Source organism: Schistocerca nitens, chromosome 9 (assembly GCF_023898315.1).
Source record: "Schistocerca nitens isolate TAMUIC-IGC-003100 chromosome 9, iqSchNite1.1, whole genome shotgun sequence".
Taxonomy (NCBI): Eukaryota; Metazoa; Arthropoda; class Insecta; order Orthoptera; family Acrididae; genus Schistocerca; species Schistocerca nitens.
Genome location: NC_064622.1, coordinates 134,252,718 through 134,396,896, shown reverse-complemented (window position 1 = coordinate 134,396,896; position 144,179 = coordinate 134,252,718). Strand labels below are relative to the sequence as shown.

The window sequence follows — 144,179 nt, the reverse complement described above, 5'->3', positions numbered from 1 at the left end:
GTTTCCCCAGGGAAGTATGTTGAGGCCCCTGCTTTTCATGTTGCATGTTAAGGGCCTTGCGTACGATAGTAATAACAACCTCGGACTTCTTTCAGACAAAGCGGTTACCTATAATGGAATATTATCTGAAAGGAGTTGTGCAATGTTCAGTCAGATCTTGATATTTCACACTGGAAACTTGCTTTAAATATTCAGAAATGTAAAACTATGTCCTTCACAAATGAAAAAAACATAATATCTTATTACTATAATACCAACTAGTCACAGCTGGAATCTTTTAACTCATACAAATTACCTGGTTCTAACAATCTGTAGGGATATGAAATGGAACAATCAAGTACTTTCAGTCGTAAGCAAAGCAGGTGGCAGACTGCAGTCTATTGGTAGAATATTAGGAAAATGTAATCAGTTGTGGCGTAGAGCGCCATAAATCTCGATATTTGTTCTGTGTGCAAGTGGGCTATCTTTGAGGAGAGGGCTTTGGGGCAGGATGTTGGACGCTAACGGCAGTTAGCCTCCGGACTTGTATCTGTGTAGAAGCTAAGTTTGAGTAAATCTGTATCTGAGAGAATTCTAGTTGTTTAGCTACAACTATACCATATTCCCTCACTGGTGACCCCGTTTTTGTGTAATACGCGTCCGAGTTACCGCCTGAAGGTTATTTACGCGCCTACTGCGTCGGGTTTCTCTGCGATCGCGAGGGCCTTTGTTCAGCTCCAGACAATGGCCTTTGAGCATTCACCGCCGCCCGGATTCCAGCAACATCTCTCCAGCACTCCTGCCGTTGTAGTGGACTTGCCGCAAGAATCTTCGGAATCCTTCAGCCAGAACATGCAGTGGAATTCATCGAGTGCCACCAGTTTCTTCCAACCGCCAACGGTCGTGGACTCTGGCTTTGTTAGCCTGGACCTTCCCACGTGTTCTCCACAGAGTGTTGTTCGGAACATTTCTACTCCTGTGTCGAACACACAATTCAATACAGTTCGTGGCGTCGAGCGAGGTTTTGCTACTTTGGAAAATCCAGTAGTAAATTCAAACTCGAATAAGTTCCCGCCACGTGTGTATCCTTCCGCGCCGGCTAGTCAACAGGTGTTCAATGCTCGCCAAACAGCAAATATCACACCGAGTGTGCATCCTAGTGGACGTGTGTGGGATCCTTGTGTTGCTTCTAATCAGGTCAACAATTCTCTGCTGGACAGTAATTACTCCGACATCTACAAACAGCTCCACTACTCACGGTCGAGTGAATACTGTGTGCATAACGGACATTCACCGGCGTGTTTAAGCACTTGTGGCTTCTCTCCGAGCTACCTCGTTAATGAAAATGCACATTTTGACTACGATCCTCACACCGTTCGAGCGTCCGTCGCTTCTCAGCCGCCCCCCCCCCCCCCCGGCGTCAAATGAATTTCGCGATTCCCGCATTACGGGATGCCAATAATCCGGACTCCCAATCTTCTGCATGCTCTACTTCCGTCTGAAGTAATAGGCGCACCTCCAGAGTGACTGCAGTGCCGAATCTGCCGAAATTACCAGACTTCAAACCCGCTCACCCGGAGTTCTGGTTTAACCTGGTTGAGCAAACATTCAATGTCTGTGCTTTGGAGGACGATGCACGCTTCGCCTGCCTCATGAACCATCTTCACGACCGCGGCGATTTAATTTATGATCTGGTCAAAGCACCCCCCCTAGCAGGGAAGTATGCTGTGGCGAAACAAACGATACTGGAGCGCGTCTCTAAAACCAGGAGAGAACATGTGCGACAGCTCATCTACAAAGAGCGTCTCGGCGACAGGTCTCCGTCCCAGCTGTGGCGGTGCATCCGTCTTCTCGTCGATGAGCAAGTTATGCCTGATGACACGCTCGCAGAAATCTGGACTGAAAAGCTGCCTTTGCCTGTCCAGACTGCAATCTCTGCGTATGAAGATAGGCCAGTAAATGAACGTTTACGCGCCGCCGACAGAGCATACTCCGCCAGGCAACGTGAGCTCCGTGCACTGCATTCTGGACGTGACCGCACTAAGACGCTTTCTGACGCCACGCCCTTGTCTGGTGCTGCTGATAACAAGTTTTTTAAACTAGCCGCCCTGCCTGCACCTTCAACTCCTCGCAATGACAGTGCATCGGCTTCTGTGGAAGACTCTGGGGCACATACTCCGTCACCTAGCAACTACCCACAGGAGCACAGGCCCGCCCAACCTTACTGTTTCTTCCACGCGAGGTTCGGGGAGCAAGCTCGCAAATGCCAGTCGCCGTGTTCTTACCCAAACTCCAACCGCAGGTGGGCTACGGTGCCACCTCCTGCGATGTAAACAACGGGCACCATCCCACGTTGCACTCCGTTTCGGACAATAACAGTAAGTGTGGTCGAGTCCATGTTATCGATTTACGATCAGGTGTATGTTTTCTGGTAGACACTGGTGCAGACGTCTCTTTGCTGCTGGTTCGCCTAGCAACCAATAAACTGCAACCACACAAAACAGTACTTCGTGCAGTGAACTTGTCTACCCTACAGTGTTCGGGTTCCACTTTGTATACAGTGAAACTTTCGCCCGAGTGCAAGCTGGAGTGGACGTTTCTAGTGTCAACAATTGAAGAACCTATTCTCCGAACTGATTTCCTCAAGCACTATCAGTTGTCACTAGATTTTGTGCAAAATACTGTGTTTTACCCCTCCCTTAACAAACATATTCCTTTCACTTCGCCGAGTGACAGTTCGGCTAACACCAAACGTGTGCTGTGCTAAGAAGTGTGTAAACCTATCCTTGGAGCTGCAATCTTGGACAAACAAGTGGCTAGTGGAGTGCGCCAAGTCTTCAAAGTTGCGGATGGAACGTATGGAAATGCTGCTGTATCTCCGCGACATACACCACGAGTTGGCCTCCACACAACAACGCCTCGCGGCACTACAAGCAGACGACTTGTCGGCTACAGACAAGGTCAGTCCGTGTCAATCTGGTGTTCCCGTGCCCGCGCACGTTAACGACAATGTTGTGAACTCTGTAAACTGTGACAGCACCCCCTTTTGTAATGATAGGGTATGCCCGAGTGCTCATGCTCCTTGCGTTATGAATGGACAATTAACTTGCCAAGCTCGTGGCAATGAACTACAGCCATCTGCTGTCTGGCCACGCCCACTTGTGCCTACAGCGCTCGTAGCGGCACGGCCCGCTACCAAGAACCAGCGTACCAACCTCGCCCATGTTAACATGTGTGCGGCCTTTACGCAGCCTACGAGTGGGTGGCACACCTGTACTTCCATGCCCTCAGCGCCACAGCTTGGCCCGTCAGCCACTGCCTGCTCTGCTTCACGGACATCTGACTATCGTGCCGCGCCACGTATTGCAGTAGTCACTAACGGCACAGTTCATCGGTTACGTCTAACCGATGGGCCGCCCATATCGCAACGTCCACGCCGCCTCAAGCCGGAATTTATGAGAGTTGCAAAAGAACAATTAGACGATCTGTTACAAAAGGGAATAATTGAACCTTCTTCCGGTTGCTGGGCTAGTCCTATCCTGTTTGACCAAAAGAAAGACGGTACTTGGCGTATGGTCGGAGACTATAGGTGTTGTATGGTCGGAGACCATAGGTGTTTAAATGCCCGCACCATCATTGATAAATATCCGGTCCCACACATCGCAGACTTCAATCATGCACTCGCAGGTGCAAAGTACTTCTCTGTTTTGGACTGTAAGCACGCATTTCATCAGATTCCTATGGCTCCGGAGGACATTGAAAAGACTGCCATAACCACTCCCTTCGGACTGTTCCAATACAAATTTATGCCATTTGGGTTGAAAAATGCCCCCCAAACGTGGCAGCGTTTCATCAATCAAACTTTATCCCATCTAGACTTTTGTTTCGTATACATGGACGACGTATTTGTTTTTGCTTCTACTCTAGAACAGAGTGAGGAGCGTGTTCAAGTCGTGACAGATATTTTAGCAGCTGCTGGTATTGAACTGAACAATAAAAAGACTCAATCGCACTAGTCATCCGTCACATTCCTAAGTTATGTTGTGTCATCGGATGGTCTGACACCACCACAGGACAAGATCAAGCGTGTACTCGAGATGCTACGCCCTCAGACCTATAGGGAATTACGCAGGTTCATTGGAACAGTTAATTATTACCGGAAACATTTGCCAGCCGCTTCTGCGGTGCAGGCTCCTCTCACAGATGCTCTCGCAGGCCCACAAACTTCTGGCACCCGCCAGGTACCATGGACACCAGACATGGACAAGGCATTTAATGAACTCAAACAACTGTTGGCCTCCGCTGTCACTATTGCTCACCCACAGGCGGACGCCACAATGTTCATCACTACTGACAATGCTATCGGCGCAGTACTGAGTCAGACATACAACAATGCTACGACCCCCCTGCAGTTTTTCTCAAAAAAGCTAAACAACGCGCAGAAGAAGTACTCAGCATTCGACAGAGAATTACTTGCAGTTTACGAGGCCATAAGACACTTCAGGACTGATGTTGAGGGACGAGATTTCTATGTGCTCACTGACCACAAGCCGTTGGTTCCTGCCATAAAAAATCCTGCGGCTGATCCGCCCCCACGACGCTTTCGTCACATCGATTACATCTTGCAATTTACAAATAACATTTGCTACATCCGAGGAGCGGACAATGTGGTCGCTGATTTTCTCTCACGTGTTGGTGCTGTCACAAACCTAATTGACTTAACGGACCTACCTCGGTTGCAATCGGCAGACCCCGATACCATGCAGTTAATTTCAGACCATAGCTCCTCTCTCCAACCGGTACGCTCTACTTTCCCTGGCATATCTGACTTAGTGTGGTGTGATGAATCGACTGGTACGTTGCGGCCATTCATTCCTAAGCCCCTTCAACGCCAGGTCTTTGACAAACTACATACATTAGCACACCCTGGTGTCAAAGCTTCCACCCATCTGGTAACGGAACAGTTTGTCTGAAAAGACATGCACCATGATTGTCAGTCTTGGGCAAGGGCATGCATGGTGTGTAAACAGAACAAAGTTTCCAGGCACACTTCTCCACCCCTTGGCTGTTTTGCCCAACCGCCAGGCCGGTTTCACCATGTTCATGTCGACCTCGTAGGCCCTTTGCCCCCCTCCGAGGGTTTCTGTTACTTAATTACAGCTATTGACAGGATGACTCGGTGGGCCGAGGCTGTGCCTATTCTGAACATTACCTCCGAGACAGTAAGTCGAGCATTCTTAGATTCGTGGATCTCTAGATTTGGCTCACCTGTTTACCTCACCACTGACCAGGGGAGACAATTCGAGTCTTCAGTTTTCTCTGACTTATGTAAAATGTGTAGTATTGTCAAAATTCATACTTCTGGATACCACCCCCAAAGCAATGGGCTTGTCGAGCGATGGCATCGCACCTTAAAGTCTGCCCTGCGTTGCCATGACTCACTATGGACAGAGGCACTGCCCTTCGTGCGACTTTCAAGGAAGACCTCAAGGGTTCCGTAGCCGAGTTTGTGTATGGCCAACCTCTGGTTTTGCCTGGAGAATTAGTCACTCCAACCCCACTTCCACGGCCCTCTGAACTCCCTTCACTTCTCGAGCGGGTGCGCTTGCACTGCAGCAAAATTCAGCCGCCACCTCCGGCTGCTCATACACCTCCGCGCGTACGTACCGCGCACGCTACACTCTTGCGAGTACGTGTTTCTCAGAGATGACTCAGTCAAAGTCCCGCTTCAGTCGCCCTACACAGGTCCTTACAAGGTCGTCAAACGCTCTGAGAATAACATGGATCTCCTCATAAAAGACTCTGTAACCACGGTCTCACTCAACCGAGTGAAACCAGCTTTCATTGAGCCTCAGGTGAACCTCCCTGATTCTGCCCCTATTTCTCCCACTCCTGCTTCGAGCGGCCATCCATCTTCCCACACCATGCATTTGGGTATTGATTCTCCACAGCATGCTTCTCTGCCGAGTACTGCTTCTTCTCCGCATTTGTCTAATTCGAGTGGCCAATCTTTTCGGGGCTTCACTCCTCACAGTCGAACTACCAACCACTCGGATTCTACCATTGTGTTACCATCTTCGTGTGACAGCTCTCTGTCACGCCGTTCAATCCACGCTGGCTCCTCGTTGCCTTCGGTCACGCTCCCTCGTCTGTCAGCTGATCGCCCGAGGTTGTCTCCTGCGCAGTCCAGTGCACCTGCCACCCCCCTCCTAGCAGATGCTTCCCCCTGCCATGGCTTTCCCACACCTCCCTGCCATTGCTCGTACAGGTGCCATTCAAGAATTCACAACACATGTGCACCCTGATGATATACATAAATTATCTGTTGTAGATGGCGATACCGTGTGTGTGGTACTCGTGTGTGACAATACTGAGGGAGGAAGTGCAGAATCTCGTGTGGTGCGCCGCTTTAAATTGAGCAGAAGTGCTGTGTGTGGCAATTTGCGTGCCTTTGTTAGGCCTTCTGGCAAGGTGATTCTCCATCTGCCGAAGTGCTATACCTCCACTCCAGGACGGGACGTCGTCTTCAGCCGCCGGCGTCGCTGACTTCACCGTCGACGTACTAGGTTTCACCCCCTGGTCTCCTACCAGTCGACCACTTCCGCCTGACGCAGAAGAACTGTGCGTTACCTTCCTAACTTCTCACCCCCTCCCCCCATTCACAGGGACGTACTCCATACTGTGCGGGGGGGGGGGGGGGGCTATGTGGCGTAGAGCGCCATAAATATCGATATTTGTTCTGTGCGCAAGTGGGCTATCTTTGAGGAGAGGGCTTTGGGGCAGGATGTTGGACGCTAACTGCAGTTAGCCTCCGGACTTGTGTCTGTGTAGAAGCTAAGTTTGAGTAAATCTGTATCTGAGAGAATTCTAGTTGTTTACCTACAACTATACCATATTCCCTCACAGTTTACAAAGGAGACTGCACACAAAACACTTGTATGACACATCCTAGAATATTGCTCAAGTGTGTGGGAACCCTACCAAACAGCACTAACAGTGGACGTTGAACAGATACAAAGAAGGGCAACATGAAAGGTCATAGGTTTGTTTGACCTGTGGGAGATTTAACAGAGATGCTGAAGCAACTGAAGATAGACATAAACTATCCAAGAAAGTCTACTAACAATGTTCCAAGAGCCGGCTTTAAGTGATGACTTTAGGAATATTTTACACTCCCACAGGGATTGCAATGACACGATTGAAATAATTACAGCACACACAGGACATTTAAGGAATCAATCTTCCTGTGAAACCAAGAACAACTGGTATGGGAAAAGGCACTCATAACTGGTATAATGTGATGCACAGACTGCTGTGCACTTCATAGTGGTTTGCAGAGTATAGATGTAGATGTACAACAGAGCTCAAAAACTGGAAGACAATACACAAATTAAAAAAATAAGAAGCCATCGGGCATAGATGATGTACCAGTCTCTGTTCTGAAGGTGTGAATTGACAGGGTACAAATTCTACTCACATACATAATAAATGGGGCCTTTAATTCACATATTTTTGTGGAGTACTCAAGCACTCATGACTTGTGTCCTTGCTAACGAAAGGTAATGCAGAGAGTATAGAAAACTACATGCTACTTCCAGCACTGTCAGCCTTCCCAAAAATAATTGAATCAATCATGAAAGATAGGCTAATGAGTAGGAGAAGTACAATAGAGGCACAGAGGTCTCTTTTGACAAAGATATCTGTGTTACAGGCATGTTCTTAGACTTGTCCATGAAATACTGCTAATGAAACTAGAGACACTAGGTGCAACAGGAACAGCAAATGAGTAACTCCAGTCTCACCTGGAAAATAGGATGCAAAAGATAAGAGATAGTTCACTCTTCTGTTGATGACAAATTTTTAGTAAATAATTAATCACAAGATACTTAAAAATGTTGGTGTTCCTCATGATAGTACACTGGGTCCAACTCTATTCGTAATGTACAGTACATCAAAGACTTTTCAGGCAATGTAGCACACAGAGAAAAAGTTCTCTTTGTTGATAACAGTGATATTATAATCACTGAGAAAACACAAGAACTCAATGTACAGAAGGAAAATGAAATCATCAAAGATGTTCACAATTGGGCAGTACGTAATAAATATTGAACAAAAAGAAAACAAACAGCATACACTTCAGTATAAAGTGAGGAAACAACTCTGTCATATTAAGCATACACAACTGTTGTGGCACTGTCTGATCTCAGTATGGAAAACAAGTAGCTAGCACAACATTACTGTAATCTGCTGTGGCACCACTGCCCAGAGGCCACTGGTCATCATGAGTGGCCTCTGGCAGGATTATATCGGGATATGGCATTCTGAATCTGTTGTGAAGTGGACAGTGAATGTGCTACTGGTGTGGCTCAGGTTCTAATACTGTGTCTTCCGTTTGCCATTGGTAGAACACCGATATAGCGTGAACTGGACTTTGCTTTGGCATATAGATTTAGGTTAGCTTGTACTGTTTCTGAGGAGTGTATATATCTCTCGCTGTAAAAAAAGTAATCCCCTCTAGCTCATGCGTAACTTACCTTAACAAAATTGGTGACAATCAGGCCTGTTGACACATGCAAATCAGACTTTGAACATTGTTGTGATTTGCCTAGTGTGTGGAATTTTCAACCATGGTGGAACTATAACTACTACTAATGCAAACTGTACAGGGTTATGAGGAACTTATGACTGCTATATTACAGGCAGTGTCAGCATTAGCGAACATGGCAGGTACGCCTCCTGCACCACCTATGTTTAAAGCTTTTCCACCATTTAATGAACAATCTGACCTCAGATGGTCCAACTCCCCACTTAGTCTGCCCATACCATTTCCAGTGTTTTATTTATGTACATGTGCCTCTGTTAGTCAGGTCTGGGCTTATCAAGGACTCATCATCTGTGATACGCGTCATCAGCAGGCAGTTGACCACAGCTAGGTGTGATAGTTTGAACAGTTTTAGTATGAAACAGCTTGTTTCTAACTCAATCAACTTGTTATTGTCCATGCATTTCTTCCATAAATTAGCGACAGTGTTCCTCTTGACGAACGAATAAGTGTTGATACTAACCTACTATCCGACTCAACTCTGTGGACTCTATGGCTCATCAACCTGCCAACAACGGACATGCAGTTCACCATAAGCTGGACCACTCGATCAATGACTCCTGCTTGCAGATTGTCTGTTCTTGGTAATGTCATCAACACACAATGCTCAAACGCCCTGCGCTAAGCCCAGCAAATGATGCGCTTCCCACCACCCGAACCATGCCTAACTTCCACAACAGCCGACGTAGGCAGTGCCACATGGCACTCGCCACTGGCACCACACCATTCTACACCACAAACACCTTCAGCGCAAGCACCTGCCACATTGGAAGATATGACTGGAGCTGAGCCTTTGGTCTACTGGTTTCATCGCCAGTTTGGACAAGCCACATGAAAGTGCCACATACCCTATGGATATCACACAAACATCAACCATGGGTTGAATCAGATAGTCTGGTCCATGCTAATGACCAAACCCATCTACACCTCTCCAGTATCACTCAAATACAGGACACTCAACCAATGCCGCCATGCAGACATCTTTTCGTCCTTGAACCCACCATCCAAATGTACTCTCCAGTGGATACAGAGTCAGACGTTAGCTCACTCCAGTTGGTAGCATGCCAGCATTTCAACCGATGTTGACCTTATGCTAAAAATACCAAGATACAGGTATAGAGCATGATGTCAATCACTGTTCACCTCACAGCAAATGTTACATATCAGTGGGACTTCTACATAACTGACATCACAGAGCCAGTCCTGGGAATCAACTTCCTAAGCACCAATCAGCTTTTACCAGATGTAGTGTGAGCCTCGGTCACACAGTATATAACAGAATATCGTGCAGTGTCATCGCTCCCCACCTATGACCTGATGTAACGTGACCTGACCACCTTAACATTACATCTTTGACAATGCCTGTGTGAAGATGCTCTGCAAATGTGTTCACACAGTAAACAATATTCCTACAACACATTCACAAATTCCCGAATGTCAGTCGCAATCACAAAACCTACAGTTAGAATATGTCTCGCAAACCATATCAAAACCACCATTACAGCACTCACATCAGCACACGACTACCTGTGGTCATTATCCTGACAACAGCTGGTTGCACCAAATGGGCTGCCAACCAGCTCCACTCACAACATAGGTGCCACCCTACCAGCATCAACACAGCCACCACGGACAACTATCATGCCCATATTAGTACAAGGCAATGTATGATGTTGACAAACAATGCTAGCCCATACCTCCACTTCTTGCTCCGTAGCACTCATCTACGTGGCTGAATATGGTACAATGCACTGTATCAATATGACAGAAGGTCCACCCAACCATCACAAACCACACCACCTCTGTCCAATGCATCTGCAGATTGCAAAGAACACTATTGACAAACTGCTCCAAGCAGTGATCTTGTGACAATTGGACAGTCTGTGGGGCTCTAGGATCAAACTTTTCCAAAAAAGGTTGTTACGATGAGGGACACTGATGATTACAGGGGTCTTAGTTCCAGAACAATTCATGGAAGTTACTGGATTCCTAACATACAACATTTTACTCACACACACGCAGGTGCCACAGTGTTCACTGTCATCAGCTATAAACGTGCACCCCAGCAGATTCCAATGCACCCAGCCAACATTGTGAATACCACCATTATTCGACAATGACACAAGTTTCCCCCAAGTGAAATTCCCTGATTTCCAGACAAATTTTAGCATTTTTCATAACAAATTTTGAGATCTCAAGGGTAAGTAAAGACATAAGTTGACAAAAAATGTAAGAACTTCTTTATTTTGAAACGTGTGAGCAAAACTCTTAAGTACTAACATCAAATCTTTTGTAATTAACTGTTTTTAGTTGGAGAAAGCAAGACAAATGTTATACATATTTCATTAAGACTGACATCATTTTATTTCAATAAAGCAAAACACGTTTGGTGACAAAAATAGGCATTTTTTTTTGAGTCGCAAGACAGATTTAAAATGCATTCACTGCCTTCATAAATAACCTCAGAAAAAATTAGGCCTCTTGAAATAAATGTATAAGGTGGAGAAAAGTTATGTAAACCAGCACTATAGGTAACAACCAATAAAACGTTGGTTCTACTATGTTCGCTACTGTCAGTAGTTAGCCACGGTGTTATGTCTTTTATTATAGAGGTATTGTGTGATTTTTCTTTCAAGAAATACACGAGTACATAGCGTACAAACTGCCAGCGACTGCCATAATTTTCTTCTTCTTATCGTCCATACTTTCTAATATATCAGCTACTTTTGAATTACCCAAATGCACTGGAATAGATAGTCTATGAAATGCCACACACTACAATGTACACTACTGGCCATTAAAACTGCTACACCATAAAGATGACGTGCTACAGACGCAAAATATAACCAACAGGAAGAAGATGATGCGATATGCAAATGATTAGCTTTTCAGAGCATTCACACAAGGTTGGCGCCGGTGGCGACACCTACAACGTGCTGACATGAGGAAAGTTTCCAACCGATTTCTCATACACAAACAGCAGTTGACCGGTATTGCCTAGTGAAACATTCTTGTGATGCCTCGTGTAAGTAGTAGAAATACGTACCATCACGTTTCCAACTTTGATAAAGGTCGGATTGTAGCCTACTTTGATTGTGGTTTATCGTATCGCAACATTGCTGCTCGCGTTGGTCGAGATCCAATGACTGTTAGCAGAATACGGAATCGGTGGGTTCCGGAGGGTAATACGGAACGCTGTGCTGGATTCCAACGGCCTCGTATCACTAGCAGTCGAGATGACAGGCATCTTATCCGCATGGCTCTAACGGATCGTTCAGCCACGTCTTGATCCCTGAGTCAACAGATGGGGACGTTTGCAAGACAACAAGCATCTGCACGAACAGTTCGACGACGTTTGCAGCAGCATGGACTATCAGCTTGGAGACCATGGCTGCGGTTACCCTTGACACTGCATCAAAGACAGGAGCGGCTGCTATGGCATACTCAACGGCGAACCTGGGTGCACGAATGGCAAAACATTTTTTTCGGATGAATCCAGGTTCTGTTTACAGCATCATGATGGTCGCATTCATATTTGGCGACATCGCGGTGAACGCACATTGGAAGCGTGTATTCGTCATCACCATACTGGCATATCACCCAGCGTGATAGTATGGAGTACCATTGGTTACACATCTCGGTCACCTCTTGTTCGCATTGATGGCACTTTGAACAGTGGACGTTAATTTCAGATGTGTTACAACCCATAGCCCTTCTCTTCATTCGGTCCCTCCGAAACCCTACATTTCAGCAGGCTAATGCACGACCGCATGTTGCAGGTCCTGTACGGGCCTTTCTGGCTACAGAAAACATACGACTGCTGCCCTGGCCAGCACATTCTCCAGATCTCTCACCAATTGAAAATGTCTGGTCAATGGTGGCCGAGCAACTGGCTCATCACAATATGCCAGTCACTACTCTTGATGAACTGTGGTATCGTGTTGAAGCTGCATGGGCAGCTGTACCTGTACACGCCATCAAAGCTCTGTTTTGACTCAATGCCCAGGCGTATCAAGGCCGTTATTACGGCCAGAGGTGGTTGTTCTGGGTACTGATTTCTCAGGATCTATGCACGCAAATTGCGTGAAAATGTAATCACATGTCAGTTCTAGTACAATATATTTGTCCAATGAATACCCAGTATCATCTGCATTTCTTCTTGGTGTAACAATTTTAATGGCCAGTAGTGTACTTGTAGTGTGACAGTTGCAATTCCTGAGATCCATCGCCAGTGGCATCTGGCCTGCTGAGGAACACCACAGTCCTGGGTCCATGGCCATGAAAATCCCTGAATTATGCCACGCACAGACAGACCTGGCCTGTGGGCAGATTGGTGAGACCAGATCTGACAGGTAGGGCCTGCACATTAGTGGGAAACTATGGGCTTCAGATCGACAATAATGGCCTGTGGTTTTGGCCTGTCATCGAAGTCCACTCGTTTGGCAAGCTATTCACATGTCACAGACACTATGTTGATGAAATGAGACCACAGTGATCACCCACGCAACAGATAACTTGCGCAAATACTCTGACAATCGATGAGGATAGGTAGCAACTCACCGTAAAGATGAACACTGAGCCACAGACAGGCGCATAGAAAAGAATCACACTCACACAACTAAATGTGTGCAAAAATGCACACATGATCGTTGTCTCTGACAGCTGTGTCAACAAGCTCTGAGAATCGGATCCAAACAAATGACTCCCCACACCTCCCTGCCTCTCATCAGCAGCTGTGAGGCTAGCAGCAAGTAGTGGACAGCACTGACTGCAAGCTGAGGGCAGGGGTGGGAAGGGGAGAAGCAGTAAGAATGAGAGAGTAGGGAAGCAGCACACGTACTCAGCTGCACCCAGCCAGCAATGAAGCATGACATCTCAGCAAACAATTTCATGCTGCTGAGACGAAAAACAGGTTTTTCCAAATTTTTCTGATGTACTTTAAATTCTCTGACTTCCGAACTTGTGGAAACCCTGATAGTATCCCATTTGGGCTTTTTGAGTACCTGTATATGCCATACTCTTTAAAGAATGTGACCCAGACATGGCAGCAGTTCATTGACAGACTCTTCTTCCGCCTCCCCACTGCTACACATGATTAGACGATATTTTGATCTACTCCAGTTACCTCGAAGATCACTCGGTTCATTTACAGAGGGTCTTAGTTGCCCTCTGCAAATGAAGGGTTATCATTAATAAGGCTAATTCTCAAGTTAAGTAACCTTAGGTCAAGTTCCTGGGCCACATCCTGAACACCGATGGCATCCACCCCTGGGCAGTGTGTGTATGTATGGTCCAGAGCCTGCTTCTGCAGGTGACACGTTTCCTTGGCAGACTGAACTTTTACAGCTAAAACTTACCACAAGTGGCTGCTTCACAGTCGCTGCTAATAGATGTGCCAGCTGGAAAGGGCAAACTTGGCAATAAAAAGAACGAATGGGATGGCCAGCTTGAAAGAAGCATTCCAGACCTAAAAAAATTGCTAGTTAACACGGTCCCCTAGCCCATTCCAACTAAAACACGCAACTCACCCCTACAACAGATGACAGTAATACCATGATGGATGATGTACTGTCAACAACATTCAGCAGCCACTTGCATTCTTCTCCAAGAAGCTCGTGCCTCCACAGCCCAAGTGGTCTGCTTCGATTGTGATCTGCTTGTGATCTACAGTGCGATCAAACATTTTCAAGATGACAACATAACAGTTTACCCAGACCATAAGCCCCTTGTGAATACAATTAAGAACTTGCCACATGACATCAGCCTACACCATTTCTGCCACCTCACTTTACAGTAAGCTACTGAAATCCTCCACATTCAAGGGGCAGACAACATAATTGCAGATTACCTCTTACAGACTGGTGCAATTTCGTTGCAATACAACTATGAACTCATGGCCACAGAGTAAAGCAATGACCATTCCGTCAACAAACTCGTGGCATATTGTATGATGAATCTTCAAAATGAACGCTGAACCTTATGCAATATTGTGCTAACACTGCTATGAGATGTGTCCCAAGATAGTGCCCCTAGTATGCAACGGGAAGTGCTCAACAGGCTACACAACTTGAGCCACCCAGGAATTAGAAAAATGACACACCTGGTGACAGACAGGTTCGTGTGGCATGGAGTTCATCAAGACTGCGGGTGCTGGGCACAGGGCTGCCTAGCCTGTGACAAAGCAAAACTGGTTGACAGGCCCAGCAACAGGCCAGACACTTTACGATACCCAAAGCATGTTTCAAACGCATACATACTGACTCTGTAGGACCTCTTCCTCAATCAGAAGGCTTCTGGTACCACTTTCAATCATTGACAGAATATCAAGATGGGTTGAGGCACTACCCAGATGCGATATTACAGTGGAAATGACGGCACACACATTTATAAATGTGGGTCCTGCACTTTTGAATCCCACTACAGATAACCAAGGACGAGGGCTGGCTGTTCAAGTTGCATCTGTTCACAGCCCTGTGCAGTATCAATCACAATCACATCATATCTAACCCCCCTCCCCCCAAGCAACAGGCTGGTCGAGAGGTAGCACAGGACTATGAAGGCAGCTCTGACATGCCACAGTGGCTCCTGGACCACCAAGTCAAGTGGGTGTTCCTCAGCATTTGGTCAGCATACAAAGTGACATCCAGGCATCGCTTGCCAAGATCCTGTATGGCAAAACCCTAATGACTGCCTGCAGGCTTTGCACAGCCTATGCTCGACACAGCACACACAGATGTGCAGGCATTGGTGGACCGAGTTTGCACACATATAGAAAATATTTAATTGCTGCCATCATCACCATGCACAACCAAAAGTCTTCATTCACGAGGTCTCTCACCACTTGGAGTGCATAACGATACATGACAAATCCATATGTTCAGCCCTCCAACCACCATACAAAGGGTTTCACAAAGTGCTGTCCTGGGGTAAACAAAACGTTCAGTTTACTAGTGTGTAGCACAACAGTGTTGCTCGTGAGGCTCAAACCTGCGAGGGTTCGGCAGGACAACCACACTACACCCCTTACAAACATCAGACCACACAATTCCAACACAGGCGAACAGATTAAGCCAATGCCTGCAACTTCACCCCCTGTACCAGCTCCACTTAGCGAGCTACTCACAGAGCTAACATTGCTGTCACCAGCACTGCGTGCCACTTCCAAACTGTGTTACACCCGTGTCAGATGGTCACCTCAACACCTGACGCAATATCACCTGTACGCCATTCGCCAACACGCATGTCCCCTCCGTGATAGATATGAATACCTATGCACACTGGAGGCCTCAAATGAGCTTACCATCATCATACAGCATCCATCCAACACATGCCTAAATGAGAAATGGTCTGACCGTGTCTTGTTCATGCACCAGCCATGGCAGCCAGTCCCAGCACTCGCTGCTGAAGCAACCCACAGTGCTCCGCAGTCCCCCTGAGGAGCTTTGTGGGAACACTGGCAGTAAAATGCATACTCTTCTCTGTTCCCTCTATCAATCCTTTTTCACTGACGCAGGTCCCAAGCTGATGAACAGTATTCAAGTATCAGTTGGATAAAGGCTCTTTTGTGAGCTATATCCTTTACAAGTGGACCTCCCACATATTTAATGGATGAGACTGCTTACAGAGCCTGTCCAGCAATCATGTAAGCACGTAATAATGTCCTATCCATCTACTTAGGTATAATACGTTACATTTGTTTATGTTGATGGTGAACATACAAAACAAAACTAGCATAGTGAAGACAATAGTGAAAGGTGATAAAATGCTGTACACAGTGCACTTTATGCTGGGCTACAGTTGGTAGTGCTGCAAAATAAAGTTAATATCAGTCCAAAGTCATATACGGTCTTGAACCTTTTGCCAATTCTGCAACTCCCATCAGTTACTGCACCAAGGGTCTTTTCAGAGTGGGTGATCAGCACATTTCTTAGACTTTACCAACAACATGTTCATTATCACTTACCAGTGGAAAAATGCTCCTATCAGAGCACAATAAAGGCGAATATGCTCTTGTTTAAAACACCCTGACTGAAAAATGGGGTACCAGCTGCCTTCAACACCTTTAAAAATTTTAGCAGGCAAACATATTCACACTCTCTTATTCACATGCAACACCTCTCACCCCCCAGGAGCTCCCGTAATTGTAATTCACTCACATTCACTAGTCCACTACTGTAAATAGCTCATACCCGTCCACTTCCATCTGCCCATTCTCACCCACTCATTCAGATAAACTCATTGTCATTGTCTCCCCCTAACTGCCAATGTCTCCTGTCTCACAGCCACAGTCCCCTTCATTCTATCCTACTACTACTACTACTACTACTACTACTACTGTCTCATCTCATTGTTACTGTCTTCCTAATGCTCTCTCTTTGGTTGCAGTCACAGTGGCTCCAATATTGGTGGATTCTGCCAATGACCAACATCAGCCAGAGACGGCCGAACTTTTCAAATCAGTACACCACTACGTGCACAATCACACTATAGTCGATCTTATCTCCTGAACGTACAGACTTCAGACGGTAATCAGTGAAATTCAAATCGCTTTGTTTTCTTCGGCCTAATCAACTGACGTTTTCGCACACAAAATATGGAGCGTGAGAAACTGATATGTTTAATCCAAGAAAGAATTATAATTTGGATGTAGTTTGGAATTTATGGGCTGAAAAAGTACATTTATTCGAAATCTTCATTAGAAATTTTAGGCTTAGATTATAACCTCAAAAAAATAATTTCTTCAAGTGACAAGGGTGGCATATCTCATATGCTTATAGCTACTGTACTGGACCTTTTTCGTGGTAGGTTGTCTACAAATTATTATTAGTGCTTACTGGTGTTTTATGCCAGTACAGTAGTGATTCCATTAATAAGTAGTAGTTTCAGATGTGGGATGCTATGATTTCCACTTTTAATGCTTTAGGTTTTCAGAGTATCATACGCTACACTTTATCTCTGTCTTTCACCCACGTTCTAAATGACTGTTACTGAAGGTTAATTGACGTACGTCTCCATAACTTTAAATAAATACTGTGAAACTGTGTGTTTATAACTTGCTTTTCAAGGTTGGCATGAATTATCTCGAGTATGTAACAGAACGTTTCTATCGTCATCTCATATATTCGTAAAATTTATCCGGTTATTCCGATAAGGAGAGAGTGTTTAGTACTTGCCACATTCTTTACAAGACAGAAAGCTCATTCATGCACATTCGGCATCTCTCTAATAGTACAAGCTTCTATGGTGCACTCATATCCAAGCACAGACATCCTTTACAAGAGAAGAAAGCTCATTCACGTGCATTCAGCATCTCTCTAATAGCAGGAGTCTCTATGCTGCACTCATATCCAAGCACAGAGGCCTCGTGGTATCCACCCCACCCCAAGAGGCTGAAAGCTAGCCTATTTCATACGTAGAATAGATTCTAACTTAACCAAACCTCCTTTGACCCTGCCAAAAACTGATGGAGATTGGACGCATTATGACCACAGTATCGGTCGACCTCTGGTTAACAGTGTCTTTGTTGGTGCCACTGTAAATGCAGCCTTACTGTTACTATCTCACCCATTCCTTCCTACTGCTGCTGTCACTTCTCATTGTCACTATCTCTCTGTTCCTTGATGTCACTGACATAGACTCTGCCTCTCATTATCACTGCCTGTAACTCACTTCCACTTTTCCCTTCTCTTCAGTCATGTCTCAATGGCACTGCCTCATTCACTCTTTTCCAAGCACTGTTAATGTCATGTTCCACTGAAACTGTGTCCCTCTCTCGCACACCACCACTGTCTCCTTCATTCTCTCTATACCACAACTAGTGTCTACTATGTTCCAGTATTTATTACTTTGCTGTCTCTTTTTCCACTGCCACTGTCTCCTCCTCTCTCAGCATTAAAAAGTGGATGTTTACACGCCAAAATTTTTAAAGGTTCTTAGGAAGATAGAAAGATACAGCAGATACCTCACTTTACAGTCAGTCAGTTCTTAGTCGGCAACAACATTAATACAAAGCATTTCATTTTACGTGCACAAAAATTTTCAGTGTGCTTCTGTACCACAACAAGAGGTTCTTATAACACTTCTGATGGTAATGGTGACACTTTAAGTATATCTCTGAAATGGATATCTTGAACAACATTGAACATTTTATTGATACCTTTATCCATTTCAGAGATATACTTAAAGTGTCTCCATTACCATCAGAAGTGTTATAAGAACCTCTTGTTGTGGTACAGAAGCACACTGAAAATTTTTGTGCACGTAAAATGAAATGTTTTGTATTAATGTTGTTGCCGACTAAGAACTGACTGACTGTAAAGTGAGGTATCTGCTGTATCGTTCTATCTTCCTCAGAACCTTTAAAAATTTTGGCGTGTAAACATCCACTTTTTAATGCTGAGAGAGGAGACAGTGGCAGTGGAAAAAGAGACAGCAAAGTAATAAATACTGGAACATAGTAGACACTAGTTGTGGTATAGAGAGAATGAAGGAGACAGTGGTGGTGTGCGAGAGAGGGACACAGATTCAGTGGAACATGACATTAACAGTGCTTGGAAAAGAGTGAATGAGGCAGTGCCATTGAGACATGACTGAAGAGAAGGGAAAAGTGGAAGTGAGTTACAGGCAGTGATAATGAGAGGCAGAGTCTATGTCAGTGACATCAAGGAACAGAGAGATAGTGACAATGAGAAGTGACAGCAGCAGTAGGAAGGAATGGGTGAGATAGTAACAGTAAGGCTGCATTTACAGTGGCACCAACAAAGACACTGTTAACCAGAGGTCGACCGATACTGTGGTCATAATGCGTCCAATCTCCATCAGTTTTTGGCAGGGTCAAAGGAGGTTTGGTTAAGTAAGAATCTATTCTACGTATGAAATAGGCTAGCTTTCAGCCTCTTGGGGTGGGGTGGATACCACGAGGCCTCTGTGCTTGGATATGAGTGCAGCATAGAGACTCCTGCTATTAGAGAGATGCTGAATGCACGTGAATGAGCTTTCTTCTCTTGTAAAGGATGTCTGTGCTTGGATATGAGTGCACCATAGAAGCTTGTACTATTAGAGAGACGCCAAATGTGCATGAATGAGCTTTCTGTCTTGTAAAGAATGTGGCAAGTACTAAACACTCTCTCCTTATCGGAATAACCGGATAAATTTTACGAATATATGAGATGACGATAGAAACGTTCTGTTACATACTCGAGATAATTCATGCCAACCTTGAAAAGCAAGTTATAAACACACAGTTTCACAGTATTTATTTAAAGTTATGGAGACATACGTCAATTAACCTTCAGTAACAGTCATTTAGAACGTGGGTGAAAGACAGAGATAAAGTGTAGCGTATGATACTCTGAAAACCTAAAGCATTAAAAGTGGAAATCATAGCATCCCACATCTGAAACTACTACTTATTAATGGAATCACTACTGTACTGGCATAAAACACCAGTAAGCACTAATAATAATTTGTAGACAACCTACCACGAAAAAGGTCCAGTACAGTAGCTATAAGCATATGAGATATGCCACCCTTGTCACTTTGTATATGGTTTGATTCACTCTCTTCTTTCTCTGCTGTATGTCCTGACTTTAAATCGTCTTTTAAATTATTTATCTTTCTCTTCTAATTTTCTGCCAGCTTATTTTATAAGAGTGTGTGTGTGTGTTAGGGCTTATGGGCGCTCAACATCGAGGTCATCAGCGCCCTGACACACATTAAAAGGAACGAACGTGGACAGACCTAATAAAACTGAAAAACACACTCAAAGAAATCAGAAAAAGAAGGAAAATACTACATAAGAAAGTAAAACCGAAGGAAAGGGAAAACATAGCAACAAGAATGCCACAGGAAATTGTCATTGGCTGGCCACTTACATAAAATATGGGCGAGCTTGTCACACAGTGAACAAGTTAAAATCCTCTCCCTAAAATCTTTGTAAAAACATTTGACATGGCACAGAACTTTAAAACTTTAACCACATTGGTCCGAGTGCTGCCTGAAAGAGATGGCAGGTCCGCCGGCAAGTCAGCCGCGGCCCGCTGGTCAGGAAATAAAACACAATCCAATAAACTTTGCGCACAGTGACCTGGACGCCGCAAGCACCACACATTGGAGGGTCCTCTCGCCGGAGCAGGAAGTCATGCGTCATAGGGCTGTGGCCTATTCGAAGCCGCGTGAGGAGAACCTCGTCCCGTCTATGGGGCTGAAAGGAAGTACACCACACACACGTTGTGGGCTTGACTATACGGAGCTTATTGTCAGTCACTTCCAGCCACTCATCCTCCCACCGACGCATGACTCGTGAGCTCAACAGCGAGGTGAGTGCATGCAAGGGGATAGCACACTGAGATACTTGTGGATCGAGACACACCTCCTTGGCTGCGAGATCTGCCCTTTCATTCCCAGCAATGCCGACATGCCCCGGAACCCAGCAGAAAGCTACAACCTTCCCCAGTCGCTGTAGTCGGAGGAGGGCATCCTGGATAGTCTGGACTATTTTGTCTGCCGGATACAAATGTTGCAATGAGTGAAGGGCACTGAGTGAATCGGAACAGACAAGAAATTTAGGAGAGGAAGAAAGTCTCATCTGCTCCAGTGCCCGCACGATCGCAGACAATTCTGCATCAAAGACAGTAAAAGTCTGAGGCAGTCGGACCTTGAGCACACGATCCGGAGAAACAACTGAGCAACTCACGGAATCCCCTTGTTTCGACCCATCCGTAAAAACAGCTACATAGTCGTGGTGCTCAGATAAAATGACAGAAAATGCTGCATTAAAAACGCTGGCAGGAGTGCAATCTCTCTTGTACTGCAATAAATCTAAAATTACCGGGGCCTCTTCAGTAACCAGGGTGGCAGGCGGTTAAAACCCAGGATTTGGGGTTGTACAGACTCCGCACCGAGGGACTCAAGCACACGGATCCCAAACGGCAACGTAGCCCGGGGGCGGCGGGAAAAAAGGCGGTCCAAAGGTGGATGGGCAACAAGACAGTGAGCAGGGCAGCTGGGAGCAGCAAGAAACTTACAAACCTGGCACACCAGCAGGAGCTGCCGCCGGATGGTAAGTGGCGGTTCGCCAGCCTCAGCACAGAGGCTGGGTACGGGACTGGTCCGGTAAGCACCCGTGGCCAGTCGAATCCCAGCATGGTGAACAGCGTCAAGGATCCGCAAATAAGACGGCCTCGCTGACCCATATACTGTGCACCCATAGTCCAGCCGTGAGCGCACAAAAGCTCGATAAAACTGAAGGAGACGCACCCTGTCCGCTCCCCGAGACCTGTGGCTGAGGCACTTGAGGATGTTCAGTGCCTTCAGCGTTCTGGCTTTCAAGTCACGTAGGTGTGGCAACCGTGACAACCTGGAGTCAAAAATTAGGCCCAGAAACCGCACTGTGTCACTAAAATGTAGGACAGTATCCCCCATATGCAAGGCAGGCAACGTAAAAAGACGACGAGAACAATTAAAATGAACACAAACACACTTATCGGCAGAAAACCAAAAACCCGTCTTTGCAGCCCACTCTTCTAACCGCCGCCCTGTTAGCTGCAATTGACGGCTCGCGGATGCAACACTAGAGGAGGAACAGAAAACAGCAAAGTCGTCCACAAACAAGGAGCACTGTACTGGACTCCTCACTGTAGACGTGATACTGTTTATGGCTATGGCAAAGAGGGTAATGCTTAAACCACTGCCCTGGCAGGCACCGTTCTCTTGCTCAAAGCGATCAGACAGTGTGTTACCAATGCGGGTCCGAAAAAACCGCTGAGACAGGAAAGACCGAATGAAAATGGGGAGGCGGCCACGAAAGCCCCATTGATGCAGTTGTGCAAGAATACAGTGTCTCCAAGTAGTATCATATGCCTTACTGATATCAAAGAAGATACCGATACAGTGATGCTGACGGAGGAAAGCCTGCTGAATAGCCGCCTCGAGGAGGGTCAGGTTGTCGACTGTGGACCGAAATTTTCGGAATCCACACTGAAAGCGGCTAAGGAGCTGTCTGGTCTCTAGCAGCCAGACCAGACGACGGTTAACCATCCGTTCCAGGGTCTTTCCGACACAGCTTGTCAAGGCGATACTACGATAACTACTGGGACATGTGCGGTCCTTTCCTGGTTTGAGGAGAGGGATGAGAGTTGCCTCCCTCCACGAGGTGGGGAACACTCCTGTCTGCCATATGAGATTAAAACATTCGAGGAGGATTTCCTTTGACTCCGCTGGCAGATGTCTAAGCATGGAGTACCGGATGCGGTCGTAACCTGGTGCAGTGTCAGAAGTCTCAGTAAGAGCCGAGTCAAGTTCCCACATGGAGAAAGGGGAGTTGTAGGCCTCAGAACTGTTCGACCGAAAGTCCAAGTTCGCTCTTTCGACAGTCGCACGGTAGCGACTAAATGCTGAATCCTGGGTTGCAGTGGCAGTACTTTGTGCAAAATGCTCTGCCAGTGACTGAGCGATGGCTCTGGGTGTCGTTTGGAGGCATCCCTGGTTCAGGACTGCAGCTATTGGTAAACGGCTGCGTTTACCGGAAATCCTCCGGATGGCTTCCCATACTTTTGTGGAGCCAAGTGGAACGGTTGATGGAGTCCAGGAACTCCTGCCATGACCTTTTCTTGCTCTCTTTAATGACACGGCGTGCCCTGGCTCTCGCGATACGAAAGGCGGTAAGATTGACCGCTGTTGGGCGGCATTTAAATTGGCGAAGAGCCGCACGCCTGTCCCGGATGGCTGAACGGCACTCTTCTGTCCACCAAGGCACAAGGCGCCGCTTAAGAGTGCCAGAAGACTGTGGCATGGACAGGTCAGCAGCATGATGGATCACAAGCGTGATGTGATCCACCCATTCCTGTACGCTGTTGTGGCGGTCAAAGACAGCCAACCGAGTGAACAGTGGCCAGTGAGCTCTGCCAATCATCCACGATGGTGGCCGCTGCTCCAGCAATACACCATCCAGGAGATGAATGCGGATGGGGAAGTGATCGCTGAAATGTAGGTCGTCAATGACCTCCCAGTGAACGGAGTCAGTGAGGGTTGGAGAGCAGAAAGATAGGTCAATGGCTGAGAATGAACCTGTAGCACTAGAGAAATGAGTTGGAGTACCTGTGTTGAGGATGCACAACACTTGAGATGTTAGGAGGCTCTCCAAAATTCGACCTCAAGCGCAAAGAGAAGTGGAGCCCCACAGGACATGATGGGCATTGAAGTCTCCCAGGAGGAGAAACGGGCGGGGGAGTTGGTCGATAAGATCTGTGAGAGCCTCTAAGTTCACTGCAACCAGAGGGGGTAAATAAAGGGAGCAAACAGTAAGCCTCCGACGGGAATAAATTTCAACTGCAACTGCTTGCAGGTCAGCATCCAGGGGGAGAGCAGAGGAGTGGCGGTCATTATTGACAAACACGGCGACTCCGCCTTTGGCCCTTTCTCCAGTCAGGTCATCTCGGCGATATAACGTATAGCCCCTTAGTACAGGAGCATCAGATGGTTTGAAATGCGTTTCCTGTAAACACAAGCACAGGGGGCGTTGCCGTGCTAGGAGGTTCAGTTCCTCCACATGTGCCCGGAATCCATTCATGTTCCACTGTATAATGGGAGCCATCTATCAGGGTGGAAGTACCTTCATTCTCACTTTCTGTCGGGGAGGAGAGCCCACAACAGGTGGAGGCTCAGTTTTGGGGCGAGATGATTGCCCCAGTCTGACATCAACCTCCATCGCCTCAGAAGAGGACTCGAGAGAGACGTCAGAGAGAATGACATCCACATCAGCAGACTGTATAACTTCAGTCTCCTGTAGTGGGCGAGTCTTCACCTTTGTCTTTGTCTTCGATTTTTTGGCCTGAGGTGGCATTGGAGCCAAAACCTCAGAAGCAGTAGGGGGGGGGTAGCAGCGCTGGGCAGTGCACAAGACTGCAAGACTGGACCCGGGAAGGGGCAGGAAGTTCCATGATGTCAGCTACCACAGCCTGGTCAGAAGGTCGGGGGGGAGCAGCAGGCTGCACAGGAACAGCAGCAGCACACGTACATTGACAAACGCAGGTGCTAGTGCTGACAGTAGCAACCTCCGTTTGTGTAGCGGCATCGGTTTTCAAGACTGGCTGTTTGAGAATGGAAGAAAAGGAAGCAGCGAACGTGGGCGGCTGCATGGAGTTGTAAATTTTCTTCGCCTCACCATACGGGATGCGTTTTGTAGTCTTAAGTTCCTCGATCTTCCGTTCCTCAAGGAAAACTCTGCATTCCCTACTCCACACAGGGTGATCCCCAGAGCAGTTGACACACTTGGGAGGAGAGGAGCAACCAACTCCCTCATGGGCAGCTTTACCACAATTTCCGCAAGTGGCTTCCCCTCTACAGCCGAAAGTAGTGTGTCCAAAGTATTGGCATTTAAAACACCGCATGGGGTTGGGGTAATAAGGCCATACACTGAGACGTAGGAAACCTGCGTTCACATGCTCTGGGAATTTGGTGCTGTTAAATGTAAGGATAAATGAGTCAGTCTTTATGAGAGTACCATCCACCCGTTTCATAACGTGTTGCACATCGACAATTCCTTCCCGGGACCATTCAGCCTTCAGTTCGTCTTGGGGAATGTCAACGAGATCTCTGCAAGTCACAACACCCTTGCTGTAGTTCAAGGTGTTGTGAAATTCAGTCTCTATCGCAAACTCCCCAAGAAATTGTGCCTTCTGAAGGTTCTGGACTTGCTGGAAGCTAGATGTTTCAACCAACAAGGTGCCATTTCGCAAGCGCTTTACAGATTTTAATGTGCCAGCAATACCTTCTAAGCCTTTCTGGATACAAAATGGTGAAACTTTTAAGAAACTCCCATCTTTTCTTTTAATTATAAGAAACACATTCTGCAAAACAGCATGCGTTCTGTTACTACTACCTGAATCAGGAGGACTGGCTACACCTTTCCGCTGGGAGGAGAAGAAGAAAGTTCGAGGGTTCTATCTCGGTCCCACGAGCAGCTAGGGAACTAGGAGTCCACCTAGACAGAGCCCCACGTGCCTAGGTAAGCCTTATACAACTGAGGTGCGGCAGGTTCCCCAGAGGTTGCCCGCTAACGACTGTTCCACCTCAATGGCCACGCATCTCATCAGCGCGCAGCACACCTTGAGATTGAGGGTTTTTTTATAGAGGTTTATTCCATCCTCGCGATCCGGGCGGTCAAGTTAAGATCCCCATTCCATGAGACACACAACGTTCCACCGCCGCGCCGTACGGTGGTCGCTGAAGTATGCTCAGAGCTTACGGTGACAGGGGACTGGCGGCACTTACCAGTCCCCAGCTCAGGAACCCCGGGGTCGCCAAGCCCGTACCCAGCAAATGAATGCTGAGCCCCTGGGGGCTTATTTTATAAGATGCACAGAACCTTTGCCTTTATTGCTTAGAGTCCACCACATCACAATTTTTCTCACATAGATTGTACTCTACAAAAGCAACAGCATTTGGTATTCTTTGTACTCTACAAAAGCAACAGCATTTGGTATTCTTTCGTTGACACACATCACCACCTTTAAAATCATCTTAATGAACAGTCTTCAGGAATGTGGGTTGTTACATAAAATAAATTAACAAGAAGAATTGGCCCCTGCAGAAGACAACTTCTGTAAAGAAAACTACACACAAAACAGTGACTAGGGCTCATTTACTTATATAAATAATTATTTCTGAATTGGAGGTTTCCAAGTTTTAGGGTTTGTACCCAAATTGTCATTCCATTTGACTAACCCAAGCAGCAATGCAAAATCTATATGTATCATTTTTACTCCTTATTTTGTGATTGTGAATTACACATTACAACCTATTTTCACCCTTGTTATACTTTTAGAGAATAAGCATATTGGCATTAACATGTGATAAACTTCAGTTGATGTTTAGTTACCAATTTTGCAAAATATCCTTAATGCAATTCTTTTTAGAATAAATACTTCTTTGACCTTAATTGCACTGTCCCAGAAGACCACGCCTTAAATCTTTCCATTCTGGGCTGCACTATCATGTGTTTGGTTTTAAATTTGCCACAGCTCAACTACATCACTTTTCTGTGCCACTCAAGACTGCAATGATTGAGTTCTGAGCTGTTTTGTTTCACATTGTGATCTCCTGAGAACAACAGCACATTTCAAAATTCAACCAGAAGACAGAAGCACGCATCCCCAAGGTAAATACATTATATTTTCCTGCATTTGGTTAGTTTCAAGTAATTCCTGCATTATTTTAGACTGGGAATATTTTTTTTAACAAACTGTCACCACGAGATTTTTTCAATATTTTAATCTGATTCTGCAGGTCATAATGTATGGAAATTGCTACATGTCAGATATAAAGTTTAAAATTTTTTTCCCTCAGGATGGAACTGGGTATGACAATGAGTGAAAGTATGTTAGCAATCCTGCCTACAGTCAACTAATAAGTCAGCACTTATTTTTGTTCCTAATCAGTTTTATTATTCTTGCTTGACTACATTCTAAATCAAACGTCAATTAAAGTAGTTTTCTTGCCTTCTCTTAACTTCTTTTGTTTTTATATTAAATATCTATTTGATTCTCCCCCTTCCCGATGTCCTATATGACCATCTACTTTTTCCTTCAATATCACGACTGTCTACTCTGAAACCTTTTCACATTTACATTATTTACGCTCTATCCTACTCTCCTACTCTACCACAAAGTCATCTTTCAACCTGAATGTGATCCACCCAAATACATGACAACATTGCCTAGTCTTTCTGTAAAACCCAGGAATACTTCTGTACACATTCTTGGAAATGCTACAAACATTTGCCTTACCCTACAAGGATATAGTCAGTGCAATGGTAGCATCAATCAATCAATCATTCAGTTATTTCATTTATGATATGTGGTGTATCCTACACCATGTTGTATTTAGTTTGAATAGCATTCAGCAATCAGATCTTCTTCAAATTCAAACAGACTTTCACATGAATCAATCACTAAATTGGCCATTTGTAAGCATTCTATAACATAACTTTTAACAGAGGACTTTTTTCTATTTCTGGGAAATAAGCCAGCAAAGTTACATATACCTTTTTCATGTCAGTTGACTAGGTAGAAATTCCACATCCACTGTAGTGGGATTTGGAGAAATTTAACACAATTTTGGTTTAGCTCCACAACCCATCAAATTAGTATTCCCATCAGTGACCAGTTTTGATACGTGTTGTGCTAGCACTGGACAGTGCTCATTTACTTCAAATTCAGGTTGGGCATTACCATCAGAATGATGCAATAACATACATCACTATTTAAAAGTCATCACTTTCATCATAATTTTAACAAATTTTATTGATTTTATCATCATTTCAAACTTTTTTTGTAGCTTTCTACGACAGTCGATTAGCAATGCATTCGGTATTCAATAATTCACTGCTTCAGCATTGTTTCTGCATCAACCATTAACATTTACTGGATTTGCCACACGCTTCTGTAGCTGTGCCAAAATTCAAATGTTGCCGGAATGTTCATCTCCCTATGTGAGCAGTTAGGAGACCCGACTACCACAAAATACAGTCTTTTTTGAGAGGACTGGAAGGAGTCCACCCAGCCTCATGAGGACAACTGAGGAGTTATTTTGAAAAGGGACAGGAGCTCCAGTTTCAACAGTAAATGTTCAACTTTAAGGAGAGTGGTGTGCCACGCACGTATCTCCACTGCATCATCCAATGAGGCCTTACTGACAAAGTGAAGCAGTGTGACCAGCAACATGTGATCCCCTGGGTCTAATCATGGATTTGATTAGTTCCAAAGAGACAATGCACCAACCCATATGATTGAAACTTCTATCCAAATATCGCTGCCTCAATTTATTTGTGAAATTTTTAGTTGAACTATTACAAAACTGGAAAGATTATTTATTTTGGAGCCTGAGGCAGAACATATACTTAAGACAGTTTTAACTATTTGTTTATATGTAACAAAACTGTGAGTCACGATAGAGCTGCTCAACCAAATTTGAATCTTAAAGAAGGGTCTGAAAGAAAAAAATACTCCATCTGTTGCAAAGAAATCAGGTCTTGGCCATACAAGATCATTTATTAAATTGCTCATAAACAACAGGTACACTTAAGCACATCTTCCACACAACAATAAAATTTAGACTACATCATATTTAAATACATTTCACTTTTCTGACCTGTAATAAATAAATATTCATAGATCTAATATATGCTTTACCACTAAAAAGGGATGAAATGATAGAAAATGTAATACCTTTAAACAATATGATTTTAAGACATCCTGTTATTTGAAATACACCATTGCACTGTCTCAAAAGAAGTACAATATGAAGTCAGTATGTGAGTATACAAACCATTTTAGAAAAGAAAACTGATACAAAACATCTTAGGAAAGGAAGTGAAACAAAAACAATTTAGGGGGCAAAAACCAATGTTTTTGTGGGAGGTGAGTTAATGCCTGCCACATCATGAATGTCAGCCTTAACAGGTCTTGGTGTTGTGCCTGTAAACATCATTTCTTTAACAACAACAACATTAATACAAAACATTTTTTAAGTATCCAATAAAGAGTTTTTCCTCCTCCTTTAAGACACTGCGAGCAATGAAGAAATGATACATTTACTTCAATGCCACAGAAGTGGAAATGACAGAACACTGGATTAGACAATGGTCTGTGTCCTACTATCATATAAAATTGCTGTCCCTCCACTTGCAGCAAATAATGTGCCTTCTTGACAGTTAAAACATTTTTACTGTCTATGACAGAAAATTTTAAATCATCACTTTGAAACAGACAACCAAGAGTCAGAGTAAGTTAAAGACCTTGTAATACCTGAAAAAATTTTAAGATTGTCTACAATGCAGAAAACATGACTAACAAATCATTGCGGTATATTATGTACATATCATTTACAGATTCAAACAATATTTCACAGGCAACAGGCTGATAATGAGAAAATGAAGAAAATATAAATTACAAATACAAAACTTTTACAGAACTTACACATTCATTGTTACATATTTCTTAGTGGGCAACCAAATGTGAATAAGTAACAGATATACCAGTGTAGTATGATAAGTATAATATATAGGAACTACAAGTAGCATGTTGTGCTGGAAAATGTGAGAAATGGGAGTAAACAATCATGTTATGTGGAAATCAAAGATTTCTCAATGCACCCAATGCAACACCTGTTTCCCTATCCCTGATCTTATAACATAGAACAGAACTAAAAAGGTTGGTAAGACACTGTTCAATTGATGGACAAAAACATAACAGAAACTAAGATTACAGCAAAAACAAAACAAAAAGCATTACAATGTAAATTATGTCCCATTATTGAGGATATGCCATTTGAACGCTGTTGTTTCAGCTTGTACACAAAACATTTTCCCTTGTGTGGTAATTCCCCTATAATATTATAAAAAGGAAAATTGCTACTCACCATATAACAGAGATGCTGAGTCGCAGATAGGCCCAACAAAAAGACTGAAAAAGTGAGCTTTCAGCCAACAAGGCATTTGTTGGAAATAGACAAGATATACCAACATTCTCTCATGCCAACACAACTCACACATACACAACCGCGTGTGTGTGTGTTTGTGTGTGTACATAGTCTATTTCCAATGAAAACCTTGTTGGCTGAATGCTCACTTTCTGACTGTCTTTTTGTTGTGCCTATCTGCGACTCAGCATCTCTGCTATATGGTGAGCAGCAACTATCTTTTCCGTAATATTGTCACACTCCATCTTAGACTTTCCATTGTTTGAATCCTCTACAATCAAAACTTAATTGCATTCTTGCTTTGTTTTACCAATTATTTCTGTAAACTGTTAAATTTTTCCATTCCAACAGTTCTGCTGTTCTCATATTTACTGTTACCTCACAAATCAATAATCTTGAGTTTGGCACAAAGGCATAATTCAGTAAGTGCTCTATTGTTTCTTTACAGTGTCACCATGAGCACTCTCTTTTCTCAGCCATACAATTTTTTTTAGTACTGCCATTAGGGAGGAGAGGAGAGGAGAGGAGAGGGGTGGGGTGGGGTGGAGTTCCTTCGCCTGCCACAGCTAGTGTTAAACCTGAATTTCCGAAAGCTGCTGAAATGATACAATAAGTAAAATCTTGGAAGTATCTACCGCAAAATCTGTATCTATCTAAAATAGCTGGATAACTGAAAGGGAGTTGGAGGATTGGAAATAATTTATAGTTTAAGAGTCAATTGCTTCATTCAAAAATAGAGTACAAGCAGTAATGTCAGGGGATTTCTCCAATGTTTCCTTTATGATCATACTACTGATAACTGTCAAATATTTAACTACGGACTGTACACATGTTAACTGTGTGGAATATAACAGTGAGGAATGCAGCCAACCAGATATATAACTGCAACACTGACTTGAGAAAAACCGTGAACCTTTCATTCTCATCAACCAACATAATCTGCCAAGCTGCATACAGAGCTTGCTTGGTAACTGGAGACAATAACATGATTTTAGAATGCTGTCTCAATCTACAACAGACGTCTTAATCTGAAGTGACTGCAAATCTGTCAGTGTTTCCTCTGTGGTCTGCAGATTGCTTGAAGAGAGGGATGGGCTGTGCCAACACATATATGAAAAATCTACATATAAGGAGAGAGATATAGAACGTATGTCTATACATTATGACATATAGTTCAATCCCTGAGAATAGTTCATACACGTTTTTCATCACAGAATCTGGTAAAAGAAACAAAGCAGTCACACACAAAATGGATAGCTATACAGGCACATGAAATGCAATGACAGTATCTTAGGAGGAAAACTGAACAATAATGTTACAATTTATTTGTTAAGACTGCATGCAAATTAAACTCTTAAATATTGGCTCTTCAGGCAAATGAATAAAAAAAATTGTAATAAAATGTATGTCACATTTTAGATACTGACACTATATCAACTAACACACACACACACACACACACACACACACACACGTTTGTGATGTTACAACTAATAAATTCATAGAGATCGAAACATTTCTAACACTGACACAAAATTACACACAAGGTGACTATGATAAAAATTTAGTTTTAAATAGATTTTCAGGCATTTGACTTAGAATCAGCGAAGTCAAATGTAAATTACAGAAAGAGCCAACTTTATAATATTAAAATTGTGATAAGTAAAAATATTTATTATTTTTCCAACGACAGAACGGACTATAAGCTGTCTTCTTGCATTATTCTGAAGACTGCATACATGATTCATGAGAACTTAAAAAAATTATCTTTACAACTTCCAAAAATGGAAACACGCCAGATTCCTCTAATTACAACTTGGACAGTTATACCCAATCATGTGCAGAAATGTATTACAGCTAGGAAAACACTGCAGAGGCCCCTTAAATTTCTAAGCTACTCAAGTTCTAGTGTAACTGCAATGAGTACGGCAATTTACTTCTGCCCATAAACACACACAAATAATGGTCATGTAACAGTGGTGCGGCGACATAAAATGTGGACACAATCTTCAAATAGGACAATATTTTAACAGAGGCAAAAGAAATATCTCTTAGTACACACATTTGTTTAGCAGAAGTTACTAAGCATGTTATGTCGTATCAAAGCATTATGAAATGAGTTTGCAATGATATAAATATTATATTGTGAAAAGAAGTTTCCTGCTATCATGCTTGAAAAAATGTGTTCCAAAACAGTTTTCTGTGAAGTCCTAATGAAGTCAATCATCTTTTATGCAGGAACTAATACCACAAAACAGGTATGACCTCCGCTTATAGTAAAATAATGTTCACATCAAAAACGGAATTATTCTCTGAAGCAATGTATCAAAATTAATACTGCAATATGACCCCCAAGCAACAAAAGTGAATACCAGAAAAGAAAGAATTTGAAATGCTTATTTATAAATGTCGCATGCTAAACATCTACTGTAATAACCACAACAATCTTTTACCTCCAAACAAAAATGTGTGCAACATGACGACGACGATACTGCCAACAACAATAAACTGGTGTCCACAGAAGGCACTGTTTTGGCCTGTTTATTATCCTACTTTGATTGTAATAACTTTTTTAACATGTATGAAGTTGTTGCAACACCCCCCCCCCCAAAAAAAAAAAACCATACTGAATGGTACAAGTATCAACATCACAACAATACAGAAAGTTTCACCTATTGTTTACAGTTAAACTTGTCTTTTGTCAACTGAGTTTACATGAATAAACTTTCCAATCCATAGACAATTTACTAAAAGAGCTTACAATATTTAAATAAAACATTTAGACAATTACATGTTACAAAGTTACATTGAATCAGAAATATGCAAACCATTGCTTGAGGGCCATGTCATTTACTATACTGTTGCTACCTAATTATCAATACATTCTATGTACCTAATTAAAACTACATTGCAAATATTAATTATACTGCTCTTTACACAACAATCATTTACTCAAAAAACACTAACAATGCCAAAACAAGGACACTGAGCATTAAAATTAATGGTTACAGTTTTTAAAAGAAATAAATACACCAGATTATCAATTTAACACAAAATTTTGGAAAAAAATTTGGTAACTCACAATTTTATACATTAAGAATGTGATACATAAGGATATGACTTGAGCAAAAACTGATTTCAAGCACATGATAGCCATTGCCGTTTTGCCATACAGTTATGCAGTAGGTGCCATCTAGTGATCTTTTAGGGCAGAGAAAATAACAGGTACATGAAATTAGATTGCATAAACAATTCTTCATGTAATAATGCAATAACTCTATAAAATAGGTACTGAATGTCATTAACATCAACCTATGACAAACCATTCATCTCCTCTTACTACTGTCACACAAATATCATAGCAGCAAACCTTTTGTAATTCTTCCTCTCTACTAATAAAGAAGGGGATATACATTTGTGAATAAAATGAGAATCGACTAAAACTTTCTATACATAATTCTGTGAAGTCAAAAATGTTAAGTCACTTAATTGCTACATTCTTCATAAGCAGGAGTTAGTTCTCATTCAGCACTATTTAAACAGACTCGTATTTTAATACGTGTAACGGTAAATCCTGGATGGAGAATAATGAAAACAGTGGAGGACATACCTCCAACACCATAGAGAAGTGTCTGAGAACATGAAAATGCTGCATTTGTCCATATACTACAACAAAAAACAGCATTTTTGAAAGATTAAGCTGCTGCCATCATTCTTATACAGCATACCTGCCACCTAACACTTCTGGATGATGCTTAGTGATTTGTCTCCACATTTGAATCTGTGTAATCTTTATATTTAAAACAGAAATATGGTTTTAAAACTTTTAAAATATTGCCTTCATGTCATGAAATACTTCATGGATAAAAATACAAACAACATTCTTTCCACACATGTACATGTGAAAACACACATGGTGAAGGCAACTGATAAATATGCCAAACACTGACAGGTTGAATGAGCCATAGAGGGACCAAATTAATTTAGAAACAAAACTTATTGGAAGAACAGATATTCTGCAATTAACTACAGTGACTCTTCAATTTATTAAGGGAGAAAACAGGACAATTTGTCCTACATGAATATCTTACTATTTTCTCAATTATCTCCAAACATTAAACATTATACATTCCTTAACATTCCTGTCCTTACTTACTTTCATACAATGTTAGACCTCTGTCTTTTGCATGGATCTGTAAATGAGGTTTTAACAAATGACACTTCCAGGGCAATTTACTTGATAAACACAAACAATTATAATTTATGCCCACACTTAGACTCAATTAACAAAATTATACGGAAGCCATAAGCATAAAAATTAACCATATCTACATTGCATCTGTTGCATGAAGTGTCAATCATAAGATAAAGTGCTGTCAAAGTTGCCAAGCATCTTTAATTTTCTTTCTTCACTTTAGTTTCAAATTCCCACACACTGCACATTCCAAAACATCAGTATTCCAATAGGCCAAATCTCAAAATTAAATTACTTGCCTCTACAATTCAGGGCACATTACAATTAAGAAATATATAAAAGTAATTAATATTTATGTTATGATGTAACATTCAAAATCACTTGTAAGAAATGGCACCAACCTGACTTAAAGGGTTGGAATGAGTTACATGGGGATGTTACAAATAAATACTCCATAGTTAGTGTATCACTTGTATCAATAAACTTTATATTTTTAACAGCCAAAACTACATGTCACCACAAATATTTTTTTGCATTATTTTCTTAAAAAACTCTAAATACCATTGCTAAAGGCCTGAAAAGGTAAAATGATTTTCTAGGGCTGGACTCTTAGAATAGTTTCAGGTACATTTTTTATGATTGATCTGAATGTGTGAAACTATAAAAATATGCTAAATTACTAAAATCATCAAAAGTATGGTAAGGGTAATATTTAAAAAAATTTCACATGAATTGTACAATAAAGTAAAAAACTGCAATCATAAATGATAAAATATAAACATAAAAGCGTTTTTTTTTTTTTTTTAAACTTACCCAATGAAGTTCAAAATGTCTGTGATGGATGCCCAATAGATAAAGAACACATGCTCAGCATCACAAAAGATAAAAATGACACCTGGTATATCACTACCAGTACATTTACAGGTATGATTATGTGGATTAAATCTTTATGGTATGTCTTGGCTTGTCATAAAAGACTTAAGAGATTACAGTTCACAAAAAATAACTGAGTAACAGATGTCCCTCTTCATTGTGCCAAATGAAGAAATGCAATACACATACCACAATAAAATAGATCAGATGGACTTGTTATGGAGCCTTTGGTCATGGGAATGTCACTGATGCAGATAAATCAAGCAAGTGACGGACTGTCGGTGCCGCTACCGCTGCCTGTGCCACCACCACTTAGACCATCCTTATTTGCAAGTAGACCTTGCCTCTTTGTGCTCTTGGAAAGTGTTGCTACTTCCTTCTGCAGTGATTTAACCTTCAAGAGTAACTGTTCCACTTTGTTGTCATGCTCCTTCTGCATTGTCTTCATTTTATTCCTCAACTCACTCTCAGTAGTAAAATGTTTCGCCTTGAGCTCTGTCATCTTTAAACAGAAAATAATATATTTATTTACTTATTCATTCACTGATTTGTTAATTCATCTGCAAGACAATTTCCACTGCATAGATGTAGTTAAGACATGCACAATCTCAATTAGATTTAGGTACGTAACATATAACACAAATATATCTTAATTCAGTCAGAACTTAATCTCTGCTTGATGGTTATCCAACACCAATCCGCTAGTCCTTAATATATGCTGGGTAAGATGAAAACATGATTAGTCACACTTTGAATGTTAGCAGCAACTACCTGAGCAATAACAATAACAAAATTTAACTACTTTTGCTGCCTTAACAGTGTGTGTGTGTGTGTGTGTGTGTGTGTGTGTGTGTGTGTGTGAGCGCGCGCTGCTGTTGCTACTTTTTGTGGGGGTTGGTGATAATGTAGGATGTCAAAAATAAAACACAGTTATTTTCATTTGTTACTGTATAAACAATTTACAGTCTGACTTATCTCGATACATACTGACTAACTACAAACATTGAGGTATGATAGCACCACTTTAATATAAACCAGAAACAACACAAACTGCCTTCGTAATGCTTTTTTAGTGAAAGTGAAATGTGTTTCACGTACCATCAGGCATGTTTAGTCATTCAATCGAGAAAATATTTGTTTGTAAAAATTGCAATGAAGAACTGGCAAGGCGAAGAACAAAAATTTTACTGTTCAATGTTTATTTGTTAAGGTGGCAAACAGTTAACATTTAAAAACACACACACACACACACACACACACACACTAAAAAAATTTGTTTAACCACATACAAAAAACGAGCTCTAATATAGGAAGTAATGTAATGAAGAACAAATGTAAGGACTTATTTATGCTAATGAGTGAGCATTATATGAAATGCTTAGTACAAAAACTAAATCAAAATACTTGTTTGTATCCCAAATTGAAGGAATCTTTGAAACATCCTACAGATAATGAAGTCATCAGAGAAGCTCTCACTTCAATTATTATGTAACCACTGAGAACTGTGGAAAATCTAATTCATATACTTTGTGGATATGATTAGATAGAATGTCAATGGAAGGCAAGGTAAAAAGGGCTGGAGGGAGGGGGGGGGGGGTAAAACATGGGTGTGCATGTTGTGGAATATTCCACAAGAACATAACTATATCTACAAAGAGACAAAGTAGTGTATTGTAGGGCATTCATAAATATTTTTTATGATGAGTTCTTATACAAGGTAGTCACTTTGGTTAGGAATACGTTCCATCTGTAGGAACAGTTGTTTATAAATGTGAAAAGATTTGTTACAGCTTCCTCATGAACGGTCAGCAATGAGTCAAACCAATTGTTTGCAATCACAGGTAACTAATTACTTTTGCTGGGAGGAATCTTCTGACCTTCAAAAAAGGACTTACCAGGCCACTAGTTCTTAATATGTATTAACACAAAATAACTGAAATAACACTATTCACACAATTAAGAAACTATTTTGATAAGGTGTATTAGTGTGCAAATGGTTTCTTGACCATTGATGAACTCAATGGTATTGAATGAGTAATGTACCACAGGAAAGTTCTTTTGCTGTTCCAGAAGGCAAAACTGGTAAGCTTCTGCACCACCTTGAATGCAATATCTCTCAATGAATAACTCAGGCTACAGATTCATTTCACTAAATACAATCTACCCTAAAGTTTGCAACTATTTTATTTTTTAAGAAAAGAAAACCATCTGTTGATATTTTATGAGGGCTTGGCAAATACTACTAATCATTTGGATTAGGTCTATTGATAAGTCTGCCTGTGAGAGTTGATTGTAACTAATACTGCAGCACTGAGTCAAAAGTGCCAACTCACAGCAAACTGGTGATGGCTTGGAAAGTGATGTGACGAAAGAATAAATGGCTACTGAACATCAGTTATCAAAGAGTTTAATGATACAATCTGCTCATATGCTTTGTGGGGATCTTTCACATTTGTGAGTCACTAATTGTATTCACAACTAGTTCTTCTCACTTCCAAAGAATACAGTAGTTACGACAGGGAGGTGAGACACACCTGGTTCATCAGCATGACAGATTAATGACTGTCGGTCTGGTACACCAGCCAGCTTCAGTGTAGTTTCAGGCCCTTTTCTACATTTTAGACAAATGCTTGTCTGGTCCCCAATCTGCGCATCAGAAAATATGATACATAAACGATTAAAATATGTATTCGCTAATACGAAACTTCCTGGCAGATTTAAACTGTGGGCCAGATTGAGATACTAACTAGAGACTTTCACCTTTTGTGGACAAGTGCTCTACCGACTGAGTTACCAACAAGCCATTCTCATAGATTTATTTCTGCCATCACCTCATCTCCTATCTTCCAAACTTCACAGAAGTTCTCTTGCGAAACTTGCAGCACTAGCACTCCCAGAAGAAAGGATACTACAGAGATGTGGCTTAGTCACAGCCTAGGGGATGTTTCCAGAATGAAATTTTCAGACTGCAGCTGATTGATGAAGGTGCTGAAGGAGCTAAGGCTGCATGAGACCGATATTATAGTCAGCTTTGATATCATTTCACTTTTGACTCAAGCCCCATTGGAAGACTCCAGAAACTTGGCTGACACAGTTTTATATACTTGCTCCAACATCGACCTATTTTCTTTCAACAGACAACATTGTGAGCAGTGATGCGTAGTGATGGGCAGCTCCCTCTTGCCAATTGTAATTAATTTCTTCATGTTTTCATTTCCAGAGCACTGGAAATCACTGAACTAAAGCCCGTGTTTCTTTTGGTATGTCAACTACACACATGTCATCTGGCCACATGACCCCAAAAAACTTCAGAAATTCTTAGAACATCTGAATTCCATCCAAGAAAACATTGAAATTACCACTGAAATAGAAGACGAGGGCAAACTTTCTTTTCTTGACGTCCTAGTTCCATGTAGGCCTGACGCCTCGCTTGCCCACAGGTTTACCGTAATTCAATGCATACGAATTTGTATCTCATGCCTCCAGCTGCCATCATCTCTCAAAGAATTGTGAGCTCAACCCTCAAGTACACATGACATACTCTATTTCAGACAAATGATGTCTGACAGCAGAGCAGGGAAACGTGGGACTCATCTTCCATGAGAATGAATACAGCAACTGACAGGTTCAGATGGCCCTGTGACACGGGAATAACACAGAGGCCAAAAACACAGAAGAAGAAGATTTGTTGACAATGTATCATCAAAAATTGACAAACTACTGTAAAAACAGTACATAATGCCAGTTTTCCACATCAGCCAAAACACAAGCTTTGTTCAGGACAATGAAAGATGACCTGGGTCTCAAAAAAGTGGTGCACCTAGTTCCATGTTAATGCAGAAAAAATTATACTGGGCAAACGATCTGCACAATCGAAAACTGATGTAGAGAAGATGAGCACCCCACCTGCTTACTGCTGCCCAACAAGTCTGCTGTAACAGAACATTGCATTGAAAGTGGACATAAAATAAACTGCCAACAAATGAAAGTCCTGGCTACTATTGATAAATTTTGGGGCTCCATTTTCAAAGAAATGACTGAAATCTGTGTGACATATAATATAGGGCTAACAATGAACAAAATGAGCAATGCATGAGAGCCAATACTAAGCTCCATCAAAACAGAAGGTGACATCCGGAAGGCAACTGAATCTCTCATCTCCCACCATCGCAGCTGCAGCCTCCCCCCCTCCCCAACCACCCAACCACCGAGCACAGCGCAGTGGTGTGGCGGCACGAGGCTTGAACTCTGGACTGGCAGGTGTAAATACTGCCAGCATGCAGCAGACACATCATTCCACCAGCACCACCTGATGATCACTGAACAGTTGTTCACCGAAATATTGTGGCCCTTTGACGACTGGTTCTGGCAGTACACCAAATCCCCTTGGAAGCAGAGTATATACTGGGAAAGTCTCAGATCACAAGGAAATTTGTATAAATGGACACTTAAAACATCACACAAAGGCTTCCTAGAATTCTTACAAAAAAATATGAGGTGGTATTTAAAAGATCCCGAGATCTTGAAATTAAAATTATTATTTCTTTTTACGGGGGGCCCACAGGAATTTCTCCACAAGGGGAGAAATTGCCAGTTTTCATATAACTTATCAGCAAGTTTGAAAATTGACAAGAAATACACAAAATTTACTAAGTCTCAAAATACTGATGGTTATCTACTTAGTATTTTCAAAGCAGACTGCTTTGGTACCGAAACTGTGTAAGCATATTTCAATAGTACATGCAAAGTAATGTACATAAAAAGCTGCGACACTCAGTGCTTTAAAAGTTTTTATTGTCTGACAGTTGGAACAACACTAGCATGCCTAATGGCAAGGAAGCTAGTATTAATTGCATTTGAAGCATCAGTAAATTATCAAGGGACATGAATTATTGTGAAATAAATGTAAAATGAGCTGATCTAGTGACATAAGGTAAAACTTATTCATGAAAAAAATACTTTTGAATATGTGTATAATTGCAGTTTATCTTGCTGAAAGCAAGAGCATATGAATAAGTATTCAAGCATAAGAAGCAAATATTTCTGTAGGCACTTTTCTTGACACAGAAGAATTCTGTATGGAGTCTATTGGTTCACAGATTCTTGTGTTTCACTTCGCAGACTTTGAGGTGGTCCCATTCATGGAGAGGACATCTACTCAACCTCAAAATTCCATTCCTTTTCCGCCTCTCTTCCAGAGCATAAAATGGATTAAGTACAGATATGCACACCTATAGTACTGCATGGCTGTATTTTTGCAAGTGTACTACAAAAACCCAATCTCGTAAAACTGAATTAAGAACTGCAAGACTCCTTCCTTTGTGGAGCAAGGAAGGAGGGGGAATCCTTATGAGAAATGGGGAGAAATAATTGGACATATACTGCTGCCATGTTTATGACATGTTGGTAATTGCCAAACGGAATTCGTGCACAACAGTGTCGGACCTTTCTTCAGCTCAGCAAGGGCTGAATGTGGTGGTGGGAAGGGGTGTTGGGGGATGAGAAAATATATTAGCATTGTTCTGTGAAGGTTGGCATCCAGCTTAACTACAGAACATTGCCGAAACCACAGCTTACAGAACTGGCATAATTTCTTATGAACAGATTTATAATTAACAAAAGCCACAGACTGATAATTAAGAAAAGCCACAGACTGATAATTAAGAAAAGCCATAGATTGACAATTAAGAAAAGCCAAAATGTAAAGAGATCGTAAAGTTGCAGAATTTCTATTGTGGGTGGCTATGTTAAATCTGTGTATCATAATACAAGGGGAAATAAAATAAATGAAAGAAATAGTTTTTTTAATCTTTACTTTGTTTTTTACTTACTATCTAACCCAGTTGCCAGCAGTAGCACACAGTTTTTAATCTTAATTATCATCAGCTCACACGTATAATTATCTTCTTTTGTAAGTGTGACATTTCTTCCTTCTTGACACTCGTCCTTTAGTATATCACCATCTGGGCCGTCCACAGAATTAGATATGTAGCACTTTTTGAATCCTTTCATAATAGATTCACTTGAGATCCTGCCCCATCCACAGGCCAAACATAGATACTGAGGGTCTCTTAACTCCCACCTCTGGAGTGACAAAATGGTCTCTCTGAAGGACACACACACTATAAAACTATCACTGGTAAGCCTTAAAATGCATGTTCAAAACAACATGAAATTGTGATGCCATGCCACAAAGGAATGATTACCAGGTCTGCATTGTTCTTTGCTATCAGAAACTTAAAATTTCTGGCCGAGGTGCCCCTAAAAGAAACCAGCACCAACATTTTCCTTCTGTTAATCAAAGAGCCTGGAATTCTGTTCCTACCAACCTTCAATCAATCTTAGTAACAGGTCATTTGTCATCCATACCTTTTCTAGGCATCTAAAAATAACTATTGCAGGCAGTTTTTCTTTTGGTGTAGATTTCCTGCAAAACATACATGGGTGGGTGGGTGGAAAGAGCTTCTTTCCCATCTACTAGTGGACCCAGCATTACTGTCATCCTGGCAGCAATCATGTAATCTATGATGTATGACAACCTTGTGTTTTTCTAATGACAACTTTGGAGAAAAATCTCATCTTATAGTTGGGAACAATACAGTAATAAGCTTAATTCAGGAAAGGAACAAATACAGAGGAAGAAATACTGCACAACAGACCGAGAAAGATACAGAGCCAAAGGACACCCATCACACAAAAATTCAGAGAAACATAGGAAGGAGACAACTAGTAGTGGCAAATTACTTAGTACAACCACATCGGACAACAATATAAGAGACAGCAGAAATGGAGTGATGAAATTACAATTCAAAACCAAGGACAAGAAAATCTTTTCCATAGAAGGAAGAAAACTGCAAGCGTAAGAAGTGGTTCGTCCAATTATGAAAATGGAATTTTAAGCAGTAATGAAAGAACTGAGATCAAAGAAAGCTCACAAGCTGCTACCTGAGTTCTGATGACGTTGGACACATATACACCCACAGCCACTATCATCTCCGGTCCCTAAGGCACATCCGTGACTACATCTAGGATTGTAAAGGGGTATGGAAGAGGCATGGGGCGAGGAGGGGAAAAGATTGCAAAGTAGGAATGCTGGAAGATGCTAGTGCTGCCTATGGAAGTGTGCAGGAAATGCTGAGGACAGGATAGGGCTGCTAGATGCAACTGGGGAAGGGAGAAGGTGTGACGGGGGAGGGGTGGGGGTGAGGATAGATGGAAAGGGAGAGGAGAGAAGCAGAGAAGGGGAAATGTTTATGCAGGTGCTTTGGTGGGACAGAGGGCATGTGCAATACTGGAGTTGAAGCAGGGAAGGGTATAGGCAGGCAGTGAACGGGCTACCCAAAGTTGAGGCCAATGGGGAAGGGGGTTTAATGGGAATGAATGTTAATTTTGCAGGGAGTGTTCACACCTGTACAATTAACAAAAGCTAGTGCTGCTGTATGCCAAAGGCCTTGCCACAGTGGTAACACTGGTTCCAGTCAGGTCATCGAAGTTAAGCACTGTCAGGGCTTGATTAGCACTTGGACGGGTGACTACCCTGGTCGGCAATGTGCTGTTGGCAAGTGGGGTGCACTTAGCCCTTGTGGGGCCAACTGAGGAGCTACTTGACTGAGAAGTAGCAGCTCTGGTTACAAAAATTAACAACAGTTGGGAGAAAGGTGTGCTGACCACATGTCCATCCATATCTGTATCCAGTGACACCTGTCAGCCATGGATGATATGGTGGTCGGTCGTTACCCTTGGGCTTTCCAAGGTCTGTTTAGACAGTGTTCAGTTTTAGTGTTGTTAGAAAGGATCTAAGTGTGAAACAGTCGTTTAACTGAAGCACTTCGTGTTGCACGGCACGCTAAACATTTGGGTTTCCAGCTGTCTCTTGTCCAGTTTGGCAGTGGCCCTTAATGTTGAAGGATATCTTGTTAGTTATCATGCCCACAAAGAATGCGGCACAGTGGCTGCAGTTCATTTGATGGATCACTTGGCTCCATTCACAGGTGGTCCTGCCTTGATGGGTAGGGGATGCCTGTGACAAGACTGGAGTAGGTGGGAGTGGGAAGATGTATAGGACAAGGCTTGCTTTTGGGTGGTTACTGGTTTCTTCCTGGTCATCATGATTAACTATATCCTCACCCAATATTACTTCTCCTTTAAGGCATCACCTACAACTAATGGGTGGTACAATGGGCAACGGCATGGCACCATCCTATGCTAACTTGTTCATACCGCTTCTAGAGGAATCTTTCCTCACCACCCAGAATCATGGTTGTCACACCTAAAATGACAACCAGTCCCTGTCCAAGTGTGCCAAGGATCTCACTGAGGCTTTCACAGACCAAAATTACCATTCCAAACTTATCATAAAACAGCTTTCTTGTGTGTTGTCTTCAAGGTCACCTACCATTTGCAACAAGCCCACTGCCTGATCACACAGGTGCATCCTTCTTGAGACTCAGTACCACCCAGGACTGAAGCAAATGAGAAACGAGAAAGATCCCAATGCTCCCACAGTGGAATAACGCTGCTCACCCATCCAACCTACACAACGCCCTTGTCCATCCCTATTCCACCCCTGCTGCCAATCTCTTGCCCCCATGATTCACATCCCTGCAACAAACTTATCTGTAAGCCGTCATATACATTCACCCAATACCACATACTCCAGTCCTGGCGCAGTAAGCTCCTACCCCATTAAAAGCACGGTCACCTGTGAAAGCAGTCATGTGACTTACCAACTTAGCTGCAACCACTGTGCTGCATTTTATGTGGGCATGACTATTAACAAAAGCTGTCTGTCCAGATTGCCTTATTTACTAGAATCTAAGCCGCACTTTTTTTCTGGTTTTTGTAATCCAAAAAACCGCCTGCGGCTTAGAATCGAGTGCAAAGTAAGCACAAGTTCTGAAAAATGTTGGTAGGTGCCGCCACAACTAACTTCTGCCGTTGAATATATGTAGTGCTACACAGGCATGGTTTGCAGGCACAAAGATGAATACTGGCGCCAAAACCTCTGCATCAGTAAATAAATTTTAAAAAATAAAAGAAGGTGGAAGACGAGCTTTTTTTCTCCGCCCCGAGTTTCGACCACTGCATTTTCATACATTATCCAACGAAGTAAATACAAATTAAGTATTGTTCATCTTCGAATTTAGCGGCATTTCAATGTACTACGAAAATCCGACTGGCAAGACTGTTTGGGATGTTTGTCAATATGGCCAACTCTATGTTCTGAAGTTTTTCTTACCTGTGAGAAGAGATGGTTGCTAATAGGAACTTTTATGAATTGTGAATCACATGCAATATTTTCTTCACCATAAGAATAATACGAATATAAACATTTTGCCATGTACTCTTTCATGTTTGCTGCTATCTCATTTAAAACCTGTCTGCCTAATAAACTACGAAACTAGAGTGAGACAACAGCAAACGCGGAAGAATATACATATCATGTCATGTTTATATTCGTATTATTCTTGTGCCTAATAGTGATACAGTCAGAAATGAAGCACGGCAATTGACTAGATTTTTAAATCTAAGATGACTAATTTCTGTGCAGAATGTAATGTACTAAAGAGGCGTCTGCAAAGATTTTCAAACGGAGAAAAATTTTTCGCTAAACTCTCGTTCAGAACATCTTCTATCATACGCATTCTATTATTTGGTTCTTGTTGATCATTATCAAAGAAAGCAGCAGTGTAAGTAACAACAATAGCAGTCTCTTGCCATTGTTTCGTTAATGAGATGATCCCCCCCCTCTCTCTCTTTTCTTTTTTTTATTGTAAGCGGCGGTAGCGTGCACAAAAGCAAGCCATGCTGCGAGCGGCGACAGGCCATAATCACAGAATGCAACAAACAATGCACGACACAGTATAGTAATACATTTTTAGTTAGAGTGATGTTAACACCTATAACAAAGAAAATGGCACTTATCATATCAAAGAAAAATAAGCAATCAATTCAAACCAGACGAAGCACGTGAAAAAGGAAGGGTACCTGTATAAATACGGATGGAGTGCCTGACGCATAGCAATGGCTACCTGGTATAGCTTAACTGCTAAGCTTAAGACTCGAACCAAACTACTGTAGCTGTATTGTCATTCATTCGACCTAAATTGTGTCTCATATTACAATGGACCAACATTGTTTCGATTTGGAGCTGCGGCTTAAAACTTTTCTCTCATCTTGAATTTCGAGTCTCAAATTTCAGGTGCAGCTTAGATTCGGGAAAATTTTTTTCCCTTGATTTCGAGTCTCATTTTTCAGGTGCGGCTTAGATTCGAGTAAATACGGTAATGGCCATCATCAAACTGTGACCAAAAGACAGCTGAACAACCAGTTACTGAGCATGCAGTCCAATATGATGGGCTTCATTTTAACAACTGTTTCACAGGCTATGCTACCTCGATTCTATCCGACACACCACCTTTCCTGAATTGCGCAGGTGGAAACTCTTCCTGCTAAGTATCCTTTGTTCTTTTGTAACCCCTTTATCCTCCAATTGCTTACCCCTTCCCAGTTCCCAATCCAATACATGTGACACCTTCTATACTGCAGCATCTAACCAACACAGCTCTACAGAAGCATCTATTCAGAAGAATACAACCACACTGATTGGCTTCCCACTGGTTGTAACATGCAACTACACTTGCCTCAGCAAGCTAAAAAATCAATCATCATTTGTACATAATACCACTCCCAGCACATACCACACACAGGACCCTAGATGAGAAAATTTAACTGTGTGTTGTGAAAAGAATTGACATTACAATCGCCAACAACATACTACAGGAACAAATAGCTGTTCTCCGCTGGGATTGCGTGAATGTGAACTGAATGCATAGTTTCTTTAAACAAAAGCCACAACCAACTACCTCATGCAGTTGGCCAACATGGCTCACTCCCACAGCTTTTTGAAGCAGTCATTCCTCCTTCCTATGGCTGTAGTGGCAGAAAAAACACACACCAACGTGTGCCCCCCACCAATGCCACCATTGCCAGTGGTTTGGCCATGTGGCCACACAATGTGACCTGGAACATCGATGCCGCAAATATGTTGGCAACCCCACAGCACAAAATTGCAAACCAGGAACGGCTATAAAATGTACCAACTACGATGGTTCCCATGTGGTGAACTACAGAAGGTTTAACACTTAGAAAGAAGTTCTGAGGTGTAAAAATGCCAAAGAAAACCAAGCAACCACTAGAAGCTACAAGGCATCGCTGCATCCAGCAAGGAGCTGAATCTCCTTTGCCGGTGTTATAAGTGGTAGCAGAAGGGCCCAGGACACCCAGACCTCCACAAACACACAAATCACTCCCCCAGCAACAGTACCATAAACAATACACACCACAACTGACACCACTCCTGCACCGGTACCAACACTGCTCATCCCAAACAACACTTCATTGACTCTGGCCAAGCCAGACAGCTACACACACAAAATCAAAGAAAACATGCCAACAAACCAGGAGAGGAAGCAAAGGAACCTGAAAAACAATACTTCAACACCACAACAGACAAACCAACAATGAAACAGGTGAACACAGGCACAGTGTCAACGCGACAGCCAAACCACAAATCACAGTATCCCCCCCCCCCCCCGCTCACCACAACAGCAACACGTGCGACCCCCAAATACACAAGGCAGCTCATATAGTATGCCATCACAAGAACTAGTGGCCATACTACAACACAGAGCATGCTCTACAGTGTGACAGTAGTGACCTCATTGCCTGTTTCACATGTGGCACCTGGATTCTTCACCCAGACATCAGTTTCTCAGAAGCCCGCAGATGGGAACTGGCACTACAACATATCTTTGGTTCTTGCCACACACCTGGCCTTAATGTACCAGGGTAAGTCAATTATTATCTGCTAAGTAGTTATAAAATATTATTGTAATCAAATAGCAAACTTACAAGAACACCATTTTTCGACAGTCTCCTTGCATTTCAACATACTTGGTCCATTGTTGTACAAGCTTCCTGATGCCCTCATAAAAAACGGGTTCTTGGTTGAGTTGCAAGCCAGGAACACACTGCTTCTTTCACTTCTTCGTCCAAGGCAAATCAATGGCCCCTTAATGCCTGTTTTAGTGGACCAAACAAGTGATATTCAGAAGGGGCAAGATCGGGACTATATGGAGGATGATCCAGTACTTCAAATTTGAGTTTCTGGAGCGTTTCAGCAGTGCGGGCAGTGGTACGCAGACAGGGATTGTTGTGTAACAACACAACTCCTTTTGAAAGCAATCCTCGGCATTTGCTTCGAACTGCAGGCTTTAGCCTGGCAGTAAGCAAGTCACTGTAATGTACACTGTTTATTGTTGTGCCCCTCTCCCCATAATGTTCCAGTATTGGGCCTCGTGCGTCCCAAAAAACCGTAAGCATCAGTTTTCCTGCGGACGGTTGGGTCCTGAACTACTACTTGCATGGCAAATTTGAATGTTTCCATTCCATACTCTTCTGTTTACTCTCCGGCTCGCAATGATGAATCCATGTTTCGTCACCAGTAATGATCCTGTCAAAGAAGTTGTCCCCTTTGTCACCATAGTGATCCAAATGTCTTTTGCAGATGTCCAATCACATTTGTTTATGCAAATGTGTGAGTTGTTTTGGGACCCATCTTGCACAACCTTTATGAAACCCAAGTCTGTTGTGGATGATTTCATAGGCAGAACCGTGACTAATTTGCAGACGATGTGCCACTTCATCAATAGCTAATTGTCTAAGAGAATCATTTCATGTGAATTCTCAATGGTTTCTTCATTTGTGGCGGCAAACGGTCGTCTAGCGCCTTCAGCGTGCATAACAATTGTGCGACCATTTCGGAAGTTTTCAATCCATTTGTAGACAAACCATTGTGGCAAAACACTGTTCACGTACTGTAGCGAAAGTCTTCGATGAATTTAGGCCCCTGATACACGTTCCAACGACAAAAAAAGGATAAGGATCACTGAACGTTGCTCTTCTTTGATGCAAATAGACAGTTGAAAAGGCATGATTAACAGCACGGCAACGATATCGAAACTAACCGAGCAGCTCTAAAATTGCAAAGATATAACAACAAATAAACAAAGCATGCGTCATCAACGTAAAACAAGAGTACTATCAAAATAAACAAAAATATAACTAAACTATGGATAATAATTGACTTACCGACATACATTAATTTCTTCGGTCTCAGCGTTGCTTCACAGTAACTCCTTTCTTCACTCCCTTTTAGTTTTCTATATCTTTCATTTATTGACCGTCTATTTTTCATCACCCCTCTCCCACCTCTATCAAATACAATGTGGTTAGCTTTTCGTTCTCATTAACTCATGCTTGATGTTTTGGCAGTAATCTGTCTTGTCTATTACCCCATCTTTTTTCTCCTGTACTCTCATGTTTTCAAATCTTGTCCCCAACAACCAGTCTTTCCTTCTCATCTCATCCAGTAAGTCTCCCGTGACTCAACCCCTTTTCCTAAACCTCACCAATCCTTTTCATTCGCCCATGTTATCTCTCCTTCAACCATTTGATCTCCCCTTCAACCATGTGGCCAGAAGAAGGAGCCAATGGCACCGAAAGCTTGCAAACTAATACCTTTAATACCTGTGTGTTCTCCTGTAAATGCTGGTGAGTAGAGTTTTTTTTTATCTATCCAATTACATTGTATTTTCAAAAATTAATTATTTTTTGATATATGTTTGTATCAGAAGTTATTTATCACTGAAACATTCCCTGACTGGTGGAAATATGCTGCAGTTAAGCACGTGTATAACAAAAGAGGTAAAAGAATACCATCCAATTTCACTTTTGGCAGCAATATTGAAAATTTGAGAAAAGTATGTATACAAGCAACACCTCAGCTATTTGACAACAAAGAATACACTACCTAAGTCAGAGTTTGGATTACTAAAGATTTCCAGTACCTACAAGGCTATTTACACATAAGGTGAGAATTCAGTTAATTCATTAGATAATAAATTACTGACCACTGATATATCAGTGATGCATCAAATGTGTTTGACTGCTTTTAAGTAAATTAGAATGTTAAGGAGTGAAATGATTCAATCATATCTATCTAAAAGGAGGCAAACATAGTAAGGAAAGTTTTGGCAGAATGTAAATAATTTAAGAGTAAAGGAGACCTTTCACTGAACAGCAGAAGCACTACGGCACAGACAGACACACACAAATGGGAATGAACACTTGCCAGTTTTCAGCAAAAATCCATGTAGAAGACCACACACACACACACACACACACACACACACACACACACACACACACACACCTGTACCCCTACATTGGGCTTGTCAAAGGATTTTTTCCCCCCGAAAGCTAGCAAATTTTCATTCTCTTCTGAATGCGCTTGTCGATGACTCAACCCTTGTGTTATTCAGTGAGTGCATTCATTTATTCCTAAATTATTTATAAAAGTAAAGAAAGAGTATTGATAGGAATAAACCTTGTATTACGCTAGCAATCATAATTCAACCGAGAAAAAAATTACATGTGATAACGGAAAGATTTTATTTTAGGGCCCTTATTTTTTTCTCCTGTACCTAATTACCTTTCTTCAATAACATTAAAGATGCTATGATTGTTATGTTTCCAGATGATGCACGAAATTGTGATAAATGACAAACAGTATCACTTCATCAAGAGCTGTTAATGACACTGGTGTCTAGTGAATTCTTTATGATCATCATCTACAATTTCCAGCTCTTACCTGGGTCTGTTTAGAACACTGGCCTCTCCATTTTTTCCTGTCCGCCCACCATGTTTCTATCTCCACTCTTTCTCTGTCTCCTCCTCTCATCATCACATATTCCTTCCTTCAAATGACCCATCTGTCTCTCGGTCTTCCTGTAGGCCGCTTGCCTCCTATTATCATTTCATTGGCCTACATCAATATACTGCCAACTTCCATTCCTTTGACATGCCCAACTTATCTTTTTTATGACCTCTTTCATTGGCTTCCCTTTCACTATCTCTCTAACCATCTCATTCCTTACTCTACCCATTAAAGGTCCTATTCTGCTTCGTTAAAATTTTGTAAGACTGTGTACTGCTCACTTGTTCATTCCTCGCATTTCTGACACATACGTGAGTATTGGAGCACTATATGCTTGGTATAACACTTGTTTAGCTTTTGGTGGGTCATCCTTGTTCCAGATCATTCTTTCTACATTCTGCAGGAAACACTGGACTTGCATTCCCTTTTCACTAATTTCCTTATCATTCCTCCCAGTTTCTTCTGTTATACTCCCCAGGTACTTGAAACTTACCACTTCTTTAGGACTTGTGGCGTAAAACTTATATCCATTATTACTCTCCTCTTATTCCTCATTGTCACTATCACTTCACACTTCTTTGCATTATTTTCCACCCATACAGTCTTCCCATGTGTTTTGCCTTTCTTTTACCCCTCCTAATTAATTTCTCACACTTAAGTCATCTGCAAACGTGTTTAACCCTAGAGACCACATCCATAAGTAGTGGACCCGGAAATGCTCATCAGCAGCTCCTGGCTGTTGAAGGGTAGAACAGAAGTAAAATACTTCCTGTGGACCAAATAGCCAGAGAGGATACTCTGTTAATAAGTCCAGCTACAGTGGGCCCAGCAAGCCAGTAGTGGATAAAATACCTGCTTTCTAACATTGAACAAGCAAATTCTTTGTCACTAAACTTCAAAGAGATAAAGTACATGCTTTCCCAACTTATAGGTGGTTTCCAACCAGCATGTGTCTAAAATATGATGGCAAGCAGATGTAGGAGATGGTGGTTTGTCATAAATAATACTGCATACATCTTTTTACACATCTCATTTCATGGAATCAATACCAGGTAAGATTTAAAGTCATTTACTGAGGTCCAGAAATGTGTCAATTACGCAGAAATACACATTTGCAAAATACTGCCAGTAGATATTTAAGTTTAGCTACTAATACAGTGCAATTTAAAACCAACCTAAAGGATCTATTGGTGACCATCTCCTAAGACTTCACTGGCAAATTTCTTAGTAGAAGCAACTGATGCAAATAATAATAATAATAACAATAACAATAATTATTATTATGACAGAGTTACATTAACTCTGCACACCTCTGGAGCAGCAATGAAGTCTGTGTAAATAAGTGATTTTATTATATGCCTTCCCGTCCAGCTCAGTTTGATTCATTGCTACACATCATTGTGGTAACTGGAGTTTAATCATGGCTGCTTTTCACAGGGCAGTTACCTGTGACAGTGGGACAACATAACAAGATAGCAACTGTAGAGAATGATCTTATACTGTGAAAATGTGGGCCAAAAGCACATCATTCTCTAAATCAAGCTTGCAAAAAGCACAGGACGTATTTGGTAACCGTCGGGAAGCCCTACTGCAAACATTCTGAGCATGCACAGGATCACTGACCACCCATGCTTGCAGGTGCTCAGCTAATATGCTATGACTGGGAAGGGCACAGTCCAGCTGCCTGATTGGCCATGAGTAGGCACTTTAACAATTTACTCTAAGTGGGTAAATTACCCAATGCTATGTCCCCGGCACAGATGGACACACAATGTGTTCTTACAATAAAGTTACTTTACAGTTTCAGCTAAAAATTCCTTTCATTTCACAACATTTATTAATTTCTAACACATCAATTATGTTGATATGTAAACTGAAGGTGAATTTGGGGAGGGGGAAGGAGGAACTATTGACATCAGAGGGACTTTATGCAGAACCAGCGGTGACAAGTGAAAATGTGCACCAGACCAGGATTCAAACCCAGTATCTCCTGCTTACTAGGCAGTTGCATTAACCACTGCACCACCTGGACACAGTCTGCATGGACTATCTCAGCTGACCCACATTCCCACTTAGTGCCACCTATCTGCAGTCCCCATCCACGTCCTACATGCTCGCTATTTTCAGATTCCCACAGGACGACAAACGTATTGCGCATCCGTACTCATGGTCGGGAATTCGTTGCCCATCAAGGCGAATCAATTATATGAATGTGTGGTGCCTGTTCTTTTGGACATGTCTGAAAGAACAGGCATTCATATAACTGTTTTACCTATTTTGCTTTGAGTTATGTAAATAAAGGAACAAACATATTACAGAAAAACTTCAGTAAATATGTGATGAACACTGAGAAACAAAGAGAGGAATTTACAGAGTGTGTTTAAAAATAGTTGCAATTCACAGGTAAGTATTCACATGTGTTAAACAGTTTGGCCAAAAGAATAGGATCCAGTTTCACTTACAGTGTGACTCATCAGAGCACTGTGTAATGTCATTATTGTAATTGGACAGGTAAGACAATTCACACATCAGAGGGTATAGGAGATTACACATTCTACAACTTGCAATTTACAGTAAAGCCATTACAATGTTCAAAGCAACCTTTGGATTGAGAGCTGTGCTGCTCCCCATATTGTACCATATTTACCTGATTGTAAGACGAGGTTTTATCTCCAAAATACATCATTTGAAAAATACAGGCTCATCTGACATTCTCAAAAATTGAACTACTGCTGCTGGGGCCAACATTTTTATGTTATGTAATAGTTTAATACAGGCATCATCATACAGTTACAGATAAGCTTTTGTGACTGAGGTCACATGAAGATTTATTTTGAAAAATTTGGAAAGGTTGTGTGGTGTCACAAAATTGCTGACACTTGGGTTTGTAATCCTGCCACTGGTGCAATCACAGCAACATCTAATTTGACTACAATTTGTTTTACTGGACTATTATTTAATACCTTTAATTCCTGCTTACATGAGGATTTATTTATTTAACTTCATGTGAGATAGGTGAGCGCTGCAGCTGACTGCTGTCCATCCGCTGCATAAGGCTGTGTTCACAGTGGTGCCGACAACTGTAGTCGGATGCCATCACCAAACGACATTGGCTGACAGCTCGCTCCGTTTACATCCAATCTCTTTCGTCAGTTTTTGGCGGAGTTAAGGAGGTTAGGTTAGGTTAGAAGCTATTCTATGTATGAACTAGGTCAGATTTTGAGCTGTAGATACCACAAAGCCTCTGTGCTTGGAGCCGAGTGTTGCATTGCAGCTTTTGCTATTAAAAAGATGTCAAATGCATGTGAATGTCTCGGAAAGCACACAGCGAGTGTGTCTTCAAAAGCACACAGAGAATACTGCACTCTTTTTTCCTCAGTTATTAGAATAACCAGATTCCAAACAAACTGAACAGCTTCAAATAAGTTCAGTAAAACAGACTAAGTCAATTAACCTTCAATGACTCTCATTCAAGCATAGGTTTGGACAAACATGAATTTTAGAATGAGATGGTTTGAACATCTAAAACACTGAAAAGGGGGAAAAAACAGACATCATATTTGCAAACTGTCTCATAACAGAATCACCATGCTAGTGGCATAAAAACACCAGTAAATAAGACAGCTAATGCTCCATTACCACCACCACCACCACCACAACAACAACAACAACAAGAGATCCACAACAATAACTATGTGTAGAATATGCCGCCCTTCTTACATCAACAATTTATTTTTTGAGATTATAATTTATAATAAATATGTTTTTGGATGGGATCCACCTTTAGCAAAACACAATTTTGTTTTTATCCCAAACATATTTCACTGCAGTTGCAGCACCATTAGTGGGCTTTTATTTTATGGCTTTTTACCACATGGTTTGGTTTTCCTGATGTGTTATGTTTCTACAGTGTCAGTTTTCTTTCACAGTTTGTTATGTTTTCATTTTTCCTGATCTTCTTCACTGTGAAGTTCTGCATATTGAGCTGTCATTGTCACTGTTTCACTGTTTACCAGCTGTAAAAACAAGATGGCCATCTCAAAATACAGAACTTCACAGTGAAGAAGATGAGGAAAAATGAAAAAATGACAAACTGTGAAAGAAAACAGGCACTATAAAAACATAACACATCACGAAAACCAAACCATGTGGTAAAAAACCATAAAATAAAATCCCACTGATGATGATGCAACTGCAGTGAAACAGGTTTGGGATAAAAAAACAAAATTATGCTTTGCTAAAGGTGGATCCCGTTCAAAAACATAGGTAAAAGCAAAAACAGACAGAAGAGCTTCAACCTCAAGATAATTATTATAATTTATGCCTAAAATTTTCGGATTACGATTTTACCTACTTGTGATGTCCTACAAAGCTGTGATTTCAATTCATATAGCCATATAATGACTTATTATCCTCAGGATTCCACAAACCCCTTTCTTGAAGGAAACCTAGTTTCTTATAGTCCATATTTCATGTGTGAGAACATTGGCTGAATCTACCAAAGGAAACAAACTAATCTGAATTTCATCGATTACCATCCGAATTACGTGCATGTTTGGACGCTTGTGACTGTGCGCACCCTGCCACATTGATTTGAAATGCTCGGCCATCTTTGTCCAATGCCGGTCGTTGCTGGAATCTACCAATGTTGATGCTGATTGCAGCCTAACATACACTCATCCAGCACCTGCTACATGCATGCCAAAGATTTTGAGAGGACGAGTTCTATGACCCTGCTTCAATCTAATCTAACCTCCTTGCACTACTTCAATGCTGTTCCTTTTTTAACAATAGAATATTGGTAATTGTTTTTTCTGGATTGATTCGAGGAAGTTATCCGAAAAGCAATAATACTTGTTAATAAGCTATACCGAGCAAAATGTAATATTGATTTTATCAATATATCATATACACTGAAAAAAGAAAAAGCTAGACTATTTCTGTAGTAGTGATGAGAAAGAGATTGCAACTGAAGAGTTAACTACCTTTTCATTTGTAGTCAGGATTGAGCTGACTTTAAAATTGGATAAATACTCAACAACAGCATACATTTATGCACGAGATGGTAAAAGCCCGGATCCGGGTCAGTGATGTACTTGCATGTTTTGTACACCAATTTTGTCAATGCTGGCCATTATGGTATCACAGGAACAAAAGAATGTGTGTCAGCTGCCGGTTCTATGTAGCCAATGAGAGAACAGCACACAGACGACATATTTGAAAGTAAGAGATTAAGGAAAATATTCTCATAGTCTCACAGCAGTATCAATGTGAAATCCACTGTGTATTTCGGGGTGGGGGTGGAGAGCGAAAAAAAGTTGTGTTCTACGGTCACACCGCAACCACAACCTCAGAAATCACAACATATTTGGAAGAAACATCCAAATATTTCTGGCAACCAAGATTATATATTTCATTGCTACACATATATAGAAACACTCTGCTTCTTTTCTCAACTTTCATTGGTTAGGTGAAATTATCGTTCCAGATAATGATGTCAGTGATTATTACTAAAAGACTGCTCAGAACACGAAAGCAATATCTTGGCCCACTTGTATACCACTTCTTTGAGCCAGGATATCTTTCCAGCAGAATGAAATATGTGGGAAGGTGGGAGAACACGTATGGGATGCCACACAAAAATTCTCAAACTCTAACGCTAAATACAATCACATCACACCAGATTTTTATTCGGCACACCGTCACCTTCAAAGTAATCCAATTTGGAGCTCAGACATTGATTCCAGAACTTCTACCATACACAGAATGCATCCTGAAGTCTTTTTTTTTTTTTTTTTTTTTGTCAGTGTGTTCAGCATCATTTGTGATTCCACTCAAATCTCCTTTATCATGTCAAATCATCATCCCTTCAAGCCCATAGCCCATTTTCAATTTGGTAAATAGTAAGAAAGCCCATGGAGCCAAGTAGGGTATATGGTGAATGAGGAAGAACTGCTGTGTTGTCTTTTTGCCAAAAAACTGCCGCATGGCAAAAGCTGTATGTGGCCTCGCATTGTCATGGTGAAGGGTTCAGTCACCGCTTCTCTTGACGTTTTCTACTCACAGCCTCCCTTAGCCGCCTTAGGACATCATCAGATGTCAGGGATGCTCTGCCTATTCTCTTTCACAATCACATTCCCAACAGCACTGTGATTTTCTGTTGTAATGCTGGTAGATGTTTGTCCTGAACATTCATCATCTTCAGATATCCGGTCATTTTTAAAATGTTTAAACCAGTCATACGTTTGTGTTTGGCCCAAAGCATCATTACTGAATGCTTGCAGTAACATTTTGCGTGTTTCTGCAGCTGTTTAACCACGATTAAAAACAGAATTCAATACAGCAACACTGTTCTTGCGAGACTGTCACTGCAAGATCACAAACACAAGCAAACATCACAATTGAAAACTGTGGGCCAACAATAAACACGCACACATAGATAAAAGCCGCTGTGCATACTGATACACAAAACATATTGTACACTGCTCATAGCACCGTTTGGTTGTACTACTGTTTGTAGGTGTGGGTCACATAAATTTCAGAAACTTTTGGGTAGCACCTTGTGCATCCCCAATGCATAAAATGGTTCTCACTACAGTAATAGTAATTCACTCATTTAAATAAGCTCAAATAATGTCACAAAATTAAAAGTGATTTTCAAAGTTACACATATGGAGAACAAAACAATGCCGCCTAATGCTTCTCACAAAATGTTTCAGTTTAAGCTAGTGACATCATACCTGTTTATCTTTAGAAAGCAGCAGGGCATCCTTTTGGGTGAGCTGTTTCTGCAGAGATGCAATTTGTTCTTTGAGCTGTGTCATCGCAACAACATGGTCTGAAGAATTCGGATCAAGTGGATCTCCCCTACTGTTTCCTGAGGAGCGAGCAAGTTTAGCTGGAGGAATGCCATCTGATTTGTCCATGCCATCTGGAGCAGCAGTAAGTTTAGTAACATCAACACGGTGCGGTCGCTTGCTGTGACTTTTGTGCCTGAAAATACAAAACAGAAATCAATAGATACTATTTTTTTTTTTTTTAGTCTCTATACTTCAAAGTAACTCAGTTTAAATTTGACAAGCTATGGTATTAGCAAAATGGCACAGCTGTATTTAATAGATCCTAATTTGATGTATTAAGTAGGATAATACAGATATCATATGTTCCCTCAAAAAAGTATTAATTTCTGAACAACATGTTCCAAGTCTGATTGAATCTGTATTCCTACATACTCATAAGAGAAAATATTTACAGCAGTTTTAAATTCTACTATAGTTTCAGCACATACGTCTCCTGAAAAGTAAATAGTGGAACCACAGTTTCCAACAACTCTCATATCTTCATCTGCATGATATTCTGTTTTCATCCAGAGCACCTCCTCATTTAACATCACTCTAGAAGGGCAAATACTAAAACCTTGCACATTTATTATCAGGTTGTTTACACAGACAAGGAAATAAATTCCCAGATTTTCCCAGTTAAAATACACTGTCCCCAGGTGAAAGTACTTTTTTTCCATGTTAGGTGACTATATACATTCCCTTGGAGCTACAAAACTTATCAATCTTTTGAATAATAAAGGTTTTATACACCAGCATAGAACTTCCCGGCACTTTAGGAAACAAAAGCTAGTGAAAAAATGATGCTTTTTGAAAAGATCTTTGATGCACAACAACATGTACACTGCAAATTTTCATTATTACGAAAGTATAAACACAGATTCAGCAAATACAGCATGGTAGCTTCCGAAGCACTGCAATCAAGATTGTGCTGAGGTTTTGTCAGCCAGTCATATCCCATGTTACGTTATCTTGCCAGCCAATGATAGCAAAGATTAAGAACATAGGACAGGTGATGTAGACAGCCAGTAACATCACTGTTAAATAGCAAGAACATCCAAACAGGAAAAGTTAATGGTTTAAATTGATATAAATACACTATAGCTACAAGAAAAGCTATTTTTTGTGAGGGTGTGGTTAGCCAGGATCCTAAGTGCACAGCTTAAATTCCAGCAACATAATAATTGTTACAAGCACAATTATAAATTTCACTGCTGCACACCGAACATTTCATGGGTTACCTGGCTGAATACACATTCCAACGAGTACTTCGACTATAAAAACAACAACAACAACAACAACAACCTGTGAAAATGCTCAAGAACTCATCTCACACATTTTTTAGCGAAAGTTCTACTTTTTGGCATTGTTATTGCATAATTTGTAATCTATAAGAGAACTGTAACTTAACCTTGAAGCTTAGTCTTTTTTTAGTGTGTCATATATTTAAGGTATATCAAATACAAATTTGCTTGTAAAATTTTAAATAATGGCATAAATGGCTGGTCCTCAAAGTGTTAATTCTGAATGAGAGTCAAACATTCCACAATTTAAGATATGCATCACACATTCTCACGTATAACATAATTCATTTGGTTGAAAATGAAATTTACTATGAAAGTAGTACTTCACAAACTACAAATCACAATATTTCCCCATGATCTGTTAGAAATGTAAACAGTTGTAACATCATACTCATTGAAAGCAGTTTGTTGTCACGAAGTTAGCACAATCTTCGCCCTAAAGCCTTTGACCCATCTTGCTTTTGGCCGATGTTTGTGTGTGCTCTGACTTTTGTTCCTGTAAAGGGTGCATTTTCTTTGCAATTTAAAGTTTTATTTTGGTGTTATTCTCTTGTTCATATTTTATTGCTACCGTATTACTCTGCCATGGTGGGCTAAATTAAAAACCTTAGTTAGAGTTTCAATTCTTGCCAGTCAAAATTACAATAATTTAACTGAAAACTAAAACAATGAAAAATTTCCAGAATTCTAAAAAGTTCCTGGGTTTTACCCAGATGTAAAAATTCCTGCATTTTCCCCAGCTTTCCAGGTTGTCCCGGGTTGTATAAAGCATGATTATTCATTATTTTCTCATGACATTGCATTACTCAGCAACAAAGAAAAAAATCTCATCTATGTCATGTTACAAAATTGAATGTAATGTTAGTCACCCTCCTGCAAGGTGCACACAGGTTGCTTCACGTGCTACAGATACCATAAAACTGCTGCCGAACAGTCATATCACCCTCCACTGCTAAAACATGACAGTATAGTGGTATTATCATCAGGTTATACAGAATCAGCACAGTAAGACGGGTCGACATGAAGATGTGACACAATGGCAGAAAGAAGCTACCGCACCTGAACAGCTAGTTAGTTAAGCTATATGTGTAGGGAAATTGATCACAGATTATAAGTCATATGTCATTAATAACACTTCTAGTTCACTTTTCCTGTCAGAACTGCTTAGAAAGTTTACACTGAAATCACCACAGATTAATAACTATTTCTTTCTGTCTGACAGACAGCATATAGGGAATCAAACTTTTTTTTATGAATAGCTCCCAATCTCCTAATGAGGACCTGTACACTGTTGCTAATGTCAACACTACATTACCTAGCTGTAGTTCACATGCGCAAACTTCAACGTGCTGACAGAAGCAAAATTTGCTTACTTCTACAGTTAAAAAAATACCTGTCTGCCTGGCCCCATTAACCACAGGGATCTCCCCTTGTGTGACTGCCCCCCCCCCTCCTCCTCAGTATCTGCTAATTGAGAAGCTAACTCATCTTTCCCCTTCCTATCTAGCTCATGACCACACCATGAATGAGGTAGTACAATTAGTTAATACATCAACACAGACTGCCTAACATCTCTACAAGGATGGTGTACCAACTGTTGCCATGATATATGGCAAAGAACAGTGAACATAAAAATGTGCTAAACAATAAAGGCCAGAGACGAGTTTCATTAATTGTCAAAAATGATTCGTTTCAAACATGACAGGAACTGCAGCTGGCGGTGCATACAGTTTCATCTTAAGTAGTTCTCAAACTAACAGTGCACACAATGGGCATTTGGAGTCTGATACTTTGCAGCGGCATATGCTGACTGTGCCATGTGTGGTTTTGTAATAATAATTACACTAAAATATCTTGATGTGCTGTACACTGGCACATGACAAAACTCACATGTTATTGTTGTCTTCAGTCCAGAGACTGGTTTGATGCAGCTCTCCCTGCTACTCTATCCTGTGCAAGTTGCTTCATCTCCTAGTACCTACTGCATCCTACATCCTTCTGAATCTACTTAGTGTATTCATCTCTTGGTCTCCCTCTGCGATTTTTCCCCTCCACGATGCCCTCCAATACTAAATTGGTGATCCCTTGATGCCTCAGAACATGTCCTACCAACCAGTCCCTTCTTCTTGTCAAGTTGTGCCACAAACTCCTCTTCTCCCCAATTCTATTCAATACCTCCTCATTAGTTATGTGATCTACCCATATAATCTTCAGCATTCTTCTGTAGCACCACATTTCGAAAGCTTCTATTCTCTTCTTGTCCAAACTATTTATTGTCCATGTTTCACTTCCATACATGGCTACACTCCATACAAATACTTTCAGAAAAAAACTTCCTGACACTTAAATCTGTAATCGATGTTGACAAATTTCTCTCCTTCAGAAATGCTTTCCTTGCCATTGCCAGTCTACATTTTACATCCTCTCTACTTCGACCATCATCAGTTTTTTGCTCCTCAAATAGCAAAACTCCTTTACTGCTTTAAGTGTCTCATTTCATAATCTAATTCCCTCAGCATCACCCAACTTAATTCGACTACATTCCATTATTCTCGTTTTGCTTTTGTTGATGTTCATCTTATATCCTCCTTTCAAGACACTGTCCATTCCGTTCAACTGCTCTTCCAAGTGCTTTGCTGTCTCTGACAGAATTACAATGTCATCGGCGAACCTCAAAGTTTTTATTCCCTCTCCATGGATTTTAATACCTACTCCGAATTTTTCTTTTGTTTCCTTTACTGCTTGCTCAATATACAGATTGAATGACATCGGGGATAGGCTACAACCCTGTCTCACTCCCTTCCCAACCACTGTTTCCCTTTTATGCCCCTTGACTCTCATAACTGCCATGTGGTTTCTGTACTAGCCTTTAACTCCCTGTATTTTACTACTGCCACCTTCAGAATTTGAAAGAGAGTATTCCAGTCAACATTATCAAAAGCTTTCTCTAAGTCTACAAATGCTAGAAATGTAGGTTTGCCTTTCCTTAATCTATCTTCAAAGATAAGTCATAGGGTCAGTATTGCCTCACGTGTTCCAAAATTTCTATGGAATCCAAACTGATATTCCCTGAGGTCAGCTTCTACCAGTTTTTCCATTTGTCTGTAAAAAATTCATGTTAGTATTTTGCAGCCATGACTTATTAAACTGATAGTTCGGTGATTTTCACACCTGCTTTCTTTGGGATTGGAGTTGTTATATTCTTCTTGAAGTCTGAAGGTATTTTACCTGTCTCATTCATCTTGCTCACCAGATGGTAGAGTTTTGACAGGGCTGGCTCTCCCAAGTCTGTCAATAGTTCTAATGGAATGTTGTCTGCTCCCAGGGCCTTATTTCAACTTACGTCTTTCAGTGCTTTGTCAAACTCTTCACGCAGTATCATAGCTCCCATTTCATCATGATCTACATCCTCTTCCATTTCCATAATACTGTCCACAAATACATCACCCTCTATACGCTACTTCAATTTTTCTGTTTTCCCTTCTTTGCTTAGAAATGGGTTTGCATCTGAGCTCTTGATATTCATATAAGTACTTCCCTTTTCTCCAAAGGTCTTTAATTTTCCTGTAGGCAGTATCTATCTTACTCCTAGTGAGATAAGCCTCTACATCCTTACATTTGTCCTCTAGCCATCCCTGCTTAGCCATTTTGCACTTCCTGTCGATCTCGCTTCTGAGACGTTTGTGTTCCTTTTTGCCTGCTTTATTTACTGCAGTTTTATATTTTCTCCTTTCATCAATTAAATTCAATATTTCTTCTGTTACCCAAGGATTTCTACTAGCCCTCGTCTTTTTATCAACTTGATCCTCTGCTGCCTTCACTATTTCATCCCTCAAAGCTACCCATTCTTCTTCTACTGTATCTCTTTCCCCCATTCCTGTCAATAGTTCCTTAATGCTCTCCCTGAAACTCTGTACAACCTCTGGTTTTGTCAGTTTATTCAGGTCCCATCTCCTTAAATTCCCACCTTTTTGCAGTTTCTTCAGCTTTAAGCTACCGTTCATAACCAATAGATAGTGGCCAGAGTCCACATATGCCCCTGGAAATGCCTTACAATTTAAAACCTGGTTCCTAAATCTCTGTCTTACCATTATATAATCTATCGAAACCTTCCAATATCTCCAGGCCTCTTCCATGTATACAACCTTCTTTCATGATACTAGATCCAAGTGTTAGCTGTGATAAAGTTATGCTCTGTGCAGTAAGGGTTTATTTCGTTTCCATTTTACATTAATGCACGAGATAGTAAGTTGCATGAAATTTGTATTTTCATATTTTAATGTGAATTATGTTTAATATTGATGTATATACAGGTTGTGCCTGTGCCTACTATGATTGTGTGAAACTCTTATCAAGAATGTTATCACCTAATGCTTCCTCCACATCAGTGGTTCCCAACCTGGAGGTGATCACCCCATGAGGGGTAAAACAGAATTATCTGAGAAGTAAAAACAGAACGATATTATTATAATTTTGTAAGATTCTAATACTAGTTATATAAGTTACCAATAATTATTTTTTCTCGATTAGTAACACTGGTGCTGTGGAGGTTACAGGTTCCTCACATAGTCAACCCACTACACACACATTGTGCTTTGTTCCATACATTGCTGATAACAGTGACATACAGATGTAACAAATGCTAAATATCTGAAGAAAATGGCTTCTCCAAAATGTACATAGTACCTACAGTAGTCCAGAAATTGCTTCATTATTCACTTCAAAACAGATAAATGAATTCATTGACAGCACAGCACAGCGTTAACTACATATGAGCTAATATAGAACTTTATACAATTTTATTATTATTATTAGGGTGGTTAAACACAAAGCATTATCAGCCTGAAGTTGTCCAATTTCTGCCAGTTCAGATGTATGAAGTGCAGCAATCTAGTGATTTATGAACAGTAAGTATAGTGCAAAAATCGGTAAGGAGAGGAGTAATGTAGGATAAGCATGTTTTGTAATATGTGTGTATGATCACTGTGGATAGTTATAGCGTTCATTTCTGAGAAAGAGTTACAGGTAGCACTTGCAGTGCACCACAAATTCCTTTGTAATACATTCTGAAACACACACACACACACACACACACACACACACACACACACACACAAACTAAGTATCATTCATCTTTCATAATTTTAAAAATAAAAGTGATCCAAGAAAAGTCTTTCATTCTGCAGTGTTTAGTTAGGTGATAGTTGGTAAAATGTGGGGGAGGAAGTAGGAGGGGCGGGCAACAGATAGCAGGGGTGGGGGTGGAGGGCAGGTATATTAGCTATTGTGTGATTGCACTCAGGGGTAATGGTCTAAGAAAGATTGGAACCGCTGCTCCACATAGATGTGTAGAATACATCATGCTACATGAATTACAATTTCTGCAAGACGAATGTACGTTACTGAAGTTTAGTTTGAATGCAATAATGCAAAGAAGCAGATAGGCTCAAACAAAAGTACCCACAATTGTTTTACGGTTCAGTGTGCAAGAGCTACGAAAAATGATGACAGAACTATTACTTTAATGAACAGTTCTACAAACGTATACATGAGGGCTATCCAGAAACCCACAGATGTTTTTGTCTATCATGGCGGTGGGCGGGGCTCCAGCCACCATCTTGGTGCCATAAAATTTCCTACTCAGTACGCATCCAACAGTGGTAGTGTGTGGTCTATGCCTCTGATAATTTGATTCCTTTGACATTTTAAAATGTGCACTGCAATAGAAAACGTTATCGCTTGTGAGATGTGTTCTGTGATTAGGTTTTTGTTCTCAAAAATCTGCAAGCCAATTGAAATTTATTGCAACCTTCATGATTAACACAGAAAAGAAATAATAAGTTGGGGAAAACTTAGCAAAAAAGTTCTGCTTTTTCTTAACAATTAACGCCCACACATGGCCAATGCTACCTGAGAGCACATACGGGGTTTTGGATGGGAGGTATTTGATCATCCACCATACAGCACGGATTTGGCACCATGCAACAATCACATGTTCCCAGCAATGAAGACATGTCCTGCTACGCAACACTTCCATACTAATGGCGAACTGCATGCCAGTATAAACCAATGGTTGCAATTGCAGGTGGCAGATTTATAGAGAGAATTGAAAAACTTGTTGCACGGTATAAGTGCCTCAATTTCATTGCACGGTATAAGTACCTCAATTTCAACTGTGATTATGTAGAAAAATAGCTTAAGAGTGTACGTTTAAAATGTATATAATAAAATTTGGTCATCCCATACCGTAATTTTTTTATTTCAAATAATAAATTTAAAAAATTATTTTGTGAACATTAATTTGGGAAAACACAATGGTTCACATACATACATGCTGATGTTTTGTGGCTATATACAACTTTATGATGTATTAGTATAACATCTATTATTATTATTATTTCTTTCCTTTCTCAGACCTTTGGTCTGGTTCGAAATGAAAGTGACGCGGACCTTGATCAAGCGTGACTTCCTTTTAACTGTACGGTATATGTTACATTGCGTTTAGGAACTTTCGGGTAATTGAACATGTATCAATAATTACGGATTTCTGTAGTTGTATATATATGTTTGGATGTAGCCGTATTGCGTTGATGTACTGGTGGATATTGTGTGGTATGACTCCTGTAGTTGATAATATAATTGGTATGATGTCAACTTTATCCTGATGCCACATGTCTGACTTCCTCAGCCAGTTGGATGTATTTTTCAATTTTTTCTCCTGTTTTCTTTTGTATATTTGTTGTATTGGGTATGGATATTTCGATTAGTTGTGTTAATTTCTTCTTTTTATTGGTGAGTATGATGTCAGGTTTGTTATGTGGCGTTGTTTTATCTGTTATAATGGTTCTGTTCCAGTATAATTTGTATTCATCATTCTCCTGTACATTTTGTGGTGCATACTTGTATGTAGGAACGTGTTGTTTTATAAGTTTATGTTGTAAGGCAAGCTGTTGATGAATTATTTTTGCAACATTGTCATGTCTTCTGGGGTATTCTGTATTTGCTAGTATTGTACATCCGCTTGTGATGTGATCTACTGTTTCTATTTGTTGTTTGCAAAGTCTGCATTTATCTGTTGTGGTATTAGGATCTTTAATAATATGCTTGCTGTAATACCTGGTGTTTATTGTTTGATCCTGTATTGCAATCATGAATCCTTCCGTCTCACTGTATATATTGCCTTTTCTTAGCCATGTGTTGGATGCGTCTTGATCGATGTGTGGCTGTGTTAGATGATACGGGTGCTTGCCATGTAGTGTTTTCTTTTTCCAATTTACTTTCTTCGTATCTGTTGATGTTATGTGATCTAAAGGGTTGTAGAAGTGGTTATGAAATTGCAGTGGTGTAGCAGATGTATTTATATGAGTGATTGCTTTGTGTATTTTGCTGATTTCTGCTCGTTCTATAAAGAATTTTCTTAAATTGTCTACCTGTCCATAATGTAGACACAAAATTCTAGCTTTCGCAACTAACGGTTGCTTCGTCAGGAAAGAGGGAAGGAGAGGGAAAGATGAAAGGAGGTGGGTTTTAAGGGAGAGGGTAAGGAGTCATTCCAATCCCAGGAGCGGAAAGACTTACCTTAGGGGGAAAAAAGGACGGGTATACACTCGCACACACACACATATCCATCCGCATATACACAGACACCTAAATTTTATTAAAGCAGACATTTGTAAAGGCAAAGAGTTTGGGCAGAGATGTCAGTCGAGGCGGAAGTACAGAGGCAAAGGTGATGTTGAAAGACAGGTGAGGTACGAGCGGCGGCAAATAGAAATTAGAGATTAGCGGAGATTGAGGCCTGGCGGATAGCGAGAAGAGAGGATATGCTGAAGGGCAAGTTCCCACCTCCGGAGTTCTGACAGGTTGGTGTTAGTGGGAAGTATCCAGATAACCCGGACGGTGTAACACTGTGCCAAGATGTGCTGGCCGTGCACCAAGGCATGTTTAGCCACAGGGTGATCCTCATTACCAACAAACACTGTCTGCCTGTGTCCATTCATGCGAATGGACAGTTTGTTGCTGGTCATTCCCACATAGAAGGCTTCACAGTGTAGGCAGGTCAGTTGGTAAATCACGTGGGTGCTTTCACACGTGGCTCTGCCTTTGATCGTGTACACCTTCCGGGTTACAGGACTGGAGTAGGTGGTGGTGGGAGGGTGCATGGGACAGGTTTTACACCGGGGGCGGTTACAAGGGTAGGAGCCAGAGGGTAGGGAAGGTGGTTTGGGGATTTCATGGGGATGAACTAAGAGGTTACGAAGGTTAGGTGGACGGCGGAAAGACACTCTAGGTGGAGTGGGGAGGATTTCATGAGGATGGATCTCATTTCAGGGCAGGATTTGAGGAAATCGTATCCCTGCTGGAGAGCCACATTCAGAATCTGATCCAGTCCCGGAAAGTATCCTGTCACAAGTGGGGCACTTTTGGGGTTCTTCTGTGGAAGGTTCCGGGTTTGAGGAGATGAGGAAGTGGCTCTGGTTATTTGCTTCTGTACCAGGTCGGGAGGGTAGTTACGGGATGCGAAAGCTGTTTTCAGGTTGTTGGTGTAATGGTTCAAGGATTCTGGACTGGAGCAGATTCGTTTGCCACGAAGACCTAGGCTGTAGGGAAGGGACCGTTTGATGTGGAATGGGTGGCAGCTGTCATGATGGAGGTACTGTTGCTTGTTGGTGGGTTTGATGTGGACGGACGTGTGAAGCTGGCCATTGGACAGGTGGAGGTCAACGTCAAGGAAAGTGGCATGGGATTTAGAGTAGGACCAGGTGAATCTGATGGAACCAAAGGAGTTGAGGTTGGAGAGGAAATTCTGGAGTTCTTCTTCACTGTGAGTCCAGATCATGAAAATGTCATCAATAAATCTGTACCAAACTTTGGGTTGGCAGGCCTGGGTAACCAAGAAGGCTTCCTCTAAGCGACCCATGAATAGGTTGGCGTATGATTGGAATGACTCCTTACCCTCTCCCTTAAAACCCACCTCCTTTCATCTTTCCCTCTCCTTCCCTCTTTCCTGACGAAGCAACCGTTAGTTGCGAAAGCTAGAATTTTGTGTGTATGTTTGTATTTGTTTGTGTGTCTATCGACCTGCCAGCGCTTTTGTTTGGTAAGTCTTATCATCTTTCTTTTTAGATATATTTCTTTTTAGATATATTTTTTCCACGTGGAATGTTTCCCCCTGTTATATTTGTCCATAATGTAGGTTTTTTATGTCGATAAATCCCCTTCCTCCTTCCTTTCTGCTTAATGTGAATCTTTCTGTTGCTGAATGTATGTGATGTATTCTATATTTGTGGCATTGTGATCGTGTAAGTGTATCGAGTGCTTCTAGGTCTGTGTTACTCCATTTCACTACTCCAAATGAGTAGGTCAATATTGGTATAGCATAGGTATTTATAGCTTTTGTCTTGTTTCTTGCTGTCAATTCTGTTTTCAGTATTTTTGTTAGTCTTTGTCTATATTTTTCTTTTAGTTCTTCTTTAATATTTGTATTATCTTTTCCTATTTTTTGTCTGTATCCTAGATATTTATAGGCATCTGTTTTTTCCATTGCTTCTATGCAGTGGTTATCCAATATGTAATCTTCTTGTTTAGTGTGTTTTCCCTTGACTATGCTATTTTTCTTACATTTGTCTGTTCCAAAAGCCATATTTCTATCATTGCTGAATACTTCTGTTATCTTTAGTAATTGGTTGAGTTGTTGATTTGTTGCTGCCAGTAGTTTTAGATCATCCATGTATAGCAAATGTGTGATTTTGTGTGGGTATGTTCCAGTGATATTGTATCCATAATTTGTATTATTTAGCATGTTGGATAGTGGGTTCAGAGCAAGGCAGAACCAGAAAGGACTTAATGAATCTCCTTGGTATATTCCACGCTTAATCTGTATTGGCTGTGATGTGATATTATTTGAATTTGTTTGGATATTAAGTGTGGTTTTCCAATTTTTCATTACTATGTTTAGGAACTGTATCAATTTAGGATCTACTTTGTATATTTCCAATATTTGTAGTAACCATGAGTGGGGTACACTATCAAAAGCTTTTTGGTAATCAATGTATGCGTAGTGTAGCGACCTTTGTTTAGTTTTAGCTTGATATTTCACCTCTGCATCTATTATCAGTTGCTCTTTACATCCTCATGCTCCTTTGCAACAGCCCTTTTGTTCTTCATTTATAATTTTGTTCTGTGTTGTCTGTGTCATTAATTTCTGTGTAATGACTGAAGTTAATATTTTGTATATTGTTGGTAGGCATGTTATGGGGCGATATTTAGCTGGGTTTGCTGTGTCTGCTTGATCTTTAGGTTTCAGATAAGTTATTCCATGTGTAAATGTATCAGGGAATGTGTATGGGTCTGCAATGTAACTGTTAAATAATTTAGTTAGATGTGAATGTGTTGAGGTGAACTTCTTTAGCCAGAAATTTGCTATTTTACCTTTTCCAGGGGCTTTCCAATTGTGAGTAGAATTAATAGCTTGGGTGACTTCATGTTGCAAAATTATCACTTCAGGCATTTGTGGTATCATCTTGTATGTGTCTGTTTCTGCTTGTATCCACCGTGCATGCCTGTTATGTTGTACTGGGTTTGACCATATGTTGCTCCAGAAGTGTTCCATGTCTGTTATGTTTGGTGGATTGTCTATTTTTGTGTGTGTGTTATCTATTGTCTGGTAAAATTTCTTTTGGTTTGCGTTGAATGTTTGGTTTTGTTTCCTTCTATTTTCACTGTTTTTGTATCTCCTAAGTCGTTTGGCCAATGCTTGTAATTTCTGCTTCTTCTCATCTAATTGCTCTATCGTTTCTTGTTGTGAGATTTTACCTAACCTTTTCTGTTTTTTTTTCTGACATTTCATTTCTTATAAATTGTGTTAGCTGTCCGATTTCCTTTCTCAGTTTTTCTATTCTGATCTGTAGCCTGTGTTGCCATGCTGGTTTTGTGGGTTTCTTCTGTGTGTTGGTTGGTTCTGATCTCTGCCTAGTGTGTATATTTAGTGTAGTGAGTGCTTCTATATAAACCAGTAGTTGTAACTCTTCCATAGTTGTGTTTTCATTTATTTTGTTGTGTATGATTGTGTTGATAGTTTTTATTGTTGTTTCGACTTGTGGGTTACTTGGCAGTCTATGCAAGAATGGTCTAATGTCTGTATTTGTGTCTTTGTATTCTATATATGTCAGCTGAAATTTTTCTTCTATATCTAACATGTGTGTCACTTCGTGTTCTATTTGTGCTTGTTCTGGTGGCTGTCTTAAGATTTCGTTTTCCTCTGATTGTTTAATTGATGCGTGTTGTTCTTTGTTTGTTTGGTCTGGGAAGTTTGAGTCCATTACTGTATTTTCTTCTTCTTCTGATTGCACATTATTTTGTTCCAGTATTTGTTGTACTTGTTGTTTGATGTTTTCTAATTCTGACTGGGGTATCCTGTTATTTTTGATTATTACACGGATCTGATCAGCTAGTCGTTGTTCTGTTAAAAATTTTAATTCTGGGTATCTGGTAATAAATGTTGTGTATACTTGTGATCTGTATCCAGTTGTGTTGGTTCCTAGGTTTGTTGCTTGGTAATAACAGAACATAAGGTGTCGATTAACTTCATCTGACTATCTCATCCTCTGCCTTTGTTTTCCTTCTAGGGTGGTTGCAGGAAGCATATCCTGCAAAACACCTCTATTTGGATTTAAATCATTTTCCAGTTGGCTAGCAGTGTCGTTACCATTGTGGGCGGGCATAGGGTTCAAGCGTCGTCCCCGACCATGACGGCGCTTGTCCGAGGCTTCTTTAGTTCTGTCCTGAACCAACTCATCACACTAAAAGGGGGGTTAGCCCTATTAGTGGTTTGTTCTTTTCGTCGCCTTTTACAACTGGCAGAACATACCGGAGGCCTATTCTTTTCCCGGGCCTCCACGGGGTTCGTTCGTAAACACGGGGCTGTGGGCATACTGAAATATGTTACAGTAATATAGGTAAATAATAATAATAATAATAATAATAATAATAATAATAATTATTATTATTATTATTATTTACCTATATTACTGTAACATTTCGGTATGCCCACAGCCCCGTGTTTACGAATGAACACTGTGCATTTTCATATGTCTTCCCAATCTTGACATTACAGTATTTGATGTTTTACAGTATAACCTCGATTGTGTGTGACCTCAGTTTAGTGTAATCCCCCATTTTACGGAAGAAATTTCAAGTCCCGAAAATTAATCGATAAGTGCAATGCAAATTTATATTCAATTTAACGTAATTCGAATTACGACAAAACCTGCATTTAGCATTAAGAATATTAAATATTGAAAACAATACAATAGTGGCTTTTGTGGCCCGAATGCAAGCCGCACTTTTTCCAGTTTTCGGAATCCAAAAAACCGCCTGCAATTTACATCCGGGTTCAAAGCCTAAGAAGTTCCGAAAAATGCTGATAGTTGTCGCCGTAAGAGCTAGCGGCCATTATTGCTGCTTTTTGCCGCTAGAAGCCGCCACAGGAGCCGTTGTGTTAGTTTCAAGTAATTAATGTAAGGTATTTTTTATCATGGGCGAATTTAGCAATTTTTCAAATATTCATGGCAATTAAAAAAAGCGCTTTACATTTCGACAGTGCTCATAAAAACGTTTGTTACAATCTGCTTTTGAACTTCGGTAAGACATGGAGACACCAGAAGTAACACCGCCACTATGAGGTGGAAACCGTAATGAACGATTTCGTGAGGAAGCAGCAACAGTGCTTACCTGCAACTGCAGGAAGAATACAAGTAAAAGCACATCAGAAAACCCAGGATTTTAAAGGTAGCTGCAATTGGGTCTGAAAAGTACGGGGAAAGACTTGTCACATTTCAGCGCTACATCATCAAACTGCGCACCGGAAACTTATGCTGGCTTGTACAGCCGATGGTCATAAACTGCCACCATTAATTTCACACGGAAGACTGTACTGAAGTCCGAAGTGTTTCCTAAAGATGTTATTGTACGTGGTAACGAAATTGGCTGGTTCACGGCGGACATGGTTTTAGAGTGGATCACACCTGTCTGGCAACATCGTCCTGGTACCTTGCTAGGTTTGCCACGTATGCTTGTGTTAGATTCGTGCGCAGGTCACTGTACACCAGCTGTGAAAAAAAATTAGCAGAGGGTAAAATGGACTTAGTTGTAATTCCAAAATGGATGACGTCCATTCTGCACCCGTTAGGTGTTTGTTTAAACCTTTTATGGACAAGCAGAAATATATGTATACACAGTGACTAACGAAAGAAGATAGACAATTAACGCCTACAGGACATGTTGAGCGTGCAAGCTTGTCTCAAGTGTGCGGATGCTTTAGTCAATCTTGGAAATGTCTCCCAAATGAAACTGTTCATCATGCATTTAAAAAAAGTACTGTATTTCTAATGCGCTCGATGGCGCAGAGGATGGTGCTTTGTACGAAAGTAGCGGCAAGGAGTCTCTAGCGTTAATAATAAAACATGAAAAATCACGACTGTGTTCCGATATGCAATGCAGCGAGCTCGCCTGCGACGTCACTGCTCACAGATCACATGCAGGTAGATCTGGAATACTGTATTTCGATAGATATTGTGAATTTTCTCTGTTGTCAGTGTTTTGCGATGTAATTGTGATTTTAACACTCCTCCACAAAAAACAGAAGGGCCATGCAAAAACACCTGTCCATTAGTGCAATCAACTTTCATATTAATGTTGTCAATGGCTTTATACACTGTCTGGCGTGTATCCCTCCTCCTCATGTAGTAGCGCGGCATCTCTGTGTGTACGTGCTGCTGCTCGTGCTCGGCGACTGACACGTTGTGACAAACGTTGCTGGTGCGGCTGCGTTATCAAAATCACAACTTCCCGTGCAGCTCTCTGTATCTCTTCCATGTCCGAACAACATCGCTTTGGTTCACTCCGAGATGTCGGGAGATTTTCCTTGTTGAGAGCCCTTCCTGGCACAAAGTAACAATGCAGATGTGATTGAACCATGGTACTGACCGTCTAAGCATGACTGAACTACGAACACCAGCTGTGTACCTCGTTCCTGGTGGAATGACGAACTGATCAGCCGTCAGACCACCTCCGTCTAATAGGCGCTGCTGATGCATGGTTGTTTACATCTTTGGGCAGGTTTAGGGACATCTCTGAACAGTCAAAGGGACTGTGTCTGTGATGCAATATCCACAGTCAATGTCTATCATCAGGAGTTGTGGGAACCGGGGTGATGCAAAACTTTTTTTGATGTGTGTAGCTTCAGGGAGCTTCAAGCGTGTTTCTTAATACCTCGGTACTTCCATATCCCACTTCCTTGCGCACTGGTTCTTTCTGACAAGTCTCTCAAACTTTACTCCACTCTTCATCACTACTAAATTGTGATCCGAGTCAATGCCTGCTCCTGGATACACCTTACAATACAGTATCCGATTTCAGAATCTCTGTCTGACCATGATGTAACCTAACTGAAGTCTTCCCATATCTCCTGGCCTTTTCCTAGTATGTCTCCTCCTCTTGTGAATCTTGAACAGAGTATTCACTAATACTAGCTGAAATTTATTGCAGAACTTGATTAGTCTTTCTCCTCTCTCACTCCTCGTACCACGCCCATTCTCTCTTGCAACCCTTTCTTCTACTCCTTCCCCTGCAACCGCCTTCCAGTCCCCATCACTATTAGATATTAATCTCCCTTCACGTAATGTATTACCCTTTCAATATCCTTATATATATTCTCTATCTCATCATCTTCGGCTTGTGACATTGGCATCTATACTGGACCTATCACTGTCAGTGTTGGTTTGCTGTCAATTCTGATGAGAAAAACCTTATCACCGAACCGTCCACAGTTACTCACTTTCTCCCCCTACCTTCCCAATCATAATAAATCCTACTCCTGTTATACCATTTTCTGCTGCTGCTGATATTATCCTATACTAATCTGACCATTTCCTAATCTGCTTTCCATTTCACTTGCCTAACATCCACTATATTCAGATTGAGCCTTTTCAGATTCTCTAGTCTCCCTACCACACCCCAACTTTTAGAACATTATTACTTCATTAATTATTCAGTCTTTTTCTCATGGTCACCCCCCCCCCCCCCGACACTCCCCTCCTGGAAATCTGACAGGGGCTGGTCCAATGGAGATACTGTCATGACAATGTCAATTACAGGCCACATGTCCTGTGGATACACATTAGTGTCTTTAATGCAGTGGTTTGCAATGTTACAAATACATATTTAACATGACTGTGTCAAGCAGCACACTACTAATGCTGTATTCGAACATTTACGGGACTGTTTTTTTCCTCTCATCTGCATTAACTTACATTTTCAAACAATGAAAAGTTCAGGTTGGAATATCAACAATAACAGAAAGGATAGATTGCTACTCTCCATAAAGATGACGTGTTGAGTTGCAGACAGGCACAACGAAAAGACTGTTACACATTAGTTTTCAGCCAAAGCCTTCATCAGAGAAGAAAAAAAAAAAAAAACACACACGCATTCACAAAAGCAAGCACACCTCACACATACATGACTGCTATATCTGGCTGCTATGCATGTGTGTCTTTTCTGATGGTTTTGGTCGAAAACTTACAGTGTAACAACCTCTTAACTGTGCCTGTCTATAGGTCAATGTGTCATCTTTCAGGGTGTATACGAGGACAAGAAAAAAAAATTTCCACATTTATCCCAGATCTGCCAGTTAAATATGCACTTTTTCCCACATAAAAATACACTTTTTCCACAGCGAAAATACACATTTTCCATGATAAGTGACAGCATACTTTCCCTTAGAGCTGTAAAAATATCAATCCTTCAGATGGTAAAGGTTTTATACAGCAGAGTAGAATTTCCCAGCACTTCAGAAAATGAAAGGGGGGAAAAACGTGTTTTGGAAATATCTTTTCTGTGCATCAACACTTACGCTGCATATTTTCATATTACGATACGCTGCATATTTTTGTTTTATGAAAGTATAAATTCAAATTCCACCAAACACAGCACGTTTGTTTCTGAAGCATTGATATCAAGATTTTGTAAACCAATCATAGCTTATAGGACATGATGTAATAAGCCAATAGCGACAGTACTGTTAAGCACAGGGAACACACAAACAGGAAAAGTAAATGGATTCAATTAATGTACATAATGTAGCTACAAAAAAGCTAAGCTTTCACACGCACATCACCCTTTTAAGATACATCACACAAATGTGCAAACAAATTTTAAATAATGGCATTAATATCCAATTTTCTGGGCTCGAAATTCTTCTAAGTGGCTGTTCCTCCAAGTGTTGGAAGTTTTAAATGAGAGTCAGATGCTGTGTGATTTAAGAAATTCATTGCACATTCTCACACGTAACATAATTCATCTGTGTAGGTTATTTACATTGAAAGTAACACTTTTCAAAGCACCACTTGCAGTATTTTCCCGTTACCTGTTGGAACTAGGTTCATTTCAGCAGTTGCCAGAGAACGCCAGAGAAGAGGTGTTACTACACGTGAGCGGCTACGATGATGTAAGAAGCCCATATGTTCATACATACAAGGTGTTCCATTTATCTTTACCACCCTTAATAAGTGTTTGTCCAGATGCAAATTAAGAAATGTTTCAAGCAAATGTTATTTAGTCATCGGGGGGACATCAATCAGCATTGCCTTCATTGTTGCTTTTTTTTTTTTTTTTTACAAAGGTGTGAACAGCAGTATGACTTTTTTAAACGGCACACTGTATTTTTTATTCGGTAATTCATTTCCTCTCCTAAAGACCTATTCAAAAATGTATTACAGTGTACCATTCACTGAAACACAATGTTATTAATTACATAACACAACATTAATGCTGACACTCCCAGTGCTTAGAGCAGGTACTCGGGATAATGGAACACATCCCTGTGCTGACAGCGACAGAGGACAAATGTAAACATAAGTAGAATACACACCTGTCATCCCGTCAACCATCATCAGTTGAAGAGTTGTGTGAGTAGAACGTACACCAATGAAGAGAAGGTAGAAATTCTACTATCTATGGGGAATGTAAGTTAGCAGAACAGTAATTGCAATACTGTTTTCTTATGTACGAGTACATTTGGTACAGTAGTTTCGTCCTTTTAAATACTGTTGTGTAGAGTAGACATACAGTAAAGGCTGTCCTTCCCACAAACTGCATCAACATAATGTTTCTTTTATTGTTGTTGTTGAAGGTAGGTGAAATGCTATGCAGGCAGCAGAACTATACAGAGAGCGATATCCTGACAAGAACCCACCTTCCCAATGGATGTTTTTTTTTTTTGTCTTGTTGTGACGCTTCAAGAAACGGGAAGTTTCAACCCATGACAACGCAATCATCATAGTACTTGCACAGCCAAAGCTGCTGAAGTTACTATTCTTGCTTCCATTACCATGAATCCACATGTGAGCACACGACAGCTTGAACATGAGATTGGCATTCCTAAAAATAGTGTACATCATATTCTTACACGTCACTGGTTCCATCCATCCTTACCACGTACACCTACATCAAGAATTCCATGGGAATGATTTCCAGAATCGTGTACAGTTCTGTCAGTGGGCACAGCAGCAAATCCTCACCAACCTGAACTACTTCTCCAACGTTCTATTTACCGATGAATGTTCCTTCTCAAACAAAGGACAGGTGAATAAAAGGAACATGCATTATTGGTCCTGCGACAATCCACAATGGCTTAGACAGGTGGAACATCAGTGTCAATGGAGAGTTAACATCTGGTGTGGGATGCTTGGTACTACAATTATTGGCTCCTATTTCATCAATGGTAGTATAAACGACACAGCATATGCCAACTTCCTCAGACGAATTGTTCCTCCTCTTCTGGATGAAGTGCCACTAACAAGGGAACCTCCCCATCGCACCCCCCTCACATTTAGTTATAAGTTGGCACAGGGATAGGCCATGAAAAACTGAACACAGATCAATCAAGAAAACAGGAAGAAGTTGTGTGGAACTATGAAAAAAAAATAAGCACAATATACAAACTGAGTAGTCCATGCGCAAGGCAGGCAACGTCAAGGACAGTGTCGGCTTACGAGCGCCGTGGACCCGTGGTTAGCGTGAGTAATTGCAGATCGAGAGGTCCTTGGTTCAAATCTTCTCTCGAGTGAAACGTTTAATTTTTTATTTTCAAACAATTATCAAAGTTCAGGCACTCACACATAATAAACTTCGCTCTCCAAAATTCCAGGATATGTTCAGATTTGCTTGGACATATGCAGCATTTGACAGTCTACACACGGAAACATTTGAAAACGTAAAAAACATATGTTTTGACAGAGCACAGGGAAAACTGTGCGACTGTGAAACTGTTGCATTCATTTGTTGCAGTTTATGTGACAAACTCTTATGTTTTCATCACTTTTTTGGGAGTGATTATCACATCCAAAAGAAAACCTAAATCGGGCAAGGTAGAAGAATCTTTTTACCCATTCGCCAAGTGTGCAAGTTACGTGAGTCGACAACATATTCCTGTCATGTGACGCACATGCCGTCACCAGTGTCGTATAGAATATATCAGACGTGTTTTCCTGTGGAGGAATCGGTTGACCTATGAACTTGCGATCAAATGTTTTCGGTTCCTATTGGAGAGGCACGTCCTTTCGTCTACTAATCGCACGGTTTTGCGGTGCGGTCGCAAAGCACAGACACTAAACTTATTACAGTGAACAGAGACGTCAATGAATGAACGGTCAGATCGTAACTTTGCGAAAATAAAGAAAGTAAAATTTCATTCCAGGGAGGACTCGAACCAAGGACCTCTCGTTCCGCAGTTGCTCACTCTAACCACGGGACTACGGCACTCCTCGTATTCCATTGTCCTTTATGTTGCCTATCTTGCACATGGACTAATCAGTTTGTATATTTTGCTTATTTTTTCATACTTCCACACAACTTCTTCCTGTTTTCTTGATTGATCTGTGTTCAGTTTTTCAAGGCCTATCCACTGTGTCAATTTATAGCTAAATCTGAGGGGGTTGCGATGGGGAGGTTCCCTTGTAAGAACCAGAATGCTTATGAGGTATCAACATGATATGATGGATGTCCAGCACATAATGCCTTGCATGCATGTTGCGTTCTAAACCAAAGGTATCCTGCCAGATGGATTGGTCAAGGAGGAACAGTTACTTGGCCTGTTAGGTGTCCCGATTTAAATCCTCTGGACATTTTTTCTTTAGGGATGTATTAAATACGTTGTCTTTCGCGATATTCCACCAACTCCAGAGGACATGCAGGAAGGTATCGTGCTTGCTTGTAATTCTCTTCAGCAGGCAACACTTCTTTCATTCAACGAACGAACCAATGTATCGGTGTCCAGGGTCACCACTTTGAGCACCTTTCAATGTTCTACTCCTGGTCAATGGTACAGGAGAGTCAAAGTCAATTTTGTGTTATGTTTTTACTTGGTTTTCAATTGTTTTTTGACAACTCCAGCAAGTGGATGAGTTTGCGATCCCGGCTCAAAGTCAATTTTGTGTTATGTAATTAATAATGTTGTGTTTCAGTGAATGGTAAACTGTGATACATTTTTGAACAGGTCTTTAGAAGAGGAAATAATTATTGAATAAAAAATACAGGGTGCCATTTAAAAAAAGTCATACCACTGTTCATATCTTTGCAAAAAACAAAGCTACAACGAAGGCAATCATGCTGATTGATGTCCCCCTGACAGCTAAAGAACCATCCTGTAATCTGGATCTGGACGAACAGTTATTTAGGGTGGTTAAGATAGATGGGACACCCTGTATATAGCATTGAGAGATCTTACAGGACATCAGAGGACACTCCAAGAGCATCTGAATTTCGTAAACCATACTAAAATGTATAATTCGGCTTAAAGTGCATATTCGTATGTCCAAATTAACTATGAAGTAAGCTCCAAAGTACTAAGCTCTTCAGTGCTGTTTTCGGGATGCAAATTTTCTTAGTGTACCAGTACTGTATTATCTCATATTCCATTCTTTATTACGGAACAATGCCATATGTGCCAGAGCCCCCTTCCCTATTATATCACAGACTGCTCTGCACCTGCGTGAATCTGGCAGCTAGGGTGTACCAGAAAAATTTTTCCAGATAGTATCTGGCTGCTTACTGTTACTGCTGATACAGCTAACGGCCACACTTCAAGCAGACCAATGCAGAACACACTGTTCATATGCAAAACACTCAACTGTACTCGCAGCACATTAGCCCACTGGCAACTGCTCAAACAAACTTAATGTAAATAGTTGTGATGTCACATTCATCAGAAGGAATTTTTTGTTGTGAAGTAATCAACCGTCTTCGTACTTTGACACATTTTGCTGTTGGCAGATGCTTGTTTGTGCACTGTGCATTTTGTTGTTGTAAATGGCGCATTTCCTTCATAATTAAAGTTTTATTTTGGTTTTTTTCCCTCTTGTTTATGTTTTATTGCTGCAGTATAATTCTGCAGTAAGAGGACACAGTAAAATTCTTTGTAGAGTATCAGTTCTTACCAGTCAAAATTACAAAAATTTAACTGAAGACTGAAACAATGAGAATTTCCTGGAATTCTAAGAAATTCCCAGGTTTTTCCTGGATTTCCCACAGTGTATATACACCCTGTCTTTATGGTGAGTAGCAAACTATCCTTTCGATAATTGTTAACTAACATTTTTCTACATTTAGAGCAAGCTACTCTTCATTACACAAACTAGAAATTCTGTCCAAGTCATCTTGTATCTTCCTACAGTCTCTGAACAATGACACCTTTCCATACACCACAGCATCATCTGCAAACAGCCACATATTGCTGTTCACCCTCTCTGTCAAATCATTTTTGTACATAGAGAATATGAGCAGAAATTTCACATTTCCCTGAGGTGCTCCTGATGATAGCTTTGTCTCCACTGAACATTCACCATTAATGACAACATACTGGATTCTATTACTTAAAACATCTTCAAGCCACACACACAGCTAAGAACCTAACCTGTACGCGCACACCTTCATTAAAAAGTCTGCAAAGGGGCAGCATCAAACACTTTCCAGAAATCCAGGAATATGGACTCTATGAAGGTGTAATTGAAACATAAAGTGATTTTGTTCACGTTATAACAAACAAAACCAAGATTGCACAAGAATTTATCAATGATAATCTTGCAAAATCAGTACAAACTAATTGCGCTGAGTCAAAACCAACTGTTTCTAGTGTATTGCTTTGTGCATTACATGAGTTATCTTCAAGAGGAAAAATGAATTCAAACTCTTTTACATGATTTACTGTAGTTTAGAGTAGAATCAGGTGATGATACTTCACAGAAATGTTTTGAAAGTGTCACTGAAAATGCCACTTGCATATCTCATATAATCCAAAATTATTTACATTCTGAAACAGTGGTTTTATGTTATGCACTATCCCACAAGCTGTGTGTGAACAAGAACATGATTAGTTTCCACATAACTCGATTTGAAAATCATGTTGAAGCTCATGGCAGTGGTTGAAAAGTGTAAAATGCTGGAAATGTTACTTAATTTTAGTGGCAGGAAACAAACTGAGAAAATATAGCTTACAAAGGGGCCACCAGAAAATAATGTAAATGGCAGGAAAATAAAATCTTGGAACGTAATTACAGGAAATGTTTTGCCCTGCTGACATTAAAACCTACAGGCACCCATGTCAGTGGTATTGAGCAACAGCTGTAGCTGCTGAAATTGGACAAGGCCCCAGGGGCCAATGCAATCCTTGTCAGATTCTATATAGAATATGCAGCCAGATTAGCCTCTATCACAGCCATAATATACTGTACATCATTCGAACAAAAAAATTGTGCCCAGAGGTTGAAACAAAGCACTGATTACACATGAGAACAAGAAGGGAAACAGAACTGATCCACGAAACTACTGCCCAGTATCACTGGCACCCATCTGTGGTATAACCTTTTAACTTATTCTGAGATATTTCTAACAGAATTACCTTCTCCGAGCCAATCCCAGAACAGATGTTGAAAACAATGATCACTCAAACCCAAATTGCACTCTTCTTACAAGAGATCCTGAAAGCCATGATGGATCCCACAAATGAGGAATATCTAATGCTATCCCTCTGCAGAAGGCTAGGTAGTTTTTTGTACAAGCATTAAAATATGTAATATCATCATTGAAGTCTGTTTAGGAAAGGGGACCCTGTCATGTTAGTTGTGTCAGACTGGGATTCAATACTGGACCAACTAGCTGCAGCTGCCTTAACCATGACGTTATCTGATTAAGTTTCCAAGCCTGACTCAAACTTGCATTACTATTGATGTTTTCCCCAATTACTTCTAAATAAATATAACTGAATTTCTCCTACAGAATTAGTGGAATAGCAACACTGGGGAAATGAATTTGATGGAGGGCTGTGGCTTATCTTGCCCTAAGGATAAACAGCAACCGAATTAAACTCATGAAAATGAATGGAATCAATGGGGATTAAAACTTTTGTGGTGCCCAGTCATACATACGATCTCTTGTCACACACTGGCCAGAAAGCCTGGATGAAAACTCCTGCACGAAGTCCTACAGTCTGATTGTTTAGTTATCTATCATTTCATTTTGGAAGTAAATGATATTGATTGGCAACTCAATGGCGTGTTGTATGCACCATGACCAAATAGTGGATAGAATTGGAAGGAAAATCAGCATTGGCTGTATTTTGTTGTTTTATTGTCAGCAAAATCGATTTTCAGTCACTTAGCGACCATCCTCAGTGCTGTAATATACAATTAAAATTGGTAGGCACTGGTATCTAGCTATAACCCCAAGCTTAGAGCTATCAACATAAACTTCCATAAATGAGTCAGAAATTATAAACTTCATGTTGTGATTGTCATGAAGCTGCTTCCAAGTGGTGTTACAATTTACCAATTAATTCACTACTATTATTTCTCTCAGAATGGTGTATGACATCACCAATCAAGAAGCTATGATCTACTTGTCACTTTAATTACTATCATTTATTCTATTAAAATTTTCGCTTTCAATAAAGAAACGAACAGCTGCCGACATCCAGGATTGATAAGAATTTTGTCAAAATCTTTTTTGCCCAATTTGGTGTTATTTTCTGACAAATTAGTTTTCAACTATGTTATTTTTGTCATATTTCATTGTTTTTCAAGTCTTATACTGAAAATGAACATTCATCTATCAATTATATTTATTAACATCACACATCTCATTTATTACATTACTTAAAAAAAGCTTTACTTCAAATCTACTGAAACCAACCAATTAAAGAACAAATAACTTTGTATAAAAAAATTTTTCAATTTTTTTCTAAAGAAAATATTCCTTGAAATTTCAAATTCCTATTTAGGGACAATTTGCTGTCAATCATTTGTTACAACATCGTACTTATCTTCACCACAGGAAATGACTTTTTGGTTCAGAAGAACAATAAAAAAATTTTTATTGAGCAACATGTTTGTTGCCAGGGCGACATTAATGAGGATGATTTCCTTTCTTGTAACTTTGTTAGTTACAGAGATATGAACAGCAGCATGTCTTTTCACATAACCATGACATTACTGAAAGTGTAACACAAAACTCATTTTGACTCTCCTGTACAAGCACTCAGGGTAACGTAACTCATTCACTCACTGGAGTTGACAATAAACGAAAACACAAACACAATGCATGGCAGTCATTCAGTTGACAACCTGTGGAAGTACACTGTATATGAACAAAGAGAACATAGAAAAGCTATTTATCCAAGGAGAATGTTAACTTGCAGAACTGCAACTGTTGTAAAATGAGAAATTGGATTCCAGTCAGGATACTACTATCTGTAGAATTCCTATGCCTGAGTAGTACAAGGTGGCACAGATAAACTCAGACCATGTAAGTATAAAGGAGATGCAGTGAAATTACAGAAACTAAGAGCTGAAATGGACTTACTATTTATTTACAGTGAGAAACACATTCATAGAAGAATGTTGAAAGTGATCCCCTACAACAAAAATACACAGCTGTGCATGTCTAAGCATATTCAGATACACCATGCATAAATTTCAGGTATCAATGGCAGCAACTTCACTGCTGTGCTGTCTTTCAGTTCTTGTTTTGTGCGTGGATTTGTTTCATAGACATTACCCTTCTACTGCCCCCACCTCGTGTTCTGTGACTTCACATGACCAGAAAGATCAAACCGTGCTTCATCACTCACGATGAAATGGAAAGGGTCTAACAAACAACTGCTGATGTTATTCAAAAGCTACGTGGAGTAATTTACACATTTATGACTGTCAGCCTCCCGTAACTGCTGCACAACTATCACAATATGGTTTCAACTTAAGACTTTTCAATATCCTCTGGCAACTCCTCTTCCTCACATGTGCCTGTTGGGCCAATTATGTGTAGACTTATTTCAGCTCTGAATAATTCTTTGGAAAATGTCTGCAATAACTTCTGGTGCAAAACTGAAGGAATTCTTTGTAATTTTTCATTTTGCATAGTTCCATAGATGCACCAATTTTTATACAGATCCTGTATTGCTCTCTTTGCTGGTAGTTCTCTACCCGGGTACATGAGCCCAAAAATTTTGCAAGTTTCCTTAATCAAAACTGTTTTCACATATGCTTCCACATTTCAATTCTTTCTGTCTGCAAAGATATAAACTGATGAAATAAACTGAATTACTGACAGAAGAATGCTAATAATCTACTATTATATAAAACTGTCCATTGTTGTAGCTCTTTTTTGCAGAAGTCAAAATATTGCATTCGCATTCAGAGGGGAGGTGGCCTACATTTAACTGCATCATCCTGTATCATAAAAGAAAGTAATGATGATGAATTTTTTAATAGAGGACTGCCTTCACTGTACACAACATACTGTTGAGAAGTACTGCAGCACTATACTACACATACCTACATCATGAGTAATGAAACATTATTGCAATTTTTGTTCTGATAACTTAAACATTCTCCATATATCAGTAGCATTTCTACTCTCTCATCATTAGTGTACATTCTACTCACACAAAAATTGAACTGAAGATGGTACACTGAATGTGGTGTGCTATTTTCTTGTATTCTCATTTGTTTACTTTTAATTGCAGCAAATGGACAAGTTACATTACCCCCTAGTATCTGCATGGTGTGCTAATACAGGACAGTCAAACTCAATTTTGACACTGATATTTTTGAATAGGTCTTGAAGGCAGGAAGTGTATTACCGACTAAAAAATATAGGTTACCATTTAAAAAAAGATGCACTACCATTAGTAATGAACAAAGTTACAAAAAAGGCAATAATGCTTGTTAATGTCACCCTGGTAGCTAAACAACCAATTTCACACTGTGTCAGTAAAAACTGCCAATTTAATGTCATTTGTCATTTTATCATTAATTCGAAAATTTCCTGCCCCAAATTATTGCATAAATAGTCCATAAAGGTCAACTTTCTCTTAAAAAATGATTTATTGAAAACAAATTTTTGTGGCAGTGTCACTGAGACTGATAGAAATATTTATTACAAGCAGGCATTTCTTAGAGGCAAGGTTTTACTGTATCAATGTTTGTTCAACAATCCATCTCAAACTTGGGTGTAAACAAACATTTGGTTTCTACCGTTGGATGGATTCAAGAGTCGGCTGTTATAACAATGGCAGGAACAGATGTGATCCAAAGCTCACTCAAACACGTGCAATTTACTTGATGGTATACCAGATGGGCTCAACAGGGTTGACGAGGACATGTAACTTGGTAAGACAAACAAGCACTCCATGACTGTCAAGTGTTGCTCAAAACATTCCGAGACATTTTGGCAGCAGTGGGGCGGTGCGTTGTTGTGCTGAAGGTGCAGATCATCTGCTGACTATTTTAAGCATATGAATGGATTCACACGATTTGAGAGTGGGTTCCAGTATGGTTCATCAGTTAGAGGTTAACACGAATGTATTAAGGCCCCACTTTATTCGACATAAACATAACCTCGCATAGATTTGTTCCACCATATGACTGAAAGATATCCTACTGGCAAGTGCGAGGCATCGACTCATTGTTTCTGGTAAAAATGTACATTACCAATGGGCATCATCATCATCATCATGTAATGTATGCACTCACATGTTTTTTTTTAACCCAATTCGAATGTCCTATGGCAGTGTAGTTAACCATGTAATGATTTCTGTGCCTTATGCCTGGCTGTAAATCTGCCATGGTGGCTTCCATACTTAAGTTCACGGTTTGGAAGATATGGCTATTCACAGATATCCAGCACTAAAATGGTTAGTGCTTTAATGCACAGTGACCCTTTATTGCCCATTTAGCCTGAGCCAACTAGGGCCTTAAGGCCCTCTCTTACAGCTTTCCAGCAACAATGCATACCGACCATATTACAACGAAACATTTACAATAATAACAGCAACAATAATAATAAAGAGCATTAAGAATTATGTACAGCAGTTTAACACATCTGATGCCTTGTTTAACATAATCTGAATCTGAAGGGATAGATAAGGAGGTGAAAATTGAAATGACAGTAACAATGACGGTCAGGAAGGAACACATGTTAAATAGAGAAATCTGTAAACGAGGGGGAAGGAAAAGTTGTAGGAGAGGGAGGGATTGATAAGGGTGAGCAGCATACAAGTATGTGGGGAGAGATTGCTACTGTGATACAAGAGGGACCATTAGCTTTCTTTTGAAGATTGAGGGGAATTTAATTTCTCCGATATTCTGAGGAAGATTGTTCCATAGATGTGTCTCGATACCAAAAATGATTTAGAGAGCACACCAATGTTATGCAATGGTACAGAGAGGATTTTACTTTGTTGAGAACAAGTATTTTTTCTGTGCTGTTCACATAGCAGTGTGTGAGTTGAAGATAAATAAGAGGGAGTGCAATGGCTGAACAGATGATAGCGCAAACAGAGTACGATAGAAAGGAGTGATATGGTTGGAAAAGTGACATCACATAAATTGATCTTACACAAGCATTCAGCACAAGCTCCAACCAAAGTGAGCTCTAATACGAAAGTCCTTGAATAATAGGATCACCACAATTAAGTATGGGAAGCATTACTGACTTCGTGGGTTTCTTTTTAAGCTAAAAATGGGACCTTTTGTAATATTTCTGTCGTGAATTAAGTGACACCATCATCATCTTACAGATTGCAGTTGTGTGCAAGTGATGGTCCAGAATTATCTCCAGATTCTATGTATAAGGAAGGAAAGGTTATTTCTGTGCCATTTAGGATTAAGGATGGAAGAGATTCTCTGAACTGATTATATATGACAAATACTGCTTCCGTTGTAGATAGGTTAAATTTCAAACGTGTGCTTTGCACCTACTTTCGTAAGCCAAGAAAATTAGCATTTACATGCTGCATGGCTGTGCTCAGGTTTGTTGGACTTGCACTTAGTCATACCTGAAGATGATCAGTATTAAAGTAATATTTGCAATGGAAGAAAACAGTTAACATATCATTAATATACAGGGTTTGGTTACGGTTTTGTTTTGATTTAGGGCAAAAGAAACAAATGGGGTCATATGCACCCAAGTCACAACTATAGAACACGAAGACAGAGAGGAGTTGAAAAACAACTGTATGTCAGTCCCAATTGACATACGAGAAGACAGATAAAAACAGGGACGTGTATAAACGGCTAAAAAAGACACCATACAGAAATGGAGATCCAAAGCTAAAAATTAAATGGCCTTTGCCATAGTGCTTTGGCCGATAAAAAGTAAACCGCAGTCGACAGCACAAGCATCATTTGATAAAATGGTCGATAACTCAAGACGGCAAACCCAAGCGGGAATGTAAACGGTTAAAAAATGGGCATTCCATCAGTAAGTGGTGAACAGTCAAAACTTCTGCGCAAAGCGTACAAAGTGGTGGGGTAGCGTCACTTATCAATTGACGATGGCTAAAAACACAGTGCCGAATACGCAGCCTAGTTAAAATGACCTTCACCCAGTGGGAGGGCTGAGAGGAGGTCGTCCAAGCTGCTGGGAGTGGGTTTAATAAACCGGAGCTTATTCCTGTGAAGGCAAGACCATTGTTGATGTCAAGGGACACCACCACCTGATAGACAGCAACTCAGAGATCATCGGAGGGAATACAGGAACTAGCAGGCTGAGGTACGAGGACTGCAGCCTTGGCAGCAGCAGCAGCAGCATCAGCAGCCTCATTTCCTGACAGACCAACATGACCACGAACCCACATAATCATCACAGTGGCTCCACCAAGAGTGAGCAAGTGACAGTTTACCAGGTCCTGCTGTACTAAGGGATGGGCAGTGTACAGCGCACTTAGACTTTGAAGGGCAATGAGCGAGTCCGAGCAGAGGACACAATTGAAAAGTCTGTGTCACCGGACGTACTCTGTGGCCTTATAAAGGGTGAAGAGCTCGGCTGTAAATACTGAGCAGTGTGCCGGAAGCCGATATCGAAAAACACAGGTGCCAATGATGAAGGCACACTTGACTCCACGGTCAGTCCAAGAGCCATCAGTGTATACGATACTATCGCGAAGCTCCATGCGAAGGTCGTGAAACTGAAGGTGATAAACCAAGGCTGGAGTAGTGTCCTTAGGAAGCAAATGAAGGCCAAGGTTGGGCCGCTTCACAGAGCCTAGGCGGTGAAGGGTTCACACACACTGGGAAAACTGCAGGTATTGTGAAGGTAAGCCACCATAGGAAGTGCCAAAAGCGAACTCCAGGAGGTAACAGAAGAGCGACGCGTCCCATACTGGTGATCAAAGGAATCATCGAAGGAGGAGGCATAGGATGGGTGACCACACATGGCAGACAAATGGCATGCATACCTGCTGAGGAGAAAGTCACAGTGGTAGGACAGTGGTAGCTCAGCAGCTTCAGCATACAGGCTCAACTGGGTTAGTGTAAAAGGCGCCAGTGGTCAAACGGATGCCACGATGGTGGATAATGTTGAGACAGCGTATACCCATAGTCGAGTTTCGAACGGACAAAGAACCAGTACAAATGTAGGAGGGTGGTTCGATCGGAACCCCGGGAAGTACCACTGAGGACATGTAGGACACTGAGGAACTGCATACAGCAGGCTGCCATTAAGACAAATGGCAAGACCAAGAGAGTCTCCTATTGATTATCATCCCCGGGAATTTTGTAGTTTTAACGAACGAGGGCAACAGGCCCGAGATGTAATGATGGTGGGATAAACCGATGGCACCACCAGAAATTCAGTGGAAAAATGAAAGCCACTGTCAATGCACCAGGAGTAAAGACGATAAAGACATTGCTGAAGATGCCGCTCAGTGAGACAGGTCTGTGGAGAACTGCAATAGGCAGCAAAATCGTCAACAAAAAGGCAGCCAGAGATGCTCGGCAGGAGACAGGCCATTATAGGATTAATGCCAATAGCAAAGAGGACGACACTCAAGAGGGAACCCTGAGGCACATGGTTTTCCTAGATAAAGGTGTCTGACAAGGCAGAACCCACATGCACTGTGAAAACTCTTTTAAAAATTCTTGAAGGAAACAGGCAGGCGGCCAAGGAAGCCCCACGGGTAAAGGGTACGAACGATAACAGTTCTCCAGCAGGTGTCGTTGGCCTCCTCCAAATTGAAAAACATGGTCACAGTCTGGGATTTCTGCAGAAAACCATTCATGACATGGGTAGACAAAGTAATGAGACGGTCAACTGCAGAACACCATGCTCGAAATCCACACTGTGCATTTGTTAGTAAATAGCGAGACTCTAGCCACCATATCAACCGGGCATGAATCATACATTCCATCACCTTGCAAACACAACTGGTGAGACAGATGGGGTAGTAGCTAGAAGAAAGGTTTTTGTCCTTACTGGTCTTAGGTATGGGTATGACAGTGGCTTCACGCCAAAGTCCAGGGAATGTGCCTTCTGGCCATATGCGGGTGTACGTGTTAAGCACAAAGTGCTTGCCTGCAAGAGAAAGGTGCTACAACGTCTGAATGTGGACAGCATCTGGCCCTGGGGCAGAGGATCGGGAGGAACTGAGAGCATGATCTAGCTCCCACATAGTAAAGGCGGTGTTGTAGCACTCCTGATTCTGAGAAAAGAAGGGTATTGCCTGAGCCTCCTCCACATGCTTCCAATGGAGAAAGGAAGGGTGATAGTGGGAAGAGCATGAAACGTCTGCAAAATGGCGACCCAAGGTGTTAGCGATAGCAATAGGGTCCACTATGACATTGTCTGCTACTGTCAGGCCGGGAATTGGCAAATGGATCTTGGTCCCAGAGAGCCATCGGAAGTTGGCCCACACGACAGAGGAAGGTGTGAAACTGTTAAAAGAACTAGTAAATGAAATCCAGCTAGCTTTTCTGCTATCCTGAAGAAAAGGAAACAATTTGCACGCATCTGAATGCAGTTCGCCATTGTAGAATGATGGTTAAAAACGTGGAGAGCACACCTCCGTGCGCGAATTGCGTCACGACATGCCTCAATCCACCAAGGGACTGGGCCACAGCATGGTAATGAGGAAGTGCGAGGAATGGAACATCCCGTGACAGTAAAAACAACATTTGTGAGATATTCCCCCCCGTCATCACAACTGGGGATATCTTGTTCTTTGAAGGTTGCCATGGAGGAGTAAAGCTGCCAGTCAGCCTTAGTAAGCTGCCAGCTGAGTGTGCACGCAAGTGGGTTAGGAGTCGGCAAACGGATAGCACAAGAGAAATGGTCGCTCGAGTAGGCATCAGAAAGAATGGACCACTCAAGACGATGGGCAAGCTGGGAAGTGCAGAACGATAGGTCCAAATAGGAATAGGGGTGTGAGGAGTCGGAAAGGAAAGTAGGTGCTCCAATGTTAGGCAGAAGAAGTTAAGTTGGTTAAGGTCAGCCAACAGGGCACCTCTATGACCGTTTCTGGGAGAACACTAAAGGGGATGATGTGCATTAAAGTCACCTAGTAGCAGAAACGGGGGAGGTAGCTGCCCAATAAACTGAAGGCAGTCTGCTCTGGTGACGTTGAATGACTGAGGAACATAAGTGGTACAGATGTAAAAGGTAAGGTGGGGAAGAAAAAGGCGAACTGCAACAGCCTGAAGATGGGCAGTCAAGTAGATGGGTTGATCATGAATGTCATCCCATATGAGCAGCATGACACCCCCATGAAATGGAATGCCAACCTCAGGGGGAAGGTCAAAACGGACCGGGAAGAAATGTGAAAGCTCAAAGCAGTCGTGAGGGCGCAATTTCGTTTCCTGAAGGCAGAGTACAAGGGGACACTGCGATGCTAAAAGCGGCAATAAATCCTCTTTGTGGGACGGAAGGCTGTGAACGTTCCATTGGAGAAGAGTCATGATGAGGAAGAGACATCATCTCAGCGGCTACTGAGTGACAGCTTGTGTAGAGTTGCTGCTGCATGGGAAGATTCTGCTCCATGGGGTGCACAGAAGCATCAGCTGGCTTGTGCTGTCAGTCTGTGGAGACCAACGCTTAAAAACGGTTGGTAGTGTGCACCGGTGACACGGAGGCTGGCTGGGCTAAGGTATCACGTGGCAGCAGTGTCAAGGAGGATCTTCTGGCCGGTGGAGGAGAAGAATGTTTGCCGAAAGTTGGCGTCTTTGAGCCTTTCCAGTTAGAGGAAGACTCGGGTGGTGTTTGGCTGGAGGGACGTAGGAAGTCTTCACGCGAGTACTCCTGTCCTTTCCGGTCTACCGTTTGTGTAGCTGGTGGCTACACCCCTTGAATAGAGTTTGATGGCTTGCTGCACAGTTGGATGGAGGGATGGTGATGCTACCGTGACACTAGGCAATTTCACAACCTCAGAGCTGAAGTTGAGGTTGCATGTCTGCATGGCCATGTCCTTCATGGAGCGAGGGTAACAAGAACAGAACTATAGGTGCCAGACAGGAGAATGCGGGGTTTGCGAGTAGCCGATAACTTGCGAGGGACTGGGTAAGGCACTTTTTCCTTTACCAGGATCTCTTGGACAGCCCGCTCATCTAGATACACGGGACATTCGCGAGAGGAACTGATACCACTGGGATAAGGAGGCGGACAATGGCCCTCGTGTGCATCCCTACCACAGGTTACACATTTGGCTGGGTGTTGACAAGACATTATAGTGTGGTTGAAACGATGACACCCATAGCACTGCGTCGAGTTCGGAATGCACGGCTGGACTGTGATAATTTCATAGCCTATTTTGATCTTGGACGGAAGCACCACTCTATCAAAGGTGAGAAAAAGAGTGCGTGTGGACACTATGGAGGAATTTACCTTTTTCGTCACCTGATGGACGGCAATGACATCTTGATCAAAGAGGTAAGATTGGATTTCGGCCTCGGTTAGACCACTGAGCAGCCTCGTGTAAATAACAAAATGGGAAGAATTCAAAGTTCTATGGGACTCGGCACAAACAGAATAGCCATGGAGAAACGAGGTGGCAAGCAGTTGTTGTGCTTGAGAATCAGAAATAGTCTCCAAAAGTAAAGTGCCATTCCATAAACACGAGCAAGATTTCACAGGGCCAGCAATTGATCAACCACCTTTCTGAATAATAAACGGATTTACCGTGGTGGAGGACTGAACCACGGTGTAGCGGGAAGGGTCTCTGAATCATTGGCCTCATTATATTTGTTTTGTAAACGTTGACTGTGAAGACGATTGGCTCATTGTCATAAAATCCCCCAGGATTGCCAGCATCTCCAATGGTGCGCTCCTTCCCCTTCAAAGGGGGCCGCACCCGCATTAGGTGATTATTCTCATCTCAGGTCACACCTCCCGAACACCTGACAAGAGGGCCAAATCAGCAATTTGGGAAGGATGCAGCTCAGGCAATCACCCCTCCCTGGGCCTGGCCTGTACCAAGGAGTACGTGCAAACCCTACCTGTCAACCAGGGGCTGGGAATTAAGTGTTCCCAGTCACCTGTTACGTATCAGATACGTGGGCTGGCCTTCAGGAGTGCACAGGGAGGAAGAAGAAAAAGAGGAACCTCAAACATCGAAGCAGAGGAACAAGAGGAGAAGAGAAATAAAAAAAGGAAAAGGAAGCGAAAGAACAGTGGTGAGACTGTTCTTAGTCAGCGACAGACAATGCAGAACATTCCCAGTAACACCCCAGACACACTGTGCAAGGGAGAGGGAAAAGAAAGGCAAGAGGGCAGACATGCAGCACGTAAGGCAAAAGATGCTCAGGCCCCGTGGTAGCCAAGCACGAACCCACCAAAGAGTGGCGAGCCCCCTGGGGTTAATATACAGGGTGATTCACGAAGACATGCAAATATTTCAATATGTTATTCTGCAAGTAGAAATAAAGAAAAAAGTTCATATAAACATAGGTCCACAAATTTTTAGTTACGGAGTTACAGGTAATAAAAGATTTTGCCTGAAATTTAGAAACTTCGCTAATACGAAGCCATCGCAAAACTGTACGAGATTACAGTAAAGCAGGATTTCCATTTATTTTGTTGTTATTAGTGTGGTGAATCTAATAAAACATGTCCCAGACGTGTATCTGCAGTAGTTTTCCAGAACATCCAGACTTCACAATCTAAGGTATGGCATACACTGAAGTACAATAATCTGTATCCTTGCCGTAAAAAAAAAGTGCTTCATTTACACCCGGGAGATCCTGCCCTTTACTTGCGGAGTTGTGCAACTGGTTAAATACTAATCGGCAACAATTAACACAACAAGCACATATGGTGTCTGAAGCAAACCCACACGCAACAGTGCACTGCCATTTCCAGCAGCAATTTAACATAAATGTGAGGTGTGGTATAATCAGCACACACTTTATTGGACCATTCATTTTCCCAGGACGTCTAATTGGTGAGACATACTTCAATTCCTTCAAGAAGAAATGCACTGCTTGCTCGAAGATGTTCCACCTACTATGCAATTGCAAATGTATTTTCAATATGATAGCGTACCTCCACATTGCACCAACACCATTACTACACATTTAAATGTACATTTTCCCCAGAAATGGATTGGTCGTGGTGCTACCCATCTGTGGCCACCCTGATTGCCTGATTTAACACCAATGTATTTTTGTGTATGGGGATGGATAAAAGACATAGTTTATGAGAACAAAGTCAATACACGTGAAGCATTACTTGCTCACATTATGAATGCAACAGACGAAATTAAGAACAACCCGGTGAAGCTGAAACGAACAACAAAATCTGTTGTTCAATTTCCTTAATACTGAGCTTTGTATATTCTGGTTTAACATGAATTCAAGTGTGCTGTGGTATTAATAAAAGCAGAGTAACTGACACATTCATACAGTTTCAGTTAATGTTATTACCATCATTTTTCCACAATTAAATTCTCCACAACTTCTGTTGAAAGCTTTGCACAATTGTCTGGAATTTAAAAAACAAATTGGGCCAAGTAGTTAATAAATTAAAAATTTTATGACATTACCTCTTTGCTTCTCAGGATGTTCTGGGAAACTACTGCAGATACACGCCTGGGGCATGTTTTATTAGATTCACCACACCAATAACAACAAAATAAATGGAAATTGTGCTTTCCTTTAACCTCGTACGTTTTTGCGGTGGTTTCATATTAGCGAAGTTGCTAAATTTCAGGCAAAATCTTTTATTAGCAGTAACCCCATAACGAAACATTTGCGAACCTACGTTTATATGAACTTTTTTCCTCAAGTTTTACTTGTAGAATAACATATTAAAATATTTGCATATCTTTGTGAATCACCCTGTATGACAGAAGTAATGGCCCCATAGTGGAACTCTTGTACGGCACTTGAAAAAAAATTTTGCTTGTGAGTTTAGCAAGTAGAACATCGAAGTCAACAATGTGGAAAGCTTTGTTGAAATCCAAAAAGCCCTTAAAACAGACACATTCTGCTGTACAAAGCTTGTTTCAATTTGTCAATCACTTTTATGAGAGCTGTCTTCATGCTGTGATTTTGCCAGGAACCAGACTAATATTAATCTAAAACATTATTTGGTGTTAAATACCAGTAGGCTGTTCTAAAGCCATTGGTTATCTTGGCAGAATGCAAATGGCCTATAGTTGGAGGATTGTTTGTCAGATTCCTTCAATGGGTAATTGTTTTATATACATTTCCTGTTACAATTTCTGATAATTGACAGTAAGCCTACCAAACATGATGCTGCATATGGTACTCAACACTGGCATTGGTAGCTTTCCCTGAATCGAGATACTCAAGCCACGCCTTTGACACAATGGCATGTGGTGTGTAAAAATCTGATTGCCTGCACAACCTGTGATGAAACATCCCACAGGAGTGCACCTATGAAGTGGCCATGACCAAGTAGGTTAATTTCTTGTGTGCTCATCCCACACTACTCTATCACTATGCAAAAACCAGAGCTGATGGAAATGGCTGGCAACATGATGATAATGTAACATGCCAAACTGGTCCATTTTTCTTGGTAACATGGGTGCCAGTTCTTCAACATACCTCGAATTGATCATGGTATATCTTTCCCCTTTTGGAGCTTATTATAATATTTTGAGCCTCTTTTGTGTACCTTTTCTTTTATGTACTTTTTAACTATTTTTAATTTGTTAGGCACCTTGGCCCCATAAACAGTAACATGTAGACACTATTGGAAGTATGACGTCACATGCTCAGTACTTCTCGTCTTGTTACAGCCAACTGAGCCTAGACCTGAGACAAGTCATCTTTTTTTAGCCAACCTGTTAAGATTTAAAAAGCAGTACCTCGATTTAACAAAACTGCCAGATTCACAGTCATAGTGTGAGGAATACAGGGGTATTCTAAGAGAGAAGCAGAATGATTCAGAAGCATCTACTACATGTCGGGGTACATACAGCTACTGTATGATGTGATATATGCCAGTGTCATGGTACAAGTGTGTGTACCATTAATAGTGATGGTACTATCTCTATAGGGTAATTTTTATGCAAGATGAACTGGGGATGCTGAATGACTCCCATCATCATCACACAGACAAACAGTGCAAGGACATACTACATATACCTGTCTGACCCTGAACATCATTCAGCTGGAGACCTGTGAATCCAAAACAACAATATAGCCTATCATTATCAGACAGAGTCAGACTGGTATGATGAACAGTTCATGGACTTCAAATTTGTTCGGGAAGTGAAAGCACTGGCAAGAAGGATGTACAGACCTTGCTCTGATTGATGTCCAGATGTTTGGAGAAACTAATAAGCACCCCTACGTTATGGTTCCACATCACATCATGAAACGCTAAAAGTATCAGGGAAACAGAGATTACTGCATAATAGGTGTAAAAGAAAGCATGGGACTATAGATACAGAGATACTGAATGAGATGGGTTTGGCTGTAAAGAAAGTAATGTGTGATGCCTTCAATGGCTACAGTAGCAGAATACTGTCAAATGATATTTCGCAAAACCTGAAGAAATTCTGGTCATTTGTAAAGGCTGTTAAGTGGCACAAAAGTTAGTGTCCAGGCCCTACTGCACGAGACAGGAAATGAAACTGAGGGCAGGAAAGCAAAAGCTGAAATGCTTAATTCCATTTTCAAATGCAAACCCCAGGAGAATTGCCCCAATGTAATCCTCATACCACTGGAAAGATGAATGAAATAAGTATTAGAGTCACTGGTGTTGGGAAACAGCTAACGAAAACTACTGTCCAATATCCCTGACACAAATTTGTTGCAAAATCTCGGAACATATTTCTAAGCTCCAACATTATGGCCTCCTCAATACCAACCAACACAGATTCCGGAAACATAGATCATGTGAAACCCAACTTGCACTTTCCTCACTTGATCAGGTAGAGGCAGTATTTCTTGACTTCCGAAAAGCATTTGACTCAGTACCACACCTACGATTATTGTCAAAAGTATGATAATATACGGTATCAATCCCCTAGTAACTTGTAAAGTAGGGCATACCCTCTGCCCTGCTCCTCCCGATGATCTGCAGAGTATAGATGTAGATATAGAAGTAAGTGATCCCTACAAACTTAAAGGTAAGTGTCTAATTCTAATGTCCATTTGAGTACAGTATGAAATTTTCACCAATATGGAAAGAAGCAGAATTTATGTTTTTAAATAAGTCACCCAAGTACCCCTAAACTGGAGAAAATTATCGATGGAAATAATGGGGGGAAAAATCTCTTAGGAATTATCATCACTTTGTTTTATTCTGAGCATGCTTGGTAATAAATGGAACATATCAATTTCCTTCTGTAAACCTCATGCACCATTTTGGGCCATAATTTCAACTGACTTTCCAGCCTCAAGTAGTGGCAGATTTTTCTTGTGTATTCCTTTTTGTATGATTTCTTTTGAACCTAAGAAATGGCTGTGTGCAAGCCACTACGGCCTTGATTAATGTATGTTTTTAGAATCTCCATTTTAAGTTTTCATCTCCTAAATATTTTGGGAGTATTTTTTGGTAAACCAAGACCACAAAGGCCTGTACAGTCGAATTTACAGCGCTCAGTCATTATGCACCAATGACTCCTACATCACACCTAAAATGACAAGATGTATGTACCACCATACAGGTAAACTCAATTGCATTGATACTGTCTCAGCATCAGTATCATCAAAGCCCTGATATATTCATGATTTGCTTATGGACTCTGTATGTAAAAATGGTTGCATATAAAGCAGTTGGCATAAAACTACTTTTTTAAAAACACGGAAACGTCAATGTAGAATTGAGTCGAAAAATCAGAAAACAGTTTTTTTCTTCGATGTTGGCCTATTAGCACGTTCCAGTTGAAACCAATTCTCCACATTGTTCTAATAAATAAACTTAATTAAACTGATACTTCATAAATTGATTCTTCAATCCTTACAATTATATCTGTTCAACTGTCTTTAGATTAAGCCACTGGATTTCTTGCACACTTAAAAGAAAGCTGCTGACACTGATAATCTAAATTTACACTTCACATAAATTACTAAAAAGACTAGAAGCTACAAGGTCATATAACAATAATGTTCTTGGCAGAGCTGTCTCAATATCAGTCTCAGCATCTGTCAATGCCAATTTATGAAATGATCCTTGCAAAAATTTGCAACTGCCAAACTGAGAAACAAAGTAACTGAACAAATTATTTCACTCTTGCTATGAGTACAAAAGATTTTGCAGCTGCTTTGCTGTTAACTATTAGCCTGTGAAAAAATTGCTAGATCTGCTCTTCTTAGTTCCACTTAACCTGGCTGGTCAAACAGATACAAAGAAAGGTAGATATCCTTTTATCGACCAGCCAAAATGGCTCTGAGCACTATGGCACTTGACTTCTGAGGTCATCAGTCCCCTAGAACTACTTAAACCTAACTAACTTGAGGACATCACACACATCCATGCCTGAGGCAGGACCGTAGCAGCAGCGCAGTTCCGGTCTGAAGCACCTAGAACCGCTCGGCCACGCCGGCCGGCTCGACCAGCCAAGTTTTATTAACCACTCACTATACATTCTGATCATTAGTTGCTAAATTTGGCGTGGCAAAATGTACATTGCTTTATTTGCCTCTATATGTACATTGGGTAGAAATTACAAAAAGACTATTACACCACTTACTTAATATCTTTTCCTTTTGCGGCTCGTTGGGCTGCAAGTTTCAGGTGAGCTCTTCTTTCAGCATCTGTTTGCTTTGTCTTGGCAAGAGCTCTTTTGTATGACAGTGTGCACAGCCAACAAAGAAGTTTTCCATCGACCTGCAAACAAATCGTCGAAGTTACATGTACAGAAGTGACAAGGATTTTTATCTGAAAAATGAGGCTGTGCTTGACACCAGATGAAATGAATAAGATCAGGATATCACGAAAAAAAGTAACAACCTCATGATTTATGTGGAATAATTAATTATCTTTAGTGTGGATTAGGCAGTTTGTACAATGTTTTATGCATGACATTCTACGCATTGGGCCGCAATATCACAGCTTCAATGGGACCCACCTTATTACCAATTCTAGCAAATTACAATTATATTATCATACAATAACACTGCACAAATTGTGCAATAATATTTTAGGACTCTATAAGCAGATGAAAAAAAAAAGAAAAAGATAGTGTGGAGGGTGGGATGTGTAAGCTAATGGCTGAAACTTTCATATTTCTCCTCATATTTTAAAACCCTCACCCTCATGTACTCCAATATTTGGTATTTATTGCAGAGAAGGAGGTATGTCACCCAATTACTTAAATACTTTATAGCCATATTCTAAACTGATAACATGAGAACTAAAAATTCCAAGAGGTCGACATTCAATCTCAAATTCTACACCACATAATCAATCAAAGAACTCTATGAATTCATTAGTATAACTGTTCTTGGTAATACTGCATAGTATGATTATTGTTGTTCTGTTTCTAACTGCAACATGTTCTCTCTCTCTCTCTCTCTCTCTCTCTCTCTCTCTCTCGACTACATGGTCTTGGGTGGCAAGATCTACCACACATCACAACTGCATCTTGAAGTGTATCAACATCAAAAAGTTTGTCAATGTTATTGGATGACTGGTAACCACGGAATATTAAATAAATGATGCCACTGATATATCAGAAGAGATAAACTCCAATTGTTTTTGGGCATTGGTTTGTTACAGTCCATGATTCATAGTGTGTGACTCAAAAGTCTGTTAACATTTGAAAATGCACTAATTCAAGGAATAATGAAGACAAGAGGTAAAAATTGATACATATGCTTGAAATGGCACTGTGTTTTACTGAAATCAACAAGTGCAGAAAAACTGGCTATCAGATGGCAATGGACAGCAAAATGTCAATGATATCATACGAGAATCGTATATAAAATGAGCTGTAGTGAGAGAGGGCGTCAGATGCATCAGCAATCGCGGCATGTTGACTTTACCAGGAAAGACACTGTCAGTGAAGCTTTACTATCAGAATGAAGAATCCGCTTCTGCAGGTTCAAGATCCTATTGTCATGAGGGTATTTGAACTGTTAAAGGTCCTGTAACAAGTGTTATTGAGAATAAAATTATCACACAGTCCAAAGCAACATTTTGTTTAGATGATCAGCTCCACAGTGGGCAACCAGTCATAAGTGCTACTGCTACTCAGACAATTAGGAAGAAATGGAGACATTAGCAGGTTCAACTCCGCACAGTTAAGTCAGCACTTGTGAAGACACACAATGGCACCAGGATTCCACGCACTACTGTTCAACGGAGTGCTAAGACACACCCTCAATGTTAGCTGTACAAAATCCAGTATCATTATGAACTGTTAGCCACACTTTTTCGACTCTAGACAGTATCTGCAGTGTGGGCACTTCAAAAAATGGGCGATGATGATGACTGGTTGTCTAACGTGTTGTGGACCAATGAAGCCCATTTCATAATCTGAGGGTCTCTCAACAACCACAACTGAAGAACTTGAGCTGCTGAATATCTTTGAACTGTCGTGAAAACCACACTGCATGACAAGAAAATCACGGTGTGGTGTGGATTTAGTACATCAATGATAACTATACCCTTTTTCTTTGAGGAAATGCGGGACACTGCTATTCAAACAGTCAGTGTGATGGAAGTGAGGTATGCCAGTATGTTACAGAATCACACCATCCCTAGCCTGGCTGATAAAACCGTGTTAGAATGTGAGGTGGTGATTAGCCCTGTACTGCTAAATGTGCGAAATATTTCTTGCGAACATCATTTGGTGAGGATTGCGTGATGAGCCGCTAGTTCCGTCATGCTTGGCCACCCAAGGTTCCTGAACTCAATCCACATGATTATTTTATTTTATTTATTTATTTTTTTTAGGGGGGGTTATCTTTATCTGAAGCCTTAACTCTACCATGATTTATCTCATTAGGGATGCTGAAAACCATACCTACTGGTAAGTTGTACAATGCTGTTCACAATATTGTCCCTCAACCACAAATATTGATGATGAATGATGGCAGACACAAGCATTTGTTATAAAGAACATCATCTATGCTAATCATCAATTACTATGCTAATTATAGCTTTTTTTAATCATATGTAGCACCATCTGTTGGTTGTTTTGTGAACTTTCTTTTTAGTGTCAATGAAACGTCATGTCATTTCAAGCATGTGTCAGTTTTTACCTCTTTATCTACATTATTACAAGAAGTATCGAATTTTCATACATTGACAGACTTCTGGGTCACCCTGTATATCCATCACTTCATGGTGCAGAGAGAGAGAGAGAGAGAGAGAGAGAGAGAGAGAGAGAGAGAATGTACAGTATATGAAAGCCAGTGGACCAGTCCAAGAAAGCAAAGTACAATCAATTCACTGAGAACACTAAGCCCAGTTTTTCATTGATAAAGAAGGCATCATCTTATTGACTACCTTTCAAAGAGAACTAGCAAATGGCAAATATAGTACAAGACTTCTGACCCAACTGTATAAAAAAAAATAATAAATAAATAAATAATGAGAAGATTGGCTTGCAAAAGCACGAGGAGTGGGTGGAGAGGGGAGGGAAGGAGGGCGATACCTTCCAACTTCTGCCTACTCCAACATTTTAAGAAATTTGCAGCTGGAAAACATTTTGAGGCAAATGAAGAAGTTATGACAGATACAGGGAAATATTTTAAAGGTAATTCACAACTGCTCTTCAAGAATCAAATACATCCACTGGATACTTCTTGGAGCTTGGAGAGCTGCATCAAAACAGTCTTTAAACTTAAGTCCATAGAAACATGCTGGACTAAATGAATTTACGTAAGTGGTAAACTGTGAAATAATTGACGTGTATTTGAGCTAAAAGCAGTCTCTCACTGACCAGCTGACAAATTTTAAACTAAATTTCGTATTATACACTGCTCAGAAGCTGTATGTGATCCTGAAATTCTAAACTGACAGGTCTAATAAAATTTACAATATAACATATTCACTTCAACAAAGGTCTGGATGACACCACAGAATAAGTCTACTTGTACGAAGATGGTCTGACATGAACAAAAAATATGATGATTAAATGGCGACAAGAAAACAGATGGCAGTACCTTAAAATGAGAACAAGAAAGAACCCTGAAATCATAAATTTCTTTATAAATATCCAACTAAAAATGATTGTTTAAGAAATAACATGTAATCCAATACTGAAACAACATGGAGCCATTCTAAGGAAAGCTACATACAAATAATAAAAATGCAAGTTGGAATGAAAACTTTGCTAGCTTCCAGACAATCTTGCCCAACGCAACCCTTCATCCCAATCTACCCGCCGAACTGTCGTCCCAGCATTTTAATTTCAGCTGGCACAAAAATTGCACATGTATTTTTGTGTGTGTATCAACAGCTCAATGCTTCTACTATTCAGTGTAAAGTTAAGTAAACTGAAAGAATATAACAGCTTGCCACTGGAATTGTAACCAGTCAGTATTATTGCATTAGAAAGCTACAGGACGAATTTTTTTACAGGAAATATTTGAAGTAAGATAACTATAATTTTAGGACAAGTGGTTATGTAAGTTCAATGAACCATACTTTCAATATACCGTAAATTAAATCTGTACCTCCACTTTCACTTCTGTGTAGAATTCATGAGCACAAAGTCCTCTCTCGTTCTTTTAAAAGATTCCATTCTAGAATGCAACAGGTAGGGAAGTAATCAATCACAATATGTATTCTATGTACAGCATTCAGTGGACTGCAAAGTATAGTGAATTCTTTATTATAGCCTACTCACAGGCATTCATCAAAATCTCCTCATCCCTCAAACGAGAGGACAATTCTACATATGTTTTAGTGACCATAACTAAATCTAATGTATCATTTGTCGAGCAATGAGCTGTTCGTCCACAGAAATGCATGTTCCAGGAAACTGAATTTAAGTACCAAAATGCACCATTGCCCTTCCAGGCTGACAATTTGCTTTGCCAGTGAGTACATGTTCTCACTGTCAAAAAAGAAATATCAACAATGTAGGAAAAGATAGATTGATAATGACCATAAAGAAAACATTAAATTGCATACAGGTATAATTACAAGACACTTACATACGAATACATATAGATTTCGGCCACAGCCTTCATCAGCAAAAGAGAAACACACAACATTCTTACACACAAGCAAGCACACCTCATGCACTCATGACTGCCAACCTTAGCATCTAGTGCCAGAATGCAGCTATCATGTGGGATGCAAGGAGCAATCTGCACGGAGTGGGGAAGGGTAATAGCAGTGTACAAGTGGGTAGACAGGTGAACGTTGTCTGGTGGAGTGTGCAGGGACTAGAATGACAACAAGTGCAGCATTAGGAGATTGTGGAGCAGGGAGGTGGGGAAAAGAGGAGTGAAAAAAGAGAGGAGGAGGGAAAGATGGGCAGATGCGTTGGCAGAGGATGGTAAATAAACACAGTGGGAGATGAGAATGGGAAGTAGTTGATAGGATAGAGGGGATGGAAATTGTTGGGGGGGAGGGTTTAAGGCAATATGTTATCTTGGGTTGAGGCCGGGATGGTTGCGGAGGTGGAGGATGTGTTGTGAGGGTAACTCCCATTTGCGCAGTTCAAAACAGCTGCTGGTGGTAGGAAGGATCCAGATGACTCAGGTAGTGAAGCAGCCACTGAAATCGAGTATGTTATGTTCAGCTGCGTGTTGTGCCACAGGGTGGTCTCCTCTGCTCTTGGCCGCAGTATGGCAGTGGCCGTTCATTCTGGTGGACAGCTGGTTGGTAATCACACCAACATAAAAAGCTGCACAAGGATGGCAGCAGAGCTGGTAAATGACATGGCTGCTTTCACAGGTGGCCCAGCCCATGATGAAACAAGGTAAACCTGTGACAGGCCTAAAATGGGGAGTGCTGTGTGGGTGGATTGGGCAGGACTTGCAGCTTGGTCTTCCACAGGAATATGATGCTTAAGGCAAGGGGCTGGGATAGGGAGTGGCACAGGGGCAGACTAGGATGTTGTGGAGGTTGGGTTGGCAATGGAACACCACTTTATGAGGGGTGGGATGTTTCTTGGGTAGGATGTTCCTCATTTCAGGGCATCATGATAGGTAATCATCAAAGCCCTGGTGAAGGATGTGGTTCAGTTGTTCCAGGCCAGAGTGGTACAGGGAGACAAGTGGACACTCCTCTGTGGCTGATTCTTGGAAGTGGTGGGAAGATTGAGGGTGTGATGTGAAATGGCATGGGAAATCTGTTTGTCTGGGGGACAGTGCCTGTCTGTGAAGGCCTTAGTGAGATCTTCAGCATACTGAGCAAGGGAGTTCTCTTCACTGCAGATATGCTGTCCCTAGGTGGCCACACTGTTATGGCAGGGGTGATTTGTCATCCCTTCCATACCAAAAAATCCTTTAATCACCTATCGTTATGCCCTGAAATGAAGGACATCCTACCCGAGATAATTCCCACCCTTTCTAAGGTGGTGTTCTGTCACTCATACAACCTCTAGAACATCCTAGTCCATCCCAATGCTACTCCCAATCCCAACCCCTTGCCACAAGGATCATATCCCTGTGGAAGAGCAAGGTGTAAGACCGCCCAATCCATCCAACCTGCACTTCCTATTCCAGTGCCGTCACAGGTTTATCCTACCAAATACAGGGCTGGGCCACCTGTGAAAGCAGTCATGTCATTTACCAGCTCTGCTGCAATTATTCCACAGTTTTTTATGTTGGTATGACTATCAACCAGCTGTCCATCAGAATGAACGGCCACTGCCAAACTGTGGCTAAGAGCAAAGGAGAATACCTGGGCACAACATGCAGCAGAACATAAACTTGATTTCAATGGCCACTTCACTACCTGAGCCATCTGGATGCTTCTTACCACCAGCAGCTTTTTCAAACTGCAGAGATGGGTGTTATCCTTACAACACATTCTCCATTTATGTAACCATCCCGGTCTTCATCTTCAGTAACATACTGCCCCACAACCTCCACCCATCATTTTCCACCACCTCTATCCTATCTCCTCCCCATTCTCGTCTCCAATCCTGTTTATTTGCCACCATCTGCCAACACACCTGCCGATCTTTTCCCACTCCTCTCCTTTCTCCCCCACCTCCCAGCCCCAAAACCTCCTGATGCTGCACTTGTCTTTCTAGTCCCTGCACACTTCACCAGTCAGCATTTTGTCTCTCCCAGCCTGTACACTACTACCCGTTCCCCCTCCCCACCCCATCCAGGTTGCTGCTTGCATCCCACGTGATAGCTGCATTCCAATACAAGATGCTGAAGTTGGCGATCATGTGTGCATGAGGTGTACTTGCTTGTGTTTCTTGTTTGCTAATGAAGGCTGTGGCAGAAAGCTTTATGTAAGTGTCTTAGTAGCAATCTGTCTTTTCCTACATTGTTGATATTCCTACTTGGACTTTCCCTTGTCTTTATAAACAAGAAGTCAATTTCAAAAAACAATTGCACAAATCTGCATCCCCTTTTCCTGATACATAAAAGCAGCAGCAGCAGCATTAACAGTAGTAAAACATGCAGGAGAAGCTTCAGCAAAAGTGGCAGTGGCAATAGCAATAATAGTACTAATATGAAAAGCAACAGTACAAATAAGTAAAACTATTCAATTTTGTGCTGATCAAATTAAAAACAGCTGAGGAGTGTTTCGTTAAATCATAAATTACTTTCTTGTGTTTCCAGTTAAACAAATCTTCTCAAAACAAAATGCTCGTACCATTGTCCACAAGTCACACATATGCGTTGATCATGTTATAGTAATAAATGTTATACAGAAATTAAACTGAATAATTTTACAGGCTGTTTATTTTGTGTTTGCTTGTAAGCTTATTTCTATTGGAAATTACTGACATTGCCACCATCTTCCAGTTATGATTATTCCCATTTTCAACATAGCAATGCCACAGAAAACTTATACACAAACATAGAAAATCGTCAGAAAACTTTTCACCAATGGTGAGAGATCAAACACATCCCACCCCTTTCTTCTTCTTCTTCTTCTCTCTCTCTCTCTTTTTTTTTTTTTTGGGGGGGGGGGGGGGGAGTGCATAAAGACCTTTAACAATGCAATATACAGCAAGAAATTTCTCTGTTTGAAAGAATAGTGATGGAATCCAGCATGTTTCAATCACTGAACTGTTATGATATTTTTGTTTCACTGAACTGTTACGATATTTTTGTTGTCAATTTATAATGAAAAAGAGAGTAAGCATTTGCAGATCATCATCAAATCTACTTATCACAGCTTTCAATGCTGACAAGTAGGACATTTATACTCTGTTTCTCTTTCTTGTCTCAATTTTTTTTACCTACTCAATGCTGAAGACAAGCCGACCCTCCCCCCCCACCCGTTATAACAGCTGCGTATTACAGAAAAACTGTGGGTCACATTTTCCGTATTTTTCAAAATTTTCTATGGGTTCTATTTCCCACTGTATTTTATCACCTTGCAAATTACCAAGCTTAAGATATTCAGATTAGATTCTTGAAAAATGGCAGGATGGAGGAAGAAATTTACAATCCATCAGCCAATATCACGAACCTAATGAAATCTTTTAGTCACATTAATATGATATAGACAACTTCATCATTAAAACACACTAAAACTTAAGATGAATAACACTATTCATTGTACTGTTATCTGTTACTCAACACACTACAATCAGTTTCAGTAACTACAGTATGCAAGTAATACTGGTAACTCTATCCCAAATTAATTATACAAGATACAACTAAGAGCATATTTCAGAACTGCATACATTGGGTCATCATAACAAGTAGTAGCTTGACAAAAATTTGTTGTTCTATTAGACCAGCGGTTTTAAAGGTGAGCCTCACATAGTTACAAGTCAGAATATTTTACTGACCAAAGTTTTACAATAAAACGTTGTTATATTGAACTATTCTTTTGACTATGACATACTTCTATTAATTCACTAATTTCTCTAAATCATGTTACGAGTAAAATGTTGCCCTTAGGAAGGTTGTGATATGAATAACATATGTCGTTTTCACTGTTGATGCCCCCTTAACAAACCAGATGTATTCTCAATCTGCTGGACAGTTCTACATATTCAGTGAAAGATCCAATTTAGAAACCACAAGGCTCTCACTACACACACTTTAGCGTGTTTCATAAATAGCCAAGATTCTTCAACTGATTCATTACAACAACACATTTCTGTTGTCAGATGACTTGGGGGGGTGGGGGGAAGAAAAATCTGGTACATCCAGAGACTTGTTTATAACCGTGTTGTTAATATGCAACACATTGTTAACACTCTAATCAACAGTAGTTTCCTGCACCAGTAATATTAAACTATAAGTATATTTTTTAATTCTCTTGCAGGACAAAGGTAGTCTCAACAGTTTTGAAACTGAACTGTATTCAAGTATAAATTATTTTTTTTTTACCATCATACCCAATAATATTAAAATTGCACCATAAAGCAATAAAATTTGTACAATGAATGTTCTTAAATGTTAATTACAACAGTTTTACAAATTTCTTTTTCTTTTTTTTTACAAACTTTTCACTTTTTTGTACAACTTATCTGGCCTATAGTGACTACTTTCATATCATCTTTGTATCTGTTGTTTCACACGTAGTGGTGTAACTATACCTTCTTATCTTCATCTTTCCTATCAAAAGCACATTTTTGTTTGCACTGTTCACAAGTCACCGGAGGACCATATTTCTTCTCAGAGTTGGTACAACGTTGACACTTGTTCCCGATGAATGCTGCTATTGTATTGCAATATTCACAAGCTGAAGGTTTACCAAACTGCTTTACATTCTGCTCACATTTTTTACAAATTGCACTGGGGCTTCCTTTACTGAGAACAAAAGAGAGATACAATCTGTGTTACTGGGGTTGTCTTGAAATCGACACTGCATCACAAAGTAAGTCAATACATTCCATACAAAACACAGTATATTACGTCAGATTAAGCTATGCACTTTTCAAACTAACTGGAATCAATAAATCAGTTGATACTGTAACTGAAAGTTTAAATTTGTATTAATATCTAGGAGAACTGAAAGTCCAGGATGGAACAATGACAGTACTATGAAATGGATAGATTACTACTCACAACATAGATGAGACATTGAGATGCAAACAGGCATAATGAAAAGACTGTTATACAGTTAACAGTCTTTTTATTGTGCCTGTTTGCAACTCAACGTCTCCTCTATATGGCGAGTAGCACTATTTTTTTCATAATACTGGTGTCTTGCAGAACTAATTTACAAGATGCTTCAGCACAACCACATTAATCGGTAACTGTGATTAGGCTATAACATTTGTATTGTGCACTACTATTCTTTATGTTATTGGCAGGTATACACAACAGGAAATGAAGGTTAAAAAGTGCAAGGGAAACTGCAAACAATTCTATACATGGCACCAAGTCCAAGGGGAAAATACAAACTGCACTTGCAAGGGAAAGCCAGAATATAGATGCAAAAAGATACAAATTGCCCACAGCATGATAAATAAGGTACCAAATTTGACTATAATTCTTCATGTACAATTTGAAGGAAAAGCCAAAGAAAGGAAATAAGAATCACACCCTGATGATTCACCCATAACTACAGTTTTAAACACATAGATGAATTAATCAAATGAATGAATCAAATAGTAGCAAGCACAGAATTTAACCAACGGAGAGAAACAATCACAATTCAAAATTCTGATTATTTAGTGAAGTCCTGAACAGGACAAAACAATCAATAAATCATATTACAAAAATAGCACTTGGCAGGAGAAATACCCTAAAAACAACAGATGGGCAAGGAAATGTACACAAGGTGTCTAAAAAAGGAGAGGAAAGGGTGGAGGGGCAAGCGTTGGATAAGATTTGGGTGTGTTAACCAAACTTCGCAGTACTGCCCAAATGCTTTCATCCGTGATGTAACTGCTTTGTGCGACATTATGACGGTGTGGTGTATTCGAAATTGATTGTGTTTATATGGACCGTACTGCAGTATGTGGTGATACTCAACAGCGTGGGAAGTTTATGTTTCTACACTGTTTGATGCTGACAGTTATTCTCTGGCTCCTTGAGAGCTGTTGTTGAGAATAATGCTGGAAGAATTTTTGGTCATTCGTTAGTGAGTTATTTTATTGTTGGCAGTTGTGGGTAATAGATTTGTTTTCAGGTTTGGTATTATTAGAGTAGTATGTTGTTCATTGTCAAGGGTTTAATTTTATGTTCCAATTTTTGTTAGTTATGGATACAAGAATGAAGTTCACAAGTAGGATTCTGCATGCTGCAATGGGGGACAACATGTTAGCCCTGATTAAATTCCCTCTGTTATTCGGTTTAGTTGCTGACTGTGTGAAGTTCTACATTTACAGAGAAGTATGAGAATGTCCAAAATTGTTGCATTTCAGACGTGGGAGCATTAGTGGTTATTTTGGTATGTCTACATTATTAAGATGGCTATATGTCTAGTTTGTCCCCACCCACAACCCACCTAATTTCTAAAGTTTCATGTTATTTCTGCAATCAAATGTATTTCATATTATTTGTAACTGTTCGCATGCATATCCTATAATTGTCGCAATGTTATACAATCTTGAAATAGTCCTCCATCTTGATATCAGCATATCTTAATCTCTTCTATCCCTGTCTGAAGCTGCCAAATTGTTAATTATATAACTTTATTTTCTTCCCAACTGTTTACCATAATCTTGTTCCTATGTTTCCACCTTAATCATCTCTTCTCACTGGTTATCCTTTATACCATTTTGCCTCTGTAACATTACACATAACATCTCTCCTAGAATTTGTTTCTTGGTCACTATAATTTCATAATCTTGATTTCTATTCCGAATACTATTGTTGCGACCTCTTCTGACATCTTGGTTTTTATTATTATTATTATTATTTTGGCAACTTCCACAAGTTAAGGTTAAGGTATGTCCATACGATGCCTCTTTTCTCATCCGCAATCACAGACGTCTGGAAACAAAAGCGCATGCACAAAAATTGGTACAAAGAATGAAAGGTAAGCACATGTGTTGTCCTGTCCGAACATTGCTTCACTGTGCAAGCAGGTTGCTAAGAACCCATTTGTCTGCTTGGCTGGCTGTACTGTCTTTATTGTAATTAAGGGCAACAGAAAAAGAAAACATTAACGTGGTAATGGGTAAAACAGCACATAAGTGTATGAGAAATACAAACTTCGTGAGTTTCTGTTGACAAATTTCAGGTCACAGTGAGATTTTAATGGGCATGTCTGGCCGCCTTCGTTATTTTTCCTCAAACTGAGAAATACTTAAGGGAGGTTCTAAGATGTTATGTTATGTGAAGGTAGATTGACTTTCAGTATATTATTAGTATTTTATTTTATGAAAAGTTGAAAAGTTGCCTACACAACTTCAATGAAAAAAGATTAGACACACATTAAGATGCCTTGACTCAACAAACTTGGGAATGCTACAGACCCCAGAATCCATCAGAATGGAGGCTGTGTTTTCATTTTTTATCCATGTCCTTCACTCCAGTTTCTATTGGTTTGTTGAGGAGCTGCTCCGACTTCATTTTTTTTCCCCTTTTCTTTTTCTTTCTCAGGTATTACAGCCCTCACTTGTGTAATTAAGTCACCATAACAGGAATACCTATGCACAGTTTTCTATGCACTTTTCATAAGTTTGTAGTTTCCTCTCTTTTGATTTCCTACTTTGAGACTTATCTTCTTCTTTACAGTAATATGATCAGAGACTTTAACCAACACTTGACACTAAGCGCATCACACCTCAAATTTCTACTCAAATACTCTTTAGAAGTGGCATTCCATGACTCCTCCTGGTTTTCAGTGTGCTTTCTTTGGAGTCAACAGACATTACTGCTCATAAATCGCCTTAAAGCTTAACTTTACCACATTACACAACGAAACACATATTGGCCCCACCTGCCTGTCGTCTACTGAACAGTGCACGAGATCACAGCCAAACTCGGGTTGCAATGCACTATGACAAAGGCCCTCCAATTCGAAGAAATTATGCAGCCACAATTATGCTTACCTGCTTGCACTGTTGGAAATGTAAGCGGATGTGCACAGTTGAACTGAAAAAAGGCATTGTGTGGACACACATTTAAGCAAGTAAGGTGTCACACTGGAAAGACATCACTCACACATTTAAGAGGACGGTTGTCCAAATATCTGTCCACCCATCCAAATTTAGATTTTCTGGTGTTTCTTAAGTTAAATGCTGGAATCGTTCCTTTGTTGTCTGTTTCACACTAAATTCTTACTGCTATTAATCAAGTTGATACACGTACCCCTTTCAATTTCTAGACAGCTTAAATTCTGACGACATTTTAGCCTCTCAGTTCTGATTGTGAAAGACAGTAAATAGGACTGTATTATCTGTTTATGCACTTCCCAGAAGCATACGTCTCCAGAGAGGATTTTTAAGCCTCTATTTGAATGTTAAACTACCTTGTGTTTTCAAGAACTGAAGTAAAAAGTTGTCTTCACACCATTCGTATAGTTACTTTAGTATAGAGAGGGTGGGCATCTGTGAGACAGCATGATCTGTAGCGAGGATAAGTGTCATCTCTACAAAAGTAGCACGTTCTTTTTACATGTAGTGTATTAACTGGAGGTACTATATATTTTGCCCCCTAAAGAAAGTACTGGCCAGCAGTTCTGTCTTATAACTTATTACTTCAAAATGTAACACTGATTACAACCATGCTATCCTTAACTTGTAAATTTCAATGTTAAAAAGAAGGAACTCTTAAAACTTCACAGAATAATTGTACAATAGTTAATTCCCTAGATTATATGACAGTTCTGAAGATTTAGGTAGACCACTTTACATAAACCTGTAAAAGAAAGGAAGAGTATGCCACACGTACTTTCTGGAAAAATGTCGTAAGTCATACTGATCCCACTGCTCATCTACAAGTAACAAGCTTCCAGAGTATCACATATCTGTTGATTGAGAGACAGACAGTATGCAAGCTTAAGATAAAACGAAAAATAAAATTAATTCACAATGAATAAATCTAAATATAGCAGATGGTATCTAGAGAGAGTACTTGGACTGACAAGCTATTCTTTAAATCAATACCTTACTGTAAATGTTCAGTTTCAACCACCAGCTCATTATTATTACAAACTTCAGTTCCTTTCAATTGTGTTGCGAGAGCACCTAACTAAAATCACAAAATTTACAAGAACGGGCAATTTGGAACACAATTACCATGAACTTGTTGTATTAAATTTTACATCAATTCTGGTAAATGTCCTTGCAGAAAGGTGTTCACTATTTTAATTCTAAGAAGACAGATTTCAGCTTGCTTGTTGTTACTAGTCAAGAAACTAACACAGATCACTCTTGAGCCTTCTGATTTCAGATAGAAGTCAGTACACCTTGTGAAACTAAAGAAGCAATTTGATGGTATATTGAACCAACAGCAATAACATCAGTGAGTTACATACTGGACATTGCCATAAACCAGTCATGAGATGTTTTTGTTGTGTGGCACAGCAAAATAATTTTGATGATATGTAGAACGCGCAATGTCAGACATAAGGGCCTACTGTCTAATTATGGCCCAGAAAACAATGTATTTTTACTTTCAAACCCCTGAGAATCTCTATGTATTAAAGCTACTAAACTTGACCACAAAAGAAATAATGCTAAAGAGGGCCACCCAGTTCCATAAATAAATCAACATTGGTCGAATACTAGGGAAGAATTTGTATTCAATATAAAAAGAAGAAGACACCAACTACCCACAAGATAAAATAATGGCTACAAGATCTATGTGGATAAATGAGACCAGAAGCATCAGACAAAAGAGGCATCTTGAGGCAATATTCTTTTTGACCAGTACAATGGCGTATCACAGAGCCTAATCACCACTGCAGACTGAAAAATTTGCTAAGTTACAGAATCACTTTCAGGCTGTGCAACATTACAGAAGTAATACAAACACATAATCAGAACTATTGCAAATAAAAATAAGGATTATTTCATCTCAAATCATACAGGTCTTGTCAACTCGTGGTCATGAATTTCCCCAGGAAAAAATATATATTAGACCTCTATATCATAAGTGTTAAGAAATAAAGTACTTTCATTTTATATTAATTTTTGAGAAACATATGTCTTGTAAATAACTTTTAAAACAGATATATATCAAAACAAAAGTACTGGAGACCTGGCAGATGTTTAGCGTTAAAGCTCCCTCTCAAAGTGTTGAAACTTAGTTGATACCCACACATATATGGGCTTCCTTTAACTTACAAATTTAAGACAAAATATGAAATTTAAATTAATTTTTCCACTTAAAGAATATTGTAAATATTTATTACTAAAAATTTAAAAAGTTGCATCTTTGCAAATTATTTACTCGCAATCCCCCATCCAAAAGCTTTTGAGAACTATGCGAACACTGTTTGGTTAATACGTTAGTATTCAGTATGAACACAGTGTGTAAAGTGTTAAAAAAAATTTCAACATTCTGCATATTTTGCATCACCGAATTTCTAGCGTAAAATATGCATGTTGGAAAAACTGTTTCCAGTGCTCTTCTGTTTATAATAAACAAATGAGAACTTGCACAAAAACCATTCTGCATCGAGTTGTGTGTCTAGTTTGAATTTTTTTGAAGATACAATGTCAATGAGGAGATGCAGAAGTGAAACAGTAAGGTGTGTGGACAATGAAAAAGAGCCACAAGAAGGTGGTGTTTAAGAAAAGTGAAAAACTCTTCCCAGTGGTCGGAAATAAGTCAAGAGGTATTGCAGAAATATCTTGGTCCTCATGTAACGATATTAGCATTACATCCATTGTGCAGGAATTGCTAACTAACTACAAGAAGAAATTTAGTGACAATCCACCTGAACGATCACCATCACCCGAATGTGAAACTGAAGAAGACAATGCAGACGTTTACATTCCTAGGTGTGAAGTAGTTGATGTGTTGAACGTTAGCACTTCTTTTGTAGCCCCTACCACATCCCCCCTTAAATGTCCACGAAAGGTAAGAAGCACAAGAAGGAAACAGTATGTAAAAAGAAAAGTGGAAGAAATTGAAATAAGCTTTACAAAAGTAACATCTTCCAAACTGTGACATGTATAATGTAGATGCACTTGCTGCAGAACCTGAAGATAAGCGATATGTACACAAAATGTGACGTGCTGTTTCAGAACCTAAATATTGCTATCTCAGCAACCACCTATACTGAGAAGGTACAGATACTGACCCTGATACCAGGTAGCTATTCTAAGCAGCAGATACAGACATACATATCCACTTCCTCACATTATCTGATTTCAAAAGCTCATAAAATAAAGAATGAGAAAGGTACCTGAGCATGCCCAGATTCTTACTGTGGGCATCCATTGCAAAATGATAAGCTTACTGTTGCTCCAGAATATTATTTTAAGTGATGACAAAGATTGTAGCAGGCAAAGTCCTAATCAAGCTCATGTAATCTCTGTTAGTGAAAATCATGAAAAAGTTAGAAAGACATTCGACAAGATAAATATGAGAAGCATAGCTCCTAATGAAAAAGAAGAGCCCGAATTTAAAAACTGGTCTCTCAAAATTCCACTCCTTACGCCCAAAATGGCTAAAATGCCAGCCAGTTAAGGAAATATACATATATATTTAATACACTAATTTGAAATTTGTTTTGCAAATAAGCAGTGTCACAGGAAATAAGTAGGCCTATACAGAGATGGACCTGACACTTCTGTGTGTATGTCAAGAGCTTCAAGATAAATGTTAGTTGTAGGAGGGTCCAATGTGGCCTGGTGCTGAAATGGTGGCTCTTGAAGCATTACACCTTCAGGATACTGACAAGGACATAACCTGTGCATTGTGGTAGGGAGTAGAGTTGGTGAAGAAGACAGTAGAGCCAGAGAAGTTTATTACAGAGGTTAGGCATTGGGTCAAGAGAGGAATAGCTCACCATCACATCTGGAGGATCCCGAGCTAGGCAATACATAAGTAAAATCAGCCATATCCCAGAATACTGTTGTTGTTCATTTCGACTTTGCTGAGAACTGGTCTACTACTTTCAGAACCAAATTCAAAGTTGCCACTGGCACACATTATTTGTATCAATATTCACACGTGTTGCTCACTTCCTTTGGAACATCACACTGTTTTGCTATTGTCAGTGATGATCTCATTCATGACAGTGCACATGCATTCTATGCTGTCAGCATAACCGATAACATATCATGCACAGGGCATGCATTTCCTAAACATGTGTATTTGACTGATGATGCAGCATCTCATTTTAAAAACAACTTTCAACTTTGTATGATCTTAGTCAACATTGTAGTACAGAAAAAAAAGATACTTTCAGCAACAGGTCATGGAAAAAGTGCATGTGATGATGTAGGAGGTCCCTGTAAACATCTTGCAACAAGATTTGATCTCCAGTATGAGGCTGTTGATGCTGTAAGCGATGCTACTGCACTTGTACACACTGTATCAACATTAGTAACAAACAAGAAACTCTTAATTCTAAATGAAAGTACATTAAGGGAATTCCATTTATAAAAGAGAGAAACCTGTGGTAGGAATTCAATCGAGTCACTACTGGGCTGTATCCCAGAGTGGCACAAACACTGGAAGAGTGATTAACCACAAAATGCGGCCTGTTACTGTGTGTGAAATGCAGGGACCACAGTATGTATTAGAAGACTTTGCAGTGAGCCACTTCATTTCTTGTGTGTATGACAATCAGTAGTGGGTGAGACAGAGCTGCAAGATATAACACTGTCCCCTTTGTGACCCCACCTAGTCCTGTCAATGCTTTCAAATGGCTATCATCAAAAGATCAGTGTACAAATTCAGCTCGGCTATTAAAGTTCAAAGAGAAGCAAACGGGTGAAAAAATGAACTCTTTTCAACACTGCAGTTTTGACTATTACATTGTAGGCAATTTTAATTCATGGAAAGTCATGAAGAAGTAAAATCATGACAGAAGACAATAATAATTCGACTCTATATCTCATTTTTGTTATAAAATGCCTTTGAAGAAATTTATGAATTGTTTTCCCACCCAACTATAATGTTGCAAAGTAATTATTTTGATTCAGAAATACCAGTTTTGCACAACACTTACTTAAAATCAGCAATCGATTTAAATATTTAAGTGTCCATGATCTTCTGACCTTGAGAGTAGAGCTAGGCCTACCTAAAAAATTTCATAAATTTTTACAGACAAGTATTGCCCACTCTGATCATACATTCCCCAAGTATAATGACCAACTAACGTACCATGAAATTTTAGAACATTTAGGATTTTCTAAATAACCAAAAAATTTCAGATTCTTTCATCTTTACGTACAAAGATTTTGACAGTTTAAGAATTTCATGCGTTAATGTCATTGCTGTCAGTTAGCAGTCCTTCCACTTTATCATTTCTCAAGGCAGTTAACATTCAGCAACTATTCATATTTTCAAAACATAACTTTGAGATTCGCAAATACTTGCAAATTTTCATAGTTGAGAGAGAGAGAGAGAGAGAGAGAGAGAGAGAGAGAGAGAGAGAGAGAGAGAGAGAGAGGGGGCGGGGTGGAAGGGGGGGGGTGGTTAGTGTTTAACGTCCTGTCGACAACGAGGTCATTAGAGACGGAGCGCAAGCTCGGGTGAGGGAAGGATTGGGAAGGAAATCGGCCGTGCCCTTTCAAAGGAACCATCCCGGCATTTGCCTGAAACGATTTAGGGAAATCACGGAAAACCTAAATCAGGATGGCCGGAGACGGGATTGAACCGTCGTCCTCCCGAATGCGAGTCCAGTGTGGAAGGGGGGGGGGCACTCAGTAGTGTGTATGTACTTATCATATTTCATAGTATTGGGAACAAAGTATTTATTGAAAATAAATTCAGATCTCTATCACTTTTGGTTTCTTTATTACAATTTTTCACTTTCCCTTTTGTTACAACATATTCACAAATAGGCTCATTTAGAGAGGTATCTAGCATTTTCCAACAAATCATCAGAAAATCAAAATATTGTAGTTTTGGAGAGGCATCACGTGGAAATTCAACATAGATTTTTTCTGGCAGCAAACTTTGAAATAGCAATGTGACACATTCACTTTTGAGCTCTATGATGCGAGATGAAATCGCCCATAAGCTACGAACAAAAAGTATGGAAATCATACTTATTGGGGACATCACATTAGTTCACTGGTACCACAAGAATGCAAATGAGACAAACATGGTTAGGCCTACAATAGTTGTTGCGGATAGAGACAAACCTTGGGAACCTGCTGTTTATTACCAGAATGGAGTCATGGAAATAAATTCTTGTTTCTTGGGCAGCTTTGCACTGAACTGGCCCTCTAAATCCTATTTCTAATTACTGTACTTTGTTCCATTCATAAAATAAACTACAGAATTTTGTTCTTGGTACTAATATAGCAACAAAAATGTCTATTGATATCTTCATCATGTAGGATAAGATGGTTTGTTGTCAGTTGTTCCTTATGGGGTTTGTTACATAAGATTTATTGTTCTCTAAAGTTAATCTATATGCCAAACTAAATATTTAAATATATAACTTCAACATACTTAACTTACCTTACCTTACAAAATAAAAAAGGGGACAATATGAAAATTTCGCTTATCTCATCAAAGGAGCAGTCTATAGGATTCGAAACTCAATTTATACACTAGTTTAATGCGAGACGTTGGTAGTCAATCATCAAACCTAAGGCAGGTTTAGGGTCAAAACTCATTTAAGAGTTTAACCATGCCACATCACAGCAAGTTATTTAAACTGTAACAAATATCCTACACCAACAATAATACGGAAGTGATCTGTAGTTCGCGATAAGAATGAAAATATAGATCAGAAAAGTTGTCACTAAGCACTTCTCTGAGATTCACTGCTTCGCCAATAATGGTCTGTTTTCATTCGATCAGCACAAAATATTTCCATGACGGAATTATAAATTGCTCATCGCATCATAGCTTATAACTAATGTAGCAAGCAGCAAAATGGTTCAGCTAAAACGTCTTACCTTATCTGCTGAAATTCAGACCTGCAGTAAGTACACTTCACAACTGGAAAAGCGCCACGGCATTCCTAAAACCAAGTAACAAACTTATAACACCTTCACTGAGTGTTGACTGTCGTAACTGTACAAACGCATATCAATATCACACTAGAAGAGATGAAAACAACTCAAGTAGAATCGATTCCATATAAATAATTGGTAAGAAAACATGGAACACCTAAAACTACACCAGTAAATCTATTTCGCAAGACTTACTTTGCACAACTGTTGGCCAACGGAGAGTTCCTCGAAAGGATGCCTCGAGAAACACTTAGAGCACGCAAATAAGGCGGACATGTTCATTTTCTAGTCTGTTTCCACAAGAATCATAACAAATTTTAATTTACAAATTTGTACAATTAAAACACAATGCGACACAAACCACAAATCCACCAACCGACAGCTTTCAGCAGCTACAACGCCACAAAGATATGACTTACGGAGCAAAGATGAACAGAACACAAGATGAAAGTGCGGAGTGGAAAACATTCGCTCTATTAGATGTACAAGTTTCCTCCTGTTGCTCAGTAACATCAAGGAGTATTAAAACAAAATTCTATATCTGAAAAGACAAATGACATTGCATAACGTCACAATTGCTATGTGACGTTCAAAAATTGTCATTCGTTTTGGAAAGTATCTTGAGCTGTTAGGCCTTTTGCGGACAGTTAATGTTAAAAAAAAGAACGATGTAAGAGGAACCCAAGCCTTCAACAATTCGAGAAGTTCAATATTTTACATTTCTTTCAACGTGAAGAGGAGAAAGTAACTGCGCCACTGTCTTTTCCAATCTCGATGTAAAAAAAGCCTGACCAACAAAATCACTGCATCATTGCTAATATCTACCTCCACGAAAAACCTACTGATTTTTATTCTTCTGAACCGGAAAAAAGTTAAAATGAGTGTGCAGCTGGATGTCACGCAACCCTGGGTGGACGATGCAGCCGAAAATTGCAGTGACCAAAGAATTGATGGCGGAGGTAAATCAAGTCTTTTGTAATTGTTTAAGTTGACTATGGTTTCCTTTATGGAGATTTAAATGTTACTCATTATTTCTTCTGTTAAACTGAATGTTTGTTTCGCCACTGATGCAGCATAATTTTACCCTAAGTATAAAGATCTAATTCGTATTATTTTTACTACAACCTTTAATGTAAAGATGTCATTATACAAGATGACTACATAAGCATAAATATGTGCATCCTAGACAGCTAGAAATCAATTATTGTTTGTCATATCACAAGCTAATCAAAGATTTCGACTTACTGCCTTTTCTGCATACCTTCTTTTAAGTTTTGCTACTTCAATGAAGTTACATATTGTACTTAACTATCCTTTATTAATTAATTAATTTCCTCTTAAAATCAACCATGCAAATAACAAAGTGATTATTGTTGACTGCCCTAATGACAACGGACTTGATGTCACAAATATTGCTGGCTGCAAGATCATTAGTCACTTCGAGTATTTAGGAGCTGTTGTCAACGATACTGGAGATTGTGAGCCTGAGATCCGTAGGCACATTTCAATTGAGAGAAATTATACAGCAAAACGTGCTTGCATCTGGAAGGACACCTCCTCACCTCCGAGAAGAATCTCAGGCTCGTGTGAACTCTTCTTCCCTATCATGACCTATTCAGCAGAAATTTGAACAATGAAGGTGGCGGATCGTCTCAGGAGTGATGCTGTGGAAATATGGTGTTATAGAAAACGACTTCTATTACCTTGGAGAGCACATCAAACAGATGAATATATTTTGGGGCAGCAGAGCATCAGAACAAGACTGTCGACTCTTTTCAACAAAAATCTGTTGAAATATTTTGGCCACACAGCCAGAAAGCAAGAACCAATGGAAAGAACATCGATAGCGAGAAAATTCGATGGCTAAAGACCTAGAGGATGCACACCATATGGTGGATAGAGCAAATTAATACCTTGACTGGGATGAACTTGCAGCAGGCACGTCACATGTGGCTTACCATACAATGCCACTACACTGTTGTGTAGATACACATGTGACACTTTCATCATCTTTGCGATATACCCACATCACAGATGTATGTAACAAAAAATACAATTGAAATATTGTTATAAATATTTTAGCAAGTACCCACTAATATTAGGAACATAATCCTCAACAATATGTTTTGAGAGTCAAGCTCACACCATCTGGCTTCATATGCTACATAAGATGCACTTCAGACACACACAGGGTCAAAAGTGATTTTGAAGTGCATGTTTATGCAGGTTTAACCTAGGACAGCAGATGATGTCAGCATGACTCCAAAACACATTGCTGAGGGTTATGTTCAGAATATTAGTTGTTCTATACTAAAATGTCTATAACAATTATCTGAATAAATGCTGCCTCCAGAATTTAAGATAGGCAATATTGGTATAATTAAAACATATTCTGCTCCCTTATCAAGGTTAAGTGTACTGCATTTCAGGAGATTCGAAACTAATCACTTGACATGAGCAATGGACATTCGGGCCAGTAATCAGCATTGCTAACCATTAAATCACAGTGGCAGTAGATGCCCACATTTCAGTGGGTTTATAGTCTACAAGATAAATGACAAAGTAGTCTCATTTGTTTATTTGTTACCAGGCTGTGATGTATGTACCACATACAGGAGTACTATATATGATGTTTTTAAAAGAAATACTTCAGAAAGAGAACATATTAGCTTATATCAGATCAAAATAATATGTCATAGTGGCTGGCACAAATTCAGTCCTTCAGTATTATCAGAGTATGAAATAAAGGCAAATAATACTCCACCGAGCGAGGTGGCGCAGTGGTAAGACACTGGACTCGCATTCGGGAGGACGACGGTTCAATCCCGCGTCCGGCCATCCTGATTTAGGTTTTCCGTGATTTCCCTAAATCACTCCAGGCAAATGCCGGGATGGTTCCTCTGAAAGGGCACGGCCGACTTCCTTCCCCATCCTTCCCTACTCCGATGAGACCGATGACCACGCTGTCTGGTCTCCTTCCCCAAACCAACCAACCAACCAGCAAATAATACTCCAAATATACTAATTTGTTCTATAGTGCAACTGCTGCAGACATTGGCTGCAGTGTGTGATTGATTTCAATCAATGCCTGCTCGCTGCCAATGTCTACAGTTCCTTTGTGTCTTCTGAGTTGTGTCCAAAAAGTCTTGAGTATCGAAGTCATGGCTTTGAATTGCACCCGCAATGCGAGTGATGTATATCACACGTTTGATTGCTGAGGTTGCAGGTTTGGATAATGTTTTGCGGATTGACAAGGGAATATTGTTTAACATTTTGAAGAGCCATGAGCAAATCTCAAGTAACAGTGAGTTCTAATACTATTACATGGCGCAATTTAATTTCATGGATATGTGCAGTAGAGAAATACTTACAATTCTGTTGGGAATATGGTTTATTGCTGAACCAAAATTAAAGAAATTGCAAGGATTGTCACAGAGGATCATGTGCGAAAAAGACCGCTGAGCTGACCGAGACTCTCTGTTCCAGATTTATTGTTCTCAATGCAAAAAAGGACCTCAATTAGAATTATATTTGGTTCAAAAACTTAAAGTTCAGCATTGAGAAAAGTGCAACTATCATTTCGTGATGGATAAGAGATTATACATCGCGAGCGACTGCTTCAGAAAGTGACATATCTGTGAATACCATCTGTGATTATTATGAATTTAGTCAGGAAGTGTGCTGTGTAATTGTATCTAACGAAAGTATTCCCACCAGTGGCAACAATAAGATTGTAGAGGTTGACGAGTTGCACATGACTACTTGCAAGTTCAAATGGTTCAAATGGCTCTGAGCACTATGGGACTTAACATCTGAGGTCATCAGTCCCCTAGACTTAGAACTACTTTAACCTAACTAACCTAAGGACATCACACATATCCATGCCTGAGGCAGGATTCGAACCCGTGTCTGTAGCAGCAGCAGGGTTCCGGACTGAAGTGCCTAGAACCGCACGGCCACATCGGCCGGCCTACTTGCAAGTATGGGAGAAAATGCTACCTTAAACATGATGTAGAACACACTTGGGTGTAGAGCGGAATCAAAAGGGAATCACAAAAGTGTATTATAGCTCGTGTTTGTTCTTGGGATAAGACAGTTTTAGTGCCACTTATAAAGCCTGTCATTCTTCCGGGTACAAAAGGGATAACTGATGTCTTCAAACACTATCAAAAATTGAAGAATGAGGGTTTCAGTCACGATTTTGATAATCACTCAACAAAGTTTGTATGTTCAGACGATCCTTTGTGCAATCCAAAACAAAGTTACACATTGAGAGAGAGGACCGACTGGGGGTTAGAGATGAACTATAGATTTTCCAATACCTGTATATCCGCAATTTATGACTATCAGAAAAATCTCATTCGTTAACAATCTCCTTATATATCGCAGAGACATTTCACTAGTTTATCCCAGATACAGAAATAAAGGAATGATCCCAGCTCCCTACAACTCATGCAGCATTACTCATGCTGAGGATGTCGCTCATGACTGGGTAAGTCAGTCTATTAATTCCTTCATTACAATGCTGAAAGTGAGAGCGGCAAAAATTTTTATTATTCGTTTTAACCCTGTTCGTAATTTAATGACTTTGTATTCACCGCCATGTTTATTGTCTGAGTTGTCAACGAGTAAAACAATATCAAAACCTGCCAACTTGACAAGAGAACATTCTACATATACATCTCTTATTGTGGGTGCCACTTCGATACCCAAGGATACTTGGAAGTTACCGATCCTGCAATGGTGCAGATGGCATCTGCGATGTCAAAGAATCATATACACAGATAAAAATAAACGTGACAATTATGTAAATTGTTTATATTATGATGTGAAAGTAATGCTTATATTGGTGGGAAACTGATCTTTACTTCCCATAGTCACTGCACAGATTGGCTTATTTGTCATGATATTACTCAGTCTAAAATAATAAAGAACTGAAATCACCAACAGAAGTATAGTTTCTGATTAACAAATTGGGAAGCCACTGACACCTATCCTATGGAGGAGATTTAGGAAGTTACTGAGACAGAAAAACATTCTATGACTATGTTTTGTTCTATCTCATTTTTTAACTTGACTGATAATTATGTTGGTTGTTTTTCTTTTTAACTGTGTATCGCAGTTTTAATTTTCACTACATAATTATGTGTATATGGTTTTTCTGTGACACATCCTTCAGTTTCTGCCACTCCATACATCCAGAAATTTCACTTCTTAAATGATATATGCTTGTTGCCTCTACAACTGTATAGGTGAAGACTTTTTATATTATATGTACTTCGACTTCCTTATGTTCATTTTTTTCTATTTGTAATATGTACGTCTACTGTCATCATAACAGGAAATATATAATTTGAAACAAATTCTTTGACTCAGTAAAATCACCTGGGATTTCTTTGCTGTACAATTTAGCAGAATCTACGTCATTTTCTTTACATCTTCTAATGAAGTGCCAATGCCTCTCTTCAAAATTTCATGTGCTGTTAATTTGCAAGGAAAGCATTATTTCTTGTATGTCCACCCATCTTGGGGTGGGTCTTCTTTTCTTCTCTTTTCAGGTTTTTCAGCTACTTTGCTGACTATCTCTTTCTGAATGATATCATAAGTGCAGTAGGTCTGTGCTTTGAGGCTACTACAAGTGATGTCCTAGATGGGTGGTGGTGCCTCAAAGTTTGTCTTCTTATGTAGTATTCAGCGATATTTAACATTTATATGCGCACCTTTAAACATTTTACACAGCTTGAGCCTCAGAACACTTTACTCATTCTGAATACTGTATTTAATAGTCTGTCTGTTACACAGCTACTCTACAACACATCAACAATCAGTTAATGAACTCAAATTAAACAGAAGTATTATAATCAGTTAATGATATCGAATGAAATAAAAGTATTGTCAGAAACCACTTCCAAGTAAACTACATTTCGAAATAGAAGATACTGGAAACAGGGTCAAATTTTCATTTTCAAGACACCTAACACTTTTGAAACATTAAAAAACTTCCTGGGAGATTTAAACTGTGTGCCGGACCAAGTTTCAAACTCGGGACCTTTGCCTTTCGCAGGCAAGTGTTCTACCATCTGAGCTACTCAAGCACGACTCACGACCCGTCCTCACAGCTTCAATTCTGCCAGTACCTCGTTCGCTACCTTTCAAACTTCACAGAAGTTCTCGCAGACGGTTCTCACGGGCTTAAGATTAATTTAGAGAGCATTTAAGGAGCGATACCCTGCTAGAGTTTCATCAAGCCAGGAGCGTTTATGTGAAACTTTGTGAACATGGCTTGTGTCATCTTCGAACATAGGAGTGTATACTCACATCTTACCAAAATGTAGATGTAGCGGTAAGGACAAACTTAGTTAATGAGAATGTGGAAATAAAACATTTTGGTTTAACTCCACAGTGGCCTCAATGAGTGCATCCAAGCCACTATCTTAAAAACACTAACATTACAGAAACACCTACAGTTTGAACTACGTTCTCCATAAACTGCAGGTTAAATGCTTCATTGGACTGTTGGTGCACTTAACACGTTTCATTTTTTGAGAGCAGGGAAATTCATGGCCTTTTGTTAGATGGGCGACACCGAATGTCCATCGAATCCAGTTTCCTTCACATTGTTTGCTCATAAACTCAATGAGATAGACCTGCATTCACTAATAGTAACAATTCCTGTCAGGTCTGAAAACAATTCCCATTCACAATGTGTGACACACGTCTCTGGTCCCTGTCAGTTAGATCTCCTTATAACCTCTGTCCTTATGATGTGGTACATGACTATGAATGGTACACCATTTCTTGTAGACATGTTGCATAGTCCATGTTCATTCATCAACCAATCTGGCTACATGATTCACAGTGAAATCATGTATTTCTACCAGTCTGTCACTTATCCATATCGACCCACTTCTGAATTCAAAGAACTGAATTGCATGCTCGTTTACACTGTCGGACTAGCATGACTTACATTCCCTATGGAGGATCATATGACAGCCTAGTACCAGGTCTATTTCATCTAAATTAGTTCAAAGTGATCAGTGCTCTCTTTTAAGTGGCTGATTAATATTTTGCCTATCGAATTTATTGATAGTTCTCGTAGCTACTGGCTCTATGATTATGCACAAATCTATTTGTCAATTTGAATCAGATGTTTCTAGATATTATCATACAAAAGTTATTGTCTCATACAAACACTCCAAAGCAGCCTCAGGATTTTTACTGACAGCAACATCAGATGACTATACTACTATAAATTTTTCTGAGGGCTATTTTTGTAAATTTTCAACATAGTTTAACTACAAGCAGGTGTGAATCACAAAAAATTATGGCATTTTTCTTTGAAAGTCTTCTAGTGAAGAGTTTTCAGTATTTCTGTTATACTATTGCCCTTTCAAGCATACGAGAAATTGCTCCAGTCTTCATTCACTATGTTTACATGGGGCTTCCATAACAAGATTTCGCGAGCTGATTTCACATTACCGTTTCTGATTAGTCATGTAAACACTCCAAACTCTGGTACGTTTCTAGCTTTTCCACTTCCACAATCGATTTTCGCTCCTATACAAAAGCACAACCGTTTTTGTAATGTCCTTGGTTTGTCAGTTTACGTCTTGTTTTCAAATATTTGACTAATATCAATGGGGTCACTTATTGTGCAGTGAAGGAGCAGCGGAAATATTATACCGAAGCTGAAACTGTCTACCTCTAATGTTTAAGAAAAGAGAAATAGCGGTTGAACTGACTAAATCAGAAACTGGAACAGCTGTTTTCCAGCTGCCGTATATAACTGGGCTATCAAATCCGCTTCGGAACTCAACATGTAAACATGACAGTGATAAACGGTTTCCCAAATTCGGGTTTCGTCTTTCGGAAGAGATGTCGCATGTAAACGTAGTGATTGTTTGTGCTTGACGTACTCGGCTAAGCAACAAAAAATGGTTCAAATGGCTCTGAGCACTATGGGACTTAACTGCTGTGGTCATCAGTCCCCTAGAACTTAGAACTACTTAAACCTAACTAACCTAAGGACATCACACACATCCATGCCCGAGGCAGGATTCGAACCTGCGACCGTAGCAGTCGCACGGTTCCGGACTGCGCGCCTAGAACCGCGAGACCACCGCGGCCGGCGCTAAGCAACAGCCAACAGGTAACTATCCGCCTGCTCTAATGTCTGTGCACATCACACAAGCGCAAATATCTGTGCAAATCACGTCTGCACTGACAGACTGTAGTGCCCTGACAGGAGATTGTTGCAAATCTGGCGTGCGAAACGTGTTTAAGTCACTGTCGTTTGTATTTCTCGTCTGTGAAGATACAGTAAATTTTTAAATGGCTGATACACATTGTTTCCTTAGGATGTCTATGGCTGAATTTAGTGAAATATATAGATGATACACACATTTGAGGAAAAGTAAGATTACAGCATTCAGGATAAGCAGACCGCTGCTAATAATGCTTTAGTAGAGCAAACAAGAGCAGTAGACCCCGCAGCAAAGAGGGCAACTAATTAAAAAGAAAAACAGCGTTATAGAGTTAACCAAATTCTGCCTTTTTGGCGCTTTGAAATCTCTCTCATTACTTTGACCTGTGGACTGGTAGCACACTATCACCCGGTGGTGACCTATGCCATGACATTTCGAAGCAGTTCTACAGAAGAGTGCAGTCTGAATATTGTGTTAAGCCGATAAGTAACATCTTGCACAGTGTCTTCTGGACATGGAAATTTCTATATACGTCTGTCACTACATTTACTCCCTTATGGAATACATGCTTCATAGCAGGAGAGAATTAAAGTTAAACTGCACAAACCACTATAACAGTATTAAAATTTTGCGTCATTATCTAAGAGTTCAGTATGGAGTTTTATTTGCTGGTGCAAAAATTTGTAACAGGTTGCTGGTAGACTACAGAAAGGGTGTTGATAATCCCCAAATACTCAGAAATAAACTAAAAGATACCTCATTGACCACTCCCATAATTTAACAGAATATGTAGATAAAATCCCCCTCCTGCACCACAGCCCTTGCCATTGGTGGGGAGGCTTCGTGCCTCAGCGATACAGATAGCCGTACTGTAGGTGCAACCAGAATGGAGGGGTGTCTGCTGAGAGGCCAGACAAACATGTGGTTCCTGAAAAGGAGCAGCAAGCTTTTCAGTAGTTTCAGGGGCAACAGTCTGGGAGATTGACTGATATGGCCTTGTAACATAAACTAAAATGGCCTTGCTGGCCTGATACTGCAAACAGGTGAAAGCAAGGGGAAACTACATCCGTAATTTTTCCCAAGGACATGCAGCTTTACTATATGGTTAAATAATAATGGTGTCCTCTTGGGTAGAATATTCCGGAGGTAAAATAGTCCCCCATTCGGATCTACGGGTGGGGAATACTCAGGAGAACGTTGTTATCAGGAGAAACAAAACTTGCATTCAATGAATCGAAGAGTGGAATGTCAGATCCCTTAATCGGGCAGGTAGGTTAGAAAATTTAAAAATGGAAATGGATAGGTTAAAACTAGATATAGTGGGAATTAGTGAAGTTCAGTGGCAGAAGGAACAAGACTTCTGGTCAGGTGAATACAGGGCTATAAATACAAAATCAAATAGGGGTAATGCAGGAGTAGGTTTAATAACGAATAAAAAAATAGGAGTGCGGGTTAGCTACTACAAACAGCATAGTGAACGCATTATTCTAGCAAAGATAGACACGAAGCCCATGCCTACTACAGTAGTACAAGTTTATATGCCAACTAGCTTAGCAGATGACGAAGAGATTGATGAAATTTAAGATGAGATAAAAGAAATAACTCATATACTGAAGGACGACGAAAATTTAATAGACATAGGTGACTGGAATTCGATAGTAGGAAAAGGAAGAGAAGGATAAGTAATAGATGACTATGGACTGGCGGCAAGGAATGAAAGAGGAAGCTGCCTGGTAGACTTTTGCACAGAGCATAACTTAATCATAGCTAACACTTGGTTCAAGAATAATGAAAGAAGGTTGTATATGTGGAAGAGACCTGGAGACATTGAAAGGTTTCAGATTGATTATATAATGGCAAGATAGAGATTTAGGAACCAGGTTTTAAACTGTAAGACATTTCTAGGGGCAGATGTGGACTCTGATCACAATTTATTGGTTAAGAACTGTAGCCTAAACTGAATAAACTGGAAAAAGTTAGGAAATTAAGGAGATAGAACTGAAAGAACCAGAGGCTGTTAACTTTTCAGAGAGAGCATTAGGGGACGATTGACAAGAACAGGGGAAAGAGATACAGTACTAGAAGAATGGGTAGCTTTGATAGATGAAAAAGGCAGCAGAGGATCAAGTAGGTAAAAAGACGAGGGCTAGTAGAAATCCTTGGGTAATAGAAGAGATTTTCGTGAAAGAAGAACATATAAAAATGCAGTAAATGAAGCAGGTGAAAAGGAATACAAATGTATCCCAAATGAGATCAACAGGAAGTGAAAAATGGCTAAGCAGGGATGGCTAGAGGACAAATGTAAGGAGATAGAAGCATGTATCACGACGAGTAAAATAGATACTGCCTAGAGGAAAATTAAAGAGACCTTTGGAGAAATGAGAACCACCTGTACGAATATCAAGAGCGCAGATGGAAAACCAGTCCTAAGCAAAGAAGGGAAAGCAGAAAGGTGAAAGGAGTATATAGAGGGTCTATATAAGGGCGTTGTACTTGAGGGAAATTTTATAATATTATGGAAATGGAAGAGGACATAGTTGAAGACGAAATGGGAAATATGATACTGCATGAAGAATTTGACAGGACACTGACAGACTTAAGTCGAAACAAGGTCCCAGGAGTAGACAAAATTCCATTACAACTACTGATAGCCTTAGAAGAGCCAGCCATGACAAAACTCATCGATCTGGTGAGTAAGATTTATGAGACAGGCGAAATAACCTCAGACTTCAATAAGAATATAATAATTCCAATCCCAAAGAAAGTAGGTGCTGACAGGGGTGAAAATTACCGAAATATCAGTTTAATAAGTGACACCTGCAAAATACTCACACGAATCCTTCACAGAAGAATGGAAAAACTGGTAGCAGTCGACCTTGGGGAAGATCAATTTGGATTCTGGAGAAATGCAGGAACATGTGAGGCAATACTGTCCATACCACCTATCTTACAACATAGGCTAAGGAAAGGTAAACCTACGTTTCTTGCATATGTATACTTACGAAAAGCTTTTGACAATGTTGACTAGCATACTCTCATCCAAATTCTGAAGGTGGCAGGGGTACAATGCAGATAGCAAAAGGCTGTTTACAATTTCTACAGAAACCATATGGCAGTTATAAGAGTCGAGAGGAACAAAAGATTCGATCTGTGTATTGAGCAAGCAGTGAAGGAAACAAAATAGAAATTTGGAGTAGGAATTAAAACCTCTGGAGAAGAAATAAAAACTTTGAGGTTTGCCGACGACATTCTAATTCTGTCAGAGACAGCAAAGGACCTGGAAGAGCAGCTGATCGGAATAGACAATGTCTTGAAAGGAGGATATAAGATGAACATCAACAAAAGCAAAACGAGGATGATAGAATGTAGATGAATTAAATCAGGTGATGTCCAGGGAATTGTATTAGGAAATGAGACACTTAAAGTACTAGATGAGTTTTGCTATTTGGGGAGCAAAATAACCGATGATTTTCAAAGTAGAGAGGATATAAAATGTAGACTGGCATTGACAAGGAAATCATTTCTAAAGAAGAGAAATTTGTTAACATCGAGTATAGATTTAAGTGTCAGGAAGTCTTTTTCGAAAGTATTTGTATGGAGAGTAGCCATGTAGAGAAGTGAAACATGGTCGATAAATGGTTTAGACAAGAACACAATAGAAGCTTTCGAAATGCAGTGCTACAGAAAAATGCTGAAGTTTCGATGGGTAGATTATGTTACTAATGAGGAGGTACTGCATAAATTTGGGGAGAAGAGGAATTTGTGGCACAACTTGACTAGAAGAAGGGACCAGTTGGTAGGACACATTGTGAGGCATCAAGGGATAACCAATTTAGTATTGGAAGGAAGCGTGAAGGGTAAAAATAGTAGAGGGAGATAAAGAGATGAATACACTAAACAGATTCAGAAGGATGTATGTTGCGGTAGTTATTCGGAGATGAAGAGGCTTACACAGGATAGAGTAGCATGGAGAGCTGCATCAAACCAGTCTCTGGACTGAAGACCACAAGAGCAACATAGACAGAGTTCAAAAAATGTCTAAAATGTAAAAATATTATCTGTTATTTGACACACTTCATATGTTATTGAAATATTTCACTTGTCGTTCTGAAACCCTTTTTCAGAACAGTGTATAGAGATACACATGTATCAGTATAATTCGCCCAATGCTTGTTTGGATGTTAATGTTTTGAAAAATTCATTGCCAGGAGTCACAATGTCGGTATTAATCGTTCGTATGGTGAAATTACTCACATCATGCAAGTATTTGCTTAGTTACATGGTATCACTATAAACGTCTATATATCCATTCATAGATAATTTAGCCATGTCGTTCTTTGCGCCTCTGGCACTTTGTTAACGTTTTCAAGGCTAGTTTCGAACGCAGACCACAGCAGAATTTCCTGCATTATGAGTGTCCTAAACTGAAGTATCCTTTGTGAGAGAGTAGATGCTTGCTGCTGAAAGTTTGTTCCTTGACCAACAGTTGACGGGGATGCAGTAGCTTGAAACTGTCGTGTGGTCCAGAAGTTTTGCGGTGTTCAGTGCATGTAAAGACATCTGCCCAGATAGGTCATTGCATGTGGAGTAGCCTTTAGCCTGACCATACATTAAAGACATTTTCAAGTATGGACTGTATAACTTTTGTGAGTGTACTCTCTTTAGTACACAAAATGCAGTTCCAAGGATCTTATTAACTGTTTTCCCTACACACGTGGTTTCCGTTTTCAATTACGGAGTGGAATAGAGTGTGTCCCGACATGTCAGGCCAATAGACGTTCAATGTGGTGGCTATCATTTGCTGCACACAATTGCAGTCTCTGGCGTAATGAATGTCGTACACGCCGCAGTACATCTGGTGTAATGTCGCCGGAGGCTGCCACAATACGTTGTTTCATATACTCTGGGGTTGTAGGCACATCACGGTACACATTCTCCTTTAACGTACCCCACAGAACGAAGACCAGAGGTGTAAGATCAGGGGAACGGGCTGGCCAATTTATGCGTCCTCCACGTCCCATGAAACGCCCTTCGAACGTGTACCTCACCCCTCACGGTAATGTACATGTGCGTCAGTGAAAAAGACCAATAAAAAGGTGTTAGCATGTGGACGTAATGTGCTGTTCCAGTCTCTTCCGTACCTAAGGTCCATCACCGTTCCCTTTGGATCCCTACGTAATTCTGTGCTCTCCGATACACACGATCGAACAGCGGAGGAGTGGTACACAAGCGTCAACTTTAGGTTACAATATCTCCGCATGTAATTAACATTTTACAATGCAACAAACGGCACTGATTACGTATTTGTTTATATGTTCAGATATGCTAACAAAACTAACGGGGTTCCATTTTAAAAAAACGTAGGTTTGTGTTAAAAAATATACTTCCGTGCATTTTTTTATGGTTTCTATTAACCAATTACACTAGCCCCTCTCCTCACGTTCGGTCTGTAGAATCGATTCGTCAGTATTTGATGTGGTTTACGAAATATATCCAGCGGTAACGTTAGGTGACTCACCCTGTACATACACACACACACACACACACACATATATATATATATATATATATATATATATATATATATATATATATATATATATCCGAAAAGTTATGCATCAGCCTGGTTCCCAGAAATCCACATTGACTGTGGATGTTGTATCACAGACACAGTCCACAGTCCCTTGGACTGTTCAGAGATGTCACTAAACCCGCCCAAAGATGTAAACAACTATGCATGAGCAGCGCCTATTAGACGGATGGGGTCCAACAGCCAATCAGTTCCAGTCATTCCACCAGGAAGGAGGTACATGGCTCGTGTTGACTGTAGTTCAACCATGCCTAAACGGTCAATATCATGGTTCGATGGCGTCGGCATTGTTACTTTATGCCAGGAATGGCTCACAACAATGGAACAGTCCAGGCGTCTTGGAGTGAACCAAAGCTATGTTGTTCGGACATGAAGGAGATACAGAGAGACCAGAACTGTCGATGACATGGCTCGTTCAGGCCGCCCAAGGTCTACTTCTGCAGTGGACGACCGCTACCTACGGATTATGACTCGGAGGAGCCCTGCCACCAAAGCCACCATATTGAATAAAGCTTTTCGTGCAGCCACAAGACGTCGTGTTACGACTCAAACTTGTGCATTAGGCTGCATGATGCGCAACGTCACTCCCGACGTCCATGGCGAGGTCCATCTTTGCAACCACAAAACCATGCAGCACGGTACAGATGGGCCCAAAAACATGCGGAATGGACCGCTCAGGACTGACATCATGTTCTCTGTACCGATGAGTGTCGCATACGCCTTCAACCTGAGAGTGGTTAGAGACTTGTTTGGAGGCAACCCAGTCAGGCTGAACGTCTTAGGCACACTGTACAGTGAGTGCAGCTAGGTGGAGGTTCCCTGCTGTTTTGGGTTGGCATTATGTGGGGCCGACATACACCGCTGGTGGTCATGGAAGGCGCTGTAATGGCTGTACGATACGTGAACACCCTCCTCCAACCGATAGTGGAACCATATCGGCAGCATATTGGCGAGGCATTCGTCTTCATGTGCGACAATTCACACCTCCATTGTGCACATCTTGTCAATGACTTCGTTCAGGATAACAGCATCACTCGACTAGATACGCCAGCATGTTCTTCAGACATGAACCCTAACCCTATAGAACATACCTGGGATAGATTGAAAAGGGGAATTTATGGACGATGTGACCCACCAACCGCACTGAGGGATCTACGCCGAATCGCCATTGAGGAGTGAGACAATGTGGACCAACAGTGCCTTGATGTACTTGTGGATATTATGCCACGACGAACATGGGCATGTATCAATGCAGGAGGACATGCTACTGGATATTAGAGTTACCGGTGTCTACAGCAGTCTGGACCACCACCTCTAAAGGTCTCACAATATGGTGATACGACATGCAATGTGTGGTTTTCATGAGCAATAAAAAGGACGGAAATGATGTTTATGTTGATCTCTTTTCCGATTTTCTGTACAGTTCCGGAATTCTCGGAATCAAGGTGATGCAAAACGTTTTATATATACTTATTCAAATGGCACCATGCATTTCTCTCTCAAGATGTGCATAACTTTTCCTTCCTCTGCATTATGAGTTAGTTGCCATTTACATGACACTGACATTTTCTCGATGTCTAACTGGATTCTATTCTTATTTTTACATGACAGAATTAGCTCTCATACACGTGAATCATCTGAGGTCTTACATAATAATATCCATTAAGGCATTAGTATGTAACACAACAGAAAGTATACTTTTTTCAAGAACACCAGTCATATCCCTGCTCTTTGGAAACTACTCTGATGTCAGTGGAGAACGATACTTCGTTCAGTGTAGGATATAATAGATGAATTCCGTTTATGGACTAGTTTTAAGATCGCTGGATCAAGCCAGATATAACTATTCATTGAAAAGGCTGATTACAGTATAGCTGTAAGTGCACACTGTATGAATGTCTATCAGGGGAATTGTTGAGGCAGAGAAAGGATGCCCTGAAACAGAAACGGGAATATTTTGCTCAGCAAAGACCAGAAGTTGCACACTGGTTCTGTTCCATACATTGAGCATAAATCTCATATATGTAGCGCATTGAATTTGACACAATAATAATTTTGACACAGTTCTGTAATTATTTTAACTGTACATAATGCAACAGTAATGGTGAAATAGTAATTTGCTTGTTAAAAAGATATTCCATACTGTTCATGATGTGTACTACATTATATTTAGAAAGTACATTCTCTGACAAATAGAGATTTCCAAGTAAATTTACTGGATCACTGTTCTGAAGCATTACCCCCTCCCATCTCCATCAGCTAATTTGTTGTATTTGCATCATTGAACAATTAATTAATCGAAGTGTTAATCAGTGGCCTAAAGAAAGAAAATTTGTAAGCTGTTGGCCTCTGTTTATCCATCTAGTATACATCAATTTCTACAATTCTTGTATAATTATATGCAAGTCCAACTGTTATCATGTGGTTATCATTAATAATTATATGGGATGTATACAGGGAAGAACAACAGTTACAGTGTTTGCAATAAACAACAAAATTCCTTAGACATTACAGCATTAGAATTGTACCTCAGACACAAATGCATGAAAGGCATGTTTTTGTTTTGTCTGCCCTGCATGTTGGAAGAACAAAATTGTCTGCATCACAGTGATTTGTTCAAAAAATGGTTCAAATGGCTCTGAGCACTATGGGACTTAATATCTGAGGTCATCAGTCCCCTAGAACTTAGAACTACTTAAACCTAACTAACCTTAGGACATCACACACATCCATGCCCGAGGCAGGATTCGAACCTGCGACAGTAGCAGCAGCGCGGTTCCAGACTGAAGCGCCTAGAACCGCTCGGCCACACCGGTCGGCACAGTGATTTGTGCAATGCTCACTAGCAGCTGTGCGTGAGCATCTGAAGTGTTTGGTTCACTAATTTAATTCCTGGCTTTGTTTACAGTTTCTAAGCCCATTATGTTGCACTAGTGAATGTACTACCACCATTTCTGTCACTATAGCATTAGTTGCAAATACTCTTCTCGGGTTTCCTGCCGGATGGTATTGTGTACATCGCACAATATTTCATTGGTGCAATTGCTCGACATCTTCAGGTGGTGGTAGTTGTTGCTGTCACTGCTGCAAGGCGCGACTGATAATACTCGCGTGGCGGCGTCGAAATTTATTAGGCTGGGAGCAGGCAATACGCTTCGCGGGAAGACGCTCGCAGCTGGAGGAAAACGGTGCTTCTGGTGCCCCCTGCTGGGAGCCGCAGAAAGGCCTTCCACGCGTGTGCTGTGGGAAATTCCCGGCTGGTGGACGCTCCTGTGGTTAAAAGATGAATTGAATCTGATGAATAGGAAGTTCTCGTATTCCCTGTTTTGATTTAATGGTAGTAGTGCTACATTCCAGGCGGCACTTTGTTGAAAACCAATATACTCTTTAATAATATTGTCCGCCGTACGGATATGTATGGCCTCCTTAACAACACAGTTCCAGAAAGATGACGCTGGGGATAATATAGCAGTCTTTTCGTTAAACATACGATGTCCCATGTTTAAGCCATGCTCCGCTACAGCTGATTTATCCAGTTCCTCCAGGCGTGTATGACGATGGTGCTCTGGTTTTTGACGCAACGTCCTTGCACGTTTTGGCATGTCTGCCCAATATAAGATTTTCCACATTGGTATGGGAACTTATATAAGCCACATTTCCTTAGGCCAAGATGGTCTTTGACCAAGGACAATGAATTCCTCAATTTTGCTGGTGGCCGAAAAACGCAGTTGAGGCGAGCCTTTTGAGGGTTCTTTCTATTCTTGAAGATATGCCGCCTGTTGTGTACATAGTTCCGCGTAGTCAGCGCGTACACAATTTTCCCTATAGAGCGCGCCCCGTTAAGCACAACAGCGCAGGCGCAGTGCTCGTCCGTCTCCGCACTACGAGATGGCGCTGTCTTAGAGATGCACCAAATTCTGCTTGCGCCAATCCGCGTATTAATATGTAATGCAGCCAGTGAGATTGCTGCTAACGTAGAACCTTTTCTCCTGCGGATCACACTCGCGCAGTGATACCTGAACGCTCGAGGTATTATAACGTGTGTATAGACCTCCGATTAGTCAGTCTGCAATAGTCTGCATTAGTCTGTAGTCAAGTTTCAGTCTGCGCCTAATAAGAGTATCATATTCCTGTACATAGCCATGAAGAGAAATGTATAGACACTTTGTCAAGTATCAGAGATATGTGAGAATAAGATTAACGTACCAAGACCAAAGAAACTTCAGATTGTCAATTGTAAACAGCATCCAGAATCAAGTTACGTAATGTCTATGATTATTATTATTTTAATAAATTTGTGTGAAAATTAATCAAGTTCTGTTTAAAGTTGGTCACCGTCAATCTGCTACTGTAAGTGTGCAAGTGGCATTTCTATCGTCTGACCTAACGGCAGAAGATAAACACGCCACGATAAGACCACGAGACATATTGCTGACACTCGCCTACTTCGCTAGAGTGACAAGTCAAATAATCTGATGGTGTGTGTACCGAAGGTCTTACAGTACGCACACCACACCGCCAAAGTAGGGCAAGAACGCCGTTTTAGTGGATGCCTCCGCATCTTCATTTACATCTCTGTTTCGAATTTCCGTAGAACAGAATGCAAGGCGTATGTGCCTATCCAAACAGACAGTCTGTCGGAATACCGTTCTTGCGTGTTGTACCTCACCAGGTAGACTTGCGGCATGTGAGAGCACATGTGATCTATGCACCAAAGAGCGTAAGACGCTACCGCGTTGTGCAGGGTGATGAAAACTTGTGGCCTGCAAATATAGCTCCATATGAGTTTATTTGCGATAGACGCTATGTCCCAGTGTACCATCGGATTTTCTTCTGACTGTGACATCCAGGAATGGTAAAATGCCATTCTTCTCCACTTCCATGGTGGACTGTATATTGGGATGGAGCGAGTTCCGATGCCAGAGGTAATGTGTCTATTCCGTAGGGCCACACCTCACATGGATCGTCTATGTACCGCCAGAAGCAGGAAGGTTTGAGGCTTGCCGACTGCAGTGCTTTTTCCTCAAAGTCTTCCATGAGATAGTTGGCCACGATGGGAGAAAGAGGACTTCCCATAGCGACACTGTCCACTTGTTCAAAACACTGGCCATTGAATAAGAAGTAATTTGAAGTATGCAATTCTTTAAACAATGTCGTAATGTCTTTCTCAAACTGGCTGCTCATAAGGTCTAACGAGTCCCGCAGCGGTAATTTCGTAAATAAAGATACAATGTCAAATCTAATCAAAAGATGCGGCTATTGTAGCGTAAGTGTCCTCAGGCGTCCTACGAAGTCCTCTGAATTCCTGGTATGGTGGTCACAGTTTCCTATGAGAGGTCCCAACAATGTAGTAAGATGTTTGGCCAGAAAAAAGGTAGGAGCTGCAATGGTGCTCACGAATGAGCGAAGAAGAATATCCTTAACTATCTCGGTTAGGCTGTGCAGTGTTGGGGGAACTGCAGCCTGTTGACATAGGCTCTTAACCACTTGTGAATGAATAGAACTCTTCTTTAGAAGGTCTAATGTTTTTCTCTGGACCCTTCCAGTCAGGTCCTGTCTTAGCTTGTGACAGGTAGGATCGTCGAGCAGTGCCTCGAACTTCAACTCTTGAGAGAATGACGGTGGCGTTCCCCTTGTCGGCAGGTTAAATGACGAGGTCTTTGTCCGCTCTATAGTCTCGCAGAGCCTTGCGCTTTCCTGAGCTGATGTCGGACGTTCTTGGTGGAGCTCGTGTAAAAATTAGACAGGTATCCCTCCTGATCTCTTCAGTAGCGCCAGTAGGAAGCTTCAAAATTTCCCTTTCTATGCCAGCTATGACATCTCGGACGGTAGCTGCTCGTGGTGTTAGTGCATGGTTCAAACGTTTCTTTAGCACTGGAATTGCTGCGTCGTCCAGGAGTCTGTCCGTGAGATTAAACACAGTGTGCATCAGTGTGGTGAATTTCCTTCTTGCAGTTGGGCCTTGAGACAAATATACTTTGATATTTGGCGAACCTTCGCGTGTTGTTTTGACCAGGCAGCTAGCGCCCAGGAAGCGCTTATTACCCAGTCCCAGAATGCAGCTAAGAGTTTCGAAGATATCTTCAGATGAAATGATAGAAATTTCATGGACACCATGTGTAGTTCCCGTCTTGTGTAAAGTACTCTCTTTCTCAATAGGGCTGCACTCGCACGTCGTTTAATTCTAAGAGTGGCTGCTGAGTCAATAAGATGTTTAAATTTAGCAAACGTTGGGACAGTTTGCTTGTCGTGGTATTTCCATAAAAACGCCATAGTGCATACAAGTAACCTCTCTTACTACACAGCTTGTCAAACTCACGCATGTGGGTGGCCATCTCCTCTCCATAGAGGTACCAGATGTGACTTGTCATGCTTTTCCGACGGATCTGTTGCAGATACACTTCTCCTGTTTGCCGCCAGATGGTATTGTGTATGTCGCACAATATTTCATCAACGCAACTCCTCGACATCTTCAGGTGCTGGTAGTTGCTGCTGTCACTGCTGCAAGGCGCGACTGGTAAATATCGCACTGAGGAGTCGAAATTTATAATAGAAGTCCAGAGAAAAACATTAGATCTTCTAAAGAAAAGTTCTGTTCCTTCAAAAGTGATTAAGAGCCTATGTCAACAGGCTGTAGTTCCCCCAACACTGCACAGCCCAACCAAGATAGTTAAGGATGGGATTCTTCTTCGCTTATTCGTGAGCACCATTGGAACTCCTACCTATTTTCTGCCAAACATCTTACTACATTGTTGGGACCTCTCATAGGCAAGTGTGACCTCAATACCAGGAATTCAGAGGACTTCATAATGCGCCTGAAGGCAATTAAGCTACAATCGTCGTATCTTTCGATTAGATTTGACATTGTATCTTTATTTACGAAAGTACCTCTGCAGGACTCGTTAGAGCTTATCAGCAGCCACTTTGAGAAAGACATTACGACATTGTTTAAAAAATTTGCTTCTTCAAATTATTTCTTATTCAAAGGATTCAATGGCCAATGTTTTGAACAAGTGGACAGTGTCGCTATGGGAAGTCCTCTTTCTCCCATCGTGGCCAACGGTTTCATGGAAGAGTTTGAGGAAAAAGCACTGAAGTCGGCAAGTCTCAAACCTTCCCGCTTCTGGCGGTACATAGACGATTCATGTGTGGTGTGCCCCTACAGAATAGACACATTACCTCTGGCATTGGAACTCGCTCCATCCCAATATACAGTCCAGTCTACCTGGTGAGGTACAACACGCAAGAACGCTATTCCGACAGATTGGCCATTCCGATAGACACATACACCTTGCATTCTGTTCTATGGAAATTCGAAACAGAGATGTAAATGAAGATGCGGGGGCATCCACTAAAACAGCGTTCTTGCCCTACTTTGGCGGCATATCTTCAAGAATAGAAAGAACCCTCAACAGGCTCGCCTCAATTGCGTTTTTCGGCCACCAGCAAAATTGAGGAATTTAGTGTGCTTGGTCAAAGACGAGTTTGGCCTTAGGAAATGTGGCGTGTATAAGATCCCATACCAATGTGGAAAATCTTATATGCCGAAACGTGCAAGGACGGTTCGTCAAACACCAGAACACCATCGTCATACACACCTGGAGAAACCTGATAAATTACCTGTAGCGCAGCATTGATTAAACATGGAACATCGTATGTTTTACGAAAAGACTGCTATATTATCCCCAGCGTCATCTTTCTGGAACGGTGTTGTTAAGGAGGCCATACATATCCGTACGGCGGACAATATTATCAACAAGTATACCGGTTTTCAACAAAGTGCCGCCTGGAATGCAGCACTAGCCGCCATTAAATCAAAACAGGGAAAACAAGATCTTCCGATTCATCGGATTCAGTTCAGATTTCAACCACAGGAGCGTCCAGTAGCACAGTGATTGCCCACAGCACACGCATGGAAGGCCTTTCTGCGGCTCCCAGCAGGGGGCACCAGAAGCACCGTTTTCCTCCAGCTGCGAGCGTCTTCCCGCGAAGCGTATTGCCTGCTCCCAGCCTGATAAATTTCGACGCCGCCGCGCGATAATTATTCTTTCGTATCAATCCTTCCAAGGCCGAGGCAATCATCATCATAGGCCGCAATACGCGCTTCTTCCGTCACCATGATTTCTGCCTAACCATTTATGGTCGTCCCATCCACCTCACCCCCACCTTCAGATACCTTGGCCTCACCCTCAACTGCCACCTCACCTGGCCCCCTCATTTCTTACCATCCAGCTGGAAGCCCATACCTGCCTCCACCTCCTGAAACTCCTGTCCAGCTGGACATGGGGATGGCATCCTTCCACCATCCTCCACACCTACAAATTCCTAAAGGCCGTCCAAATCCTTGAACACCACGTGCTTTGCCTTGTCATTCGTATCCACCTTCCATTCGCCACACAGCTCCTGTACGACCTCACCCCCTTCCTCCACCTCCTCCTTTTCCACCAACATATCCGCATCTTTTACACTGTCTGCAGGCTTAATCCCCCCACCCTCTGGTGTCCTCCTTCCTGTCCGCCCTCTATCTGTTGGTGTGCCTCTATCATTGTATCCCCCCTGTCTCCATCTCCACATCCTCCATATCCTTCGTCAGGGTAACTTCCAGCAGCTCCTTTCCAGATGATGAACTTTGCCATGACATCAAACCTTCCGACCAACTGTAGCCTGGCCTTGTCCCCCCCCCTCCCCTCTCGAGGGCCCCCCTGTCCCTCCCCTTCTTTCTCCAGAGCGGTTTTTCCTCCTTTGCCCTTGAGTCTCTGCACTCCCTCCTCAACTGTTTTCCTCTCCCCTCCCCAACACCCTTCGGCGCTCCCCCACCCCATCTTCCCCTTCTCTTCTCCTCTCTAACACCACCTCTTCCCCCCTTTTCTTCTCTTCTCCCTTGTATCCCTACCCTTGGCAGATGCTCGCAGTTTGTTCTTTGTCATCAGTGTGCTACGTCAGTGTTGTGTTCAGTGTCAATCTACAGTGACGTCAAGTGCTGTGATTTTAATCGTGTGCTTGACTTTATCCTCCAGCTGTACTTCGCTTTGTGTTCTTTTTATAGTTATAGTGTGTGGTTTTTTGTCTAATTTACTTTTTTAGATTTTTACCTCCATTTTTACAGTCATCCCCTTTTGTACACTCTCTTCCATAATGTTCCCCCTTTTTATATCTATGTCCTGCCATATTTTCTCCTTTATATTGTTTTAAGACTTCCTGTTATGTACTTATGGTCTCTTGGCTGAAGAGCAGTGCCTGCGCTGCAGCCCGGCCATCCCAGACAGGGAATTGAAATTCCATAAAAAAACAAAAAAAACCAAAAAGAATGAGATTATCATCAGTCGCACCTTGCAGCAATGACAGCAGCAACTACCACCACCCGAAGATGTCGAGCAGTTGCACCGATAAAATATTTTGCTATTTACACAATACCATCTGGCGACAAACCCGAGCAGTGTATTTGCAACAGATCTGTCAGGAAGGCATGAAAAGTCACACACCAGCAATTGTTATCACATAGCACATAGGTAAAATTCACAAAAGGTAATTACTGTCAAATATTGTAGTACCTATTCCTTGTAAGCTACCAGACAGCAGAGTGGATTTTCAGATAATTCATTGCCATCAGTGTTGCTAGCTGTGTGTGGAGCCTTATGATAAATGAACATGCTGTAAATATATTTTGTTATTTACATAGTTTTACTATTCATGTGACGAAGTCAGTTCCTAATTAGAGTGTACGAAATTCATTTAACTGCGCCACAGAATGAACCATGATTTTACCAACTGGCGAATTCATTTCTTATAAATGCTCACGTATGGCACTGGATACTAATAGGAATAAAGCTATTTTTAAGACGCTTTCTTGTGCTATAATACTTTTCTCCTGTACGTTTGGTTGCTTGATGTATGTAGGTACAAAGGGGCACAGTGGACACTGAGACTATGAAGGATAGTCCTGCTCTATATCTTCTTGTTGATACCAACGAAATTCTTCAAGGGACAGAAAGAAAATTGCCAACGAAAAATATCTTGATGGTTAGCAGCAGTTAAGTCGTTGGTGGACTAGTTATTTCTAAAACAGAAAAATAAAAAGGGGTGAGCAGTGCGACTACAGGAATTTCTTTCTTAGTATACAGAACCTATAGGCGACAGATTCTGAGCACAATTAGAAGATACAGTCGTCACAACTGGAGTAAAAATACTGACTTAATTGTTAATAAAAACCTGTCCCCACCAGCAAAAGTAATGGAAATGATGGCGAGGGAAGACAGTTTTGTTGCTTTTCAGTATTAACGAACCTGTCATTTTCATAGTTCCACTAAATAATATAAAATTGTCAGACCCCTGTTGGGTTGTTTACAGAGAACATCACTCGTAATGGGAGAGACAAGAATAATAATTTATGCTACAAAAGTACTTCCACTGTGGAAACATAAGGAACTACTCCTAATACTAGATGGAGAAGGAGTATGTTTACGTCAATCCAAATATAAATCTTGAGAGAAAAGGTTTTAAACCACTGCTAGGGCCATTTTGTAATGTTTTTACGAAAGAAACAGACAAATCGAAAAATACTGTAGCAATGGTAATACAGGGACACGAAAATATTAATCAGGAGATAAATTTGAGATTCTTTCAGCATAAATGAAACTACTAAATTGTTCTTTTCATTTTGAAATGAAGTACTGAAACAAAATTTTGAAATGTGGGTAAGAAAACCGTATGACCCAATTAACACTGTGTACAACTGGTACAGCACAGGGTAAAATTATGCTATAAGAGAACAAATGCTGATCCACTTTCAAATATATAATCCTATTTCTTACTCACAAGATCGAAATGACTCATTGCAGATTCCTTAGACAGGAGAAATGTATTTATAAATTCTGAGTTCATGCTTACACAAATAATTAGGTCAACATCTTAAATGTCTTATCTGCCTTCATTCTGATGAATAATGCTACATCGACATCTACATCCACACTCCGCAAGCCACCTGACGGTGCGTGGCGGAGGGTACTTTGAGTACCTCTATCGGTTCTCCCTTCTATTCCAGTTTCGTATTGTTCGTAGAAAGAAAGATTGTCGGTATGCCTCTGTGTGGGCTCTAATTTCTCTGATTTTATCCTCATGGTCTCTTCGCGAGATATACGTAGGAGGGAGCAATATACTGCTTGACTCCTCGGTGAAAGTATGTTCTCGAAACTTCAACAAAAGCCCGTACCGAGCTACTGAGCGTCTTCCTGCTGAGTCTTCCACTGGAGTTTATCTATCATCTCCGTAACGCTTTTGCGATTACTAAATGATCCTGTAACGAAGCGCGCTGCCCTCCATTCCCGGCTGGGTCGGGGATTTTCTCCGCTCAGGGACTGGGTGTTGTGCTGTCTTCATCATCATGTCATCCCCATCTGGCGCTCAGGTTGCCCCATGTGGAGTCTAATGTAATGAGACCTGCACCAAGGCGGCTGGACCTGCCCCGCAAGGGGCCTCCCAGCCAATGGTGCCAAACGCTCATTTCCATTTTTTCCATCTAGTTACGTCGGCTTTTCAGTCATGGTTCTGGTTTTAATTACTAGCTTTTCACAATTCGTTGCCAGTTATACTTACACTGCCACTCACTTAGAATCTCTAAAGCTATGAAACTGAACAGCCGCGCAGAGTAGCCTCACAGTCTGAGGCGTCTTGTCATGGTCTGTGCGGCTCCCCCCGTCGGAGGTTCGAGTACTCGTCCCTCGAGTATGGGCGTGTGTGTGTGTTGTCCTTAGCGTAAGTTAGTTTAAGTTAGATTAAGTAGTGTGTAAGCTTAGGGACCGATGAGCTCAGCAGTTTGGCCCCATAAGACCTTATCACAAGTTTCCAAAGACTGAACAGCTAGATCTATAACCAGATCTAACAAGCAAATGGTATACTTCACATCATCCCATACGCATTTTCATTTGATGGACTATTAACTTCTAGACGGGATGCGACTTCATTTTTTATGGTAATCAATTGGTGGTGAATTGGAACTTCTGTTAGCTACATACATGGTCCAAAGGATTTCTAAATCATTTTCTGATGAACGAATGTATGATTTCTCCAACAGGGGCGCTTGTGCAGGAGGTCTTTCTGCTGGTGTCAGGAGATGCGATGTGAAGCGACAGTCCATACAGTCCTGGCGAAATACTACATGCCTGATAACTTGAAGAACATTGAAATATTTTCTAATGAAATGAAATACTTCTAACAATCATCAAAATTAGTATTAATATTATTATTATTTACATTTTATGGCCTTCATTGACCACTGTATCCAACTTTATACAAAGAATTTATCAGTTTCCTGTCAGCCCAGTACTTCTTCATTCTCTTGGATCTCATTCTTTCTTCATCGGAAATCACCTTTCCTATCGTCTGTTTGTTGATTCTCGTTTGCAGTCTGGTTTGTTTGTCTGTGAGTTTCCTGATTTTGTCAGTTTTGTTTCTTAGGTCTTCAAAATTAGTATTATTTAACGTTGTGAGACATTTAATTTTATGCAGGCTGCTCTGACATATTTTAGACTAGTTTGGGCTTCGAGTATTCCGTATGAAGTGGAAATATTGTGGGAAATTGAACAATTTGTGCACTGCACAGTGGAGAGTATGTAACACTTCACCCCATACATCTATATGTTTCAGCAAGAACTGTAGAAAAATGCCCCCTCCCCCAAAACTGCAAACAGGATGAATAACCTTAATGCATGGCGAGCAACCCAAGATAGCGATCCTGACTGGCACAGTCTGAATGGTTCTAAGTTTAGAATCCAATATGGCGATCCATGATGTCATCAATGATGTTAGAATGCAAGATGGAGAGCCATGATATCATCGATCCCAGGTGGCAAACCAAGATGGTAGACCTAGGGATATGAACGTAGCCTGCAACATTACCATTCCAAAATAGTTGTCCCAGTTTCTGAGGTAGTTGTCTACCTACACCTTCTACCTCCACCACTCATCCTCGGAGTCCATCGGCGTACTAGCCATCAAGTGGAGCCACCACAGGAAGGGTGATCATCATCATAAAGTGTCCTCAGAAATGTACCTCTTCCTGATAGAAAAAAATTATTCATGCGGTCGATTGTATTCAATGTTTATTATTCATTTTGCGTGTATGAGTATGTGTTTTCAAGGTTCTCATTTATTTCTCCCTGAGCACAACAGCTCCATGATGTATGCAATGCAGTGCTAGATACATCTGAGCAGCAGCAGAAATCAATTCAGCACACAGACCGACTCCATGATGCAGTGCCTGATATATCACAGCAGGAAACAGAATTGTTACCAGCCTTTGAGTTTCCAATATATCCAATACATACACTGATCATCAAGACACTAACATTGCTTAGTTCACTTGATACATCCATAGATAAATCTATTCAGAATGTGAAACTGTTTCCAGACTTTGAGATTCCACTATCATCAACATCTGCATCACATGTTGAGCTACCATCAAGGTTTAATGCAGCTTTAAATGTGGTGTTATTAGCTGCATTATTCAAGTTGAATGCAAGTAGCAGTAAATGCGTAGTTGTGGGCATTAGTAGTGTAACAAGGCCGACTCCACCCCACCCTCCAATGTTCCCAGATGTATGTAAGATGGCGGCGATAACGTCATCCAAGATGGTTGCCTGTAGACTTGGCAACAGCGTATGACATCATCCAAGATGGCGGTCGTGACGTCAGCTGACGACGCGATTACCGGTATCCAAAATGACGGCTTTTGGTGGGAAAGTGATATACCCCCCTGTCGGGAAATTTAAATTATGTGCTTCTACGGGTCACCTGACACTCCCTTTCCACCCTTTTCCGACTTTTTTCATGATGGTGCGTCATCCTCTTGGAAAATGGGCGGGAAAATTTGAATTTTGGAGGGAATTTTGCTCTAAGAGCTTACTCCTGCAGCTGAGGGACTTAATGTGGTGCTGACCCCACTAGGGACTGCTCATGATGTATTTCAGTTCGAATATAACTTGTCTGAATTTGTTTATATTTATTATCTACCTACAGCAGTAGTGACTTAGTGTGGCGTTACCACCACAAGAGGCTGAGATATCAGTGTTTGTTGAGCTGTCAGTGTGGAAAGAGCATGTGTTCAATCAGCGAGATGTTGGTGCCAGACAAGGGGAGTTCTAATAGCTGTATTACATGCGCTCATTCAGCCAAGGAGTGCATACACAACTCACTGCATGAAGAATGGAAGCGAGCATAAATGCTTGAGCATATGAAGAGGAAGGATACAGACTTGCAAATAAATGCTTTGCAATAAAGATGCATTACACAATGCAGGAAACATCTGTTACTGATAGAACTGTATGTCATTTCTGGTATGCACTCAAAGACAAACCTATTGTTCTCATTTGATTGATAGGTAAATTAACACCTATTATTCTACTAAAAGAATCCTTCCTTTTGACTGACAGGCACTTAACCTATTGTTCC

General features: G+C 40.7%; 1 protein-coding gene across 2 annotated transcripts; it reads right to left on the bottom strand.

Annotated features, from left to right (window-relative positions):
- Positions 1 to 35,013: 35,013 nt before the first annotated feature.
- Positions 35,014 to 116,334, bottom strand: LOC126203272 (protein FAM76A). Of its 2 annotated transcripts, none has more exons than XM_049937527.1 (6): positions 116,136 to 116,334; positions 115,884 to 115,948; positions 105,489 to 105,702; positions 96,534 to 96,670; positions 56,646 to 56,898; positions 35,014 to 35,628 (listed from the first exon to the last, which is right to left on the bottom strand). In XM_049937527.1, exons 1-6 carry the CDS (start codon positions 116,220 to 116,222, stop codon positions 35,386 to 35,388), a joined length of 999 nt encoding a protein of 332 aa, XP_049793484.1. In that variant the 5' UTR covers positions 116,223 to 116,334; the 3' UTR covers positions 35,014 to 35,385. The 2 variants fall into 2 exon arrangements, with proteins under 2 accessions (XP_049793484.1, XP_049793485.1); XM_049937528.1 differs by lacking the exon at positions 35,014 to 35,628 and adding an exon at positions 53,793 to 53,921.
- Between the last annotated feature and the right edge of the window lie 27,845 nt (positions 116,335 to 144,179).

Excerpts from the sequence above, each read along its gene's own strand:
- LOC126203272 (XM_049937527.1), bottom strand. The coding sequence starts at position 116,222 with ATGAACATGTCCGCCTTATTTGCGTGCTCTAAGTGTTTCTCGAGGCAT. Across the intron at positions 115,949-116,135 it reads TTGGCCAACAGTTGTGCAAA|GAATGCCGTGGCGCTTTTCC; the intron begins GTAAGTCTTGCG and ends ACTTGGTTTTAG. Across the intron at positions 96,671-105,488 it reads GGAAAGATGAAGATAAGAAG|GTCGATGGAAAACTTCTTTG; the intron begins GTATAGTTACAC and ends ATTTGTTTGCAG.